The 144,179-nt window shown below is 36.3% G+C and overlaps 1 long non-coding RNA gene across 1 annotated transcript; it reads right to left on the bottom strand.

Annotated features, from left to right (window-relative positions):
* Positions 1–27,000: 27,000 nt before the first annotated feature.
* LOC142836205 (uncharacterized) lies at positions 27,001–138,005 on the bottom strand. Its single transcript, XR_012908007.1, has 3 exons — positions 137,979–138,005; positions 36,639–36,718; positions 27,001–27,044 (listed from the first exon to the last, which is right to left on the bottom strand). It is a non-coding gene; the product is annotated as an uncharacterized LOC142836205 (long non-coding RNA).
* Positions 138,006–144,179: the final 6,174 nt, after the last annotated feature.

Here is a 144,179-nt window from a genome sequence, read left to right as displayed (position 1 = left end):
GTCAGGCAGCTCAGAACTCTAGCTCCAGGGCACCCACACTCCCATATAAAATAAACACATATGATGGTTTACTTTAATTATTAGATGAGAAGTTAGTCACTGGAGTCAAAGATGCTAGTGAAAGACGCAAATATCTGGATCAGAGATAAAGAATATTTTATTAGAGAAGCAACAATAGGGAGAATGTTAAACTAAGTCGATTTTCCAACTTGAAAAACAAAATAGAGAAGCCCAGACACAAAGTCAGTGGATAGAATAACTAGGAAAATAAAACAATGAACCTAGTGAATTGAATTTTTAAAAATATACGTTTTCTTTGCTATAGCTAGAGACATTCTCTTTATTGTACTTGATCTGAAGAACCATCCAACCCTTGATTCTAAAGAATACTTCATAACCATCAGGCTAATTATTATCTAAATAGTCTTTCAAAGATGATTTCAGAGCAAAAATATAAATGCATTACTCATAAGAAATTCAAAGACATAAGATCCTTGGAGAATTGCCATCCTATAATAATCTTTGCCTGCTGTTTTAGTTAATTCTCAAACGCATAAACATATAAATACATAAACATATATATGTATATATATATATATATATTCCACACACAGCTAAAAATAAAACAAATAATTTTAAAAATAAATAAATAGCAAAAGGTTATCACTGTAGTGATGTGTGATCAATGTGATTGTGAGAGAAGACAGATTGTGCTGTAAGAGCAAATTCAAGCTGCCTACCTAAGGATATAACCATTGTCTGAACCTTCATAGTGGACAGTCTGAGCTAAGAGACAAGTGACTAAAGTTGGAGAAGCTGTTCCAGTCCCTGGAAAGAATTTTAGATGAAGAAAATTTAAAGGAAACTTACTAAACATCATTCACAGAGGTTAAAAATCTGACCTGGTTCAGTTTCTTAGAAACTATCAAATATTTTCTCTTCTACTAATGAAAATTCTTCTTTCGTTAACATTGATAGAACTGTCAGTTGGTTTACTCAATCATGGATATTCTCTTGTCTACTGTCTCTAAATCACTAATGTGATTGCAGAGTTGTTGTCTGAGTTTCTGTCCTTCCCAGTCCTTGTTCTGCCCAGCTCCCAAAGTCGTTAAGTCCCAAAGAAATCACACAGAAGTCTACATTAGTTATAAACTGATAGGCCCATTAGCTCAGGCTTCTTATTAACTCTTATAACTTACATTAGCCCATTATTTTTATCTGTGTTAGCCACATGTACCTTTTTCAGCAGCATAGTCACTTCTTCTGTGTCTGGATGGAAATGAAGAGGAAGCTTCTCTCTTCCCAGAATTTTCCTGTTTTCATTGACCCGCCTCTATTTTCTATTTTCTGTCTGGTTGTCTCGTCTATACTTCCTGCCTGGCTACTGGCCAACAAGCATTTATTTAAAACATAATTAACAGAACATAGACAATTGTCCCACACCACAGAGTCCTCTGTCATTTAACATGTTTATGTAGTCTTCAAATGTTAATTTCATCACAACAATTTCAAGGATAATTGTAGAAACCTTGTGCACAATAATCTATTGGATGTATGCAAGAGACTGATTTAGTTCTGTATATTAGTGATCCTTCATGAACACTATTTAGGTGGCAAGATTTCCCTGTTTCACAAGCATGTTTGCATGTAGTAGAGAAGAGAGAGAGGGAAAGATGGGGGAGGGAGACACAGAGCAAAGAAACAAGAGAGGGCTTTGTATTCTTATTTTTCTATGCTCTTCATTTATTTTTTTAAAAAAGCCTACAATATATAGTGACTCAAAAGACAGAATGTGAGTTGATTTAATGAAAAGTTGAAAGAAATTAAGGTCTTGTTCATGTGGTGCCTTATTAAAGATTCCACGCTTCTATTTAACAAGTTCAATTATATTTCAAAAGTCAATGAAGCTACATATGGAAAACTTAAGAAGCCATGAGCCTAACTGATATTAGAATGATGCTCTAGTGAAAACACACACATAAAAAAATAGACAGATGTACTTCAATAATCTCAAATATCAGTTTATGCATGCATCAGCTAGTCAACAGATGTGAACAATTCTCATTCCTCTCCCCTTTGTCTTCACTTCCCATGACAGCTCTACCTATTCGAAGAAATAAACTATCAACAATTCCAACACATATGATGGCTTACTTTGATTATTATTGCCATCCTTTAATAATCTTTGCCTGCTGTTTCACTTAATTCTCAAATGCATAAACACAATACTCTCTCTCTAAAAAGGCATATCCCTAAAATCAATGGAAGTGGCAGGGATCAAAACCTGTGTCCTTTTAGAAGTATATGTATGAGAGGTATTGGTGATTAGTCTAGGAATATTCATACATTGTAATTTTGTATATTTCACAGAGAAGGCAAAGTCAACCATTAGAAAGCAGCAGTATTAGATTGTTTCTATTCAAAATTTGGTAACAAAATTGTAATAGTTTTCAAAATATCTCTTAAAATGGTTTGTCTATCAATAACATTGCATATGCATGTAGTTAAAAAATCACAGGCATCCATCATCGTAACCTTTCAAGGATAGAATGGACTAAGACAGGTAGTATGTTTAGAACCACATCTGTCTAGACACATTAGCTGGCTGTCTCCAAGGATACATCATTCCCATGACCCTGACTTCATCTATTGCCCTCCTATACTACCAGTAAATTTTTCTATATTGTTTTTCAGAAATTAGAGATTTTATGTATATATGTATATATATATATGTGTGTATATATATATATATATATATATATATATATATATATATATATATGCACACACACACATTGATATATATATATCAGAACTCAGAAGCCCAGAGAGTAGGGAGTTTGGTTCCTGGAAAGCAAATATAAAATATATTTGTAGAAGTAAATATAGTATTTGTGATATGTGCCATTCTTTAAAAGAACAACCATCTGCCACGAAAAGAGAAACGAGGTGTTTCAATTTAAACATAAGTGCTGTTTTCTCAGTAATTTGAAAATCTTATTTCTTAATTTACCTCAAACTGTTTAAGGTAACTTTAATCATACAGAAAATTATAGTCAATAAAAAAAAACTTTCACCCCACTTGAACAAATATCCAGAGAGTCAATGCTGCTTCATCTATATGCCAAGCTACTTGCCTGCACTATTAATTACATTAAAAATAGAACTGCCATCTGACCCAGCTAAACTACTTCTGGATAAGTAACTAAGGAATCCATGTCAACACACCACAGAAATTCTTGCTTATCCATACTTACCGAAGCCTCATTCAAAATAGCCAAAGAAACTGTCTACTTAATGTGTTGTGATTTTTTGATACTCATGGGATACCTGCCCTTTCCTAAACAGAAATGGATGAGGAGTGGCTTGGAGTGTGGGAACAAAGTGGGGGATGTGGAGAAACTGTGAGGAGAAACTGTGTCCAGACTGTAAAATACATATATACGTACATGCATACGTGCATACATACATACATACATACATTCCGTAGGAATTCCTATAGCCAGTAGCCTTGAAGCTACCCACCCACTTTGGCAGCCTCTTATACTATAAATGCATCCAACCTCTCTTCTGGGAGCGTGATTTGGTTCCTGTTCCCCATTCATGCAGAGAATTGCGATCTGTGAGTCTACCCCTAAATAAATAACCTATTATATTCAGTTTTGAGCTAGTGTGGGATTTCTTTTTAGTGTCCTTCTTCATTTGGCATACATATGGACTAGGACGCCACACCTACTGGGTGAACTGCATTAAAGACCTAACTGGTCCACAGCCCAGAAAGTCTCACACCCCTGCCTGCTTGGCTTGCTTTTACCTATGCTGTTTTTGGTAAAAACCTTGCCACAGCAGAGCTATCTGTGTGTGGCGACTTGGAAATTTCCCAAGCTCACGGCACATCCCGGCCCCCCACTGCCCCATTCCCTGCCAAGTGACAACTTGCACAGATTCCAGTTTGTGATTTCTGCCTCCGAGTTCTGGGCTTCATGCTCCCTGTACGGAATTGATTTAATTGCTTTTAATTTGTCAAGTGAACCATATTTCTCAGTATTTAACCAGCAACAAGGCGGGGAAACCAAAGTGGATCAGGACTGTTTATAGCACCAGTTTGTGCTGCTAGTTGTGACTCTGCAATCACGACACCTGTTGGACAATAAAGATTATTATGCCTAAAACAATTTACCAGACCTCGTACCAGGTAAATATTTTATTAGTTAATAAATCAATAAACTTGAAAGTTGTATAATGGCAGACAATATTACAATAGAGAGTTTTAGTAACTTTTTTGCTAATACTATGGATTGTATTCTGCAAGGCTTATATAAAGAAGTACAGAGAGTCATAAAATAAAGTTAATGCTTCTAAAAATGGGTAATGTCTTTAAAGGACAGAGTAATAGTAATATAATAATAAATAGTAATATAATAATAAATTAAAAATAAACCATGTAAAGATAGAGTCTGGATTATGTATATTATAGTGGTTTTTTTGAATTTTTTGAATTTGAAGGAGATAAGTACAAACAGACATTTTATTATATTGAATTCTAAGCGAAACCAGCATATATATTATAAAGATATCATGACTTCCAAAGTTGAGTCTAAGGATATGTTACTTTGGAAAAAAGGTTCTTCTTTTGTTTCCACAGAAGATAAGAACCTGTGGATTACTTCCAGACCAATATGGTTTGATGGAACAAGAACCACTGAAAGGTTGCTGTGAACACTCCCATAAAGAAACTGTCTTGGCCTGATAGGATAGAACTTAGGTAGGTGGGGAGGACTGGAATGAATGCAGAGAGAAAGAAGGGTGGAGTCAGGAGAGATGCCATTGAGCCACTGGAGACAGACACCGGAAATTTTAGCTGGTAAGCCACTGCCACATGGCGATATATAGTTTAATAGAAATGGGATAAATTAAGATGTAAGAGTTAGTCAATAAGAAGTTAGAGCTAATGGGCCAAGCAATGATTTAATCAATACAGATTCTCTGTAATTATTTTTGGGCTGAGCAGCCAGGAACTAGCAAATGGCCCCCTCCTCCAACATATATATATATATATATATGAATATATAGAGCTGGCTTTGGGGTTGGACAATGGCTCTGTCCTTCTGCAAATCCAAGCATGTTGTTAAAATGAAAATTCGCAGTTTCTGTCCCATGTCAGGACCCATGGTAGGGGACAGAAAGAATAAAGAATTTAGAAACTCAATTTACTTCTTTTTATACCTATTTTTGTCTTTATTGTACCTTTTATTGAATATATTACTGTATAAAGTTTAAGTTTTACACAATGAACAATGAATCTTCATGAAGTAATATTTGAAGTTTCCAGGAAGAAGATGGGGCCCCACAACAACTTTACCAGGTTGATATGATGTTATGAGGTTGATAATGCTACTATAAGACCTGTTTTGGGTACCAGCTGCTCAATATGGTTGCAACATTGTTAGCTGAAATGGTGAACTTCTTTACAATGTTCTGGCCAGAACTCCAAATAAGATACTCAGAAAAACCCTACAAAATACTCAAAAAACTATTTGCTATTATATCAGGTTCTTTAGATACATAGAAATTGTATTCTGCATATACATTTGTAATATTCAACCACTTCAAAGAGCTGTAGAATATGGCATTTAAATTACTTAGGGTTCCGTTTGACATGAGACACGATTGCTCCTGTTGGCACTAATCTATTCCCAAGAGAAATGTTGAGCACAAAAGACACTACACTTAAAGCTTGTTTTCTTCTTCATAAAACTGGACTTTGGGCAAGGAACAGTCCATGCATAGACCACTGACAAAATGCAATATGTCTGGACAGGACAAGTAGGATACAAGAAAAAAGCCTATCAAACCTTGCCAAGACATGGTAAAACAGTTTTTAAAAATTTCCTGCCTCTGAAAATGGTCTGTAGTTACACTAGGCCTTAGCCAAATTTGGTTGCTCCAATGCTGCAAATGAGACTTTGGATGATTACCCAAATAGCCACTTTTTCCCTGTCATTTGTTGCACATTTTAGGAGTTGTTTGATTGCACTTCCTGCTTACTCAAGTAATATTATTCTTTTCTCGGGATTTCGATGGGTTTGAGAACTAGAAAGTTGTAGTTACATTCCTCTCATGACTTGGCCAAGTTATTTATAATACAAGACTTAAACTCCTTAGGATAAGATAATTATTGAAACATTTATCACATGTTTCTTGCTTGATATTGTTTATGTAGGTTGTAATTCTAATTTTTATACTTGATATTTGTTCTTATTGTATATAATTTTGTATTAGGCTTAGAACTTTCCTATTTAAACAAAGGGGGGGAGTGCTATAGGAATTCCTACAACCAGTAGCCTTTAAGTTACCCACCCACTTGTGTGTGGTTTCTTATACCATAAATGCTGATGTAAAGTGTGTGTCCAGCCTCTCTTCTGGTGGTGTGATTTGGTTCCTGTTCCCATTCCTGCAGAGGATTGTAATCCTTGAGTTTACTAAATAAATAACCCTTTATTATACTCAATTCTGGGCTAGTGTGTGACTTCTTTTTAGTGTCTTTCTTCTCCTACATACAAAAAATAAATTTATCCAAAAAAAAAAGAATGAAAAGAAATTTTCAGCTTAATGGTATCTAGAATAACCAGAAAAACAGGTGACAGCTGGCATGCTTATGGGAAATTATGTTGACTAGATTAGTTGAGATGAGAAAACCCATTCTAAAAGTAGGAAGCCTCATTCCAATGGGTCTTCTAACGGACTGAATAAAACAGAAATTGTAAGTGAAACACAAGAGTCCCCCATTGTCTCCTTTGTGGCTATCGATGAAATGTACCCCTGTTATTGGGACTTGCTTACTAGCCTGATGGACTTTAACCTCAAGTTTTATGCCAAAATAAATCTTTTCTCCCCCAGGCTGTTTTTTGAGGGTGTGTAATCACAGCAATGATAAAACTAACTGGAACAGTGTTAATCAACAAACAAAAAATATTGTTGTATATAGAATGGACTTTTATTCATCCATAAGATTGCAAAGAATTTACACAAATAAATATAAAGTTTCACTGTTATTTTCTTTGTTTGTAATTTCTCTATTATATTTTGCTTTCTAGTAGCATTTATTTTTCATTCTGTCAAATATATTTCAGAAAAAGAGCAAAGCACAAGGATAAGATGTGATTATTGCATGATATTCTTATAGGGTACATACAGTCCATTGAGTTGAATTACCCATTCATGGTATGTGAGTTAAAAATATGTTTTCCCCTTTGATTATACATTCTCACAAAACTAAGTCCAAACAGAATCTGCATAACAACTTATAAAATACAATGTTATAATGAGTGCTAAGAGTATAAGAAGTAATGGTCAGTTCACAGAAGAGAATAATAAGGCATTTTGCCTTTGTTTGAGAATAGCTTGAACAAGAAGCTACTTAGGAAATGAAAGAAGTACAAAAAACATTATGTACACTGGGTTCTGGGAACTATAGTCTTTCATGTTCTGTTCTATGAACACAAAAGGGATAGAGCCTGCCTAGGCTACAACTGCTCACTGCAGGAAACACAAGTTTAAGTAAATGTATGGGAAGTGCTAGCAGCTAGCTACTAAGCAAACATTAATTCTTAGGAAAGATAATATTCAAGAATAAACAGAAAGAGTTGAGAGAAAGAGATGCAACTTAAAATATTGATATGTTTCTGGAGAAATGGCTCAGTGTCTAAGTAAATGCCAAGCATATGCAAAATGTTGGGTTCAATTTTAGCACTGGGAAAGTATTACATGTATATAATGCATGTATATGGAAAGATAGATGATAGATAGATAGATAGATAGATAGATAGATAGATAGATGATAGATAGATTGATAGACAGATGATAGATAGATAGATAGATAGATAGATAGATAGATAGATAGATAGATGATAGATAGATAGATAGATAGATAGATAGATAGATAGATAGATAGATGATAGACAGATAGATAGAGATAGATGATACATACATACATAAATTCATACATACATGACAAAGATATACATACATGACAATATAGATAAGATAGAGAAAAGACAGACAGAGATAGATTATAAATGATAGATCTCTAAATATAACTGCTGAATTGAACATAAAATTTATACTGAACTGTAGAAATATTTTACGTATGGTCTTACTGCTGAAACTGAGGAACTTCATTAGATCTACAAGATTCGGGTGCTGATAAAGATAGCACAATGATGCAAGATGTCCTCTGACCTCCATGTGCATGCCACCATATGTGTGCACCCATGGACACACAGAGAGAAAAAAATAAATTTAAATTATAACTTTGTGAGTGTGTATGTTGGTTAGTCTATATGTGTGCATGCCTGCGTGCATGTGTGTGTGAGTAAAATATATAAGTATTCTGGAGGTAGTGGCATTTGTTTCTACAGAGAATGGCATTTTTAAGGACATCTTTGTAAAAATTTGGTAAGAATGTTATATAAAATGAATAGATTCTTTAAATTTCTAAACATGTGACCAGAGAGCTGGCTCAGTAATTAGGCATTCTGGATGCTCTTCCAGGGGACCCAGGTTCAATTCCCTGCACCCATGTGGCACAGCATAATTGTTTGTACCCCTAGATCTAAAGAATCTGACATCCTCACACAAACATATATGCAGGCAAAACATCAATCAAAATAAAATCAAAATAACTAAATCATTAAAAACAGAAGTAAAAACTTTAAAAAAATGTCTTAACAAGAGAAAGCAGCATCGTAAGTAAAGAAAGAAGAACTAAAACCACAATGAAACTCTCTTCATAGGATATCAGACAATGCAGGGTGATAGCAGAGCACACACAAGCAAGAGCACAGCAGAAAACAATGCAAGTAATCACAGAGTACAAAAAGAGCATTTGATAAAGTAGAAAAGAGTTTTAATTTTATATGATAAACTTTTAATCTGATTAAGCCAATGAATCAAATGACCAAACAGAAGTTTTCCTTATAAAATTTTTAAATTAAAAATTATCAAGATAGGCAAAATAAATAGAAAATAAAAATCACTAGGTAGGCTCCAAAATAAAATTTGTCTCAAAATAAAATATGCTCTATAATTGTTATTTACATTGTTAATTTTTATAAAGAAAGTATTGGTCCTAGAAATTGTTTGACAGTACATTTTTGTAGTGCTTTTAAAATATTTTCAATACAAGTAGTTCAAGTCAATCTTTCTTTCTTTTTTTTAAATTATTTTTATTAAGCTAAATATTTTTCTCCACTCCCCTCTCCTCCTGCCCTCTCCTATGGTCCCCATGCTCCCAATTTACTCAGGAGATTTTGCCTATTTGTATTTCCATGTACATTAGATCTATGTATGTCTCTCTTAGGATTCTCTTTGTTGTCTAGGTTCTCTGTGATTGTTAATTCTATGCTGGTTTATTTTTTTTATTTTATTTTTGCTTTATGTCTAACCCACTTATGAATGAATACATAATCATATTTGTCTTTCTGGGTCTGGATTACCTCACTCTTGATGTTTTATAGATCCATCAATTTGCCTGCAAATTTCAAGATGTCAATTTTTTCTGCTGTGTCATATGCCACTGTGTAAATGTACCACATTTTTCTTATCCATTCCTCAATAGAGTTGTTTAGGTGGTTTCCAGGTTCTGGCTATGACAGACAATGCTGCTATGAACATAGTTGAGTACATGTCTTTGTGGTGTAATTGAGCATCCTTTGGGTATATACTAAAAGGTAGTATTGCTGGGTCTTGAGGAAGGTTGTTTCCTAATTTTTTGGAAAATCACCATACTGATATCCAACAAGGCTGTACCAGTTTGCTTTTCCACCAGTAATAGAGGAGTGTTCTGTAACCTCGCATCCTCTTCAGCATAAGCTGGTTTTGACCTTGGTGGTCATTCTTACATGTGTAAGATGGATTCTCAGAGTTGTTTTGATTTGCATTTCTCTAATGACTAAGGATGTTGAGCATTTCCTTAACTGTCTTTCAGCCATTTTAGAGTCCTCTGTTGAGAGTTCTCTGTTTAGGTGCATACTCCATTATTTTATTGGATGATTTGTTCTTTTGGTGACCAATTTCTTGAGTTATTAATATATTTTGCAGATCAGCCCTCTGTTTGATGTGGGTTTGGTGAAGATCGTTTCCCATTCTGTAAGTTGCTGCTTTGTCTTGTTAACCACGTCCTTTGTTAAGCCAATCTTAATAATTTGTATTATGCATCAAAGAATAAAGTAAAAGGTTACTTCCAACATTGTATGGTCACTTGGTGTCTTACATGAAGGGAATCAGTATTCACTGTGGATGTTTTATTAAATTATACAAACATCAAACATAAGTATATTAGATGTTTAGATAGAAGGAGGCAGAGAGAGAAGAAAAGGGAGAAGGAACTTGGGATAGATAGAGGGATAATGATATTGACAGAGGTAGGTGTGTGTGTGTGTGTGTGTGTGTGTGTGTGTGTGTGTGTGATTGTGTGTGATTGTGTGTGTGTATGAGTAGGTGGATGGAGATGGATGGGTGGATAAATGGGTAAATGGATAGTGAATGTGTATAACAACCAGAAAAGAAACAGGACTTTTTCATAACCTCATATAGCATTTATTAAGCAAAAGCACTGCTTTAAACACTGCAAAATGATCTCTATATTATTCTGGATGTATTATTAAGCATCCTCTAAAATAAATTTATAAATATGCTATCAGTTTGTTTCACGATATTAAACTGTACAAAGTGTATCATTCATTTAACAGTTACATGTTTCATGATAACAGAACATTTGAGTCAAATGTTATAAACTAAAAGGTCACATCAACTCAGAGTACTAACACTTCTATGGAAAATCAACAGAAATCATAAATATGTAAAGTGCAAATATTACACAAATTCTTCAGAGAATATCTCCCAAGTCTACAGCCAGAAGCAAGAACTGTTGTTGCATTAAGAACATAAAAACAAAAGGGTTACACAAACAAGGCTAGTGTAAGAGGACCAAAGGATTACAAATAAATCTTTAATGTTAAAATATAGCACATAATATAGACTTATTTTATTTACCAAATCAGTTGTTTTACAATGTGAATTTCTCCTTTATATTAAGAAAACATACACCAACTCAACAAATAATGATTTTAAAAGGTGTCAGCAACATGAGATTAATAAATTATCATCTCATAAGTTTATACTGTCCATGAAGATAATACATAGAGTTAAAATTCAAAGATTACAATAAACAGACTTCTATAAATGTCAATGTTATCCAATAATGAGAACTCAGGTGGCTGAAGTTTCCATAACATGCAGAATAAAGGTAATTTACAGAAGGGCTGAATAGAACAAATATAGATAGGGTTGTGAAAGACACAATTTTTCAATGCCACATGGCAGTGGATAAATATTCTGGGGATTGCTCTTCTCAATGTAATTTAGACTCCATTCACAAATGTAAACGAATGTTTAAAGCAATGTGCATATATTTTCCACTTTAGAATCAGTTTACAGCATAAAGATATGTGTGCTCTGAGTTTTGATTCTATAAGTGGGGAAAAATCAAAGTTAAGTAATAGAGCCAAAGTAATATGTCACTTTGTTGGGTCATATACTGGTGGGAGTGGAATTGGTCACATTGGTGGAGAGTGGTAAATATGAACAAAATGCATTGCCTAAAATTATTAAGAAATTAATAAAAATACCATTAAAAAGAAATTAGATAATGTCTTGGCAAAGATGATACTGCCTTTCAAGTAACTCTACATACTACTCCAGTGTCCTACTGTAGGGTATTCTCTTACCATCTAGCAATTTAAGAATGGAGTCCATATATTTACTTGAATAGACTTGGAGAACTACATGAGAGACCACAGGAAATCTAACTAATATTCATACTTGTTATTGTGGTGATACTTTCTTTGTGCTCTAACAAATAAAACTTGTCTGGAGATCAGAGTGCAGAGTAACTGACCATAGAAGCACACACTTTTAATCCTAGCACATGGGAGGAGGAGAAAACATAAAGTGATATGGCTGGGCAGAGAAAGGAAGTGATAAGGCAGGGAGGAGACAGGAGATTGGCCCCTTTTTGATGAGAGGTTGGGGAGGTAAGAGGTGGATTTGGCTTGCTCCTTTGTTTCTCTAATCTTTCAAAATTTATTTGGTATCTGACTATGGTAGAATAATGCTCTTGTACAAATCTGTAAAGATTTGACACAAGTATTAGTTCCATAAAAGTGATTGGCTAGTAGCCAGGCAGAAAGTATAGGAGGAGCAATCAGACTAAGATAATTCTGAAGAGAGGAAAGGTAGAGATGGAGTTGTAATCTAGAGGCAGAGGAAGCAAGATGAGAATGCCTTACTGAAAAAAGGTATCAACCTGTATGGTTAAGCATAGATAAGAATTATGGGTTAATTTAAGTTGTAAGAGGCAGTTAGTAATAAGCCTAAACAATATGCCAAACAGTTTATAATTAATGTAAGCCTCTATTTGTTTATTTGGGACTGAATGGCTATGCGACCATGTGGGATAAAAACTTCTCTCTGCAAATGATCCCCAAAAGTATGGCAAGAATTTCTACATAAAGCCTGAGAAAGTTTAATAAAAATGATTCTTAAAAGACAAGAACAGAATTAAGTTACTGTCTTTTCTCTGGTAGGCTCTGATTGCTGGGAGCAAGCACAGGTTTGACTCCTTTAAGAGAGGCCTCCTTAACTAACTCAATGTTAGTGGCAAGAGACTTACAGCTCTTTTAAAAGGCCCTGCAACCAAACACTTAAATGGTGTTTATGAACAGCCAACAGCATGCTTCATGATGGAGGCATGGACCTAGAAACTCCACAGCAATTTGGCAATAAATGCAGCTTCCACCAGTACCTCTGTCATGAAGCTAGACTCTTGGAAAACTATGGAATGGGACAGAGCCAGCCACCAAAGCCACAGCTTTATTCTAGGCATGACACTTAGCAAATTAAAGATTCGTGTGATAGAAATAGATAGATATATACAGTAAAAATAGATTCAGATGGGTAAAAAAACTCTAAATGACTTACAGTATTTTAAAAAAATACATAGGCTTGGAGGAGAAAACAAAAAGGATGGAGAGCGTCCTTTAAAGAAGAAGTAGAGTAACAGGGCTTGGTAGCACACACCTTTTACCCCACCACTTGGAAGTCAGAGGCAGGCAGATCTTTGTGTGTTTGAGGTATGTGTGGTCTACATAGTGAGTTCCAAAACCGCCAAAGATACCCAGAAAAACCCTGTCTCAAAAAAGAAAATTAAAAAAGAAAAAATAGAACAAAAAAGTTACAATAGAAAATACAGAGAATCTGGATACTGTATGTTATGGTGTTGTCTTTGAATTGTTTAACTGCTGAGAAAAGAGCAGCAACTGCAAAAATACATTTGATTATGAATGTTGCTGGATTACCCTAACCTATAGATTTTGTTTTTTTTTTCTTTGAAGAGCACAATTTTTTTAAAGTCAAAATCGCATTAAAAAAGAAATACAAAATTCAAGAGAAAATGGTAAAAGATAGGAAAAGAAGATCTGACGTTCTAGCAGCAGAGATCTCTGAGGGCAAAATCCAAATGAATGGAACAGGGCATTCAACTCTAGAAAGTTTTCTTGAAACAAGGAGTAAAGGTTTGAAATTATACATAAAAAGACCCTAACATAGTACACAGTTTGAACGTCCATTAAAAGTGGTAACAATGAGACACACTCATATAAACTTATATTTTTTAAAAGAAAAAAAATACCTTTGAGTATCTAAACAAAAATAGCAAATAATATTCAATTAAATTAACGTCAGATTTTTTTTTTTTTTTTCGCAGTGGGTTTTTGATCCTACTGCACGTACTGGCTTTGGGGGAGCCTAGGCAGTTTGGATGCTCACCTTAGGAGACCTGGATAGAGGTGAGCGGTCCTTGGGCTTCCCACAGGTCAGGGAACCCTGATTGCTCTTCGAGCAGATGAGGGAGGGTGACTTGATCGGGGGAGAGGGGGGGAAATGGGAGGCGGTTGTGGGGAGGAGGCAGAAATCCTTAATAAATAAATAAATTTAAAAAATAAATAAATTAATTAATTAAAATTAAAAAAGAAAAAAATAACCTATAGATTTTGAAAATGCCTTACTTCAAAAATTAAGCCAAAAGGTATGTTTATTTGAAAAAGAGATTTTTCTTTTATTTCCATAGGAAATGAGAGGCTCTGGATTTATTCATGGTTAAGAAAAATCAGGTGTGATAGAGAAAGAAAGCCTGAAATATTTGTAGTGAGAGGGCCTGCTTATTGGTTCCTGGCCACCCAGCTAGCTTGGACCTGAAATAATAACACAGAAACTGTATTAATTAAATAACTCCTTGGCCCATTAACTCTAGCTTTTTATTGGATAACTCTTACATATTAATTTAAGCCATTTCTATTAATCTGTGCATTACCATGAGGTTGTGGCCTACCAGCAAAGTTTCAGCATGTCTGTCTCTGGCAGCTTCATGGTTTCTCTCTGACTTTGCCTCCTTTCTCTCAGCATGATATTTAGTTTTCCCTGCCTACCTAAGTTTTGCCCTATCAACAGGCCAAGGCAGTTTCTTTTATTCATTAATGGTAATCACATCATACAGAGGGGACTCCCACATCACCTCCCATTTTCTGTTTAAATAAAAAAGACTTTATATTCAACATAGTAAAATTACATACCTAAGGAAAACTATAGCCATCAATTCTTCAACTCCATCAAAAACTCCAGACGGTTATAATATTACCTAAGTAAACAGGAAGTGCATTATAAACAACTTACAAATCTCGAGAATTGACAGAAACATCTCACTGCTTGGACAGTAACCCAAAGTTCTTTTGTATCATTGGGGTATCCATCTTCAGCCTAAAGGTCATAGTATTCAGCAGACTTTTCCATAAAGCAGGAAATTTCAAAGATAGTTCTGCCTATATCGGCAGTTTTTTAGTAACATTATCTGTGTCCTACAGAATGTATAGCAGACTCTTTCATGAAGCAGGAACCCGAAAGTATTGTGACACCTTTAGGCACATTTGTCAGTCATTTCTCTATGGGTCCTACTTGTCCCACTTGTTAAGAAGTCCAGGCAAGAGAAGTTTTTTGCCCAAATCACTAGCAAAATTCCATAAGGATCTTCTTCAATGCCCATCTTCCTCTTGAAGTAGCTAGGTGTTGCCAGGAGCAGGTGTGTCTCATTGTCATGAAAAGTCCTAAGCTATTAAAACATTTTAAATGTCATATTTTGGAGTCTTTGAAAGGTTTGGAGAATAACTACCTATCTGAAATACATCTCTGTCCACCTAAAAAAATTTTAACTAACATGACTACAAGTTTGACTATTATAGATGATTATCTATTAACCTATATTTCTTAATTATACAGTACATTTTTAAATGAACTACACAATCACAATACCTTAATCAAGAGCAGAAATATACATATAACAAAATTGGCCTTAAATTTGTATCAATAAACCAAGATCTATACCAATTCAAAGTATTAATCTCTATAGCATATTCCCCTATAAATGTAAAGAAACATTTATAAAAAATATTTGGGAATATGAGCGTAGTTTCTCAAAACTGCTTCCTGCTGTTTATTAGGCAAAGTATTTGGGCAGGAGGTTCAGAGAAACCATTCAGGGGTTCTTGGTCCATCAAACCATATTGGTCTGTAAAAAAGTCACAGGTTCTTCTCCTCTGTGGAAAGAAGAGAAGAACTTCTTTTCCTAAGTAACATATCCTTAGACCCAAATTTTGAAGTCATAATACCTTTATAATATGCATGCTGGTTTAGCCCATACAATGAAATGTCTCTCTGTACTTAGCTCCTTCACAGTCAAAAGACACAAAGATAACACAATAAGGTACATAATCCAGACTCTCTGTTAATTTTCCATTTTTATGTGGCTTATTTTTCTTTGCATATGTTAGTCCATGACTATCTATACTCTGTCTCTTTAGAGACTTTACCCTTTTTAAAGCATTAACTTTATTTTATGACTCTCTATACTCTTTCTTCTCTCTTTCAAGCCTACATACATTTATTCAACACTATGACTCATCTGACTTGTCTTTATTGCGTATGTGTAGTTATTTTCTGACCAGAAGTGTTTCTTAAAATGCTAAGCACTTAAGAATCTATGCTGCGACATTACTAGGGTATATATGGTACTTCCTGCTTGCTGAGTCCATTCCAAGATAGCAGGGCTGCTTGCTGCTTCTGAGAGCCACACACACTGCTCCACTTCCAGGCACACAGCCGGTCCATGTTGCCATCAAGCAAGATGCAGCACACAAACCCCATCCATGCTTGGTCTCCTGAAAGAGCCAGAGTTTGTGCAAACAGCATGGCCCATTCCAGGAAGCTGCCATTTTGAAACCATGCAGCTGCTGCCACCAAATCAGTACGAGCTCTCTTAAAAGAGATGTGGCACACCACCAGCAAGAAGCCCATTTGGTGAAAAATGCAGCTAAACTTTGTCTTTTAGTGTGTAGAATTCCTTTGCAAGCCCTCTCAGGTTTTGATGTGGATTTAGTTCACCACATTGGCATGCCAAATGTAGTGGGACTTGTTGGTTCCCAGCCACCTGGCTAGCTTAGACCTAAAATAATCATGCAGAAATTGTCTTAATTAAATCACTGCTTGGCCCATTAACTCTAGCTTCTTATTGGCTAACTCTTACATATTTAATTTAAGCCATTTCTATTAATCTGTGAATCACCATGAGGTTGTGGCCTACCAGAAAAATTCAGCATGTCTGTCTCCAGTAGCTCCACAGCTCCTCTCTGACTTTGTCTCCTTTCTCCCAGCATGCCATTTATTTTACCCTGCCTACCTAAGTTCTGCCCTATCAACAGGCCAAGGCAGTTTTTATTCATTAATGGTAATCACAGCATACAGAATGGACTTCCACAAATATCTCCAGTGGAAATGGCAGATGATCCAACGTTTCAAAGAACCTATGTTGCAGTTTCCTCTGACTTTTGCATGCAGAACTGCTTTAAGGCTTTTGGGCTGAAGTGATCAAATCTCATTGAATACTCCAATGAGGACTTGACCATAATCTTTAATTTTCTTTGTGTTCCCATAGGATTATCACTACTGACAATCAGAAAGAAATAACTTTAAAAATTGTATCCACATTCCCAAAAAATAAATTATGGATGTTTGTCTTTGTTTAGAGTGTCAGTTATAAGTTGTTATGGTTAATAGTCAGGAAAAAGACTAAACAAAAGAAGATTAGATTCAGGTTTTTGAAAACAGAAATAGGAAAATGTTGTGAAATGTTCTTGAGCACTGTAAAGGTTTGTCACTCATGTTAGCTTAATAAAACACTGATTTGTCAGTAGCCAGGAAGGAAGTATAGGTGGGGTGACCAGACTATGATAATTATGGGAAGAGGAAAGGCAGAGTAAGTCACCAGCAAGATGAGAGTGTCATACTGAGAAAAGGTACCAAGCCATGTGGCTAATCACAGATAACAATTACAGGTTAGTTTAAGTTGTAGAGGTAGTAAGTAATAAGCCTAAACAAAGGTCAAACAGTTTATAATTAATACAAGCCTCTGTGTGTTTTCTTGGGACTGAATGACTGTGGAACTAGGCAGGGAAGAAATTTCTTTTTTTTTTTTTTCTATCTACATCTGCCTCCAGGTTTTTTATTATTAAAACCAATTAGAATTCAGTCTATCTGTTACCATTCTCAAACTTACAATCCTGAAATGTTATGATATCCCTGAAAGCTAGTTGGACCAACACTTTCTTAGGGTAAGAGTTAGAACACCAGAATATCAAAATGTCTATTTTCTGGATACCTGGGCATGCTTTGGTGTCTTTCCATTCATTCTCACCACCAAATGACCTTCCAACAAGCATCATGGTGGTACCTATGAGTAACCATTCACCACATTCATATAATTCAACTCTCAGCAATTTGTTCTAGGATTCCCCTATGCAGTTACTGAGAAGAAATGCTGATAGTATATGGAGACATTCTCCATTAAATAGGGTCATTGTAAAGAAATTTCATAATCAAGAAAATACTAAGAAAGGAAACCCTATAACATCTCTTTCAAATCACTGATTATATGATATGCTATCTGTCCTGTAGAACAATAAAAATTTTACCCTTGGGCACACTTGGAAATACATCTACATATATCACTGCCATAATTTTACAGAGAGTAGCAACTGTACAAGCTGTGACCAGCTCAACATGCCAAGGGATTTAATGTGATATATGACCAGACTCATTGAACTGGACTGCTTTATTGCATTTTCCAGTACCAGCATGGCTTCTTGTCAGGGGCTGACACTGTGTTAAAGATACTTTAAGCATAAAAGCAGGAAGAAGAAATAGAGAAAAACCTTTATTTAGCCCAGATTGCCTATTTCTTTGTGGTCTATCTGCATACTCCAGTGTACCTTGCTATTAAATTTTTATTAATTTTATCTTTTACTGATTTAATTTGGTTACAGACCAACCCTTCTTTTAACCTGGTTGTAAAGATTTTATTACTACTTTGCAAGATGATTCTTTATCTTTTGTAACACAATGGTTTTATTTTCTCATAATTTTTACTTACATTGTTCAGAAACAACAAATATTATGAATATGTCTTGTAATAAATTACAGGTACTCCGATTCTTAGTATCCTTGAGCTGAACTTTCTACTGATAAGGACTTTATCTTTCTAAATAACATAATTATTGGGATATTTCTTGTCTTTTCATTATTTAGTATCTGTTGAATTTTCTCTGGAAGCCATGGATTTTGTCGTTTTTCTAACTACTCTTCCTCAAATATAGATCCCTTTTCCTTAACCACGAATGGAGTTAAGTGTTTGGAACATCAATATGAATACATATGGTTATTCTGTTCTTATGATGCTTGCTTTTCTTGGTATATAATTTTTTCATTATTACATAGAACGATTTTCTATACCACACACACACACACACACAAACACACACACACACACACACACACACACAAACACACACACACACACACACACACACACATATATGGCACCACACACTTTCTATATTGATTTTCAAATAACTCTCTGTCCAATGCTCTGTGCTCCATATTTTATACAACACTGATGCTTTAGATACTTCTTCCCTGCCTTCTACTGTGTAAACAAGCATGCTTCCCAAAGCCCTGTACCCCATCCTGCTCTTACCTATAAGTTACCTTCATATCTAGCATCCAAAATGTATTTCTGTCAAATTCTCTCTTCTTTCTATTATCTGTATTTATATTCATATCATATATATACATATATATGTATGTATACATATATGAAGGAGTGTATATACAAACAAAGAGATATACGATTCCTATAAAGTGGAAATCTCAGGAATACTTATGATTTAATTTTAATTAAACAACTTCAGCCTGTACAGAGCCCCCATATCTCATACAATATGGCCATATGTATGATGAGACTTGGACTGAGAATGTTTCAACAACAATACCAACAAAACTACAGCAGAGTTTAGCTTGCTATTTCTTTATTTTGCATGAATATGTTACTTATGCAAGCAATAGAAAATAATTTGCTTTAGTCTTCATAATAATTAAGGGCATAATTTAAAAAAATAAATGGAAAAATTGTCATATAATTAAACAACGATTTGCTTTTGTTTTATCTTATTTTGTTTTTACTATTATTTTTAGATGCCTATTTTCATAATAGAAAAGAGAAAGAGAGTGAATTTGAGTGTTGTGGGAAGGTGCAGAGGATCTTGGCGTAGTTCAGGGAGAAGAAATCATAATCAGAATATATTCTATGAAAATAATCTCTTTTCAACAAAAATAAAAAGAAATGTACAATGGAAAGACAAGTTTAATAAAGGTAGTTACAGCAATCCTATACTTGAAATCAAATTAAAAGGAGAATAACTCTAAGCGATCCCAATAAAATCAGGAACGTGACAAGGTTCTCCTCTCTCTCCATAGCTATTCAATAGAGTACATGAACTCTTAGCTACAGCAATACAATGGATAAAGGAAATCAAGTAGATACAAATTAGAAAGAAAGAAGTCAAAGTATCTTTATTTGCAGATGATATGATAGTGTACATAAGTGAGCCCAAAACCTTGACCAGGGTACATCTACAGCTGCTAAACACTTTGAAAATAGTAGTGTGATACTGTGGAAGAATATTAATAGGTTCATATTTATCACCCTTCACAGAACTCATCTTGAAGCAGATCAAAGGCTTCAACCCAAAACCAGATATATTGAACCTGATAGAAGAAAGAGTGGGGAATAGTCTTGGATGTATCAACATAACAAATGACTTTCTGAACAGAAAAATAGTAGCACAGGCACTAAGATGAACAATTAATAAATGTAATCACACAAAACTGAAAAGCTTCTGTACAGCAAAGGACACTTGTCATTCAATCAAAATGGCAGCCTACGGATTGGAAAGAGATTTTTACCAACTACACATGATAGAGGGATAATGTCCAGAATACAGAGTTCAAAAAAATACCCACTAAATGCAAAGAAAACAAATAATCATATTTTTAAATGGGGTACATATCTAAATGGAAAATTCTCAAAAGAGAAAACTCAGATACCTGAGAAATATTTTAAGAAATGTTCAACATTCTTAGTCATCAGAGAGATTCCTTTTTACAGCCATCAGAATGGTTAAGATCAATAAAACAAATAACAGCTATGCTGGTGAGAATGTGGAACAAGTGGGGGACACTCAGACATTGCTGATAAGTGTGCTGGCACTAGGAGTGGACTTTGAGGTTTCAAAAGCCAATGCCAGACCTAGTCTCCCTCATGTCTCTATCTGTCTAGGTTTTTCTCTGTCTCTGCCTCTCTGTTATCTGCCTGTCTCTCTCTCAGTCTTTGTCTGTCTTCCACCTTCCTGTGGATCAGAGTGCAAAGCTTTCAGTTATTTCTACAGCCCAAGCCTGCCTGCCTGCCTAATCCTGTGTTCCTCACCATGATGAAAAGTAACTTACCTCTAAAACTGTAAGCAAGCCCTCTATCAAATGCTTTCTTTAATAAGAGTGCCTCAGTCATGGAGTCTCTTCACAGAAATAAAATAGTAAATAAAGGACTAAGATAGTAGGTAAAGTATTTGACTTGCAAGCAAACAGAAGGGCATTTCTTCAGCCAATTATATATTTAATGTCACTATTAACAGTACACATATTAATATTTTATATTAAATAATTTATGTGAGAAATACATGATCAGTTTTGTCTTGGTTTTTTAACATATTTAAGCAACAGTTCCAGTAGTTGGAATGGTTGTAAAACTCTGAGCTGTACAATAGGAAGTGAATTACGTAGCTGTCCATCTCACTTTGTTCATCTGTAAATTGGGGTTGGTAACTTCCCTCTCCAGTGCTGTCAAGTATAAGAAGTTAATCTTCCATGAGCGGCAATTACCAGACATGTAGAAAGCACAGCTGTTTCCTGAACTCCTGGCAAACAGGCAGGAGTTCTGAAAGGGAGGTGTTGTTTTGTACTTATGGAATTCACAGAGTGCACACCAACCCAGCTCTCACGATTCCCAGAGAAAGATGCCAGAGATGTTCTAAAAGCATAAGAAAAATGGAATAAAAAATATCTTTGAAAGAGAATCACAGTCTCCTTATCATCTTCGAAAATTGAGGACTGTGGGGAGTATGGGATTTAAAATTTGAGAGACTCCTAGTCTTTCTATTTCAAAAATATTAGAAATTATAATAAACTTCGGGGGGTATTATTCAAATATTATCTGAAAAATCCTTTTTTTAACTATACCTGAGGAAAAAAACCAACAGAAATTACTATATATAGACAAGTGTATAAAACAAGACAATATAGACACATAAGGGAATATTATTTGACCATGAGATAAAAATCCATCAATATGTGAAAATATGGATGAACTTTAAGGAAATTAAGGTAATTAAAACAAGTCAGTAGAAGGAGATAGTACTGTATGTATCCATTTGAATAGATGATCTGAAGTAGTTAGGCTCATAGGATAACACAAATTCACATACTGAAATGAAGTTTTTCAATGCTGGAAGGACAACAAACAGGAAGTTGTTGTGAAATAGTATTTTAAGATGTGCAAGATTTGTTTATGCCGTGGAACATTTATTTCATGATTCAAAAGTGTGTTGTATTCTTTTATGTTGCATTTGTTTAACTCTGTGAAGCTCTGTTACACTGCCTGTCTAATCCTCCTGATTGGACTAATAAAGGGCTGAATGGCCAATAGTGAGGCAGGAGAAAGGATAGGCCAGGCTGGCAGGCAGAAAGAATAAATAGGAGAAAATATCTGGGAAGATAGATCTAGGAGGAAGAGGGGGAGGAGGACTCCAGGCACTGGCCACCCAGCTACAAAATAAGACATGGAGTTAGAAATTTAAAAAAAAAGTATAAAGGATAAAGATAAAAGCCCAGAGGCAAAAGTTACATAAGATAAGTTCAGCTGAGAAAATATGGCTAGAAATAAGCCAAGCTAAAATCAGGCATTAATAAGTAATAAGTCTGTGAGTGTGTGTGTGTGTGTGTGTGTGTGTGTGTGTGTGTGTGTATTTATTCAGGAGGTGGGTGGCAGACAACCAGAAAATCCCAAAGAGTCAAAAAGCAAAAACAATAACAACATTTTGGCATTCTAAGGTGAGGTTCTTGAACATCCCTAGGGCCTGAAAAGTTAAAAAAAAAAAAAAGACATGGTTCCTTTATGAGTTTCTGCCTTACAGCAAGCCCTTGAGCAGTCAATACAACAACAACAACAAAAATAACAATAATAATAACACAAACAAAAAGCCAAGTAGAAAACACCTGCCACAGTGCATGGCAGGGCATTGTCCTTTCACAACTGGGTGATTGATTGCAGTTCTTGGTTAAAGGTGCCTTCAACAGGGCTTCCAGCTTTAGGCTTAGCTCTAACAGGCTGAGAAGCAGGCAGAGCCAGTCAATAGAGCTGCAAGGAGGACCTTGTGCTACTTAGCCACTTAAAGTTTCCTCGCACAGTCAAAAAAGACTAAAAGATGGGCGATAAAAGAGGTTTAGAGGAAAAGCCTCTAAACAGGTTCCAGTGTGTTTTACAATGTGCATAAGATCAAGAAAGCAAGGAAAGGGGATATGGACAGTCATAGAAAGAAAGAAATAGTTTTAAAAACAATAAAATTTTAAAAGAATGTAAAAATAATATAAAAGAAAAAAATCACATAATGAGGGAGTCTAGATCTTGGATTGTCATGTGCTGCTAATGAATCTTTGAATGCTGATGAGGAAATGGCAGCTGCTGACAGACATGGCATTGTGAACAGGACTGCACAACTGAACCAACCTAGAAACTTTAGGGCAATCTTACCTTGAAAAAAAGAAGTTAAAAAAAAAAGTATTTGTCAAAGGGAAGTCAAAAATGCTTTGGAAAAGAGGTTTTACTTTTGTTTCCATAGGAAATAAGAGATTGTGGATTCCTTCCAGGTTAACATGGATAAGGTTTGATAAAGGGAGAAGTCCTGAAACCTGACAGGTGATATCTATCAACAAAGTTTATAGCTTGTCTTCCTAGGACTTGTTCATTATCTCAAATTTTCTGAGGGATCCTTAAATATGCCTCAGCCCACAGACATCAGGAGGCAGTCTAGAGAAAATAACACATTTCCAAGAGTTGGTATGTGGAAGGATTTTGGTTATCTGGTGGATCATGGATATTTGTTATAATTTAGGAGAACTTAGGATAAAGAACAACTATTAATTTCAGATATTTTGCATTGGCAGGGATTTTGGTATATTGACACAATACACCAAATTAAAGTTAATTTTAAATACAATATATATGTATATATATATATATATTTCTACTCTTGTTTGGGGTATTGTACATAATTCAGCTTATTTAAAAGTGTAGTATGTAAATAAGAAATTAGGTTAGTAGTTAATCTACAATAATCAAATTTGTACTTGCATTAGGGATGTTTTCAAAGCTAAATGGATACATTTTAGACAGATAGAAAATTTTAAAACACATCAAAGACCTACAGAGTATGGCATTTTAAATGCTTGATACCCTAAGGATTTTCATGACAATGAGACACATCTGCTCCTGGAAGCACCAATTTACTTCATAAAAGGATGATGGACATCAAAAAAACTCTATCTAGAGTTTGCTTTCACTATGGCCAGGCTAGTCATTTGGGGAAAAAAAAAAAACTGCTTTGCCTTGATTGCTGACAGTATGCTATATAAAGTGGACTTGAAGGACCCACAGGAAAATGACTTTTGAATTTTGTTGCCAAAGCAAGGCAGGAGAGTCCTTCAAATTTCCTAATTCAGCAGGGCAGTGGTGGCACATGCCTTTAATCCCAGCACTCGGGAGGCAGAGGTAGGTGAATCTCTGTGAGTTCGAGGCCAGCCTGGTCTATAAGAGCTAGTTCCAGGACAACCTCTAAAGCTACAGAGAAACCCTGTCTCAGAAAACCAAAAAAAAAAAAAAAAAAAAAAAAAAAAAAAAAAAATTCCTGATTCACTGAAAAGTCAGTCAGACACTCTAGGTCTGTAGGTTAAAGATGCATGTCCCAACACTGCTGAGAAACTTTGGGTGGCTGTTGAGGCACCCAGATGTCTCTGTTGGTAGGTAATATTACATCTTTTTGGCATCTTTGATGGAGTTAAAAGCTAAATAGTTAAGAATTATAGCTTTCCTTAGTTATGATAAAAAATAAGTTATTATAGAACTTTGGAATCATTAAGGTAAGATAGACAATGTAGTATTTACTCTGAATTTTCTAAATGCAAATGGAATGAATACTGTATATGGAATCCTTGCTTGATAATTGTTCTTATATAATTTTGATAACTTAAAGTTAAAAAACATATTTTTTATTTAGACAAAAAGGGAAAATATGGTGGAATATTATTTTAAGGTGTGTTACATTTGTTTATGCTGTGGAACATTTGTTTATTGATGCAAAGATATGTTGCATTCTTTTATGATTGATTTGTTTAACTCTGTAAAGTTGTGTTAGTTTGCGTTTCTAAAATATGATTGCTTTAATAAAAAGCTGAATGAGCAATAGTGAGTCAAGCAAAAGGATTGGTAGGGTTCGCAGACAAGAGGGAATAAATAGGAGAAATCTGAGAGGAGGAGATAGAGAGGGAGAAAAGAAGGGGTCATCTGCCCAGTTACACAGCCAAACATGGAATAAGAAGGAAAGAACAGGTAAGAACAGGTATACAAAAATAGAGAAAGATAAAAGCCCAGAGACAAGAGGTAGATGGGATAATCTAAGTTTAAAAAAGTTGGCTAGAAACAAGCCGAGCTAAGGCCAGGCATTTAGAAGCAAGAATAAGTCTCTATGTGTGTATTTATTTGGGAGCTGGGTACCACTCCTCCAAAAAGCAAGGAGCCAAAAGAGTAAAGAGTTACACAGAAAAGACCAACAACAGGAAGTACTCATCCAAGAGTGTGAAGTTTCAGTCAAACAAATGAATATGATCTAGTAATGTTGTACAGTAATATAACTACATGGTAGAGCTATGTTAAATACTCAGATTCGTGACAAACAGAACACACCATGCCAGGGCTCTTGCAAAAGTACAGGAAAACTAATAGCAAGATAAATACTTAATGGGTTCTGAAATATAAATACAACTTTTATTATACCTAGAAGTTTTTAGGCACGTATCACATCATTATGAGTCCATGTTTAATTTACAACTATTGTCTTTCTGAATTCGTTGGTCTTTTGTTGCTCATTTTTGAAAATGTGTATTTTGCCATGTAGGATTTTCCTGTTTCTGAAGGCTGTTGTTATGCTACCTTTAACAAAATTTTACCTTGCTGTTTCCTCAAACTGGAGTATCTCTTCTACTGTACTGCCTAGTTTTTTGGGTTTTTTTTTTTTGTATTTTTTTTTGTCAACTTGACACGAGCTAGAGTCATTTCGGTATACAGAACCACAATATAGAAAAATCTTCTACTAGAATGACCTATTAGCAAGGCTGTGGTACAGTTCTTTGATTTATGATTGATGTGGGAGGCCCCAGTTCACTGTGTGCAGAACCACCACTAGGTATGGCTTGGGAACTATAAGAAAGCAGGTTGAGCAAGTCATGAGGAACAAGCCAGAAAGCAGCACACCTACATTATCTACATTCTATGTCCATGATACTCTAATGGTCTATGTTTTCTGTCAAACCATAATTATTAAGAATTGACTAAAGTAACCACCTGACTGGTTTCTCCTTTGTAGTAATTGTACTCATGAGAACATTGTTTAATATTACGTTCTACCACTGAGCCCATCTCGGTGGATATTTAAGAAGAATGAATGATTGCTTACGGAAACCACCTAGCTTAGGGCTTAGCCCTGTTTAGTCTCAAAACAGCATACTCATATTTATACCAATCAGTATGGTGAGTTGGAAATAACTTAGTAGAACAAAATCCTCCCCGCTCTTTGTTTTATTTTTTCTATTCTATATAATCTCCTGAAAAATGTGCCCATTGTCATCCAGGTTTGTTTATATTCCCCCTTCACTTTCTGTCATAATTTACAGAAAGAGAAAGAAAACTTCTTGTTATTAGAGAAGTCAAGATGTTCTTCTAGCTGAGAGTATTTTGATCTGTTCTTGAAGATTCTTAAGGTAAAGAAGAGTAAGTAGAAATAAAATTACATTTTTTAAGAAATGGGAATGAGGGGAACTCTGTACCCTGTAAAACTTCTTCAAAGTTCCAAGGATCTCTTATATAACAAAAGCCACCTGCTCAGTGACCCCCTTTCCTGAAGGCCGATCTGACTGCACTGTGTAAGATTGCTCCTTACTGGTTCTGAAAAGAGAAGTCATTGGCTCCCACACTTATGCTATTGTCACATTCTCCATTCTTGTGAACAAGCAGATGGACCTCTGGGATTTATTTTAGACATCATTTTAAAAGGTGGACTTAACAAAACTATAAAGCCAATACTTAATCATTAGAGCACTTACCAAAATGAGAGCAGGATTTTCATCTGACAAAATGAATATGAATTCCAGAGCTGTCACTGTAAAACAAAGTTGATTTTATGATTTTCAACACACTCAAAGAAAATCTTGCCATTAAAGTCTAATTTCCTTACCTGAAATTAGCATATTATTAAAAATACAAGACAGGATCAATCTTCTGTTGATTTATATAATTAAGTTACCTTATCTCATTTAATATGAGAGTTTTATGTTCATTTCTAGGGAATATCTTTGAGACGGAAAAAGAATTTTGAATTTACCATAAACCACAATCTCCATCTGCCTGACTGTTCTTTACTGTTTACATTTTTTTCTTTAATCTCTCTTTTTCTCTCTCTGTCTGTTTGGGTGTGTCTGTTTGTCATTTTTTCATAAGCTTTAAGCTGTGAAATCTTAGCAAAAACAGCCAAATTCTTTTTGTTTCTCTCTCTCTTCTCTTGTTCTCCTGTGTGCTCTAGAATACCTGTCAATCAAAAGCTTCTGTCTTAATATACTCTGAAAACATACTTGGTGCTTCCTGAGAGAGTATTTCCTTGTCTGCTACCAAGGAAAATGAATAAACATTAGTAAAAGCCAAACCTCATGAGGTTTATAAAGTTTATTTAGACAAAAGCAGAAAGAATGTTATAGATTGTGTTTAAATCTCTTGGGCCGCAAATTGGTCTGAAACCTACCATTTCAATGCTTTATTAGGGTCTGCAAGTAACGGACAGTTTGCTATGGGAGTTTGGCTTGTGGATCTAACCTAAAGTGAGATATATCAGAAATATGAACTAAATTAGATTGAAAGGTTAAACACACTAATTTTAATAATCATAGAATAGATTGTTCCATTTTATTTTCTTGCTTATCATCCAGCATTTGTGGAGAATAGACAATAAAAAGGTAATGAGGCTGACACTGTCACTGCCTAGAGAGCAAACAAATTAAATAGATTAGAGACTTAAAGCAGACTTCTTGGGCTCCCAGATGTGTGCATCTTTGGGGCAGTAGGAAGAGACATACATTTGCAGGGAATGGCTGTTTCCTCTGTTACTAGGGAAACTGTTTTATTTTTACGTCACAGTTGGATTCACCACTTTTAACTCATCCACAGGAAAGACAAAGACAAAGCAAAACTATTAAGAATGTTGAAAATCCAACATCCAAGCTTTTGAAATACATATTTCTGGCACAATAGAGAGGCGAGACTGTGCTGTTCTAGCACAGGGCAAATAATAAGCACCGAAGTAAGTTTCTTAAAAATGAAAAAAGGGAGGAGACATCCTGAATTTTGAAATGGTTTGTCTAAAACTCACAGAGATCATATAAAATATTTTTAAATACAATCTTAAGGTGTTTTAATGCATAATGTGATGAAAGATTCTTAAAAAATAAGGCATTATTTCAAGGCAATAAGCATATCTCTTAATGATTTGAAATGAGAAATGCTCAAAGTTATTCAATTAATGCAAAAGAACCATAAACCTTGCCAGCTACAGTAATGCCTAGCCTGGCAAAACGTGCCACTGGCCCCTGCTGACTTCCATACTAGATTTCAGTGCGGATTGTGCATTGAACAAAAGAATTAACACAAGAACCAACAGCTGACAGACATTTATAGAGTATTGAGAAAGAAAGACAGGGTAGAGAGCAGATGACAAACACATTCCTTCTCTGAACAGATAATGTCCACACATTCTGAGTATACCGCTAAAATGTTTCATCATTATTTAAAACTGGTCATTTTTGTCTTCTCACATTTTCACGACTTGGGTACTTTCTGCAAGATAAAAGGAGGATGGGGAGAGCTTCTGATGAAAAGTCAGGCACGCGTACCTTAAAGGTGCTTTTGGAAGGAGGCTCATTTGAACAGGCAGAAAGCAAGTGAGTGACACTCTGCATGAGGGATTTGAAAGTCAAGGCTTCCCTGTGCCATTCATTAGAAGCCCTATTATAATAACTGACAGTCGTACCCAGCAGATGCACCAGAGAGATGTTGTGCCAATTCCTTTCCTAAAGAAACATTAAATATTGTGAATTTTAATATGAAATATTCGTCAGCCGAAACTTGTGCTGCTGTCTCTTGTTGACGAGGTAAGAACTTGGCATCAACGCACGTTTCCAAACTCGTAAAGGTTACAAGTGATGAAAAACATATCAAAGAGTCACAAACCAGATCATTCGAAAACTGAACAGAATGAAGCATTTAAAAGCACATGATTCCTTTCAATGTATAAGAACTTCGATGTGAGGAACACACCTTGAAATTAGAATTTATCTTTTACATAAGATTCTTGAAAATGAAAACGTTTTTTCTTTAACAAAGTGTTGGACTTCTAAAGAACACACGAATATTTCAAATCCACTGTTTCATAAAAAGCATTTACTTCGTTTCAAACACGGGAAGAGTAAAGCAAGAAAAAAGTATTTAATCCCTCCCTTACTCACTGGAGTAAAAAGATAAATAAATAAATAAATAAATAAATAAATAAATAAATAAACAAACAAACAAACTATGCTGAGATGGAGGGAGGAAACCGCAGAGTGAATTTGAAGCAAACAATTTATACATCCTCTATGATCCATACATTATCATTTCACTCATTTCTACGGTCCACTCACTCAATACTGACAGTCTCTGTGGCTTTGAAGGAGAGTATTTTCAAGAAAAGCCTTTCTAATGTACTGAGCACTAACCTTCTTGAGAAAGGCAGACATGTGAACACTGGTACAGCAACAGAAGACAGGGAGAGGAGCTTCACTGTTAAGACACACGGCAGCTCTCTTCCATATCCGACTGCTCTGAGGAGGGCACCCCAAACAGCACCAGGCACTGGAGAGGTTCAGTTAACAAAATTAATGAATGCAGCATAGAATGCCATGCTTTAGGCAGAAGTGGGGTGACTGGCTACTATGGCACTTCATTTTTAAGGAAACAGTGTCTTGGGGAAGCAGGGTGGGTGCTAAAACACAGATTTTGCCTTCTACATCTTCTCCACCTAAATGGGTTCCTCGTCCCACCGCAGGGCTCGTGTGTGTGGAATATAAAGTTCTGACTTAATATCATTTCCCATTTGCAGGTACCGATGCATGGATGAGCATCTGCAAGGTCAGTTCATTTTCATTTCATAAGTCCACACAAATGCAGAAAGACAAAAAGAATTCAGAGGCCCTTGTGAGAGCAGTAATTTAAATTGATCCCAGTGATATTGGGAGGAAGGAGTTAGCTAAGGATGACAGCTAGCCTCTCATCTAATTGCAAAAGCCTTTCTGAATGTCTCATTGTGGTTTCCACCTAATGGCTTATTGAAGCCATTATACTCAGGATAAGAATCCTGAGATACTGGCCTCTGGAACACAAGCCTAGAAGGCATGGCTCCTATTGATTCACTGATGAATTAATTAATCCAAAGAGCCTGTGTTCTTTACTAAAGATGTATGTGTCTAGGTTTAGGGGCTGAGTATTTGAAAACAGATTAGTAATAAAATTCATCCGTTTTACTCCCCTGCAAACCTCACTTATAGAGACAAAAAACATAAGCTCTTTGCCACAAGATGAAGTAGAGGTGATTTTGAGAACTTCCTTAGGAGCTTAACTGCTCCCCCATCTGCAAGCCCCTTTTTTGGTTAGGGAATTACCTTACAATAGCCCTAATTAATGCTAATTTATGCCCATTTAGTGACCATAAAGATGTGTCACCAAACATAATTTCATGGGGAGGGTAGGTAAAGAATTAGTGTGTCATTTACTAAAGAGACCTTTAGGAACAATAAAGACCATCTGCCCTGCCAATCTACATCTCAGGAGACAGCACCACACCTTAGAACTCTAATGATAAATAAAGTTCCCCACCATAGCACTGAGGGTAAATGTTGTCCTTCTTCATTATTCGTGTCAAAATGGGGTAGGAGGGACTTTTCAGAAGACAGCTTGCACAAGTGCTGACTGCTCATTTTAAAATTAAGTTTTCCTGGCAGCAGAGCACTTTTATAGAACAAAGGTGACATCTATTATCCACTTAGGTCTCAAGAGTATATTTTTCATAGGTTGTTAATTAAATAGTTCAGAAGGCAGATTCTGAAAAATAGCAGGTGAGTTCTTTATTTATGTATGCCCCAGATTCCCAATATTCATGTACTTAAATGAGAATTCCACGTCAGTAGATTTTGCCGACTGTGGCAATGCTATTTCTGGATATCACCTAAACTTTCCTTTATATTTAACATTCTTGTCTTCACTAGCAACTGACTTCAATATATAACAAGGCTTCAAGAAATTCAGAGGCAATAAAGAGCGCCTTTGGTTGCTTGGAGTCTGGTAAGGAGCCTGACAAATGGTGAGGGCTCAATAAATATTTCCCTAGGGAATAAATAAATGGGTCTTATCATCTGCCAGTATGGTTGCAGTAATGACCACCTTTAGTTCCTGACAATGTAAAAATTCCTCTCCCAGTTTCCATTAATGTAGGGAAAAGTAACCAATAAAATTTTTAATTAATAACAACTATATCCAAAAATCTGGTGCAACTTCCAATTAATTCACACTTCAGTTTTATGAAATTGCTAATTTTTTTTTAGAATACTCACTCTGAGAAGTTTTGATTCTTGGAGTAATTTTTAGTAATTTGTGAATCCCTTTGAGCAACAGCTGAGAGATCCAGCAAGTTTCAGATACATAGCCCAGAGCCCACTTTGCCCAGTCCAAGTTTCTTAAATACCTTCTCTTGCTCCTATCTCACCAAAATCACTAACTGCAAAAACAGAACTAAGAATGTCCAGCTGAAGATCTTTTCCCAGCCTCCATTATACATCTCTTCTCCGATCTGGGAACCACAGTCTGTACTGGAAAATGTTGAGTCATGGGAAGTAGGCTTGAAAGCCAGGGTTGTACTTTCAAAGCACAGAACACAACCGTGCTGTTTCATGCTGGTGTTAGTGACGTCTAGTCACAATCTCATCACAGACTGCTCAGGAAGTAACTTGCATGGATGTGGAATCAACCATGGAGTCCAAGAAAGGAAAGATAGTGCCTGAACAGCAAGGGCACTACACCTTTGTGGGGAAGATTTCCAAAGAATAATGAAGACTGAATAACAAAGTTTATTAAAGTATCGTGGATCCAGAGAGATGGCTCAGTGAGTAACGTACTTGCTAAACAAGCAAGAGGATTGAGTTTGTATCCCCACCTTCCCCATGCAAGCTAGACAAGGCAACAAATCTTTGTAACCCCAGAACTGGAGGAGGGGAGCACAGATAGGTAGATCTTTAGATCTCATTTATCAGGGACTCTAGCAAACTGCTGTGTTCCAGGTACAATGAGAGGCCACCCTAAAAAAATATGGAGGAGAATATAAAGGAGAATATTGGAAGTTAACCTCTGGTCTCCTGGCCAGAGTACACTGATTATATGCACATGCACACACATGCATGCACACTTGCAAACATATAAACCAAAGAGATAGTGTACAAATAATATGTATGCTCATCCTTGAATAATCTTTCTACCTAAATTCTCCCTACTTGTAGACAAATGCGTATGAGAGAGAATGTTTTAATTGATGTAATAAGAAGAAACGACCTTGTACTTCACTGCACACTTGCCCGGCATCACTCCCCTCAGAAACACTAAGTTGTATAGAATCAAGCATGCTTGTGTTTGTTTATATTATATGTTAAGTTCTACTAATTCAGAAAACATTTTTGAAAGCCCTCAAGTTGTGTCATTATTAATCTATTTCTTGGAATGTCAGTCCCACTAATACCAATGCTAAAGCAGGAGCGCTTGTCAAAGGCTAGGGTAAAACCCGTTATTTTCTCCAAATGTCTCTGAACCAATGTCTCTTATTTGAGCTCTTTGACACCTGGGCATTTATCAAATGTGCTCTTTTCTAACCATTAAATGTTTGAAACAGACCAGCACCACCAAGTCTGTATAGAAATAAGATTAGAACTATTTTCTCCTTCTCCAGACTTGAATTAATAAAATGGCACAATTGACCGCAGGGATTTTCAGGCCACTTAGTCCATTGTACTGAATCCCTGCAGTTCCACGGAAGCATCAAAGAGATGGCAGAGGCAGAAAATGAATAGGGTGAAACAAAACATGACCAAAGGGATCTCAAAAATAGAAGAGGAAAAGAAAACAAAAGAAAGATTTTCTTTCTGCTTTTAACCAAATTCCCTTGGGCCGAGTCTTCAATGCTTTCCAAGGTCTTAGGAAGGAAGCAAGGTTACGTTATTGGCATGAGGAATGCTATCCTGTGGATTTCATTACAGCGGAAGGAAGAAAGAAGCCCCGATTCTCCATTTCCATCCAGTTCAGGGTCACCTCTGCCTGCGATGTTCGCTATGCTTCAACTGGATAATATAAACATATGGCATCTCAAACTATTTTTGTTAGTTAAGACCACAGATAAAGCTTGGAACATTAAATAGTGAACCTCATACCTAACTGAGTTAGTGAACTACTTAGAGCACATTTCACTCACTTACCTCTTACTCGTAAAATAAAATATTTTCTCTAGATCCATAAAATATTGTTTACCAGTACTCCGATGGCTGATTTTCATTCTATCGTATCTGACCTAAGGTCAGACAATATACTATTTCTCATAAAAATGAAACAATTCTTCCTTATATATGAAGGGTATAATTAAAATGCATCAAGATATGTGGCAGTGAACTTTAAAACACTCAAGCACTGCCTGCCAAGTACCAAATCTAATCTACTCATGAGGAGAGTGACAACTGGGATTTCACAGTTGCGAGCACACAGAGATGGTGCCAAGATGCATGTGAGAATGTGTGTAAGAAAGGAATGACGGGGACTGAGCCTCTGAGCTGAGGCATTCAGATAGCTTTCGATTTCTGAAACAGAAATCATATTCATGCCAATATGTTTTTATGGCTTGAAGGGCATTACTTATGCACTCAGTGTCTAATGATGGCATTGGATACAAGTACTTGGAAAATTACTTTTGGGCTTCTGAAATTAAAATCGCAGTGAAAAGAAACACCACTAATTGTGTGATGTTGGAGAAGTTTCAACTGCAGAGAAGAAAGGTTATAAAACAGACTGGAATGGCTGTTTAAATGAAAAACAGTCTAAAATTTGAACATGGGCTGGTTCACCATCACACATTTGGAGCAAAAGTGGATGAAGCAATAGGAAGATACAGCTCAGATTATCTCACCTGACCAGAATGCTAACAACAGAAAGAAACAATGGGAAGAATCCGTCAAAGACAGGCTATATTGAGCCAAACTATCAAAAATAACAGGTAGGTAGCACAGCCAGATACTAGGAAATACGCCAGGACAGGAAAGAAAAAAGTGTGTGTACTAGTTTCTTCTGTATTTCCTTACAGGGCAGTTTACTGATAAAGTCTAATTAACTTATCCAGCTCCCATTCCCTTAGTGCCCATCTCTCTCACAAATGCATACACAATAAAAACAACAACCAAGTAAGAATTAATTATTGTCTTATGTTTCAGATGGTAGAAGTGGAGCATGTTTTACCCCTAGCAAGTAAAATAAAAAGAAAGCAATAAAGCTATACAAAATATTTCAATATGCAGAGCATAAATAGTTCATTTTAAATTAGCATAATAATTCCAAACTTTGATTATGCACAAAGTAAAATTTGAGTTTGTTCAAAAATGCTGTTTCATTATTATTTTAGCATATGTTTCATGTCTGAAATAAAAGACTCGATGATAAACTTTGGTATCAGGTAAGGCTTGAAAGGAGCAAGGCACATTTTTCCGTCTCTTGTCAAAACCTTTTAGCAACTAAATGTATATAAGAAAACAAAATATCACCTCTCTGATAATACTGTCAAACAACAGTTAAAAAAAAAAGGCCTTTTATTTCTTTTTGTAACTCTACCTTTTCCTGGGAAGAGCATAATACAGTAACATTTCAAAGATTTGTCCTGCTAGGAGTCAGGCTGGTAAAATAGAAATGTGACACATAAATGTTGGTTTAGGAAGAATAGCTGATCCTGCCGTGAATAAAGCATTATGGTTTTTCATTTTTACTGACCGGGGACTACCACCAACAGATGTATAACAATAAAGATATTATTGGGGTTGTCAAGAACTTCAAACCAGGTAAAGGATTAAGATCATAAATCATTATGTAAGGGAGGAAGCAAGATAAAAGCTAAAATGTAGCCTTCAATTGTAGATATAAAACATATATACAAAGATATAAACTGATCTTAACAAGTAGAGATTAACACAGGGAAGGAGAAGCCCAGCAGAAATATAGGCTGCAGAATGCGTGACAAATTATTAAAAGTCCATGCCAAGAAAAGCCATTGTAATGCATGAGGAAATGGCAGATGAAAACTCTTACAGCAGACCCAATCATACCGAAGGATCCCATGACAAAAATAACCTCTGCTTTTTTCATATTTCCCTGGCTCCTTACATGTTCGGTTCTCGATTATTTTCTGATTTCCACAAAGTTATTTCCCAGGTTTAATACTCAGGACTTTCTCTATAAAGACATAATTTGCTTCATCATTCATGCAAATAAGCTAAAAACCTAATGACCTTTAAATATATTTCAAGTGCCAGGAACCCTGTCCCAAATACCAGAAATCCAAAAGCTTCTCAAATATCCTTGTAAGTATTCTCAAACCAACATCTTGTCACTTGTTTCCTTTCTAGATCTAATACATGATGCTATCAATTTCCTCGTTATCTTTGTTGACTATAAATAAACTATTAAGTAGAAATAATATTTTGGAAAAGGAACATTTATTAAGAAAATGTATCAGACAAAGAAAACAAACCCAAAAGTCATGGTCCTACAGAAGCCAGACAATAATGAAGACCCTAAGAGAGACATACATAGATCTAATCTACATGGGAAGTAGAAAAAGACAAGATCTCCTGAGTAAACTGGGAGCATGGGGACCTTGGAAGAGAGCTGAAGGGGAGGGGAGAGGCAAGGAGGGGAGCAAAGAAAAATGTAGAGCTCAATAAATATCAATAAAAAAGAGAAGAAAAGAAAATGTATCCATCAGATTATTAGTCGGCAAAGCTAAGAAAGGAGCATTCATTAATTAGTGACTGATGGGTTCTATCCTAGTCCATAGGAAGGTATGCCATCTCTGGGAAAGTGGTCCTGAGTTCGATCAGAAAGCAGAGTGTGTATATTCATATGCATGTATAGGTATGTGACAACCATTAATATATTTGAAAGAGAGAAAAGAGGGGTATATATATATATATACATATATATATGAGGGTTTGGAGAGAGGTAAGGGTAGGGGGAAAATATTAAATAAGAAACAAAATATTGTCAAATATAGAGGAAAGAAATGAAAGATAAAGCAGTCTGAGCAAGTCACAGAAAGCTGGCCAGTAAGCAGTAATTCCCTATAGCCTCCACTTCACTCCTGCATCCAGGTTCCTACCTAGAGTTCCTGCTCTGATTTCCCTCAGTGATGGAGTATTACCTGAGAGTTATAAGTTAAGCCCTTTCTTCCAAAAGTTGCTTTGGGTGATGGTGTTTCATCACAGCAATAGAGACATGAAGTTTTTATTAAACACACTCTTTGCACAATGACAGAGATCAATGTATTATTTATCCCCAATTATTAATCATGAAAAATCATCTGTATATTGATGTCTCTCACCTCTGAGAGGTGGTGAAACTGATGATTGTCTGATCTAAGATGAGGTGGTCTTCAATCTTCACAGTTACCTATGAGGAGGGCTGAAAAGGCACAGAGAAAGTAAGAATAATATTGACCCAGACAAATAGATGTCCTCACAGGAAGCAGAACTTGTCGAGTGAAGAGTGCCAAGTAATGTCATAAGCAGTGCCAAGAGTCAAGCTGTGGTAGAATACCTGAGATTTGTTAAAGCAACTCACTGAAGTCAGATAAAGTAGTTGTTACAATCTACTACATGCCCGTGAGTGCAGGACAAAGCCAGCTATTCAATAGGAATTGGAAGGGAGTGTGACATCTTCATTTTGAAAGAAATTATATGGCCACTTGTAACAAATTCTAATTGCTCTTCATAATAAAAACCAGCTGGCAGTCTGGACAGTCACCCAAGATTCCTCTGCAATGTTCAGCATCCATCTTCAGCCTAAAGGCCTAGAATATTTGACAGACTTTTTTATAAAGCAGGATTTTTGAAGGACCATCCTGCCTTGTCTTGATGAGATTTGACTGTCACTCTCTTTTATGTCCTACCTGTATAATTAGGACAGTAAACTGTCAGCAGTCAGTGCAAGGGCACTTTCTTACCCAGTGGCTTACTTTTGCCACAAAGAAAGTAAACTCCACGTTTACATCTGATGTAAAATATTTAACCTAGAAGTTAATTTTTAAAAGTGAATTCAATAATCTATCTTTTTTTAATCTTATCATGCATATCCTTCCTTTTTCCTTTTCAGAGTAGAGCATGAGATTCTTAACCTCATGGTTGTGTGTTTGAGCCCCACATTAGGCACCAGATATAGAATGAATTATAATTAGTCTTATTAAGAAAAAAACAAGAGTTAGATATAGGGGTTAATACTGAAAGATCAGAGAAGCAGATCAATCAACCAATAGAAACTTCTTACCTCTACCAATGGTCAGACCGAAGAAATGATACTGTCTCTGTGTATTCTGAGACTGAATGCTCAGACTGAATCCTCAGTCTGTATCTGTCTCCTCCTGCCTTATATTCCTGTAAATGGAGGTTGCATGTTGGTTTTCTAGAAGCCCAGACCCGAATAATCCCACAGAAATTGTATTAATTAAATGCCTGCTTGGCCCATTAGCTCTAGCTTCATATTGGCTAACTCTTACAACTTAATTTAACCTTATCTCCATTAATCTGTGCATCAAAACAAGGTCTTGTTCTACCAGCAAAGTTTCAGCACATCTATCTCCAGCAGCAGTTTTATGGCATCTCTCTAAATCCATCTTCCTTCTCTCATGCTATAGGCCAAGCCAGTTTTCCTTATTCATTAACCAATAAAATCAACATATAGACAGAAGGACCTCTCACACCACTCTTATATATTCAATTAACCCATTTATATTAGTCTATGTATTACCATGGAAGGTTGTGGCCTACCAGTAAGATTCCAGAGTCTTTCTCTTTCAGCAGCTACTTAGACTCTCCTCAACTCTGCGTACTCTCTATATATATCTTTGTTTGGATTTACTGCTTGGCTTTATTCTGCCCTGCCATAGGCCAAAGAAGCTTCTTTATTAGTCAATGGTAATAAAACAAATTCACAGAATACAGAGGGGAATCACACATTCCTCTCTCCACCCAGTCATATTACTTTTGTCTCCACCTTTCTAGTGCTGGGATTAAAGGCATGTGATCCCAAATGGTAGGATCATCTTAGTGTTAGCTCTGTTTCTTTTTTAGACAGAATCAATCTCATGTGCCCAAGGGGGCCCTTGAACTCACAGAGACCCATTTGCCTCTGTCTTCCGAGTATCAGGATTAAAGGTGTATGCCACTGCTGACTGGCCTCCAAGGGTTGCAGTCTCTCTGTCTTCCGAGTATCGGGATTAAAGGTGTATGCCACTGCTGACTGGCCTCCAAGGGTTGCAGTCTCTCTGTCTTCCGAGTATCGGGGTTAAAGGTGTATGCTACTGCTGACTGGCCTCCAAGGGTTGCAGTCTCTCTGTCTTCCGAGTATCGGGATTAAAGGTGTATGCCACTGCTGACTGGCCTCCAAGTGTTGCAGTCTCTGAGCTCTGCACTCTCATCCTCAAGCAAGTTTTATTTGTTAGATTACAAACAAAATATTACTATATCCACTAGAATGCTTGGATTTAATAAGCATACGTTTGAGAAAGGAAGACTAGGAAGAATGGATACGAAATGAGAGAAAAGAATTCTTGAGGATCTGATCTAACATAAGAATCAATACTGGACTAGTTAATATGGTGGAAGTCTTTCAAAACCATTGGAAATCTTGTTAGACATCCAACTTGTGCCAATTTCATTTTATTCCCTATTCAATTATTTAAATTCCCATGTTTTCGATTTGGTATAGAGACATAAATTTGATCCTTTATTTGTGAAATGAAATAAAATGCTTTTTTCAGTTTCATGGTTGTTACTATTATTAAAATGTAGAAGAGAGAAGGTAGAAGAAGGAAAATGAGGAGGAATAGAAGGGGTGAGGAGCAGGGTAAAGAAGGAAGCAGAAAAATGGAGGAAGGATACAAAAGGACAAGAGAAAAGGATAAAGATATCAATATTGTAGAGGAGATGATGATATTCTTAACAAGGGAAACTAAAGATTTAAATTTGGTAATTAAATTAATTCATAAAATGTTAACAAATTTTATGTATGTCAGTGTAGCCAATGAGTGCAATGAAAGACAATACACACACTGCATTTCTGACCTAAGAGCCTGGATAGGTGATGGATAGTTGCCACAAGTTGAACTATTGAAGAGCAGTAAAAGATGGTAATCTTGACATGATAAAAAGAGTTCAGAGAGAAATACCACATGCTTTCTGAGTTCACGGTACCTCCCAGAAAATTAAACTAACAGATGCAGCACAATATTTGAACTTGTTTGAGCTTTGGAACAGTACCCTAAATATTGCTTCCTCTTGATGCACGTGCCCCTTTGCAGTCTCCTTCCATATTTGATCAGTTCTGGATTGCAAGAAATGATTATGTGTCACTTCACCCAGAAGATCAAAAAGTTAAAGTGAGTCTCCCACTTTGCTATACACTCCAGAAAAAAACTATAGCTAAATTTTAAGGGTCCCCACGAAGCCCCAATAAGAAGTCATATCAAAAGTTTTTATTTTAGAAGTAACCTAACAGTGGTTCTAACTCTTGTTCCGGAAGCAGTGAACACTTACTTAAAGATCACATACACAGCTAAAGACTTATTTTATCAATGGAAAAGATGTCTGGAATATTGGCTTCAGTGAAGAAATCAACAAAATATATCAGGATGACAAAGACCGTGAATATTATGCACAAAGTTTTGAATTGTAGTAAATTGTTTCAGTAGGTACTGACTAGTAAATATTTCAGTAAAATTTCAAAAATGGAATACAAAAAAATACAAAAGGTTAAAACTAGAGTGGGCCAAAACTGAAAGAGAACTTTAGAAGTCATATTGTGTTGAAACGTGAAAGATAACATATAAAACATTTTTTCTTCCTAATAAAATAGATGAAATATGTAGGGAACAGAATTGAATCAGAGAAATGAAGTGAGAAGTGCACTAGTCATGGAAGAAAATAATATATGACAACAAGGAAGCTGCAGGTCGCCAAGAACATGTCTGTAAATGATACTGGGGCGAGTATACCTTACATGGGGGAAGATTAAAGGGCAATAATACTTCATATTATAAAAAAAAATCCACCAAACAAAATCATACTGAGCAATTACTGCATGCTAGGTACTACTTGGATCAAGAATTTAGTGAAGCAAGACTTTACTCATATACACCCTATATTTCTTCTTCCCTTGCCTTATTTTTCTATCTCTACATTAAACCGATACTTAGTGATTATTATCTGCTAGGCGATGTTTGTCAAATGGCTGCAATCTCCATAGCATACAGAACAGTGCTCCTATAATGCAAATCAGATTACATGTTCCACTTATAAGTACTCTTTGGAATTAAATAACACTGCATAATATAAAAGATTAAGTACCTTCTATAACCAAGGGTTTTGGTATTGTTATATTAAATACACAATACCTTGCGTGTTTTACTATTTTAAGTAAACTGCAGGCATTGTTTTCACTTTCTTTCCCCTTCAATGAATTTGTTTTATAACTTATTCCGCCACGGGATATAACACTACAGTCAACTGGGTTCTTACAAACAGATATTTCTCACACATATTAGATATATTGTTACTATTGCCTGTTTCACAGAGTACAGAGATAACTCCACCTGACTTTTTATACTGTCTTGTACTTTAAAAGTTAGTTCTTGCCAACGGTATCTTAATGGGTGTACTAGTGCCCTTAAGACTATGTCCAATTGCCCAATAGTAGATGGCCAATAATATTTTTTATAGACTTTTATCCCCTGTTACTTTACCTGAGCCTTTTAAATATTTGAATATTTATTTATGTATTTATGGTTTCTTTGGGGGTTTTGTTTGTTTGTTTGTTTTTGTTTTGAGATAAGGTTTCTCTGTGTAGAATTGGCTGTTCTGGAACTACTTCTGTAGACTAGGCTGGCCTCAAACTCTCAGAAACCCATCAGTCTTCATCTCCCTAGCACTATGATTAAAGGATGTGCCACTACTTCCCATTACTTAAGTCATTTTTGTGTATGTGTTATTGGCCTTTTATTTGTATATTATGGTTTCTGATTTTGTATTTTTATGAATTGGCTGTCTTTCTTGTGTGTGTTTGTGTGTGTGTGTATATGTGTGTGTGTGTGTGTATTGTTTGTTTCCTAAAGATTGAAAGAAATAAATGTCCTGGAGCTGGGGGAGTATGACGGTGGGGAGGATCTTGGAGAAGTTAGCGAAGCGAAAAGTACAATTTAGATATATTGTATCAAAACTTTTAATTAAAAAAGAAAGAAAGAAAGGTCAGTGTTGGCTGTAGTGACACATACTTGTAACTGAAGCCCTTGACAAGCAGAGGCTGGAAGACCATGAGTTTGATACCAACCTGAGTTATAGAGAGTAAGTTGGAAGCCAGGCAGAATTGCATAATTTTTTCTCAAGATAAACAAACAACACAACCACAGATAGCCCACATTTACTTTCCTGCCTTTACTCTAAAACGCAAGCCTTGGGACCAGACCATATTACTCAGCTCCAGTGTCATCACAATATAAACATTCCAGATATAATAAAAATATTCCTAAAAAACTGGCATATTAACTGATTAATTAAAATTATCCAAAAATCATAGCTGGTTTAGATTTGTTAGTGTTGCATTAAAGAACATTACAGGCAAATGACTATCCAAAGTTCCAGAATAAAGGTATAAAAGAAATTCTAATGGCAGCCTTTGACACTGACTTATGCCATGACACTCTGGCAAACTTAGCAGATACTCCGCAAGCAAAGAGCTGAGTACCAGAGGATGACAGGTTCTGTTTCCGTGACTATTTGAAGAGCATGAGCTGGTCAGCCCACGGCTGTTTCTTATTTGATTTGTTTTGTCCTGACAAATTGCAAATTCATGCATACTGATTCCTTACTGATAAAGGGGTTCTGATTGGAAGACTCCATTAACTATGACTTGTCTCTACAGAGAATTTGCCTTGTTGATGAATTTATCAATCTCTTCTTATGTGCCTTGCAAACTGCCCCACCCCACCCCAAACTGGGTTTCTAGGAAAAGCAGCAGGCTAGATTCCATTACTGTCCTACAGTAAGTCTCACTTACTTAAATGTAACTGCTTACCTCTGACAACCCCACATATATCTCAAATGGGAGCCATGACAATCAAGAACCAAGCTCAGAGCTACGCTCTGCCTCTGGAACCAGCACAGTTCTATAGCTAAATAGAACTCTCCACTGATCCCATCTGAATCAGTCTGTATTAAATTTGAAAAGTTCTGTGTGATTCAAAGGTGCAACATAAAGTAAAAGACAGCCCCGAGTGGAGAAAAAAAATAAGGTAACAGAATTAAAGGAGTCTACTCCACTTACTCAAAACTCTCAAATGCCATGAAAAAGTAAATCAAAGAGCCTCGGCAGCACTTCAGTAGACATCAGTGCTTCGGTGTCTTGGCAGCTCAGTTTATCAAAAACAGAGCGATAATGAAGCCTGCTGCCTAGTCCTGAGTGGACCATTTACTTTGGCCGTGCTCCAAGGCCATGGGCTTCACCCCTAACCCAAATCAGTAGCTGTGAAGCATGTGCTGTCAGTTACAGAGGAAACTGCAAGAGAGTTTGACGGAGCAGCGCAAATCCATCACTACTCACTGAAAAGTCAGGTCAAGGTCCAGGTGCTACTGACGGCACAGCAGAGGTTGAGAGATTCATTTTAGGATAGAAACAGTGCTACACGGCTTAAGATTTATCAATTGCTGTGTTTCCCTTACTGTTCTGTGCTGCTCTCGCTCTCTTTATTAATTCAACAGCTAACGTGGCCAGAAGGTCAATGGTAGTCACGAGGGACTTGGCTGACTCAGCCCAGGTCAAAGGAGGCTTGGGGGTCTGACTGACCCACAGAAAGTAAACCATCCTAATATGTAACCAACCATTGCACATTGTTGCAAATTATTTTTATAATGCCATTATTCTGCCATAAATGGAATTATAATATAAGCTAAATATATAGGTACACTATATGGAAATTATTTTTTACATTCTTCTTACAAAAAGTGCTTTGATTAAGATTATGATTATGATGTTTTGTGGAGGGTTTTCTGTGAAAATGACCATTTTTCTCAGGTCATTTATATTCCATAAGCCAGACTTCAAATTCTCATTGATTTATTCTTAATTTTTAACGATTGACAAACAATAATTGTGCAGATTTATGTGATCAAATTTATTTTATAATGTAGAAATTATTAACCCATGGTATAGAACAAATCTATAACCTGACATTCATTTATGTAGTAAAAGCTTTACTTTCAATAAAAAGATAATCTTAAATATATTCATTTATAATTTGAAATATGCAAAGCATTATTGTTTGTTATAATCATCACATTTTATTTAAAAATGCAAAATCATGAAACATTTCTAATGTCTAACTGAAACTTTGCTTTTACCCTCATTTCTTTTTCCAAGTCTCCCGCATTCCACCACCTGGTAGCCATGGTCCTATTCTTCATTTTTATTAGTTCATCATTTCTAAATTTGATTTAGAGAGATTGTTTACTATTGGATTTTCTGTACCTAGCATATTTACTCAATATAGTGTCCCCAAATTCACCAACATCTTTAAAATGACAATAAACACCTCAGTCCTTCTTAAGAACTGAATGCATTTTGTTTTGCCTATGTCACATTTCCTTTATTGGATTCCATGAACTAAATTGTTACTAATTTTTTTGTGAATTGTAAATGATGATTCGGTCAACATGAAATTGTAGATAAATGTTTGCCATACTGATGTAAGTTATTTTAGATGCATACCCAGAAATGAACATCAACCACAGTGTATTCTACAGCTACGTTGATTTCCATTCCTTCGGTAGCAACACAATTCCCTTTACTGAACACATCATCAAAGCTGGCTGACTTTCTCTTATAGAAATGGGATGATGCCCCGTCATGATTTCATTTGCCTGATTAATAATAATGGACAATTTACATCTATTTGTTGTCATTTTTGAGTCTCCTTTTGAAGTATCAATTTCTTTAAAGTAGTGGATTTCATCTGCCAGTGACCTAAATATAGAATGAAACCTCTATCTACTGATACCTACGACAATTCCAAGCACTGACCACCAAATGCCACAAGAAAAACATGCATCAAGGACAGGAAGGCAAGCAATGAAAATTACCATTTTTGGGTCTCGTAATCATGATCAGTTTGACAGTAACAAATATTGAGCTATGAGTATAAATTAGAAAACGATTATAAATTATGAGATGCCTTAGTTGCAACAAAAGCAATAATGGAAGGATGGAGAAAATTATCATCAACAACTAATTTCTCAACAATTAATTCATTAAAATTTTTTAATAAAACACTAATGGACATGTTTAGATATTTAAAAAATTATACCAGGGGAATTTACAAAATAAAAACGTTTAAGTTTTACATGCAGGATTTGCTCCATGGATAATTAATCATGCCAACTTGCTTGATTACTGCAGTAGCAAACGCTTGACAAAGAAGCACGTAACTTAGAAAACAGTGTCATCATTAAGTAAATTATAATATCCAGGCATTTGTTTGAATATAACAAATGATCTCATGAAATAATGTGTAGGCTCAACAAAAATCCTGATTTTTAAGTCAGCAAATATAGATGAAAGTTTATTCACTGTAAACATAAAAAAATCAAGTTAATTGGACAGTAAAACTACCCAGGTAATTAATCTTGATTGATAATTAATGTTAACATATATTAGAAAAATATGGAAACAAAATTAGGAACATTTAGAATACTCGATATTGGGAAAGAAAAAGGCATTCTCAGCAAAAGAACAACAGAAGCGGAAGTGATAGAGTAAGGTATTTATAATAACAAATTTTTAAAAATGGGGAATTCCCAGAAAGACTGTTTGACATTAGGCTCATGACAATAAAAACGAGGCTGAATAACTCTGAGAAGGGAACGTGTATAAGGGTAAAATTTTACTTTATCTATTCATAGCTTTAATAAAGCTTTTAATCATTTTCAGAATATGTGCTCATAAGAATGTAAGATCCATTCATTATGCTTTCTGTGAACAAGGGCTGAGAAATATCTCAGTCGGTGAAAGTCTTGCCTTGAGGGCATGAGGCTGAGTTCGGAACTCCAGTTCCTAAATCAAAAGATCACATGGATGAGCGTAGGGGTTCGAGAGGTAGGGAGTGAAGACAGATGAAGTCAGGGGCTTCCTGATCAACCAATCAGTGAGCTCTGAATTCAGTGAGAGACCTCATTTTGAAAATAAAAATTACAGAGTGATAACGGAAAATTCCTTCTTGCCAGCCTCCCCCTCACATGTGCACATGCCCCTGCTCACACACCCATGCACGACATAGACATTACATGAATATTTTTTAATAAAAAATAAGAATAAAAATGATTTCTGTGAACAGTCTGAAAAGGTGAAACTCTTAATGTGGGTTAGCATCACATCCACAGAGAACTAAGCTTTCAAAACAATAAAAGCAATAGGTCTTAGGATTGTTCTATTTTACTAAGCAGGTAAGACAATGACTTGGGCAGATTTTGTTCACCCTTTTTATTTCTTCACATGAAGATACAGTTTGCTCATATTCTTTATGGGGATTCTGTATAGACAAAATTGGGGGCAACATTTTTTTTCTGGTTTATCTCAGGGTCTCTAAGATCACAGTCATCCCTTCTCATCCCTTCCTGACAGCCTGAGACCAATGACTAAGAGCCCCATCCTGCCTTCTTAACACAGAAAATGTTACCCTATATGAACTGGTTTTTACAAGGGAGACGCAGGCTATCAGAGAGTTTATGAGACACCATGGCTGCAGTTTGTATGATCCCTTTAGAAGCTGAGCTAAAAGTATTCTGGAAGAACAAGAGTTTTGAATCAGGGCCAGATCCTCTGAGCACCAAGCATCCCTTTATTGAGTCTGGAGGGAAGGATTAAAGCCAGATGGGTGCCGCTAAGAGCAGGTGTGCAGGAGGAGGTGCCTGTTCAGCACTTTAGAATGAAAAGTTATTGGCCTAGGGGCTCCACAGCAACATTTTTAGAACAGCAGAGCCACCGTAAAGTACCACCGATCTGCACTAAGTTCATCCTGTGTGATTTCTCTGCAAACCACGCGAAAGCGACCTACCCCTTTGTTTGATCCCACACTTTGTAATTCTGCCGTTTCCACCTTCCTTTCCAAGTATATTAAAACTCAGTTCACTCTCCTTCGATTTGTGTAAAGATGAGACCGGGATAGAAGTGCCACATAGCTGACAGGTCATACTTTAAATTAAGTTTCCCAAATAAGAATTTAATCTAGTTTCAATAAAAGAGTTATTAACTCCTTTTAATTAGGAAAAGCAAGGCTGAATGAGGGGCACTTTCCTCAGCCTCCCAACGCAAAGAGCTAATCACTAGTCTGTGATTGCAGGGCTTGTCTTCCAAGGCTGTTACACAGAAGACAGAAAATAAATCCCAATGAGAGAAAGGGCCTGTAGTGTATTTGTCTGGGCATATTCCATAGGTTTCCTTTTGACTTGACTTACAAAGGCTTTACCATGTTATCAACAAATAGGAAAGCTCTTACTAAATTGATCAAAACCTTTGACATTTACAAAATTAAATCAAGCAAGACCATCCAGTACGAACTACATGCCTGGGTATTAGCAAACTAGAAACGCTGTGACCTATTAATTTTAGTTTTGCTTGATATGCAATGACTTGTGCTTCTGAGATAATGGTGTGCCGGAAGCCATCCCTGGCAGTGGGAAGCTCCCAGTAGAGGACATAAGGAGTTGGCAAAGGAAGGAAGTGAGCCAGACCGTGATGGTCAGGAGAATCTTCCAGCCTGACTGACTAACAGCCAGAGTGCTTCTTTATATACAGAGCTTAGTAAATAGGGATACATCTCTGTTGTTCCAAAACATCGTTCATATCAATTTTGTTTTTGTACATGTGTTTCACTTACACTTTCTCACCTTCTATTCATCATTAATAAACTATGACAGAACAGAGTTATCATTTCTCATCATTTTCCCTCAAGTTTTAACATCATGGATAAACAGAGTCATCATTGTTACTCATTAACCCAATTTTTTAAGAATCTAGAGGCATATGACAGCCTTTTTCTCAGACTGGTAGCTTTTGTGCTTACAAGGACACTAGATGAAAACAAAATCTCCAAGCTAGTCTGGGCAGTTTGCCATGCCCAAAGCCGTGTGTTATTAACTCTTAAGGGTCAGAGTGCCCAAGAAATTTCCTCATGACCAAAACTGCTGCCTTTATTACTCAAATTCAGGCATAATACAATGTTCACATGTATGTCTTTATAGAATTTGTCTATATATCTAATCCTGGTATTCTTTTGTTCTTTAGCGAAATGAAACCATAGTGGCTCTAAGTTAGCACGTGCTGCTAGCTTTTCTAAGAAAGGGAGGTCCTGACATCTCATTCTTTTATCCCCTTTCTACAATCATCCTTTGTTCATCAATATAAGTCTCTGTGTCAGGCAGAGGTATATGCCACATAATTGCCTGAGTGTATCATGGGAAGGGGCTTACAATCTGATCTGTGGCCAACCCCTCTAGCCCATTAAATTTTATTGACCTTTTTAATTTGACTTTGTTTTGACTTGTTCCTGAGTATGTAGAGGGACGGATCTTTCAAGAATATCTCATAGTCTCATAAAGAGACCTTTGGCTTTTTTATGTGTGTCACAGCCATGAAGGAATAAGAAGGACTTTGATCTTAAGGCAGGCTGTCTGGGGACCAGCAGCTTTTCTTTCTCTCACTGTAAACTTGTCCCAACACCCAAAAGGTTAACCAATGAGATCCAGACATGAGTGAGACCATGTATCAGTAATGGACACTTGGGTACTTATCTAACCTCCACATTTCATACAACTTCAGAATGTGCTGTCAGATTAAATAGAGAGAGAATTTAAGACAAATAAAACAGCTAATTTACTTCATGAAAGAGCTTGTAGACCAACAAGAAACTCAATAAAGTGACCATGGTGGCTACTTAAATTGAAGGAAAGAGTGAAGCCCAGGCATTCGTGTTTTAATATTTTCTGTCAGGGAGATGTCACAAACTAAAGAAAGAGATCAAGTGGCATGGTCTGTTTGTTCAAAAAATTATATTATACTTTTTGTTGAAAATTTCATATACTGATACAATGATATGTGGTCATATCAATCCCCATTCACCTCCTCCATCTCCCCCATGTATCTCCCAAACATTCCCTCCCTCTCCATTTTGTCTTACTTTTTTTCTTCCTCTTTCTTCAACAGAAGATAAATTTCAAAATAAATCAAAATTTCAAATATGATGTGTTTATCTTCTATGTTTCTACACACATAAAAAGATGGTTATAATATCTAAAAGGTAAAGGGAACTGAAAACTGACAGTTTTCTTTGCTCAAGGACTTCATAACAATGACTGTTCTCTTTTAGGATTAAAAGTGATAGTGAAAGTAGGCAAACTGAATTAAAACAAAAAGATAAGTTCCTGCACCCCATAAAGAGCAACAAGAGAAAAGAAGGACCATGGGACCGAAAGCAAGTGTTACAATCCACATATATGTTAGAGGGAATAGGGAATGCTATCAAGGAAAAAAAAAACTATAATTCTATATAGGGTGACAATGAAGAGCCCAATCAAACTGGTACAAAATTCACAAGGAGACCCTGATTACTTTCTAGACATGCCTAGGAGCTTCAGATTTACCTCTTCATCTTCTGACTCTGTAATTTCCTCCACAGGTACTTGGAGAAGGAGACTGCTCATTTGTTTCCCGGCCGCACAGACCCATATAATCACACAAAACTATATTAATTACAACACTGTTTGGCCTGTTAGCTCAAGCTTCTTATTAACTAACTCTTACATTCTAAATTAACCCATTTTTATTAATCTGTGTGTCACCATGAGGCTCTGGCTTACTGGGTAAGGTTCTGCTCTATCTTTCTTCTTTGGCAGCTACATGGTGTAGTTTTGACTCTGTCTACTCTCTCTCTATATTCTTCCAGTCTGGCTATATTCTACCCTGCCATAGGTCAAGGAAGCTTCTTTATGAACCAACCATAATAAAGCGTATTCATAACATACAGAAAGGAATCCCACATCAGATACTAGGTGTAATCTACTAAGCCCTGAAACACACTAAAGAAAATGATGAGATTTTTGAAAAAATTTCAAAGCTTGTCCCTCCCCACAAGGAAAACTGTTATGTTAGTTGAAAAAAAAAAAAAAAGCTAAACAACAACAAAAAAAAACACACTTTTTTGGAGTTGTTCATTTTACTTTTATTTGATTTCCTTGGTAGTTCATAGTTTCTGCCTAAACGATAGGCAATCCATTTTTTTGCCCCATTCCCTGACCTAATCATTCATAACAATAACTGTTGCTCCCTGTCATTCATGTCAGCCTTAAAGTAACCATCTTTGTTGGCTTTTTGTTTACAATTGAAAAGAAAGTTAGAATCCTCAGAAGATTCATGTCTGTGTCCCTTGGGTCTTCTTTGAGGTAGAGTCACACACTTAGGTACCAGAGAAGCTGGAGAGAGTAACAGAACATTGTTCCCCAGAACCTATTGGCAGGACAGAATCAGTTCGGGCCATGTCATTATTTTGTAGCTCATTAATACAAAACCATAATTTAGCAATTTGCAATTTAAGAAAATAATTTAAAGGAAGGCTAAAAAGCATATTCATATAACAATTCAATAACAACCTTGACAGATAATTAATTAAAAAGAATTATAAGATCATGAAGATGAACAACAAACTAATACTTTAAATAGTACTTGTATTGCTAAAATATAATTTTGGTTTAAAAATATTGAAAACTATATAGAAACTCTAAATTAAGTATATAATTGCAACAATAATTACATAGTAACACTCTAGGAATAAATATCAATTAGAAAAAAATTTAAAAAATGATACATGTGCAAAATTTGAAATCAATAGCCATAAAAGAATAGCTATCCCTCCCCCCAAATACTTGGAGACAACCACTCATAAAAAATAAATGAATATTCATGCTTCAAACCAATAGATGAAATGAAAGAAGATAAAAGGAAATGACAGAAAGCATAAAGGCACAAATCAAACACAGACAAAGCATATCCATTTTCCTAATAGCCCCAAATTAATTTTAAAAGCCACACTAAAAGTACAGATTCTCAGAGTGTGGTCAAAAATAAATAAATAAATCCTAACCCTGTGCTCTACAAAATGCATACCTAGAATAAGCTGACAAATAAGCTTCATTTGCAAAATAAATGAGGTGCTTGAGTGCTTAGCATAGTGAAATTGGTAATGATAAGTTCTTCTACTCAATTTGAGTAAATCTATAGGACCATGTGAAATAAAGTCATTTCTACATGGAGAGATATTGTTTTTAGTCTAGAATTGAGATTTCAGGTTGCTACAAATACTTCAAAAGGAGATTAAAGCATGACACAGATTTTCTCACCTTTCATAAGTATTTGTATTCCCATAGTTTTATTTGGGTTGAGGAGCTAAGGATAATTTAAGACTACTTTCAATATTCTACTTATCTATAAATATATTTACAAAATGACTTATTTTAGCAAATAAAGCTAAAGTGGAGGCACAAACAGAAATCTGTCATTTCATAAAGTAAGAAAGTGCCCAGATAAAATCTCCATATTGAATGATTTTCTTTCTCTTCTGATGACCACTGCTTCAAAGAGAACACACATTAAGGTTTTATTTAGAGGTTTATAGGTTCTGTTTTCATTTCCTTTCTTTTACATTAATGTTATACTTAGCCACTAAAAGTGAATGAAATTGAATAAAGGCAAATTTGAAATATGCAACAGCACACACAAAACAGTTTAAGAGGAACCTTAGAAATTGCTTTGCATAAAAATAAGATGGAACACCTAATTGTCTCTTGCCTCTTAATGTGCAGTTTGTACTATTAAAGTCAATTGTTCCTTATATTCTTGATAAAAACAGAAACGTTGCTTTCTGTTCTCCAAACACAAATCTAATAAAAATTTTCTAACCTTAGAATTCTTTATACCTTTACATTTCATCTTCATAAACCATGTTAGCACTTGCTGCATAAAAGAAATAACAACAAAACAGAATACTAAATCTTTACCAGGCTCGGGTCTGAAAAGTTCCTGTCCTTGTGTTATTCAAAACACACAGGTGGTGAAGAGAAAAGACAATTCAAAGAAGATAAACACAGTGATCAAATTAAAAATCTCTCTTCTGCCTAAGACAATGCTGGGAATTAACAAGATCATTTTCTAAATACTCAGATTTACATGAAACATGTATTATACAGTAAATTTCTAGGAGACTTGAAATTCATATGCCCACCTTGTATCATGAAATTTATATCCATCACCAATATTTGCATGAATTAGGATTTCCATTTTCTATTTCCAGCTTTGCATCCCGTGTACAAAAGGATAATTGTTCTCATTGGCCGCACCTCTAGGCACATGCGCACTTTGCCCATCTAGGCCTTTGTCTGTTTTCCTGTTTTCTCAAGCCACTTTATTTTCTCCCTTCTAATTTATGATTACTCTGTGGTTAGAGAATATATTTCTAAGTGTAAAGTATTCTGCTTAATTGGATTGAGTCTGTCTCTCCAGAGAGGTATAAATTGGGAAGGAAAGACCCACCCTGATTGTGATAGGATCGATCCTATATGTAGGGGAGCCAGGCTGAATAACAGACAAAGGAGACAGCCAGATGAGCACCACCCTTTCTCTCTTCCAGGTCATGATCAAAGACCATGCACTTCTACTCCACGCCGTCTTTATCAGTACAGACTGTTGTCTCCTTATAAGTAAAGTATTTTGCTACATGTTCTTTCTTCATGTGTTATTTGTCAGTAATGAGAAAAGTAACCAAGAATTTACTGTTTTTCATACTCACTGAAATTTGCCTGGTGGAAAAACGTTATTTCGTATCTTGTCAAGTGTTTCACGTGATTTGATACTACTATGCATTACAGAACCATTGGTGTACTGAGTACAGTGGTTGGATGTCATTCTTTCTAAATGTCTGCTAAGATGTTTCTAAATTGGTCTGTCAAATACTGAGCGCGATATAGTGAAGTCTCAAAAGATGATTTTCCATTTGTCTCTTTCTATGAGCTCTGTCAGTTTTTGCCTCATCTATTTGAAGCACTCTTAGAAATGAGGAAATGTAAAAGATTTCAGTTTTGATATTAGTATATTCACTATAGCTATTCTATCCTTAATTTGCATGTATGTACTCCAAATCCACTCATTATTGTCCAATCATAATTTTTATGAAATTTATGAAAATACCTTTTTTAAATGTCAGTGCTAAAAGCTTATATATTTATTGATATGATTATTTTTACGCCTACCAATTTTCTGCTTTTAATCCCATATATATATATTTTTCTATGTGTTCTTGAGTCTACACCTTCACTAGTAATATAGAAAATTTATTAAAGGCATAAATAGAAGATACTTGAAATCTTTATGAAACAAATTTCTGAGAGTTTCTATTGGAACATTTCCTAGATACAAATTTTGGGCTTTATAATTTTAAAAAAGTATTTATTTGAATGTATCCATATGTTGGAGTGCACAAGACTGCTCGGAAGCCCACTGAGGACAGTGTAAAATCTCATGCAGTTGGAATTCCATGTGCTTGTAATGCACCAGATATAGTACAGGGAACTGAATTTGTATCTTTGATAAGGGCAGCAAGTTTTCTTTATTGGCTAGGCAAGTTCTTAGTTATTTCTTCCTCCTCTGCCTTATAACTTTGATTGATTGGCAATTAACCATGTCAATAACACATTATATTAGCTAAATTCTGTTTCATCCCGAGTATATAAAAATTATTGTAGTGCTGTAGAGATGGTTCAGCCCATTAGAGTTCCTGCTCAAGACTTCAAGGCTCTAGTAGGGTGGCCTGTAACTACAGTTCCAGACACCTAATTCCTTGTTTTTCTGGCTGGCTTCTGTGTGTACCTTCACTCCCTTATAAGTAGTCCCAAACAGTCTCCTATACCGACATATGATTTAAAATAAAAACTATAGCCAATAGTTATTAAAATTAAAAATTTTCACTCTCGCTCTGTGTACAGCTGTGGAAACATCTAACCTCGCCCTTTGATTTCCATTGCCGCAGTCTTGATATAAGCTCCAGTTTGTTCCTCATCCGCCTAGAGTGTTCGGCAATCTACTGTGGAGAGGGGAAGAAATACGACCAAATATTTCCTCCTGATAATATCTAACAATAACTTCCCCATTTCCCAGTCTCTACTGTGACATTTCCAGCTATCAGGCTTCTCTTTTATTCTACTTAGTTGTATACTATAACAAATATAAGAAAAGCAAGAAACCGTACATGTTTCTGGGCAACTTGACCTTCGAATAATCAAGTATTTCCTCTTTCCTCCCTGCTTTTACTTTTATTTTAAATGTAACTCCTATTGAATATTTGCACCCAAATATTTGAAAAGTGTGTTAAGTATGACCTTCCTTGTAATGCTACTATGAAAACTTCATCAAACGGTCACGAGGCTGGAACATGGAACGTGGTGTAATCTAAGACTACATTCCCAGATGAAACTCATATTTGATTCCACAATGATCTGTCTCTTATCCCTCCTAAGATAACAGTTATTTTCTACATTGATAATGGTGAGTCTGTGTCTTTTATGAAACCTATTTTCATTAGGTTTAACCTGGAACTTGGATCACTACTTACACACTGTGCCCATGGTCTTTACCCTTCCACTGCAGATGTTTGAAATTAAACTTTCTTTTGGTGTTGTTTGCTTTGGAAGAGTTTCCAACTTTCAAATACCCATATTCCTAATCCATTTGTTAATCTGCCCCTACTGATTTCTAGTAGTGTTTACCTTGTTCTGCTAAAGCAAACCCCTCCCAGCTAGATTTCCATACACTATGTTTTCCAGAATACTACAGCTGCAGAAAACTTGATATCTTGCACCTGCAAAGTATCATACAATTTTTAGTGCTACTCTTACCTTTGTGAAATATTATGAAGACTCATAACAAAGAATTTTATTCCAAACTTCACTTTGGAAAATGACCCTGAATTGTAAAACACAACTTAGCCTGGAGTGACCTTTTACGGAAGTGTTCTTTTCCTGATTTTTTAGAATGAGGGCTGCTCATAGAAAGAATATCTGAGATGTCTTAAGTAGGTTTAATAGCATCTTTCTTTCAAATACTCACATTCCAGTAAGAATGCCCAACTTTCTTCCCCCAAAAGTAAATACCTTGCATTCAAGACATATGATGTACCGAAAAGCCAGATGCAGAATTTGATCAAAGACATCCACGGAGAGTATATATGTGATTGCTATCATCTGTATTTGTCCATAGCCTTGTATCATGAGGATGGAGTTGGATTGCCCTACCCAGATAAGGCAGTGTGAGTTTTAGGAGATATATGTGCCTTGGCAGATCACAAACATCTACACTTAGATTCCAGACCGAAGAGAATTCTTATCAGTTTCCACTACCATTTCACACTTAACTCTACATTTTCTTTGTCTGCTGGGGACTAGTTACTCCTTTACTAATAGTTGGTAGTTTAAGATAAAGATTTTATATTTAGAGCAAAAAGAGAATGGAGAAAAAGAAAAACTCAAAAGATTGAGGACACAAGAACTTCGAGAACCAGGCCATCTCAAGCCCTTCCGAGTTTGAGCTGAGGAAAGGTGATGACTGGAATAGGTGCAGCTGACATCAGAAACCAAATCTCCTGTGCCGGTTTTATCTCTGCTTCTCTCAGATATCGTATGAAATTTTGTGCATTTTCTCCATTTCCTTCTTTACTGCTAAGATACATAATCATTAAGTTGCTAACGAGAACATCTTTCACCATATCCTCTGTGGCATATATTCTTCTAGAATTATCCTTTAAATTAACCACAAAGGAGGTATAGAAATTTACTCTAATGCTCTACAGGCAAAAGCCATGTGTCCTATCAGAGAACTGAACTAGCCGTCTGCCTGCGTTCACAGGAAACCATAACATACAAGTGAACAAATATCTGCTAATTGAGTAACAATTAGTTGTCTGCTTATTCTTTTATGCTTACTTATATCATGCTCTATTATGTAAGACTTTGTAAAACAAAGGCATATTATAAAAATGTGAGAAGCCATTACCATGTACTTACTATGCAAGACTGTACAATGCCCAGAGCCCTGAAGGGAAGGGAATTCTCAATGCAGAGCTTTTTTTTTTTTTTTTTTTTTTTTTTTTGCTTCTGCGGATACATTTCTCAAATCACAATCATTTCCATGGTAACAGACTGTGATATCTAAGAGACAGTCATTGTCTTCTAAGACAAGGAGAAAAATAATTTGTCTCTGAATGCAGAAGCTGCTTAGTCAAACACAAATATTATCAATAATTAGCAATAACAGCAAGGGAAATTCAATTACAGGCAAAGCAGTTTGTTTTTTATTTAAATATTCTCTCCTTGGTGCATCCCACTCTGAAAATCCCTCTTTAAATTGGGGAAAGCGTGTGTAACCTCAAAACCTCCATGGAGGGTTGTAGCAATGTATGGAGCTGTAATATTTGGCTAAGTGTTTAGAGGCTTATCATATAACTACTACTGTAGGTACGTTGAAGTGACAGACATGAATAGTAATTTAGATAATTAAATGTGTCCTAGCTTTATTTCAATTGTCTTCAGCTGTAAAATTTGTCTATGCTAGCTTAATGGATTTGAATGTAGGCTATGTAAATTTAAATACAATCATATACGCTCTACAGGCATTATCAAAACAAGTTGGGCTATCTCCATTTCATTTTCAAATGCTTTTTAACCTTCTGGAAAAATCCAACAAATGTTTTACTAGAAAAGAGCTGAGAAAACTCATCTCATTTTGGTTCCTGTCAGTTGGGTTTAATTTTTGCAGTAGGTACCATTTTAGTGAAAACAGTAGATAGAGGAAATGCAAAGAATTTATGAGCAGGAACCATGGCATCTGGAGGAAAAACTCAAGATGTTCACCCTTCAGTAAACTCATTAAAGTGATGAGAATAAAATAATTCAATTTGGGCAACCTGGGAAAATTTGCCTTAAGGTCAAAGTTTATCAGCTGCTAAGAACTCTTCATTATATACAGCTTTGTGTCTCTTCCCAAAACAAGTTGCATCCCTGAAAATGGCTGTTCTGCCCACTGACTTGTTACTTGGCACAGAAGTATGGATGTGCAAATTAGATCACTAACAGAGCTGAGATTGCAAACTACTGGGAAAATAGATTCTATAAGCAACTTTATTCTCTGAAATGTAAACTCCAATGCTTTCCCTCCATCCACTGCAGAATAACACACTTCCAGCTGATTTAATATATGACCCTCCGTCATTGGTCTGTGGCCACATCACAGGCAGTTTTCAGATATGCACTATAAGCACTAAGGCATTTTACATATTTACATCTGTTATTATAGATTATCCCTGTTTCAACAAGTATAATGATTGTTTTCAAGGGTAGAAAAATGTTACTGAAAAATTAGTTCTGTAGTGTTCAGTCCTTTATATACAATATTAAAAATGTATGCTAACTAAAAGCTGCCTGCTGATGGCTAGCTACTCCCACCGGAGGAAGTGAAATCCAGTCCCTCTCTCCTCGGAACTGGACTTGAATTTGTGACTTGCTTAAATAATGGCAGGTAAAACATGTGTGAAGCCCTAAAGTTTATGAAGCTTGGCCATAAATAATATTGCATCCTATGTCTCTTGACCCACTGACTTCACCTGCTGTCCTTTACTACAAAGCTTTATCGGTTTAAGAGACGTGCACTGCACTCCCTTTTCCAGCCTGGACTAATTATTAACAGTCTCTGTTTAATTTCACTTCTTCTGCATTCAAAAGTCATAACCAGAAAAAGTTAGAAAACTTCTCTTACCATACAAATGAAAGGGTTTAGAATACACATAAAGATCTCCGAATACATCTTCAAAGTCATATAAAAGAGGAAGAGATCTTGGAAAAGACAACTGTTTCCATCAAGTCCCTCCCCTCAGAGCTCAAGGAACCTTGTGGAAGAGGAAGCAAATAAAGAGCCCAAGGGAATAGAGGATACTGGGAGAACAAGGCTCTCTGAATCAACTGAGCAAGGTTCATATGAACTCACAGAAACCAAAGCAGTGAGCGCAAGGCCAGCACAGGTCTACACCAGGCCCCCTAAGTATATATTACAGCTTTCAATAAAATGTTTTTATGAACTCCTGCGTATGTAAATCAGTCTCTGATTCTTGTGTCTTCACTTAGGAATCTTTCTGTCTTTTGGTTTGCTTTGATCAACTTTGATATGATGATTTTTGTTTTATATTATTATATTTTATTTTGTTATGTCATCTCATGGAATCCTGTTTTTCTAATGAGAGGCAAAAAGGGAATTGCTTCAGAAGGGAATGGAAATGGGGAGGAATTGAGAGTTGTACAGGGAGAGGCAAGTATAATTAGGATATGTTGTATGAAAAGAATCATTTTTCAATAAAAAAGAAAAAATACAAAAATGTTCTTATGTTCTTAGGCTAAATTTTGTTTGGTTAGAGAATTATAGTGACAAATTTTTAGTATATTAATGGGCCCTGTCCTTTGAGATAACACATACTTATATCAAAATATATTATAGTTTACAATAAAAATCAAAATAGACTATAGCTTGAAATCATAAAATGAAAGTCAAACAATACTAAAGTGTAAAACTGTGAATTCCAGATGACGGTAGATGTGGAAGTGCATAGTCCCTGCAGCAGTGCAGGACACACCATTTTGCACGTGCATTTGCTCACTCATGACTTAGAGGGTTAAGGTGCTCTAGACTGAAGGAGAAGTTTTCTAGCACACCATCTAAAAAAGTATTGAGATGTTTAAGAGAAGCACAATTAGAATCAAAAGAAATGAAGAATATACGATAAATAAAGAGCATAAGCAGAGAATGTAGTAATAGGGGTGGCAGGGTTGCGTCCCCAACACCCCAGCTGCCTGCTCGGCTAGCTTATGCCCCGAAATAATTACATGGACACTGTATTCTTTTAAACACTTCTTGGCCCTCTAACTCTAGCCCTTACAGGCTAATTCTGATATCCCGATCAACCCATCTCTAATAATCTGCGAGCACCGGTCTTACCGGGAAGATTCTAGCCTAAGTCCATCCTGGGTTGGAGCTTCATCGCGTGTCTGCCCAGGAGCTGGGAGCATGGCGTCTCTCTGAGGCGTCTGCTCCCGAGAGGAGAGCTGTCGAGTCTGAGCTCACTTCCTCTTCCTCCTGGCATTCTGTTCTGTTTACTCCACCTACCTATGTCCTAACCAATAAAAAAGGGCCAAGGCAGTTCCTTTATTAGCCAATGACCTTCCTCCATCAAGAGAAAGTGATGCCGCCCATGCAATAACTACAGGAAAACAGCTCTCTAAAAGAAGAGGGGTGAATTTTGGAAAACAGGGAGAACCTGTTTTCCTTGTAACAAAATAGGAGCTGACCATAGAAACAAAAATACAAATAACCATTCGAGATTGTAACACGATGAGTCATAGTTCTACACATGGATGAGCATCTTGGGCAGTCAGAGAGAAAACAATAAAAATGAATAAACAAACAACCAAAAATAAATTGATGGCAAAGTGACACAATTTCAATCTTAGTTTGTCCAATTATCATATGCAAGATGTAGGTCAAACTTTAAAACCTTCATGCAATTCAATATTAATTACTACCTCCAAAAAGTCCCTACTTATTAATTAGTATTATTAATTTTATTAGACATTAATTTTATTATTACTGATTAAACTAATTTAGAATTAATAGGTATCTGAGATGGATGGGTGCCTAATGGTACATTAATTCCATTTCCTTTTTTTTAAGGAGCAGAAACTACCTCCAAACATGACTCACTCCAGTGCCAAAGTAAACATTTTTTTTAATCCTGAAGAAATTAAATAGAAAAATATGTCTAACTTTTCAAATCAAATTCTATTAGTTTTTTTCTGTTTGTTCATGTGTTAAAAGGAAAACAAAACAATAGCTTCTATCCGGTATGGATTTACATCTTTAGATTTAATGAGAGTATGAACGATGTTTTTCTTCTTTAAGAAAAAATGCATGACTTTGGGAAGCAATAGAAAATATCCTACATAATCATATGCTCCTATCTTCGGAGGGATGGCTCTAACATTTGTTTTTCAGGAAAGAGGACTTAATTAAATAAGAGAAATGAGGAGCAAGATTTTGAGATATAATAACCAGACATAAAGTAAATATAGCTTTACAGATATCAACAGGTAGAATTAAAGCAGAATTAAAAACAAAGCATTTCTAATTAATTCTTATGATGATAAATGAATATACCATTAGAAATTGAAATATTAAGTATATAATTTATTATAATTATATTGATTATGATTAAACACTTAAAATAGGGAATTACTTTTTAAAATCAAGACTTACTTCATAATTATTCAATTTTGAGAGTCAGTCTAGAAACTGGGCACTGTTATTATGTCATTTCCTAAAGCAACAAACTGTAATGCTCAGACACTTATTGATGTATCCAAGGCTGTAGAGCTAGATAAAAAAGAATATGAAATTTTCAGGTTGGAAAGTGAAAACATCCCATACATTTTTCTCTGTTTGATGACATGGCACATTAGGTAGAAATGACAAAAACATCCAATTGCAAGGCAATCGCAGAAAATCAGCTTTCTGCTCAAACGTATGTTCCCATTTGATCTTAGCTGAGCACTTTCTCATCCCTACAGTTATGCTCCTAAGAATGACTGAAGTCAGACAGAGTTGTAGACTATTGCATAGTGGCTACAGTTACTTTTAATGTAATTCAGCAGCACTGAAGGTGACATCTGTCACTTGTCTGCTTAGAAGCAAACCACTGTCTCTAATCAGTGTGTTCGTGTTTCTCTTTGTTAAACCACACAACTACTTTCTCAACTCTATAGCAGTTAGATGGAAATCAGTTCATTAGTTATAGACTGACTTGGAGATATATTACAATAAGAATCTAAGTAATTAAAATAAAGACCCTATTTTCTGGTAGGTCCTCAGAAAGAAGCTGTGTCTTTCTCTGACTGGTCACATATTACTTCTGTTTGACAGGTATTCATCTGACATGGGAAAAGCTGGGAGCCCTGTAATTGCTCAGTCCATAAAGTTGAATGCCTCCCAGTCCCAATCTGATGCTGAAGACCTGGAACTTTCCTGGAGTGCCACTGTTCTTCAGTCAACTGGGAGGCTAAAGCAGTTGGATCTGATGTCAATAAGGAAAGCAGCAGTAGCTGTAACAGGGCAAATGAACTTGCCAGACAGGGTGAAGGCAAGCAAACAAAGAGAAAACTTACCTCCCTCCACCCCCGTTTTCTCTGGGCTACCACTACAAGGTGCCACCCACATTTAGGGAAAGTCTTCCCATTTCACACATTTTGACCAAGGAAATCACTCAGAAAAGTTCCCAATGGCTTTTCAGTTGATAACAGACACAGTCAACTTGCTAATCAAAATTAACTATCAGATGCTGCAGAAAAAAAGTCTTGGGGACCTGCACGAACTCATTGAAGTTATAGTTACTCACACAATATCCACACATATGTAAGCCTGTAAACATTTCATCAAGGAAAGTAAAGGGGTTCATGAGGCTCTATACTCCCTCAAGGACAAATAGCAACTAATATTGGTTGGGGAGGGGAGGTCGCTTTCTTCAATGGTGTAGGCACTGATAAATTGCAAATGATCAGTAATTAACTACCTCCCATGCTCATGAATGAAAACCTAATTAAATTCAGTAATTCAGTACACACACACACACACACACACACACACACACACACAAGGATTTATGTTGAAATGATAAAAAGGACTTCAAAGAATGCTTGGGGGTTTGAGAGAGGTTAAAAGGGTGGGGGGTTTAAGATGACAAAGACTTTGTATATGTATATATTAAATTGTATAATAAATTTTAAAGACTCTTGAAGTATTGCCAACAGTTGTCTGTAGAACAGAAGAACCCAGATCGAGAGGTACCCTGAGAGCCCCATATACCTGGTCATCTTTCTACCTACCACGTCAATGATCCTGATGTTCATTCATGCATGTACCACTGTGGTACCTAAGATAAAACACAAAGTAAGAACCCTTTCCTCGGATGTATTTTTTTGTCTTTTATTTTTAAGTTGTACAAAGTGAGGAAATAAAGGCTGATTAATTTTATGAAAAGCTTGTGTGTACATTTAGAGAAACAATACTTCATTTTCTGTGAATAGATAATTATTTTACTATTTTGTCCTCAAAATTATGTGTGACCATTTTAAGAGACAGATCTTTGACTAAAGCTGAAACAAATCTAAATTAAAAGATAGGCAAAATTTTGGTAATGTTACCATGTGATCAAATCAAACTAATTCTGAAGCCATCTAGTTTGAGTACTTTATATATAAACACACAGAGATTTTGTTTGTGTATTTCATTAATAAACATGCTTGAAATACGTGTCAGACCAGTTAACTGAAACCTATGCTGTCTGAAAGATTCTTCTGTGGAGGAGTGAACATTCCATGTACACACAAACTGGTAGCCAGAACCACATATAGTATTAAATTTTCACAATTGGTTTGTAGCTGAGAAACATAAGGTTTGTAGTTAAGGTTATTAACATTAACTTCGGATATTTTAAAATTAATATTTAAATAATCCCTATGCTCTCCAAAGCAGATATAGACTCCATTATTTAAAAATAAAAAATGACCATACAGTCAAACTTGGGTTGTCAGTGACCTTCAGCAATAAAGATGTCTGATAAAACTGCAACTCTCAGATAACTCTACAAATAAAGATATATTCATATCTTGAATGATGAGGTGCAAAATGTAGGTTAACAACAATTTGGCAAATATTAATATTCTAAATAGTATCATGATTGACATTTTACTGAGCACTGAATGAATCAGCTTCATTTGGACAAATCTGTAGCACAGGTTAGTTTGTTGTATATTTACTAAGAGAAACAGTAGAATGTGGATTGAAAGATTTTGGATCAAGTGTCCACCACACCCATATTGAACTGTAGTATCTACCTGTAATTTCCTTGGTGGGTTTCCCAGGCATTAGAAACAACGGATATTACTATCTTATAATTAGAGTTTGTATTCATTCCTCCTTGTAAGATATGCCACAATGGAGTACACAGAGGACCAAAGCCCTTAAGGCCATGCCTATGCTGCTACACTTGGGAAACCTTAGAGACAACTACAATATTGCCCAGCAATCTCCCACATAGCCTCAAGCTCCTATGTCTTTTCTGATAGCTCTGTCTATCTCTGCTCAGGAAACAATTCTAAAAATCCTAGTTCTTTGCTATGTCTCATCCATAATATCTTACTTAAACGGATATCTTCTGTGAAGTCAAGAACCGAATTTATCTTGTTCTCAAAATTCTAAAAGCATTGTCCCAACTAAAATATCAGCTGCTGCCAAAATCTACAAACACCGTGTTATCTGCGTTTACTCTCATACTTTCGGGACAAAATGATTAACAGTTGTCGGGCAGAAAATCCTTTAAAAACATTTAATTCACTGAAGTCTCCAAAATAGTTATGTTTGAAGGGCTCAGGTATAAATGCTTGGCTCCTGCTTTGTGCTTTCAGTAATAAGGAAACTGGATGGGTTGTAGGTAGTGAGGGCCATCCAAGCAGACATGGTATCATTGCAAACTGTGATGCTCAGGATTTTTAACATATAAATGCAAAAACAAGAAGTAAACTGGAGCAGCCCATAAGCTTTTCATAATGCAAGGCATGTGGTGTTTCCCTGCCTGTAGCATAGTTTAATACACAAAACCACACACATACACACACTACAAATACACACAATACACACACAACACACTAGTCACACACCACACACACACACTGTCCACAAACACACATACTGCACAGACATACCCACATATACCATACCATACCTTACAACTCCCCCACACTGACAACACACACAACACTTGCTCACACATGAGCACGCACGCACACACACACACACACACACACACACACACACACACAAAACAAAAACACAAAAAACAAATACCTACAGTTTTTCTATAACTTAGTGAGTGGCAGCATTTCTGAATCAAACTAAGCCCGCTCTCTCTTCGTAGAAACCATGTACCATAAACTTGGAAGAAAATGTGCCACAGACTGAGTTTCTAATCTGCCACATCTTTGGTGCCTTAGTTAAGGAGAGCTGTGATAATCCTTTACAAAATGATTCAAAGAAGGCAATACTAATACCACTGCTGAGAAAATTATTTTAATTTGCTCAGAAATATGTTGGACGATTTAGAGAGATGATGAGCAAATATTTAGGCTTGAGAAAAACCCGCCAAGGTAAAGGTCTTGGACTGAAAAGGGCATCAGAATTTCTGTCCAGAATGCAATGCTTTGCCAAATGACAGTATCAAAAGGGAAAGGTTATGTAAAACGTAGCAAAAGGTTTATGATTAGTTCTCAGAGGATGCAAGAAGGACTAAAGGAGAGGAAAATAAATGCCTGAGCATCCTAATGTAAATAAAAATTTAAAAATCTGGGCTTACTCCATAGTACCCACTTTACAAAATATAAATATATAACATCAATGAATAATTTAATAGAGAAAGACAAGAGAGGGTAGAAGCTGCCTGGAGAGGTAAATTCCAAGCTTCAGCTAAGTGTTCTTTCCAGGCTAGTCTCTTTGGAAGTATTTTCTGCCAAAAAATATGCTCCCAGGCTCACCTCGGGAGAGACATTGACATGCTGAAAGCTTTTACCTAAACCAATAAATGAAATTCCCTGATTAGTTCCAAGCCCTGCAGACTTGGTAACTTTCCCTATTAATTAACAAAGAGAGAAGGGAAAGGAAGTTGAGGGAAATGCAGAGATATGTAAATCCAAGAGTGTTGTCATGAAAATCTCAGAAAACAATACTCAAAGAAAACAATTGATTTAGAACCAATCTTTCCTATATGATTTGTTGCAAAGCACAGAATTAAGTTTTAAACAACATATTGCTAATCAATGACATATAGATGCATGTATATATATATATATACACGTATGTCTGTACGTATGTATATGTTCTTGTTTATGAATATGTGCATACTATGGTATTTTACACATAGACATTCAGGATGCTAACTTATAGGTATAAATATTTATGACACATTTGTAAATTCTATTTAGGGAAATGTTAGAGTTTTACTCCGAAAATTGTGATGCTTCAACTTCTAGGAGATTGCAAATATATTTCCTGATAGAAATCAGTCAGTACATATGTGCGGGTAAGATGAAAAGAGACCCAAACAAGTTCCCTTTCTGCTCAGAAATTAATGTGATGTCTGGATTTTAAAGATACAGCGGGATAGGCGGCATTGAAATGCTTATTAACTGAACCAGAAATCTCAGACACAGGTAATTTTCCCTCCATAAACAACTGATCTATTTGGATGGGAAAATGTCACATCGAAGCACAAAACACCTGGAGTGCGCGGAGAGGGAAGACTGGCTGCAGGGATTCTGCATGAATTTCAAAGGAACAAATCAGCCCTTGGCAAGAGCCACGCTGGAGAGTATAATATAAATATGCTGAGGTGATCCTCTAGTGTAGAGATGTTGAAACCAACACTATCTAAATCTAACTTGCTTTCAGTTTCAGCCATATTTGTTTGCTGTATATCTCTTTACAGTTAAAAGAGCAAATCCTACCTGCTCTAAACTCACACACACACACACACACACACACACACACACCCTCTGGGGAGGTTTGCAAATACTATTTCTTAAGAATTACCAAGCTGACTCTCCTAGGCATCAGAAATTAAACTACATTTTCTGATTCTAATATAAACCTATGCATATATCAATATTTACATAATAACTAGGAGTAGTATCTAGGCAAATATTCACTAAATATAACACATAGAGAGATGAAATAAATATAAAAAAAGAGTTGACTATCATTAGGATGAAGCCAAGTTCCTTTAATTACAAATATAAAGTCTAATTAAAAATGACTTAAATCCACACATATTTGATCCAGAACAATAGAGAAATGTGAGAATTTAAGATAAAAGTTTTGGTTCTCGTAGCTAAGAGAAGTGGAAAATTTGAGTGTTTAGCAGAGAGCAGCCTGACAGTGATGACAAGTGCTGGATTCTCAATATGAGTTAACGAATCTGCAACGAGCATATTTCATTAACAACCCATTCTTCTATTTGGTAAATGCTTACTGAGCAACTTGTACTTGAGAAATAATAGATGTGTCAGGGTTCGCAACTTAAAAGTAAAGTTCCTTCCTTCATGGATCATGTAATCTAGGGGAGAAGAATGACTTTAAATTAAGGATAAATAGTTTTCTGATTACATCTGTGAGAAATGCCGCGAGATGATAATACATATTCTAAGTTGTAAGGAAGGTGGATTAGGACAAGTAATGTCTGTTCACACATAGCAAATTTTCTTTTATATAAATATCCAGCTACTGCTTAATTTACGTAGTCAGCTGAAATTAGACGTTTAGAAGTTTTAAGATTCTACAAGATAGCATTTGGATATTTTGTATTAAATGATGATCCATACTAATTCTGACTATAGGAGTTGATAAAGATAGCCCAGTGGGATGAAATGTCAACAGCTGTCTGAAATGAAATAAGACGTGCTCATCAGATGGGTATGTATGTGTTCACAGCAAGGAAATTAAAGATGGTGTTAAAAACCTATATAAAGAGAACAACAATCATTTTGGATTTTTAATAGAAAATTTTCTAAGACTTTCTGGAAGAGGTAGCTATTCACAAAAAGCTTGTGTAGTGGTCTCATGCATTAGTGACAATTTTTTTTTAATAGATAATCATCATGATCATCTTCCAGCCATCTCTCAAATATCTAACTGCAAGAAGTGCCGGGCTGAATGCACTGCAAAGCAAAATTAAAACTGCTGCACCTGTTCCATATAGCACACATTAGAGTTTGCAGATATTGTTGGTGTGTTCGCAGTTTTCCATGAACTGACACGTGGGATTTATCTTTAAGACCTAATACTTTGCATCTTTGATCCACGGGACTAATAACCATGCTCCTCACTTCTAACCATTCCTATAAGGCCTTCTCCAAGTCTTTGAAGGGGCCATAATGTGAAACAAAAGCTTAAAACTATATTATGCATAACAGCTGGTCTTGGGACTTACCTATCAGAATTTTCCTTACTAAGCAAACATGTGTTTGGTTTCAGGGCTAAAGGTATTTCCATTTGTAAATGCTAAACAGCAAGCAACCATTTTGTTTAGAACACTACCTTTTGAGTTCTGGGAGTTATTCAAACAAACGTCTGTTTACTGATGGCTGACAAAGACCTATTAAGGATTTCTCCAAGGTAAGCACACCTGACAAAGCCAGATATCACCAAAAAATTTATGTGGGTTTTGGCCTTACTACCCACTTTAATCCATACCAGGCTTCAAACTTTTGTAATCTAAAAGAAATTGCTATAGAAATATTTAAGTTTGATTAACAACATGAAAAAAAAAACTAGTTGTATTAAAACAAAACTACCAAAACACTCAGCATATATTTTACAAAATAAGTGATAAGAATCCCTAATATTTATGGTTTGGGGTTGAATTTTATTGACACAGCATTGAAATGTTTAAGCCTCAGCCTCTAGTGTGTAAATAGAAAATATAATTTATAAGGCAATTGAGATTAACACTATAAAGATGAAGGTTTAAGATCTAGCAGACAAGGTTCACAGGACTACTTTTCACAAGAGAAAATTCTGATCAGAATAAAACAAAGGGTATCCATTGTCAAACCAAGGAAAGTGGAATCAGCAAAAACAAACCATGACGGCACCTTGGTCTTAGATTTCTTATTCTGTAGAACTATGGAAATGCACCATTTCTGCTGCTCTACTGACTGATTGTGTAGTGTGTAATCCACTAATAAATGAATTAATTTCCCAAATGATAAACATTACTATGTGCTATGTTTAATGTCATTAACCCGATTGACACATGAAAAGGAAAGGTTATGGTGAACTATATATTCCAAGTCACAGACCCAGTTAGTGCCAACAGTAGTAGGCATCGCAGTTTGGGTCGAATGTCGCACATATCTAGAATCCCAGCATCCGGGAAAGTGTGACAAATGGTTGATGCAAATGTCAACACAGACTGAACTACATTATGAGTTCAAAGTCAGTCTGGGATGCAAAGCAAATTCAAGCTCAAAACAATAACCCCAAAACAGAAATTGTGTGTGGCAATGTGGCAGTGAGCGTATCTGCTTTTCAAGAAATGAACCAAAGCCTGGGGATAGTGATACATGATCTTAACCCCAGCACTCAGGAGGCAGAAGCAGGCAGATTTCTGTGAGTCCAGGGCCAGCCTGGTCTACAAAGTGAGTTCCAAGACAGCCAAAGCTACACAGAGAAATCCTGTCTAGAAAACAAAGCAAATAAACAAACAAAAATAAAACAATAAAAAAATCAGAAATGAACCAATAAACACAAACAAAATATGCTAGTACTATCACAAAGCACCCTGTGATTAACTAAAGTAATTTATCTATAATTTAAAAATAATTTTATAATTCAAAAACTAAAGAATGTTAATTCTTATAAAACAAACCTAACTTTTTAGGGTGTTATTTGAAAAGAAAATGAGAAATGCAAATAAATAAGGAGAAGCGTAGAAAATTAAGGATTTCTATAGAGTGTCCTGCTCTATAAAGCTCTTTATAGAAATAGACTTGTATCGGTTTCATACAGTTATTCTTTCTTAAATTTCTTTGCTCTATAATAGACATGTAAGTTATATTTTCAAGTGATTTTTAAAATATAAAACAGAAAAGATTTAAGAGCCCCTTCATCTAGATATGGTTGTATATATACATATACATATCTTTATAAACCCAAATTTAAATAAGCAATTAGGACTATTCTTACTATTGTAAGAGAATGAAGAAATTCTTTTTTAAAAAATTGTACTGTGTGCAGACGCACGTAAGTATTTCTAAATATAACCCTTTCTATATATTTACAGAGAGAAGGGAGGGGTGTTTTGGAGGGGTTGAGGGAGAAAAGGGAAGGAAAAATATAATTAAGTTATAATCACTCATAAATTGATTATTATTAATTCATTATTTTTAAAAGTTGTATGTATGTGTTTGTCTGCTTATCTCTATATACTACACACCACATACAAGCATTGCCTGTTTGGGTCTGCATGAAGAGAGTATTTGAGCCCCTGCAACTGATGTGGTTGTTGGGAACTGAACTACGTCCTTGGAAAGTGCTCTTGCACACTGAGCCCTCTCTCTAGCTCCATGAAACTACAATGTAAACTGGTTATAGTTAGCTTTGCAGTGATTAAACAACAAGGCTATCTAAATGCTTGTTATATTTCTTTTCTGAGTTCCTTTCTTTAAGCAATCACTTTTATTTCACAATGCATGAATTCATTATTATTGTACGAATATGATGTTAGAATGTTGACAAAAAGATTAACCTTGATGTTGTCAACCTATGTGAGCACATTCAGATACCGGGAGCTAGGCATTCCAAGTGGCAGGATAAACAGACGTCAACATAAACACTTTAACATTCCACTTGACACTTCCTTTTTCTTCTGACATAGATGAACATTTATTCCTATGAGATTGAATAATGCAACAATTTTAAAACATTTAAGTCTGATTTTACCTCAAATGGTCAGCCTTGACAAAGGTAATTTGGATTGTCTATTGCTTTACATAAAATTAAGTACATTGCTTAAAGCATTTGCAATGTCTATACAATGTCTCTCTTGGTGAGTTCCAATAGTTATCAGAGGTTGTTTTACACCTTAGGTCCTACATATGCAATACAAAGACACACTGTTTTCTCTGTACCTACACACGGTAATTCAGGCTGAGTGATATGGCTATAAATAAACAGGACAAATCCTTCCCATTAACACCTAACTAAATGGGAGAAAGTTACCTCTAACAATAAATAAAGGCAGAAATCTATAGATAAATTCAAAACCTCCACCTTTCTCGAGTCTCTCAAAGGACTTGTAATGGGGACATTATATCTTTGTGAGTTGAGCCCCTCACAGCCTCTCTTTTGGTGAAGGTATGAAAACTGCTGCTTATGTGCACAGGAGACACTTAACAACAAGCTGAGCTTTCTATACTACGTGTTTAAACAGTTTCCTTAATATTCATTTAAACATAAACTATGGGTAGGTGTTTACGGTTAAGAAATATACTAGTAACTAAAATCCATTGTTTTTCTTTGACACCCACGTAGACTGTATGCCCCAGTTTCTTAGCAAATGAGTGTGGCCTATGGATTTGAATTCTAATAATTATATGGCCAGAGAATTGAGTTTTCACCAGTGGAATATAAACAGATATTATGTTGCTGCCTGAGGTTTGGGTCACATAATTCTCCCATGTCCACTAGCCAGGATATCCCCTTTTTAGTGTCCATGAAAAGAATTTTAGAAACAGGCATAGAAACCATTGTTGAACAAGCCACCATTTCCACCAGTCAGTAGTCCTCAAAGATTCTATCACTAAAATAACCGAGAAATAGACTATTTTATTTAATTTTCCTCATTACGAACTATTTGAGCCAGTATTTACTTTGGGGTTTGATTTCATTGCATTCATTTTTAGCAGCATTTTTTGGAACTTTTGCAGCTATGTACAAATGTCTATTTAATGATTATAAAGTAAATGATTTTGGATATTTCTTTTTTAATGAAATTGTCACTATTAAACATATAGCTGATAGTTCCACAAACTGAACAAAAACCTATGAAAAATAGGACACAAACACCCTCTATAAATCTAGAGCCATAATCTCTAAGTAGTTTTGTCTTTTGCCACTGATTTTATAAAAGAATGGCAGATTTACTAACAATTATATCCATACACTACTCCTGTTAACTTAGTTAGGAGCTACCATGCAATGACAGTGCTCACAATTCATATCCTCAAAATCATACTTTATAACCTTGCATTTTGAATTGCTTGTCAAGAGATAGCTCTGAAAATTAAAAAATGTAGTGTGTTTTGCTTTGTAACATCACAATTAATTTATACTAGGGATAAAGGAATCCTGAGTTCTACCACATCCTCTCTATTCCTCATTGTCATTTCAATTTTAAATTTTCTCGTGAGAAATGTTTGAAGCCACTTGCTCATTGTGTTATGTGACTTCACTAAAATACAATAATACAATCAATAAATCTACTCAAATGATTTTATGTGAATTGTAGTAGGTAGCAATAGAATGAGATAAAAGAGAATGAATAAGTGTAATGGTGTCAATCATTCTTCATTTTTTTAAAAAGAATTCACTTCCCACAGTATTACTATGCTGCTATATGACAGGTGACTATCTTACCTAAGAAGCTTTGAATATGGCAGAGGTTATCAATATATTCACGCTTAATTTGTTTCACACATTTTAGAGGCTAAAGGATTAGAATAGTTTAGTATTCTCTTACTGTGAGCATTTGGATGATCCCTCCTCGAGTCTAGAGTCCTGTGTCTTTGACTATTTGGTACCTGAACAAACTAAAAAATAAATAAATAAAACAAAAGGAGGCGTCAGCTTAATTCCTTCTCAGTTCTTTGTTGTCAACCATGCAATTTTCAGTCTCAAAAATCGTTTTCACACCTACTTCAATTCTATATTCCAAATATCCAGCCCCATTATTCTCTCCTATTTTCTAATCCAATTTCTAAAATAAGTCCAGGGCAACAGCTAAGCATAGATGTCAGACCTTTCTTATTAATATGACCTGTGTCCCCTATTCTGATGTCTGCCTGAAACCACTCCATTCCTGCCTGAGTGTATCCTTCAGAGAACATTTTTAAAAGATAAATAATCATAACACATACAGATATACAGATGTCTACTTAACTGAGTCTTTCAGGCAGGCAATCATTTGTACATTTGTTTCCTTTAACCTTGTCATATTCTAAAAATATTTAGACTAAAAAGTGAATAGGTATTCTCTGCTTTTTTGTCATGTATATGTGTGTGTGTTATGATTAATTATATATATCTGAGAACACTGGTGTTTTTGTAGTCACACTAAATGCAATGAACCAGGGAGAAGAAGAACATGGGTGTTTATGTAGCAATAATAATCACAAAGGAAAAAGGCCTTGAATTGAAGAGGGAATGTGGCAGTGGACATGTGGACCTGGAAACAGTTGAAGGGAAAGAACAAAGAAGGTGTTATAAGAAAGAAAGGAAAGGATAGATGATACAATTATTTTAATTTAAATAAAAACATGAAAAGGAAAAGAAAAAAAAACTAAATTCGTTATCCCCACAGCCACTTTCCCTCTATAAAAGAGAAGAAAGTGGTCAATTGGCAGTATTTTACAGATCAGCACTAAGGATATATGTTATTCTCTGCCCCATAGGATGTCCACCTTAACTATAAAGGATCATGAAGAATGTATTCAAGTAGGGAGTTCAAAAACAAGGGAGAAGCATTTGGAAAACAATAGCACTCAGCAGACAGCTGGAATGTCTCTTTCTCCTTTCCAGGTCTGTAATTACTTGCATTCTCTAAACAACAGCAGACAGTTTCCCTTAAAGATAAGTGAGTTTCACAGTGTTGTTGCAAACTCCACCATAATGTCCTGTTTTATTTGTCGGAAAGACGAAGTCTTTACAACGGCCTGCTGCTTCACTACATCATTGTCCTCATCTCCAACTGTCTCACTTAATCTGCTCTGGTCACAGGGGCTGCTCAAATGACCTCACATAGGACAGGCGAAACTAGCCTTATGGTATTTGCACTGGCTTATTCACTGTGTCTTAAATTCTAACCTTTACTGAAAAATTGACATGCCTAAATATATATTTCCTTCAGTGTGTTGCTCTCACGTCACCATTCCACACGCTTGGGAGGCACCCATGCATAAATCAAGTAGGGACTAAACTGAACCCTGCACACACACACACACACACACACACACACACACACACACACGCTGGTTAGCATTCATGGTGTATGCAAACAAAAACCCTACTGAGGCTAGTGGGGACCAAAGGGTGCCACTGGGCTTCCGCAGTCATGGATTTCAACTAGGGAAACATCGATCTGCCATGCAAGCTGGTTCTGCTGACATAATAATTGAACAGATTTGGGGGCGGTAATGGTGGTTAACAGACCACTTTCTGATTTGAACTGAGGACTATTTCATAGGAAGAAATAAGTACCTGGTAGTATAAACCTTGGACAAAACTTTTAGCTGGGAGTCCCAGGCCCGAGGGCAGATGTTTTTAGTGATGTTACTGAAGAAGTAAGTAGGCAAGCTGTTTTCTAATTATTTGTGTGTATGCCTTAGATAGCTCTTCTGGACACACTGGCCACAGAAGAGTCTTTCTGCAGTGGCCAGGGGTTAATCCAGAGACTTATACTCCGTAAAACTGTTCTAGGTTAATGACTGAGGAGTGCTCAGCCTTAAGTGTGACATCTGTATTACTTGCCTTAAGACCCAGTGGGTACTAGAAAGGGAAGAGAAAGATATAAGAACTGGGGGATAGAAAGGTGCTCCGGGAAACACTTTTCTGGATATACCAAGGTGATATAGTCATGAACACACAACAGATCATCTAGTGGCTATGACTCTCTGCAGAAGATGTGTGCTAACACATACACACACATGTGAGCAAACACATACACACACACACACATGCACACAGCGTGACAGTCAGAAAGGAGCTATTTGGAAAGAAGGGCGTCAATGGAAGAAGGGGAGTTAAAATAAGGTAACGGCTGAGTGTATTCACAATATATACAGTTATTTAAAAAATAAATCAAAAATTTAAAACTAACACCTATTATTTCTTCAAAAATGCTCTGCGAATGCTACATTATAATACTTGCAAATGTAGGGAGAAAAGCATAAAGTGTATTTTATATAAACCAGATATACAGTTGTCTACTTAACTGAGTCTTTTAGGGAGGCAATCATTTGTACATTTGTTTCCTTTAACCTTGTCATATTCTAAAAATATTTAGACCAAAAAGTGCATAGGTATTCTCTGCTCTTTTGTAAGTTGGTTTTACTGGTTCTAATTGGACATCTGCAAACTATATTCTTATTTCTTGTACATCCCATCAACCATGTCAGCCCTGCATTTGTGATGAAGCATGTAAACAGAACTTGTGGAGAGTTTATGCCATTTTAACAAATGCCCTTTGGAGGGTGATAGAAGAAAGTAAATACCCTAATTTATTTTATGGTCTCTTTATTGTAGCAGTTGAACTGTTAGCTAAAATACCAATAAACTCATGATGAAGGAACAAAATGGAATTCATATAAAGTACATGCACTTACATTGTTTCTCACCAAAGACCAACACAAGACATCTGCACACGATAGTTTCTTTATTACAAGTGAGTCACTTTAAGGAAGAAAGATCATTTTACTTAAAATACTTTTTTGTTACACTTTCACACAACATAGGAAGCTGGATATGGGTATGTTTTGTGAGAACACAGAAAATCTGTATTTTATATGGTTGCTCATCTTTATTTTTGATCAGTTTCCTCTAAATTAGTCTCCTTTGTATGGGACAGGTATGATTAAATTTGTCTGGTTTCAGAAATGCACAGCTTCATTTATTTCCTGAACTCTGTCTGTAATGATTTGCATTCTATTGTTCTTGCAGTTAGCTGACACTTAGCCTAATATAATCACGTCCCTCTAGTTTTGTTCTATTTCTCTTCTTACCTCCTCTTAATTACCCCTTTTGTACCTCTAGTCTATGGTCTCTGTGTCTCTAATACATAAAGGTACCAGTTTCACAACCCCCAAGGCTTGTCAAGTTAAAGATTAATGAGCAGAGCGTACCCAGAGGCTTTGCAAAGGTTAAGCATAATTACAAATGGGTATTTTATGCAATGCTGGAGATGTGCAAGCTGTTTTTTAAAAAAGGACAAGGAAAAAAGGTAATGAAACTTAGGGGATCCGTGTCAACTATTGTATCTCAGGCGAAAAGTTATGCTTTAAAGTGGAAATTAACATGCTAACAGAAAAATGATGTTAATTTCTGCTTTGTTTTATTCGCAATTAGAACATACGTATGAGCTCATGATAGGCATTAGGTACAATCAGAACCTGTATTTCCTTGACCTTTAATTTTACCTTTATTTCTTCACTATTAAAAAATACTTTGTGTACTTAAAATAAACAACAATCGGTATGGTTTGAAATGAATACAACTAAACATAATTGTGGAAAAATGGAACCGCGTTCAAGGTAGGAATGAGTGGTTTCCACTTAACATCTTATATTTCCCCATGTAAAGATTGCCTCTCCAGGAAAACATAGCATGAAGCTTCTATAGCGATTCAGTTACACAGTTACTGTAAAATCTAAGTTGAACATCTGGCCATCTAAGCACCATAGGGCTGTATTAGAATTACAGTAATTAAAAGAAATCCATCCAATGTTTTACTAATTATCAAGTGTTACCAGGGTTAAAATCTTAATGTTTAAAAGTGAAAAAGTTGTTGACCTAAATGGAGGTGCTTTCTCTCAAAATGTTTCAGAATAAGAAAATATGTTTGAATTAACTTTTCTCAAAAGTTAAATAAAACCAGTATCGATCTCTAAGTGATCTGTTGAAAAGTAAGTTGTTCTTCTTATGTAAAGAAGGAGATTAGTAATTCAGAGAGTTAATTTCTCTTCTTAAAATGTGTTGCCCATTAACAGACATAATTTCTCTCTTGTTGAGCAAGCCTTAAATCCAATTACAGAATTGTTGCCTCCTGCCAAATATGAGTGCTATTATAGCACCCTTAGAGTTATTGCGCCATGATGGTTGTTGTTGTGGTTCATAGAATTCATAGCTAATTATGACTGCTGGTTTCTTTCCTTCTATGGAAAATTGTTTTGTGCCTTCTGATACCATGAATGATAGTCCTTAGAAAGGAAGTGTTCAGATCAGAACAAGCTTGAATTCTGAGTCCTCATTCTAAATTGCATGGTGTCTTCAGCCATAGGGAGTGACCTTCAATTTTTGGTAGGCAATCAAGAGCAACAGCAATAGCCTATGTTTTGGGAACCTTTAAGAAAACCATGACCAACAACTCAAAATGGAGTTTTTCTAGCCTAGTGTTAGAGTTTTGATTGCATGGATCTTTAGGAAAGCATTATTAACCCAGATGAAAAACCTGTTTAAAGTATGTATGTATGTTTTAAAATATAATAAATAAATAATATAATAAAGTCATGGATGTTGGAAGAGAACATACAACTACCCTTTACCAAACCAGCATAATGCCTAACTACATTCTAAATATGTATTTTCAATACCCACAGGTATGTATAAGTCTCATCACTTATCAATGAAATGTGTCCATACAACACAAAACCATTATAAAAACTACAACTAATCAAACTGAAGAGACCAGATGGCTATATTGTGTCCAGCTCCAACTAATACATCTACAACAAAACTCCAGTACCTAAGATTTAGGGATCAAAATGGATGGTGGGGGGCATAATGAGCATAATAGACAAAGGAACTAGAAGCAGAAGTTTGTTGAGATTTTTGTTTCCTAAGAATGGCCAAAAAACTACATCTGTGAAGTCTCAACAATATGGTCATCAAAAGAAGACCTGAACAAGGATTAACACCAATAGGGTAAAAGTGCGATCTCAGTTTTACACAAAACACCAGCCAACTTGAATGGTGAGAATGGGGGGGGGGGGGGAAGTCTTCCAAAGGTAAGAGGCAGCAAATTGATTATCCAATATGCATTAGTTAGCTCTGCAACCATATAAATACAAGCAACATACAAAATGAGCAAGTTGTATTTATATGTTTAGGAATATATCTATTTATCTATCTATATTTCTATACAGATAGATACATGTGAGTGTGAATACATTGTGGGGCAAAATTAAAGAAATAATGTTAATTAATTTTAGAGTGAGCTAGGGTGTATGTGGGAAAAGTTGGAAGGAAGGAAGGAAGAAAAGGGAAAATGATTTAATTATATTTAAGTTCAAAAACACATTTAAAAACCATTATTCATATATATACTAAGAGAAGAACCTTTGCTTGTTTACATAATTATCCCATTGACTCCACTTAGTGGGATGGAATGATCTTACAGATTATTTTTTCTCTCATCAATGATTTCCATCACCATACATTCATGAAGTTTTTTCATCTAGTTTAAAAGAAAATTACTTATATACATTCATATGTACACATGCATGCATATGTGTGTGTGTACACCTGTATGCATGTCTTTATATCTATATGCATACTTATATAAAAATATATGTATATGTGTGTATGTGCATCTATATGTATGTTCATATTTACATCTATATGTATTGACGTAACAAAATTTTTGAGACATTTGTTTATCTTTGTGTCTCTTGATCACTTCTAAATTCACTTCAACTAGGTTTTCAAGTAACTTGTCTATTGTCAAGGTTATCAATAGTGTTATTATATCTACCATACTCATTGGATTATCATCAGCAGTTGTCATGTTACTCTTCCTTAATATATGTTCTGGAATTTTACCCAAAGTACTTCTGTAACATTGGGGCATCCGTCTTCAGACTAAGAGACTGGCAGACTTTTCATTTGAAGAACTGTTTTGCCTTGTACTGGCAAAGTTCATCAGTTGCTTTCTTCTGTGTTCTACAGATTGTCTGGCAGTTTTCTTCTGTGAAGCAGAAATTCTAAAGGACCATCTTTAGATATTCACAGCATAGAGAGGGGAATAACACATCAGCTCCTCACCTGTGGACCTAAACTTTTGGCCAGTCAAGCCCTTGTCCCTAAAGCATTCACAGTAATCCTTCCAAAAACCACCACCAGCAGACAAGAGATAAGCTTGAAAACCTGAGTCAGAGTAGCAATTTAGATCCAAAGCACAACTAATATCTGTCTACCCAGGGAAAGCTCGGGTTCTTTCCTCATAAAACACTTGAAGAATTAAAATAGATAATAACAATAATTGAGCTTTGCAATGGTGAATGTAGTCCAGAAAACAGAGAATACATTACTTCTACACCCTTCTGGAAAGTGGCTATCTAAGCTGATATCAGAGGTCTGGCTGCTTCATCTCTCCCCAAAAAGAAAAACAAAGAAAACTTTTTTTCCCATTCCAGTTTACCCTGCAAGAGTTATCAACCACTGAAATCCATGGTTATCCAATAAATAAGTTGTTAACATTTTCCTAGTGCTTAATTAACAAATTTAATAGAAGGCTCTAATCCAATATATAAAGATACCCATGTTTTTAAGTCATGTATATTTAATAACCAGTTAACTAGTGATGTAGGAGGAAATTCTAACCTTGAAACTTGAAAGTTGTTTCACAAGACTACTAACTATCCTAAATATACAGTAGCTTTGCTTATCAGTAACAGACCTTTATTCAACTTAACCTTATTCTGATGAGCCTAGCAGATACAAATAAAGGTTTGTGATGATATCTCATCATTTCAAAACTGATTATTAAACTAGAATACGTTTGTTTCCATTTGTAATGACCAAAAATTATTCAGAACAAATACTTTGAAATAGACCTTTTATCTGGAAGAAATAGGTTAATAAATTATATTATTTTCTCTTCATAACATTAAAATACATGGCAGTCAGAATCTCTTTATTACTCATTGTATTGGTTTTCTTAATATTTTTGGTATTGTTATTATTTAAGCAAAAAAAACATTTTAAATATTGTGAACGTAAAAGGATGTGGATACTTTTGTCTAACTTATTTTCAGGAAGGATCACATTTATTAAAAATTTCTTTGATGAATGACATTTTTTGTTGTTAGTGAACAGGCTTACAGCACACAAAACACACAAATACACAATCAGCCTTGAGAGAAAAATCAGTTATGAAACTAATTTGGAATTCTTATTTTTATGGACCTGGAAATCAAACCCAAGGCTTTGTATATGCTAAGTAAGTACTCTGAGTTTTATCCCTAAACCAAGAAAACAGTGTTTCCCAAGGTTTATACAGCTTTTGTCTTCAGACTAAATAAATAAATAAATACATAAAAATAAAGTGTTAGCATTGCCTACAGTAGGATTTTTTTTTGCTGTTTTCTTAAGAATGCTTCCATTAATAACATGACTTTTCAATTTAATAGACTTTAGAGATAAATACAGTAGAAATAATTTGGGATGCATTATGGTGTAAAAAATATGAACAGTTAAAAATGGATAAACAAAGATGAAGGAGACTGAAAAGCATGTGAAAGGGAGGAGTGTACTATGACCTCCATGCAGTTTGAATGTACTTAATATATTTGATGGTCACTTTCAGGCTAAGGGTAAAATAAAATGGTGCACATAAATATTTAAACTTGTTTTATACATGTTATTGCATGTGATAGTCTCAGCAATATCATCTTCCTAAAAATAGTAAGGCTCACAGAACTTTAGGAACTTTGCACAATCATTTGTATCAAACTCATGGGCAACAGCGTAATCACAGTGTTACTATTAAAACTGCAAGTGCCATTAATTAGTTTCAATATTTCAAGTTCAGTGTTTAATAATCACCTTTCAACTTCTCAGTTTTTACAGAAATGAGATACATTGATTTGAACAACCAATAGAAAGGCCAGGAATCCTATGTCCACATTTAAGCCCTCCAAGTCCCAGTCCAAGGTAGCACTGGACAAATTCATATTAACATAATTTATAATATGGTTATTTGAGAACCAACATTAGAACTGCCAGTACTTAACTTTGCACTCTAGGCCGTTGTTCCTTTCAAGTGACAGAAAACTTCTCCGAGGTCCAGTTCTCATTGCAGGATTCTACTCTGCATGAAACCACCTACACTGATTTGTTTCATTACTATTTAGCTATAATTTAAATTTTGAAAAGTTGAGAGTTCGTTTTTTTGCAGTGCTAAAGATGAGTAGATAAGATGTCTTGTTTACTCCAGGGAAGCCAGCATGCCATCCATATGATGATTTGTACCAAAGAGGCTCACAGCTGCTGAAGCTTTGAGGTTTTATGGGTTTACCTATTCCCTCTTCACACATATTGAATTCATTAGCACATAGATTTAGAGGCTTGGTTAATCATTAAGCATAATGTGTGGATGCAATTTGGTCAACTAAATTCTACTGCCAGAGGTTTCTCTTCACAGAGAAATTATTTATTAAATTGTAATAATACCTTGTCACTTTCAAATGAGAGTATCAATATGTACTTTTCAAAACGTTTAAATTCCAAAAAATATTAGAAAATCTAATGATCCCAATGTTATCCACACAAAATATATAAAGTCTACTAGTTTAAATTAAAAGCAAAAATAAAAATAAATTCATCAACACATTCTTATTTTGTTTCTATTGCTTTACTTTATTTAATAATGTTTTAGATTTGCACCTGTCTATTTTAGCATTTCTTTGTTTTATTCTTTGATATTCCATACATATGCATATTGAATTTTAGGCATTTTACACAGTCACTGTTTCCATCTCTTATCTTCCTCTCTTCTGCTGAAACAATTCTCCCTATCAAGAGCCACTCCTACTTTGATCTTCTTTTATATTGTTTTTTAACCCATTGAGTTTAATTGTACTTTTATTCATGAACATAAGTAGAAATTTATTTACTAGAACATGTCAAATAGCTTTTGTAATACTATGTCCATACAAATTCACGAATGTTGCAGCTCTCAGTCTCTATCAGAGAAGTTTCTTTTGGCAGTGAGCTGTGGTTAAAATGCTGAGACATACAACTAATTTTAGAAAATAAGTTACTGTGGATTTCTTCATCCACAAATAGAACATCTATGCCACACATCTTCTAAGGCTCAGCACACATCATGGAAGAGATGGTATGGAGATTTGAAATGGCCCCTTTATGGTCATAAAGAGTGCTGCTATTAGGGGTGTGGACTTGTTAGAGTAGGTATAGCTTTGTTGGAAGAAGTATGTCAGTGGGAGAGGACTTTGAGGTTTTGAAGTTCCAGCCAGGCCCAGTGGCTCACTGTCTCTTCCTGCTGCCTGTGATCCAGCTATAGAACTCTTAATTCCTTATTCAGCACCATGTCTGCCTGCATGCATCCATGCTTACCACCATAATGAAAATGGACTTAACGTCTAAAACCTGTAAATCATCCCCAATTAAATAATTTCTTTTATAAGAGCTACCATGGCCATGGTGTGTCTTTACAGCAATAGAAACACACTAAGTAAGACAGAAGTTGGTACCAGGGACTGGGTTATTACTATGGCAGGCCTGATCATGTAGCTTTTGTTTAGAGGAAGGGGACTTTGGGACTTTGGATTAAGAAAAGACTTAATGGCCCAGACTAGTAGAAACATGAAAGACAGTGTTGCTAAGAGTAATGTAGATTATGACGGCCTTGCTGAAGAGGTTTTAGCGTAGAGGAATATTAGTAAGTAGCCTATGGGTTATTCTTGTGATATTTTAGCAAAGAATTTGGCTGATTGATGCTCTTGTCCACAAAAATCTGCCTGAGGCCAAATTGATGTGTTTTGTATTAACAGCATTGCCACAGGATATTTCAAAGCAGCCTAGTTTTGACTGTGTTGTGTTGTTACTAGCCACCAGACTTATCCAGTCTTATCCAGATCTACAGTGTAAAGGAACAATCTACACAAAGAAAAATACAAAATGTACACTTTGAGGAGAAAGGGGACATCAGGAAGGATAGTGGAAACAAGTCCTGTGCTCAAGGAGTTAAACCAAATGTAAAAAGTCCCAAACTAAATGGAATAAAGGCAGTAGTGATGTACGGGCAATACCCCACCCAGCTGAGCTTCCAATTAATTCAAAAGAATTAAAGAAAGAGCTTAAAGCTGAGCATGGTAGAGAAGCCCTGTAATCCTAGCATTCTAAAGGCAGAGGCATGCAGGTATCTTAATTCAAGGCCAACCTAAGAAAGGGTGCTGTGGCCAGGTGTCTGGCAGGGGTGTTCCTGTTTGGAGGCCCAAAAGGCCTTTGCATGGAGCTGTGAGGGTGAAGCCTAGATTGATTTGGAGACCCTAAAATGTGAGAGATGCCATAAAATGTTATGGGACAACTGCCAAGGAAAGTGGCTAAAAGGGAGTGGAACCAGCCCATGAGAAAGAAATATGTTGCAGTCAAGAAGGCTGAAAAGAGTTGGAATCTGACAAAAGACAAGGAAATGCAGACTTCAGAGTTTACCCAGCTAGTTTTTGTTCTTGCTTTGATCCGGTATTTCCTCACTCTGCTCTTTCCTTTCACTTGGGATGGTAATGTTTATCCTGTGCCATTGTATGTTGAAAGTATGTGATCTGCTTTTACATTTTGATTTTATGGGTGATTATAAATTGCCATGTGTATCAGAGACTTTGAACCATGGACTATTAAACCATGTTGAGTGTTGTTTGACTTTCTTTTGGGGCAACCAGCTCACAAATAACAACATGGAGATTTCTTATTAATTATGAAAGCTTGGCTTTTAGCCTAGGCTTGTCCCCAGCTAACTCTTATAATAACTGATTTTTATTAATCTATGTTCTGCTATGCTGTATGACTTTTTTTTTAACCTCTCCTCCATTCTGTATGTCTGAGTTGGTCCACATATCACTGGTGTCTCTGCATGCCTAAATTCATCTCCTCATCCTTTCGTTCTTAGAACCCCCCATTTTCTCCTGCTTAGATATTGTCCATTCATCTCTTTATTAAAGCAATCAGATGGTGCCTTGGCAAAGACACACATTCACAATGTACTAAAAGATGATCCCACAACAGTTTAGACTATGATAAACAACAGAGACTTATATAGCTGGGTTGAATAAATTCCTGCATTATGATATGGCTACAGGCTCAGGTGAGCCAGGAAGTAGAATGTGGCTGTTTGGATAGAAATGGCCCAATTTGGCTCACAGGGTATGGCACTATCAGGAGGTCTGGCCTTTGGAGGATGTGTGGGGTTTTTTTGAACGAAGTAAGTCACTAGGAGTGAACTTTGTAGTATTATAAGCTCAATCCAGGTCCAGTGGCTTACTGTCTCTTCCTACTGCCTACAGATCCAGATGGAGAGCTCTCAGATCCTTCTCTAGCACTGTGAACTGCCATGATTCCCACCATGATGATAATTCTCTAAAACTCCTAAATCTGTAATCTAGCCCCCAACTTAATGTTTCCTTTATAAAACTTGTCATGGTCATAGTGTCTCTTCACAGAAATATAAATCCTAACTAAGACAGGGGTAGAAATACTTTAAGAGCCAGGGGCTGAAGATGAGTTTGAAAAAATACTGTCTTTCAGAAAGGACATGGGCATTGTACCCATGTACTGATCGCAACTGTGGCTAGTTGCATAAAACGTCCATAAATTTTGACCCCTGTTACCATTTCATCATGTATAGGGAAGGGGGTCACGAAGCTCCATCACTCACTGAGGAACTATGGACTTCTAGGAAAAGGGAAAGGGAATCATTTTTTTACAAAGGCATATCCACTTATGTTTTGTACATATTATAGTAAATAACTCCCCATTCATACTCTTATACTTTCTATTTGATGCTAAAAGACAACTATTTTAAATTATTTTTCTTGAAAGTAAGTTGTTTTGATATTCCTTTAAATTTATTAACAAACTATTTCCTGATTAATTATTTAAGTACTATATTTATCCCCATTACATAACCATTTATTAGGTACTACTATTTGCAATTTCTACTCTAATATTTTTAGTTTCTTAAGGATGAGAAAGAATGTACCCCTGTCCTAAGAACGTTACCATTTATTCCACTAGCTCTTTTATGAGTAGTAACATACTCAAAATTTTAGTGACTCAAAAGCTCCAAATCCCTGTGAATGTTTATAATATGGATTTTGGACAGCTGATGCATCACTTTCAACATCATATAGTATAAATTGTAGCTCCCAAAATATTGGGTCAAACAAAACCAGAAAAATGCATTTTAGCCCAAGTGGCATATATGGAAATTACGTTATTTTAATGGTGACAAAAGAAATTGTTGGGCAAATAATTATTATAAAAATAAAAAAGTTAAAATACAAAATAAAAAACCCACAACTATGTTCATGGAAAATGTGTTTAGTTACTTTTCTATTGCTCTAATAAAAAGCCCTAACCATGACACCTCACAGAACGAAAGGTTTATTTGGGGATTATAGGTCCAGAATGGTAGAATCTCAGGACAAACATAGCAAGAAAGTACAGCAGCAGCCACTGTGTATGGTGGCAGGAACAGCTGAGTACTGATCTCTGGAAAGACATGCAGGAACCAGAGAGAGCCAATTCAAGGTGTTTGAAATATTTAGGATTTCAAAACTTTTCCCCATAACATACTTCCTCCAGCTAGGCTGTACCTCTTACCCTCCTCAAACAGACATCTACTGTTGTCCAAGCATTCAAATGCCAGGTACGATGGGAGTACATTGCACTCATTCAAAAAAAAAAAAACACGTAAAAAGATAAAGGTTTGCTTCCAAAATCTTATCATATGATAGACTCATATTAGAATAAATGTTGCTACCAAAATCCTGGGTATGGGGCACACATAAAATACATCACAATTTTTGGAGGGAATGGCCATTTTTGATGTTATTTTTTTAGTTTACTTTTATAAAGAAAAGAAGAAAAATAAACAAAACATTGTTTTGCTAACTCCATTGAGTAGATAACTTAGAGGTAACTGGGGAAGAGAAACCGAGTCGTAACTCAAAGAGGGAAAGAGCATGAGAGGCATATCTAAGGCTGAGTAATATTTGGGTTTGACCTTTTCTATGGCTGTATCTATAATTTAGGGTATGCTAAAGACTTGGTTCTCAGTCTATAGTGCTATGGAAAGATGGGAGAAGCTTTAGCAGTGAGAACAGAAGGGAGTTAGGTCACTGGGGATACGCCCTTGATGGGAATGTTCAGTCCCTGGATCCTCCTTCTTGTTTTTCACCATCTCATGTCACAGCCTCCTATTCCCTGCCATAATAAACTGTGCTGCCGCAGACAAAACTAAATTCAAACAACTAGGATCTGAGTTCTTGATGCTAGGAAGCCAAACAAATATTTGACTCCTTTCAAGTTACTTATTTTATTTCTTCTGTGACAGCCAGAGAAAACTGATAAACATCTGAGATAACCTACATGGTCAACCTATCACCATTTCCAGCATAGAGCTCTGAGCCAAGCAGCCTGCCTACAATGGGTCTAAATGGGCTACAGTCTAAGCCCATTTAAATGCTGTCAGCTGCTAGAGATACAAGATTATTGATAACAAAATTGTAGTCTATATTTGAAAATTAAATTATAGCAAGAATGACATGAAGCAAGTTATGAGTCTAGAGGTAAGGAACCGCAAATGTGAGGAGTGTGGAAGGATGTGAAGGCAGGAACAACTCTATTAACTCCATCACCTGCAGTGAGAGATAGGGAAGGGAACTGAGGCTCTGGCAGGACTCTAAGAAATCTACCTAGAATATATGAAGGCAAAAAGTGCCAAGCAGAAGAAAACAGTGAGGGAAGTAGATGGTGGTAGAAGCTATGAAGACTTGAGGGTGTGGGAGCAGATAGGACTCTGTATGAGGGACTGGAACAGGCTGGAAGAAAGCCATGCCTTTTAGATAAGAGGAAAACAATCATCAAAGTTAGAAATCGGCTACTGTCTGTAAAAGACGAGGAAACTGAAACCTGAAAAACAATCTTGCCCTTGGATGGAGAAGAAAGTTACCTTACCTAACAAATTGGAGACCAAGAGGGAATATTCCATAATCTCTTTGCTGTCACCCCAGGCTTAAAGGCCTTCCATTTCTACTAACATACGTGAAGGTTTACAGAGAAGCAGCAGCCTTGTTTAAGCAGTATGAAAAATCATGGGGCAATAAAAGAGCCAGTCTAAGACAGAAGGAGTAGAGGAATGTCCATGCAAGAAATGTTCTCCCAATTTCAGTCTGGCCCACCCCATAGCTTTCAATAATGCAGCAGATAGTAGCACTTTTGCCTGCTAAGTGAAATTTTTACGAAGTTATGCTTTGGGAAAGGATTTATACTGTGCTGATGAGTCATAATTATGTCAGAGGAGATAAAAATTTTCTGACCTGTTTTGTGTCTTGTTTTATATTAATCCCCACAATGTACAAGAAACTGCTGCCCAATGACCACACTAGAATCAGAACGTAGCATTATTGACATAGAAAACAAAGTTGATTTATTCATGTTCCAGGAATTTCTTCAATTTACAAAGAAGAAGGGCAGATCACTCTATGTGAATGAGAGCTCGTAAAGCAAAAGTATTCACTGTAGACAAGGGACTATCCTTACATTCAACATACTGATTTTTTAAAATAATTATGCTCAATTTAACTCTAGAAAAAGATACACTGTGTCCATAATTTTACATTAATTTTAAACTCCATTATTTGAGCTGGTTTTGTTACCAGATCATCAAATAAAGGAATAAAAACAAGTAAAAAGTATCATTGAGGAACCTTAATTAATGTGATTCCTGGTTATGCTCAAATATCAGGGTTCCAACCTTTCATCTTGTGCCTTCTGTTAAACAAATACAGCATGAGAACTTAGCTCCATCACACAGATGTTTGTATTTAAATATGTTTCACCCATGATAAACTACCTTCATTTTGATCACTGTTGTAGAAGGTAAACTATAGTTGGTCTCTTTACAGTGGAAAATGAGCAAATGAGTTTGAATTCTACTTTCTAAAGCAAGGTCCTCACAGCTGAATAACAATTCAGGATTTATAATGGTCAAACAGAGACAGTTGGTCCTTGATTGTCTGTAAACTTCGGGTATTAATTTTGTAGGATAACTGCGTTTAATTCTCAGTTTTAATATAATTGTGTTTACTCGATCAGCATTGTTGGAAATTGTATTTTCTGAGTTCTAATACATTGTTTGAAAAGGGAGAGCAAGCACTGATTGTCCTCATTAAAGTTTGAACAGCCTCTGTAAAAACAGCATTACGGAGCCGAGCTTAAGGAACAAATGGAGAGAAAATGATGGAGACAGGCAGTGGAATGGGAGGGGAGCTGCAATTGTTGCACCTGTTTTTTGTACTGTTTTGGGCAGGCTATCAGGGTCTACAAAATGGACACATAAGGTAAGGAAGCATGGCAAACTGCTGACTGCTAGAACTTACTCTAAGTAGTTCAAAGGCAGCACCAGGGAGCACAGAACTTACCCGGGAAGTGAAAGAAGCAGAAATAAGAACATAGGAAATGCACTGAACAAGTTTAGAAAACCAAAGCTCACACACTTCAAAATATACCAACAAGGGAAAATAAGCACGGTATACAGAAAAGAACCTAAGTACTGTGAAATAAATTGCTAACTTTTCTTCCTTACTTTGCTCTCAAACATAGTTTTTTTTTTTTTAATTTTATTCCATTGACCTGGTAATTGACTATTTATCACCCTTTAATAAATGCAAATTTCAATTTATCAAGTGGATTAACAACTGTTTTGTTTTACTGGGTTACCCCACCATTGGGCATATTATTAGTCAATGGCTCAGAAATGGATTATGTAACTCATAATAACTTTGAGCTTTCATGGACAGTTAATCACCTTTGGAGAGAAATACTACTCCAGCTTCAAATTCCAGCGGAACTCTGCATGCTGTAAGGGCAAGAGAACTCAGAGCAGATGAGTCCCTTTCACAAACCCTTGTCATGCTGAGCAGATCCGGCTGTGGAAGCAGTTTGCCAGTCTTATCTTCAGAAACACATAGTCAGTGCTCAGAGAGTAATGAATGTCAAAATAATACTTAGTTTCCCTTTGGGTGATTCAAAGGATTGTGGCCAGAAAAGAGGCATAATAACCTTTCTGGTAGAGTCTCATTAATTGTCCTTCAAACTGAGAGAGGTATTTTCAGTAGCTTGTTTGTTTGTCCTAGAAGATCAGGGAGCAGTGAACAGTGTGAAAACTACAGGTCAGACAAAGTCATTAGCAGTGATATACTGCATGCAGGGAAATGAAGGCCAGTCTTGGCACTGGGCTTTGTAGAAGTGTTCTGTGTACCCATAACCATGGGAGACAATGGCAAAGCATTTTTAGGCATCTGTGTACATAACCAAGATTTATATATGATATATGTTTGCTTTTTTCCTCTCAATTAAATCACAGTTTATCCCTGACTGGAAGTCAGAAGGAAAGACCTTACTGTCTATGAAGAGAACAACAGTTCAGTGGGAAAGGGGCAACTTCAGTAGGAATATTGAAAAAGTCACATGGAGAAAACTGCCAAGAAGTCCCTCCCAATTTTTCTCTCTAATCTAATCTGTCTAACAATAATAATGATAATTTAATGAAGGAACGGTTGTAATGAAATGTTCCGTAAAGGGAAATAGATGCAAGCTCCTAAAGGCACCTTTTTGTTTTCTTGAACATGGCAATAAGTAATAAATGGTAGCCAACTTCAAGGAAAATGAACACGGTGGTAGATGAGTCAGGGGAGACCTGAGCCAATAGATAATAATCTGGTCTTGGGACAGAATCTTTCCAAATTCCTTTTGTAGGGATACTCCCCCAAAGCATAGCGCTAATCCCTCTGGCTTCTCTGAATGTTTCTGAGTGTTTCCCTATAGATTCCCTATATATAGATATATAGATTCCTTATAGACTTTTCACTATTCCCTTTTCTTTTCACTATTGGGATTTTGATGATTGTAGGAAACTTAAAGTTTGTTATGATCATTTTTCAAAATTGTGAATCAGGTCAAATCCTTTTTGCTGGAGAATGGCTCTGGTGGAAGTTATTATACAATAAAAATCTTATGTGATATTGGTAGACTTTATAACTTCCAAGATGCGAAAGATAGAGATGAGAGTAAATGTACATAGTAATTATGTTTTCACAAATCCAATTGATATATCAATATTTATGCAAATATATTTATATACAGTTAAATATAAACTATGCCAGGTAGAGGATGGTTTAGTAACTCATAAGACCAAGACTGTTTTGAGTTTGGGATTTAAGGATTGAATTTTCCTCCACATGAATATTTTTGTACATGAGTTTGTATAATAAAAGCATGTAATAGATTCAAAACTAACTGGATATTTTACAATGATTTTTATCATTAATTATAATATCACAACAGAAAGTTAAAAATTGAACATAAGAATATTAAGATGAAAGCTATGTTCTTGACTCTTTCTGATATCTTTAAACAGTTTTGAGAGAAAAATGGCATGTTGATCTTTGAAATTATGTAGAGAAAAATATACTGTTCTTTGTTAAGGTAGAAATTAATAAGAATTAAACTCAATGTGTGAAATATTCATGATAAGAAATCTAGAGTTAGTCACACTATAGCACTATACTTTTTGTATAGCAAAAGCTCACTACAGACAAGCCTTCTCCTCAGCTTTCCTGAATTGCTCTCTCCATCAGTCACTTGTCTGATGGCAAACTCAGGAGTAGGCTGGTTGTCACAGGTTGTTCTCATCTGTGACAGATTTAACCATTAAACTCCTGCTATCTAACGTATTCATTATAAAAATACTTGAAAAAAAATAAGTGAATGGGAAAACATACAGCCAGATAAGTCTTTCTTTTTCTGATAAATTCTATGAGTGGAAAACTTTATGGAGAAAACAACATTGAATATATCATGAGTGAAATGTATGGTTATTGGGCTTTTAAGGGTATCTAGTTTATGAATCAATATTCTTCAAATATCTTATATGCCTAAGACAACTTGCATACCTACTAGAGAAACCTTCTGGCAGTATTCTCATGCTTCCAGGCCAAAAATAAATGAGATAGATAGATAGATAGATAGATAGATAGATAGATAGATAGATAGATGATAGATAGATAGATAGATAAGTAGGTAGATAGATAGATAGATAAGTAGGTAGATAGATAGATAGATAAGTAGGTAGGTAGATAGATAGATAGATAGATAGATAGATAGATAGATAGATAGATAGATAGATAAGTAGGTAGGTAGGTAGATAGATAGATAGATAGATAGATAGATAGATAGATAGATAGATAGATAGATAGATAGAGGCATGGATGAATGGGCAGGTGGATGGGCAGATGAAGAGACTGATGGGCAGACAAATGGATAGACAGATAGACAGAGAGACAGAGACAGACAGACAGACATATATGTAGATTTAATTTGACCTGGCTTGCCTTTAGCAGCACTCCTGTGTATCTCAAGATGTAGGAGTTAGTTAATAAAAATGCCTGAGCTAGTAGGTCAACCAGTTTATAATTAATGTAGACCTCTCTGTGTTTTCTTAGGACTGAATGGCTGTGGTAACAGGCAGGATATAAACCTCCATCAAGAAAATAATATTAGGATATTCAGAACAGAAAACAATATGCTTGAATATATTGTGTGAGGTAACATAATAAATTACATATATTAATATGTAGAATGTTGTTCATTTATGGTCTAATGATAATTGCTACAATAAAAAATGAATCTTTCATATAATTTTTCTAGCATGAGTCTTGACTAGGAACCACATGAAGATAAGTGTGTTATAGATGTATGATGGATTTTTAATAAGCTATTATATGTCACATATAATACATAATTTTCAAATCTAAATATATTTTAGAATATCAGAAGATATTTAAGGTTGAAATACTAACTTTCTATAAAACCAACATTCTTACTTCACAAAAGTACTGAAGCACCCTACAAAATTATTTCACTAAAAGAAGATAAAATGGGAAGTTAAGGGAGTCATTTCAAAGGGGAAATAATAAACTCAGGGGGTGAATAAGCACAATAAAGACACATGCTGCATTGTATTACAGGGTAGCAGAGAATGAGAATTCTCAAATACATTTCCTAGTGACCAACGCATGATCCATGGTCAGAATCACAGGGACCATAATAGAAAATCAAATCACTTTTTCAGTAGAAGCAGAGCTGTTCTCGATTGGAAAACCTAGGGGAAATTTCTTTGTTGGTTTCTTGTAAGAAGAGCTCTGGGTGATAGAGAGTTCAATGTTTTCCTGTACCTCATTGCATTGCCCATAACACACTGGCATCACTGCTTCAAATAAAGTCTTTCAATGCGGGTCCGTGACCTAATGCTAAAGCATAGTTCAGTAAAATAAGCATAAGAGGGGTCAAAATAATACAGATCCACAAGCTACATAGAACATTGATGATCAAACTTGACCCAAAGGTAATAGTCATATCATGAGAAGAATATGTTGCACAGACTATAAGAAATTCTCCATAAACACATCTCTCAAATGGGCACTTAATAACCATGATACAACAAGAACACTCAGTTGATATTACTGGACGATAATCAAGAAAAGCAACTTCAATTCTTCACCTAAGTAAAACAATCACATCTCTTACAAGCCAGTTGAGAATAAGGAAGAAGTTATCTGTCTCCTGGATAGTCTAGAGGTAACTCAGAGAGTAAGAGCTATTGTCCCACAAGCATGTGGATCTGAGTTAGAATCTCCAGCTTCTTATATTTTTCCATGTCTCAAAATAAGTAAATGAAGATATATACATATATGTTTGACATGAAACTTAAAAATCCCTTAATGCCTTGTAGATATAGGTCATAAACACATTTTAATCAAAACATGTAATTCTCGGTTTTCTTGTACTATAGGCGCTAAAATTTTCTTCTTGTTTTACTCCGCAGCTAAACATCACTTGCTGAATCTTTACCCTATTTCCAGAAAGGCTATGAGTAATCCAGGAAGACATATAATATACCAAAATTATGTCTATCCAATACAAAATGGTCTAGCTTTGGTACTCAATATATCACTACACGTGTTCCTTTGAAATAGAAGAGTCCTTGTCACCTGGAGGACCTCACACCTAAGGCAGCATCAGGTTACCTTCCTTTTATAGTCAAATCATGAACAGTATATTCATCTTTCTTCAGAGCACATTACTAGTTGTGCTATAGCATTTCTCTTTTCTGACCATCATCAGAATACAGCTAACAACACACAGTTCATAAATTGTCTGGGGTGCATTAGAGCACAAACTGATATCATACAGGTGGTAAATGTTGAGAGCCAATCTATTTTAAAAATCATGTCATTCACAGTGACAACTGGAAAACTCTAGATATAAAGTATTATACTATTTTCCCTTTCTCTAATGAACCCTGAAAATCATGTTAGGTATATTGCAAGGAAAATCTAAAGTTGGCTATCTTTATGAAGCTATGTTTACCACTAAAAGACTAAATAGTCCCAGTATACTGTCTATAAAATGACAAGAAACCAAAGAAAATTTAAAATAAAGGCATTACCAGAGATAATCTACCCAAGTGACTAATAATTCCATAAAAATTTATAAAATATAATGCATATAAACTAAGATGAAATCGTTTGTTTTAGTAATACAAGACACCGTAAGCTATTTTGAGCATAACAATATCTACTATTAAAGCAGACTGCATAAGTCATTCAAGTGCATATTTCTTCATTAAATAGTTTTGTGATTAGTGAGTTCTAGAATTTATATTCCAAAGTGCTTCATGAAGCACCAAATTGAAATATGGTAGCAATGGAATAATTTTATGCCAGAAAACTGCTACACATAGTCATGAATTAGTTGCAAGTGTGTCAATTAACTGGCAGTAACTGTCAGGGAAGAAACAAAGTCTAATAAAGCAAATATATTTAAAGACTATGAGAAAATGTTAAAATTAATATGTAATATGTTGTATATTAAAGACTATGAGAAATTGTTAAAATTAATATGTAATATGTTGTGTATTATGAATAAATTTATTTATTCTGAAGCACACAGTTGCTAATATATTTCACCATAATAAAGACCATTTATTTTGGTGAAAGGTTCAAGGTCCTGGAAATCAAAGGTAAAGCATATTTCTATATTCTTATACATTGTCATGTATGTGGTTTTGTTCTTTATATGGAACATGATTGTTCAAATAGCCCCCTCAAGAGAACTCTGTTTTCACTCTGATTCTTAAATTCTTAATGTGAAAAATCACATGGCTAGTTTCTAGATACGCAGCTACATAACTAAATGGAAGAAATATTACAATTAGTTCTTAATTTTTAATGACTTTTGAGAATTCCATATGTATATAAGAAATACCATCATATCTACCCTAATTTCTTCTCTTTAACGCCTCCCATACTTCCCCAAATATGTCTCTCACTCTATTTATGCTCTTTTGTGTTTTTTGATAATCCACTAAAATCACTTACCCAGTCTGAATGGATATGGAACCAATCGTTCAATCGAATCTAACAGTAGCCACATCAACAAAAGGGAGTGATTCTTCCTCCCCTGGCAACTCTCAACTAACTGACACTAGTAAGGGATGGGACTAGAAGGTTCTTTGTCCCATTTATGCCAGAATTTTAGCTGACTTGATCTTATATAGGTCTTATATGAGTTACTACAGTAGCTATGAGTTCATCATTGATTGAATTAGCCATATCTAGAGGACAACATGTTATCACTATTTCCTATCCCCTGCTCTTAGGTTTTCTACACCTCTTCTTCCACGATGCTCTCTGAACTACGGTGGTAGGGGGTTGAGAAAGATGTTCTATTTAGGACTGAAACACACACTCTTATTCTCAACACCTTGACCAGTTATGCATCTCTCCAGTAACTTCTGATCACTGCAAAGGAATCTTTTTTGACTTAGGATGAGAGAAGTCCAGGTCTTTGGATATGAGCATAGATGTTAGGAGATCTTATGACAATATAACTATTTAGCAGGTTAACAACCACAGGATCTACTACAGAGCCATTGACATCCTCAGCATGGGCTTTTGACTGGGATTACAGTACCAGGCATGCAATCCCCTCGTGTGTAGAACACCATAAATCCCATCAGAAAGTTAATTACCTCATTATACTCATGTCATCAGTACTAAGGAATCAGATAAAACTAATGAATTCATCAAACATAACTTTGAAATAGTAAAACAATTAGTAAACTAAATATTTACTCGTTAAAATTTCCCATAATATTTGTAATACTATGATGGTTGTAATTGATAAATTACATATAAATTTATACTATTCTTATTTTTACAGTTCAGCCCCTGATAAGTTAATATTTCATTGCATACAAATCCAAGAGGCAAACCAGTTTCTACAAATCCCTGAATATCATCAAGATCTCTGCTTATTTGTTTTGTTGTAGTATATCTTGAATTACTTATTTAAAAACTAATAGTGATTTGATGAATCGAACTGTGTTCTAAGTGTTGTTTTAAAATCATTCACTTGATTAAGGAGGAAAAATGAATTAATGACTTTTTGGTTATAGGAAATGGGATTTGTATAATTTCTAATACAGCCTAGCAACAGCATTGATAATAAAAAGATGTATAGTGGGGCTGGAGTGAAGATTTCAGTGAGTTATGTGACAGCTCACAAATGTCTGTACCTCCATTTGTTCCAGGAGATTCAATGCTGTCTTCAATTTATTCTTGTAATGTTTTGTTTCATGTTACTATAATTTCTTTTCAGTTTCACCAAAACAACAATCATCGGTACTCCTCCTTCAATCTTTACATCCTGAGTTAAAAGCTATTGTATATTTTTACAGATACCTACGAAGGAAAGAACATTGGAATATTGTATCTTAGAAATCTTAAGTAATAGATCTGGGTTTTACCTTTAACAAACCCGAATCTGCTTGTAATTATCACATACCAAGTTGTTTACTTTCATTGGTATAGCCTTCAATGCCAGAATATTATAAGAAAAAAAAACCACTACCAAACTCATGATATGTAACCCCATCACAAAATAGTTCCAGGTCTGGCAAGCTGACTGAGGGGGAAAGGTGCTTTGTTACAGAAGCGTAGCGACCTGAGTTCAGTCCCCAGAACCTACATAAGGACATAAAGAGAGAACTGGCTCCACATATTTATGCCTCAGCCTCCAAATACTGGCTATGCACATGCCGCCCCCACAATAATGACTTTTAACAGAAAGGGAAACAAATTGAATGAGCTCTTTGCACATGTATGACAATGTTCTTATCAACACTGCCGCAATCTCCTATGCTTAAAGATAAAAGAAGTAATTCACAAATTGCAAATCAAAAATACATTTTACAAGTCTTGCTCATTTTTCAATGTAGTCAGTGAACCATAAGACCCAATTCACCCCGTTCCTTTTTATCCCGTTTCCTCATGCTCCATTATGAAACTATTAAGAGTATTACCAAATTCAGAGAATAGAAGTCTGAAAAGTAAAAATATAATATCCCTCTTACTTCATGTTCTATAACTAAGCCTTGCCAGAAATTTATAGTGTTTCTGGAAAAAGTCATACTCAAACAAATTTCAAAATTATTCATAGTTACAGAGACCTCGTTCCAGGGTTAATGATGAAAGTTTTACTAAAATAGAAATAAGGACATAGCAAACTAAAAGTCTCTTAGGTTTTCTTCTTAATTTTATGACAAATAGGAATGTGATGAATTATTTCCTCTGTTCCCAAGTTCATGGTTTTTGTTTCTGATCATTGCTAAGGATCAGTGACTTTAATAAAATAGTGTTTGCACAACATGGAGCCCCATATTCATCATTCAGTAAGACAAAGCCTTTTCATCAGCTGTTTAGATTCATAGATGGGGGACATGTTATTCCTTTCTGACCAGATATGTCAGATCCACGATGCCAGTTTCTTAGTAGAACAATGAATTGTCTTATAAAACCATTCCTAATTTATTCAGATCTAAGACAATTTGCCAAACTATCTGCTGGTAATTTTAAGTTATTTCTTACAAGATGATTTTTACTCGGCTTCCTTTCAATCCTGAACTTTTTGCTTGGGTGTTTGTGCCCAAATTCCATTTTTCTTGGGCTTCATGTACGTGAAATATGTTAATAGTGCTTTATCTCTTACTGAAGTATTCTTGGCATAAACCAAAATCATTCTTTATAACTTTCCCCAAGAATCTCACATTGAGTAGCTCTATGGGTTTCTGATCCTACTGCACGCACTGGCTTTGTGGGAGCCTAGGCAGTTTGGATGCTCAACTTGCTAGACCTGGATGGAGGTGGGGGTTCCTTGGACTTCCCACAGGACAGGGAACCCTGATTGCTTTTCGGGCTGGGGGGGACTTAATTGGGGGAGGGGAGGGAAATGGGAGGTGGTGGCGGGGAAGAGACAGAAATCTTTAATAAATAAATAAAATAAAAATAAAAAAATATTTTAATATAAATTTTCAGAAATAAAAATAAATGTGATACAGATGGAAAAAGTTAAGATAGTAAATGATATAAAAAAATCCAAACTCTACTGGATAAACAACTATATTTTATAAACCATGCAGACAAAAATCCTAGCACAAAATTAGAGAAATGTTTGAATAGCAAAATTTCCAAAATTTTATTTATTTATAGCATAGTAGTATATGCTCCATTTATTAACAAGTTAAATTAATAAACAGTGACCACAGGAACAAAAGGTACATAACTCAAATTGAAATGCACAGCTGTTTATGTAGATATAAAACATATATATTGATCTTATTGATGCATAATCATCTTTTTGATCACTGAACACTCATATTTCATGAGAACAATTTATAAATATTGTATCATTTTTAGATTTTTAAATCATAGTGCTTTCTATCATGTGTTAGAGTCATTTACATTCATAGCAGCCCAGGAGGTTCACGTGCTCTTATGCCTGTGCTTCGATTTTGTTTGCTCCAGAGGAATGCAATAAATATGTCTAGAGACAAGGGACAAAGTTAATAAAAGGCTGTCCTTTCCTTTTCCTAAGACCCTGGCTTAAAATGAGCTATTTTCCCTGAACACCATATATTAATTGGATGGCTACAGCCTCAGTCACAGACAAAAGCCATTCTGATCATGATTATTTGCAATATAATTCTTCTTGATATAATGAGCAATATCTGAACAGTGAGAGTCAAGAGAAAACTTTTTTCTATGATAATAAAATGACCTTAGAATGTAGTCACATAGTAGGCCAATTAAAGGAGAGTTCATGACATCATGTCTTGTTGTGTGTGCTCTGCCCAAAGATTCATGTCTGTTTTTTAATTCTGACATTCAAAAGGATTTGATATCAAACAGGAACACATTCTTTTAAAAATGAGTTGCTTCAATAAATATGTTGTTAGTGTTTTTACAATGTATTTATTATCATCTTTCCGTTGTGATAACTATCAGGAACCTTGTATAGGAACCTTGTAAGAAGACAGAGTTTAATAAACATTAAACCTTCTCTCAAGAGCTGTTTCTCATTTTGATTAGAAAGACAAATGTTTTCTAAAAATATTTTGTTATTATTGGTCCAGTATAAAACACCAACCCAGTTTTTCATGGTATATGAAGGTGATTTTTTCAGGACTGCTGTCTGCATTGTTAACTACTAAAATCCATTTCTGATTCAAAGTCAGACATACATCTGTAGTACTGGATTTCGAAAAAGGGATTACACACCTGCACTGGCTAGTTTTATGTCAACTTGACATGAACTAGAATATTCTGCGAAGAGGGAGTTTCAGTTAAGAAAATGACTTTTGACGCAACGCGGCCTGAACACCGGGCGGCGGAACGCAACGCGGCCGGAACACCGGGCGGCGGAATGCAACGCGGCCGGAACACCGGGCGGCGGAACGCAACGCGGCCGGAACACCGGGCTGCGGAGCGCGGCCGGAGGACGCCCGGCGCAGCCGGCGGGGACCCACTGGGACCAGAGCGGCAGCAGAGGACACAGGCTGCTGGCGGCGGGAACCGTCCCAGCAGCAGAAGCAGGCTGCAGGGACCGCGCGCAACACCAAGAACAGATCGCCCCACTACAATTAAACCAAAGAGGTAGGCCTTCGGTTGGGGAGGTCCCTGGCAAAGGAGGAGCCGGGTCCTATTCCTGAAGACCTTTCTGAGGGGTGAGAGGGATCTTGGCCCCCGGCAGGAACCAGGAAACAGAGCAAGGGCATTTTGTAAGAGGAGCCCCTGGCCAGCAGGGGAACCTGAACCAGTTTTAAAAGACCCCTTAGATAGCATCGATAGGAGGAGATGGGTAGGCGCCAAGGAAAGAATTCACCCAATAATCTGAAAAACAACATGAAAACGCCAGAACCCAACGATCTTACAACAGAAGGTCTCCAACACCATAACACAGAAGAAGTGGAAAAAATTGACTTTATGAAAGCTGTAGAGTCCCTTAAACAACATGTGAAAAATGCCCTTATAGAAATGGATGAGAAGTATAACCAAAAATTTGAAGAAATGAGTAAATACGTACATAATACCCTGGGAAACCAAGAAAGAACAATCAAACAGGTAATGGAAACAGTTCAAGAATTGAAAACTGAAATGGAAGCAAGGAAGAAAACACAAACTGAGGACCAGCTGGATATGGAAAATCTAGGTCAACGAGCAGAGCCTACAGAAACAAGCATAATCAATAGAATACAAGAAATAGAAGAAAGAATCTCAGATTCTGAGGACAACATAGAGAAAATAAACGCTCTGATCAAAGAAAACTGCAAAGCCAACAAATTCTCATCACAAAACATTCAGGAAATATGGGACACAATAAAAAGAGCAAATCTAAGAATAATAGGAATAGAAGAAGGAGAAGAGTCACAGCTCAAAGGCCCAGAAAATATTTTGAACAAAATTATGGAAGAAAACTTTCCCAACATAAAGAAAGATATTCCTTTGAATATTCAAGAAGCATATAGAACACCAAACAGACTGGATCAAAGGAAAACATCCCCCTCGCCATATAATAATCAAAACACAAAATATACAGGTTAAAGAAAGAATACTAAGAGCTGCAAAGGAAAAAGGCCAAGTAACTTATAAAGGTAAACCGATCAGACTTACACCTGATTTCTCTATGGAAACAATGAAAGCCAGAAGGTCCTGGATAGAAGTACTGCAGAAGCTAAGAGACCATGGATGCAAGCCCAGACTACTATACCCAGCCAAGCTTTCGTTCACTATAAATGGAGAAATCAAGACATTCCAGGATAAAAACAAATTTAAACAATACGTAGCCACGAATCCAGCCCTACAGAAAGTAATAGAAGGAAAATCGCAACCCAAGGAATCCAACATTGCCAACACTGCTTACAATAACTCAGGCATCTAGCGACCCTTCACTAGCACAACTCAAAGAAGGGAGACACACAAATTCTACTTCCAAAAACAATAAGAATATCTGGCGTAAACAACCACTGGTCATTAATATCACTTAATATTAATGGTCTCAATTCACCTATAAAAAGGCACAGGCTAAGAGATTGGATACGAAAACAGGATCCAACATTCTGCTGTTTGCAAGAAACACATCTCAACCACAAAGACAGGCATCTACTCAGAGTAAAGGGCTGGGAAAAGATCTTTCAAGCAAATGGTCCTAAGAAAAAAGCAGGTGTGGCCATATTAATTTCTAACAAAACTGACTTCAAACTAAAATCAATCCGAAGAGATCGAGATGGACACTTTATACTCATAACAGGAACAATTGGTCAGGATGAAGTCTCAATCCTGAATATTTACGCCCCTAATATAAAAGCACCCACGTATGTAAAAGAAATATTACTAAAAGTCAAGGCAGACATCAAACCACACACACTAGTAGTAGGAGACTTCAATACACCTCTCTCAGCAATGGACAGGTCAATCAGACAGAAACCTAATAGAGAAGTAAGAGAACTACTGGAGGTAATGAAGCAAATGGACTTAACAGACATCTATAGAACATTCCACCCAAATAGGAAAGAATATACCTTCTTCTCTGCAGCCCATGGAACCTTCTCGAAAATTGACCACATACTCGGAAACAAAGGAAACCTCCACAGATACAAAAAAATATCAGTCTCCACCTGTGTCTTATCAGATCACCACGGATTAAAGTTAGAATTCAACAACAATCCTACCTCCAGAAAGCCGACAAACTCATGGAAACTGAACAGTCAACTACTGAACCACACCTGGGTCAAGGAAGAAATCAAGAAAGAAATTAAAGTCTTCCTTGAATTTAATGAAAATAAAGGGACAACATACTCAAACCTATGGGACACTATGAAATCAGTGCTAAGAGGAAAGTTCATAGCACTAAGTGCCCACTTAAAGAAAACAGAGAAAGCATACATCAGAGACTTAACAGCACACCTGAAAGCTTTAGAAAAAAAAGAAGCAGATGCGCCCAGGAGGAGTAGAAGACTGGAAATAATCAAACTGAGGGCAGAAATCAACAAAATAGAAACGCAGAAAACAGTCCAAAGAATCAATGAAACAAAAAGTTGGTTCTTGGAGAAAATCAACAAGATCGACAAACCCCTATCCAAACTAATTAAACGACAGAGAGAGAACACGCAAATAAATAAGATCAAAAATGAAAAGGGAGACATAACCACAGACACAGAGGAAATTCAGAGACTCATTAGATCTTACTACAAAAGCCTGTATGCCACAAAACTAGAAAATGCAAAAGAAATGGACATTTTTTTAGATAAGTACCACATACCAAAGCTAAACCAAGACCAGGTGAACGATCTAAATAGACCGGTTAGTCGCGAAGAGCTAGAAACCGTTATCAAAAATCTACCTTCCAAAAAAAGCCCAGGACCAGATGGTTTCAATGCAGAATTCTACCAGAACTTCCAAGAAGAGCTAATACCTATACTCCTTAATGTATTTCACAATATAGAAACAGAAGAGTCATTGCCAAATTCCTTTTATGAAGCTACAGTTACCCTGATACCAAAACCACACAAAGACCCAACCAAGAAAGAAAATTACAGGCCGATCTCACTCATGAATATCGATGCAAAAATTCTCAATAAAATACTGGCAAACCGAATCCAAGAACACATTAGAAAAATTATCCATTATGATCAAGTAGGCTTCATCCCAGAGATGCAGGGCTGGTTCAACATACGCAAATCTATCAATGTAATCCACCATATAAATAAACTGAAAGAAAAAAAACATAGGATCATTTCATTAGATGCTGAAAAAGCATTTGACAAAATTCAACACCCCTTTATGATAAAAGTCTTGGAGAGATTAGGGATACAAGGGTCATACCTAAATATAATAAAAGCTATTTACAGCAAGCCGTCAGCTAACATTAAATTAAATGGAGAAAAACTCAAAGCCATCCCACTAAAATCAGGAACACGACAAGGCTGTCCACTCTCTCCATACCTCTTCAATATAGTGCTTGAAGTTCTAGCAATAGCAATAAGACAACATAAAGGGATCAAGGGGATTCGTATCGGAAAAGAAGAAGTTAAGCTCTCGTTATTTGCAGATGATATGATAGTATACATAAGCGACCCCAAAAACTCTACCAAAGAACTCCTACAGCTGATAAACACCTTTAGTAATGTGGCAGGATACAAGATCAACTCCAAAAAATCAGTGGCCTTCCTATACACTAGGGATAAGGAAACAGAGAGGGAAATTAAAGAAGCATCACCTTTCACGATAGCCACAAATAGCATAAAATATCTTGGGGTAACTCTGTCCAAGGATGTGAAAGATCTATTTGACAAGAACTTTAAGTCTTTGAAGAAAGAAATTGAAGAGGACACCAGAAAATGGAAAGATCTTCCTTGCTCCTGGATTGGGAGGATCAACATAGTAAAAATGGCAATTCTACCAAAAGCAATCTATAGATTCAATGCAATCCCCATCAAAATCCCATCAAAATTCTTCACAGATCTGGAGAAGACAATAATCAACTTTATATGGAAAAACAAAAAACCCAGGATAGCCAAAACAATCTTATACAGCAAAGGATCGTCTGGAGGCATTACCATCCCTGACTTCAAACTCTACTACAGAGCTACAGTATTGAAAACAGCTTGGTATTGGCATAAAAACAGAGAAGTCGACCAATGGAATCGAATAGAAGACCCTGACATTAACCCACAAACCTATGAACACCTGATTTTCGATAAAGGAGCTAAAAGTGTACAATGGAAAAAAGAGAGCATCTTCAACAAATTGTGCTGGCAAAACTGGATGTCAACCTGTAGAAGAATGAAAATAGATCCATATCTATCACCATGCACAAAACTCAAGTCCAAATGGATTAAAGACCTCAATATCAGTCCGAACACACTGAACCTGATAGAAGAGAAAGTGGGAAGTACTCTACAACACATGGGCACAGGAGACCACTTCTTACGTATAACCCCAGCAGCACAGACATTAAGGACCTCATTGAATAAATGGGACCTCCTGAGACTGAGAAGCTTCTGTAAAGCAAAGGACACTGTCACTAAGACACAAAGGCAACCCACCAACTGGGAGAAGATCTTCACCAACCCTGCAACTGACAAAGGTTTGATCTCCAAAATATATAAAGAACTCAAGAAACTAGACCGTAAAAGGCTAATCAACCCAATTATAAAATGGGGCATTGAGCTGAACAGAGAATTCTCAACAGAAGAACTTCAAATGGCCAAAAGACACTTAAGGTCATGCTCAACTTCCTTAGCGATCAGGGAAATGCAAATCAAGACAACTTTAAGATACCATCTTACACCGGTCAGAATGGCTAAAATCAAAAATACCAATGATAGCCTTTGTTGGAGAGGTTGTGGAGAAAGGGGTACACTCATCCATTGCTGGTGGGAATGCAAACTAGTGCAACCACTTTGGAAGGCAGTATGGCGGTTTCTCAGGAAATTCGGGATCAACTTACCCCTGGACCCAGCAATACCACTCTTGGGAATATACCCAAGAGAGGCCTTATCATACAACAAAAGTATATGCTCTACAATGTTCATAGCAGCATTGTTTGTGATAGCCAGAACCTGGAAACAACCTAGATGTCCTTCAATGGAAGAATGGATGAAGAAAGTATGGAATTTATACATATTAGAGTACTACTCAGCAATAAAAAACAAGGACTTCATGAATTTTGCATACAAATGGATGGAAATAGAAAACACTATCCTGAGTGAGGTAAGCCAGACCCAAAAAGAGGAACATGGGATGTACTCACTCATATTTGGTTTCTAGCCATAAACCAAGGACATTGAGCTTATATTTAGTGATCCTAGAGAAGCTAAATAAGGAGAACCCAAAGAAAAACATATAGGCATCCTCCTGAATATTAACCTTCAGCAGGCGATGAAAGGAGACAGAGACAGAGACCCAAAATGGAGCACAGGACTGAAATCTCAAGGTCCAAATCAGGAGCAGAAGGAGAGAGAGCACGAGCATGGAACTCAGGACCGCGAGGGGTGCACCCACACACTGAGACAATGGGGATGTTCTATCGGGAACTCACCAAGGCCAGCTGGCCTGGGTCTGGAAAAGCCTGGGATAAAACCAGACTCTCTGAACATAGCGGACAATGAGGACTACTGAGAACTCAAGAACAATGGCAATGGGTTTCTGATCCTACTGCACGCACTGGCTTTGTGGGAGCCTAGGCAGTTTGGATGCTCAACTTACTAGACCTGGATGGAGGTGGGGGTTCATTGGACTTCCCACAGGACAGGGAACCCTGATTGCTTTTTGGGCTGGGGGGAGACTTAATTGGGGGAGGGGGAGGGAAATGGGAGGCGGTGGCGGGGAAGAGACAGAAATCTTTAATAAATAAATAAATTTAAAAAAAAAAAGAAACTGCAAAAAAAAAAACTGCAAAAAAAAAAAAGAAAATGACTTTTTAAGAACTAATTGCAGGGAAACCAATAGATCATTTTCTTAATTGTGACTGTGAGTGTAGCCATCCCTGGCTGGTGATCATAGGTTCTGTAAGAAAACAGGCTAAGTAAGCCAGGGGGAGCAAGCCAGTAAGCAGCACCCCTCCATGGCCTCTGGGTCAGCTTTGCCTCTAGGTTTCTGTCCTGTCTGAGCTCCTGTCCTGACTTCCTTGATGAAGAATAGTGATGCCTCAGTGTAACCGCCTTTCCTGAACAAGTTTTGGTCATGGTGTTTTTATCACAGCAATAGAAACTCAAATTAAAACACCCATCCTTAAAAGGATGGTTAGGGTCACCACAGGAACTTAGCCATTCTGCTTTGAAGAAGGTCATTTTATTCTCCTGAGTTCTGTTGTTAAATCATCAAAGATTTCCTCAATTAGTTAACTGTTACAATGTAATCCTTCTGTTAGCATCTTTTGCCTTTCCTTACATTGTTTTATTGCATATAAACTACTATAATATGTGTGTCTTCATGTGTGTCTTCTACCTAATGTGCCAGTGCCCATAGAGGACAGAAGACAGTACTGGATCTCAAGTATTGGAGTTATAAATGGTTGTGAATTTCCTAAAGTGGGTCCTGTAACTAGAACTCTAGTCCTCTGGAACAAGAGTCAGTACCCTTAACCAACCAAAAATGCTGTCCTGTGATCTTATCTGGAAGAGAGTTTGCTCTCCAGGGAAACTGGAGACATCTTTGATTTGGGAAAGCTAATGGAAAGAGGCAAGAATTGTTGTTAAATATCTGAAATGCTCAGAATAGCGGCTTCCCACAGCCCGAAGAAGTAGTAGTACTAAGACTGGGCTGTCCTGACACAGGCAGATAAGAAGGAGAAACAATAATCATAGAATATTTTATATTGTTAAATTCTGATCTTCATGCCTTAAATAATGATCCAATTAGCTTTCTCTTTGTCTAAATTCTAATAACCCCAATTACAAATATTCACACATACTTTCAGCTATTTATTTTTTTGATAAAAGAAAAGAAAAAAATCCCAGAGCCCATAAAGTAACTTTTAAACCCAGATCAACATATATATATATATATATATATATATATATATATATATATATATGATAGGTAAGTCAAGGCAGTTGTTTAAAAAATGTTTCTAACATTCAAATATACAGATAAATATATATACAAAACTCATAAAAGGTAATTGTCTAATCATTGTGTGAATGCTACCACCAACTTCATCTACATATAACCTCAGCCTAAACCACATGTTTAATATATATTCCCACAGAAAACCTAAATATGTATACATTTTAAAAAAATAATTAACATTACCTAGAAAACAGACTTGCACTCCCTAATGATTCTAGATGTGCATCAAAGAGAATGAAGCATAATTAAAAAGATGTTTCTATGTGATTCTCTGATTTAAAAGTTACACATTTAAAATGTTTGTTATGAATATGTATATGTTAAGTCAATCAGTGCTCTCAATAGTAATGATAGCCCACAGCTGATAAGGAACTTTTTAATAGGTTTCCATAATGGAGACATCCTTTTCTATTTTATTATAATAAATGTATATTTTCAAATAACATTGGATGTCAATTTTAATATCCTAAGATTGCCTTCTTGGAGTAAGCAATTATGAGGTAAAGGAACATTCACATGTGCTCTGGTTTCAGTTCCACTGTTCCTCAATTAAAGTTGGTAATGACCCCAGGACTGCCAGGAATTCGTCAGTGCCAGAGGCCAAGTCACCTCATAGCAGATGAAGGAAGTTGACTGCATTCTGTCCAATCATTCCATGAGGACACAGATCGGGAGGGAGATGCCCGAGGAGGGATGGGTAAGGAAGTAAAAGCATGGTGTATAGAGACTGTGTGTGTGTCAGTCTTGGAAGGAGGTGGTTTACAAAGTCCTTTCTGTCTTAAGTATGAAGTATGCTGCAAGTCAAGTCTCTGGCAAGGAAGACTTTGAGTCACTTGGGTCATGCACATTCTGGTGTGGTCAAGATCATATAAGGAATTGTTTAGAGTTAATATGCCACCGCCATAGACCGTCCTTATAAACTACAAGACCAAAACAAAAAGCAATTTTTCACTTGGTAACTTTACTTTGTGTTTGGGAAAATGAGAATTAAAATGTGCTATTCTTTTATGACATCCTCTCTGTCAGCCTGTTTCTCGGAGTTGAGCTTCACTGCTTCAAGTGAATCTCCTGCCAAAGGGACTCCTGGGGGAAAACACAAATCCTTGGTTAAGCTTGCCGCACAGCTTCCACAACAAGCACTGAGACCTCCTCATCCAGTCTCACCCTACTTGCACAGTTCCGAACTGAACCCCGATCTCCATCCCAGCAGCATTTCCCTGGTGACTTGAGCAAGCCTTGTTAACAGTTTCATCTAACAGCCTCAGCAGGTTCAACATTTGATTATCTTTCCCCCAGGTTCACGATCAAGTCTCTCTCCTTCGTTATGCATTGACAGGAACACTGTGTAGGGGGGGATATGTGTGGGGATAGTCTCACAGACCGAACGTGAAGAAAATGTAGAGTCGACAATCTGGATAAATCTTGCATTCAAGGAATTTAATTGTATTATTGAAATGCAGAGCTGTGCCCCTGAGACATTGATCCGGAATCGTTGGTTTCAAATACTGGGTGCGCTACCAGCATGGCGATGTTTTCGTGGAATTTGCAATTGAGATAATGAGGAATCAAAGCTTGTGACAGGATCGCTAACTGACAAAAAACAGGGAACCAAAGCAAATCAATATGGGCCGGTCCTCCTGGCAGCCTGCAAGGTTGGCAAGCTACTCTGCTTCCAATTTAAGAACAGGATCAGGACTTGGGAGAGGGGCACAGTTGGGTGTGCACACTGGGGTGATGCTTTTGCTTTCCAAAGCACAGAGAATGTTTGTTCATAAGCTTTTATTGCCAAAGGCAAGGCGCTCTGGCTCCAGTAGCCAAATAAAACAAAGGGGGATTGGAACAAAACAGTGAATACAAAATGTGAAGAGAAAGACTTTAACAAATGATTGCTTTTTGCTTTGCAAAGACTTAGATGTGAGCTTCTCTTCCATCTGCTGGGGGATTTCTACCCAATACTTTTTTTTTAAGGTGAAGGTCTATCTCCTTTGTTTATGGACAAAAATCACTCATGAAGTTAGAGTTTCCCGCAGAGCTATTTACCTCAGAATTTAGAAATAACAATGTTTACTTTAGAGTGATGAGATCAAGTTCAAAGCATCTCTTAGGCACAAACAAAATAAATCCTTGCCCAAACGAACTTGCATCTGAGACGATGAATAATCTTCTGATAAAACAAGAAGGTGAGGAATTGGTTTTAATATTATAGCCAATCTGAGTATTTTCTCAGGTGCAATAATTATTAAGTCATTTGACAAGTTCTTTGTCTACAAAACATAGGGTAGGCTAGAGGTCTGATTCTAACAGTCTCTTGTCTAAGCTCTCTAGCCTCCCATCATTGTGAAAGGACTCTCCTGTATTCTGGGAATACCCTGGCTTGAGTAATAAGTTATGCGACAACATGTCTACGCTGAAAATCAAAACGGCTCATCAGTTCAAATAAGAAATTTTTTCATTAACCATATTTAACACAACATGGGGTTCTCACTAAATATCATAGGTACATGATAAATTCATGTACCCTCTGATTCCCTTGAAGCTTAATAAGAAAGATTGTTTAAATAATGTTGAGAAGAAAAAAATCATTTTTGTTTAGCTACTGGTCCAGGTACCAGAGCACATCCTTAAATACCTTAGCTCCTTAGACAGTTCAAGGACATATTTAAAATGCCAAGCTAAGCCATCATTGCCGGAAAAACTGCTGGGCTGGGTGATTTGAGGAGCAACTTGTCCCTAAATCACCACAGGGGAGTGATGTTACCGCAGAGTGAAAATAAAAGCCAATAAGAGCTCACCCAAAAGTGTTCACAGACAGCCGACTGGATACATTAGTGATGAGGTACATTTTTGAAAAACCTTTCTCATAAAAAATATTTCTGAAATATGAAAAATTTCCTGCCTTGGTTATTAAAACGTACTTGAACATAAAAACATTTCCCCCAGTGGAATGGAAACACGGCCGAGAACAACACCCATTTTCCACTGCCATCTTACATTGATCTCACATCACTTTGAGAATACTTGTACATATTTTTTATACTAAAGATAGTGCAAACTTTGGAACAGACTTTATTAGAAAGCAAAGTAAGTCATTGAATAAAGCACACTGTTTAGGAAAGGATAAGGGAGGTTTTTCTCAACTATTACTTATCCCTATTTACTTTTAGACTTTTAACAGATGTTTACAAAAAGAGGTGGTTCATCTACACAGAGGAATTTTATTCAACCATAAGGAAAATAAAACTATGAAATTTGTAGAAAAATTGGTGGAATTAGAAAATGTCTTTTTAAATGAGCTAACCCAGGTTCAGAAATACAAATACTGAATATCATCTTTCATTTGTAGATCATATCCTTCCTAACTCTTTAATGTGTGGATATAGGTAGGAGGAATTATGGGTAAAGACCTAGAATCTAGAATGTGTCCTTTGTGACTGGGGGAAAAGGCCTTAAGGGAGAGGATGGGAAAGACAGTAGATCAAAGTGGAAGGAATGGGAAAGAACAGACAAAGCATTCATGAGGAAAAGGATAGGCAAGTGAGGGAAGGGGATGATCATCCAAGGGAAAGGTGCATGAACACTCCATGTAGAAACTTCCTTACTTTCTAAATTAATTTATTAAATGAATATAAAGTGATATTTAAGAAATATTTTCAGGTTCGTTTTTTACTACCTCCAGATCTACCTGTCGCCTAGAATGAGACCTGGCACATGTTCACAGTCATATCCACTAGCTTTATTGACAAGCGAATAGGTTGTAAAACCAACATCTAATAAGTAGACTTAGCAATAGCCCACTTCCCTATAATCTCACCAAAGTGGCTCATCATTCTATCTATCAAAAAGAGCTAAACTGATTTTTGCTATGAAAGTAAAACTAAGGTATTCTGCATTTTGGTAAGATTTATAAGTAGTTGTTCACATGCAAATTCCATTTTTCTTTATGTTTGGAGAATGCATATTCTAATAGAGTGTAAGAATGACTGATTGATTTGTGGTCTACTTGTCGGATCAACACTCAGGAACACCTGACAGAGACAGAGTGAACTGTGGTAGAGTGTCCCTGTTCTTATCTCCATTACATTCTTCCCATTTGGGAGGCAAAACATAGAAGAAACAAAGCAGAAATGATTATAATCTTTCTGCAATGTTGCCCACTCCATCTCCACCTTAACATTCTAAACTTAAATGTTAAAACTTTCAGAAATCTTCACCCTTGATATAAACATCTAAGCGTTTCTCCCAAATGTTAATAGCACCAAAAAATTAAGTAAAAAATAAAACCTTGATCCCCTCTCTTGTGTCTCTTTTATTTTTTTTCAGCTCCACACCCAATCCTGGTTTAATATTCACTCTGCTATAAAGAAATTATCCCATTGCAGAAATTGCCCTCACTCCAGAATGACATGATTAGACATTTTCAGCTAATCAGAAGAGGTCTGCAGCTTGATTCCCATTCGTCAGTGCTGCAGAAGGAGGTGATGTCAAGGAACGGCAAGCACCGTCCTATTAAGCACTCTCTATTAGGAAATGAACACTGAAATTGATTAATAATTGAGGAAAGGATTACATTTCTATTCTCTCTGTCATATTATAGAAAAGAGATTACTACATTTAATAGCAATTATCTGAGATATTCAGGGTAATGAAGCAACTTAAATAAACTTTGCAGCCACACTCATCAATAGAAAAGAATGCCAATTTGAGTAGAAGATAGAAATCTGTAATGAAGATCTCTAGGAAACTCATTGCATGGACTAGCTCAGTCTATTAGGTAACAATATTTTCAGTAATAATAAATGTTATGTTTAAAATAACTAATATTTTCTGCTTTATTTTCTTTAATTAGCATGGTTTACTTGTATAATCCCAAAGTTTATTTCTTGGAATTCCTAAGGAGGCATAGATACCATACAGTAATGAGGACTTGAGTGTTTTAGAATGTTGCTATTTTCCCCCTTATATCATCTCTCCTATAATATCTTTCTTCATGGCAATTAGTTCACTAATTTGTTTTCTGCATAAGATTATAATCTCTGATACTTTCCACATAATACAGGTATTACCAGTGTCATGGTTGACTCTATCCATATATATATATATATATATATATATATATATATATATATATATACTTCCTGAATTCTTAGCTTCTGAGTTTTATCAAAGGCCTACTCACTAACATCTAGCAGGAAGGGATGATGAGAAATACCAACTACAGCAAGCTCTCAGGAGCTTCCCCAGGGACCAATAAGTTCACAGAATGTTAGCAGTCTGGGATAAAAATTTAAAGAGTAAAAGTACTGTGTGTCCATAAAGTCAATATCAAAATACCATTCATTCATTCATTCATTCATTCATTCAGGGTTAGCCTCTTCTCCATGAACTATAAGTCAGAAGGTTTTCAAAAGAGATTTTGGTCCACACACAAAGTCTTAAGAAAAATGTTCAGTGTTGCATGAAAATATACCCAAGGAAATAAAAATAACTCAAAATAACTCAAGGAAAAAAATAAATATATTTTCTTGTCTTAGTGGCACAATTATGTTTCATTTGTTTTCTAAACCATAAAAATATCTATTTTTTTTGCCAAAGTCATCTTTGTGGAAATGATTTAGCAGTGCATATGCACTTTCTTCTTTTATTTATAAATATCTAGTGTTTATTCTCACTTATCTCCATGTTATGAATAAAGTTTGACCCACTGTTTAGGGACTGTATTCCCTAAACAGTCTTAATAAACAAAGTGAATATACTTTGCTAGTGGTCACTGTCCATGGTCTTGCCATCAAAATTATTTGCTTTCTTCAACTAATAAACACAGAAAAGAAAGATGAACCAGGAATTTTGCTAATTTAAACATACAAGAATTTTCTACCGACGATGGCCACAGGTATCCTCCAAAAGTACAGACTATTTCCTCACAACTCCCTAAACAGATGTGAGGAAAAGAGGGCACTCGATGAACATAATCTGGAGCAGAATCATCTCCAGTTCTGTACACACTTTAGTTTTTATGATGTTCCTTGGTACATTTTGTAATTTAGCTTTTTTTGTCCATGATCCATTCAGATCTAGCACTCCTACTGCTGATCTGGAGAGAAAAATGGCTCCTTGCATTTGTTTTGTCATGGCAGTAGACAGACTACCTCAAGAGAGGTTTAAGCGTTGGGTTAGAAATACAACTCAATTTGTAGACTACATGCCTATCATGATCCAAAAGCTGGCTCAATCCTCAACACTGCATAAACCTAGGCACAGTGACAAATACCTGCAACCCCAGCACTCGATGGGTAAAATAGGAGGATCAGATAGTCAGGATCATATGTGGCTACATATCAATTCAAGGAGAGATATCAATATATGATTCTATGTAAAAATATAAATAAACATATACATAAATAAAAATGCAGGATTTAGACATCTACTGTGATCTATCAGGCACTGATTATAATTTTGCCTTACTAAATCCTCCAAGTGAAGAATCAGAATTCCTAATGGTTTTATGCTAAAGGAATGAAAGTGAAAATATATTTGGCTATTTATGTAGCCACTGTTTAGGGACTGTATTCCCTAAATAAAGGTTAGTTGCAAGATTTGTTATATGAAGGGAATTTGATTACATGAAAGTAATTTGATTAAATAAAGTATGAAAATCATATGTGAATTAGTACAGACACTATGGAAATCAGTTTGGAGTTTCTCAGAAAACAAGAAATTAGAGTTATTATGTGATCCAACCACATCACTCTTGAGACTACACCTAAAAAAATTTACATCCTACTACACAGACACTTGGACAACCATGTTCATTGCTGCTCTAGTAACAATAGCTAGGACATGAAATCAGCCTGCATGTCCATCGATCAATGACTATATAATGGAAATGTGGTAGACACTGGAATTTTCTACAGCTATTAAAAATAATGAAATTTACAGATAATAAATGAAATTGGACAAATTATACTCAGTAAAGATGTAATCCAAGTTCAGAGAGTTGAGTTCCTTGTGTCTTCTTTCATTTGTAGGTTCTAGGTTTGATTCTGTATTTTTGCATGGACGCACCTGGAAAAAGCTAGCAGCCTCAAAAGATGTTAATGGAAGGTTATAGTAGCACATAGATAAAAATGAGGGTATAAAGAGGAAATACTAAGATAAAGTTTCAAAGCAGGCAGGAGTGGGAGATTAGGCAAGGGTATGATCGAAAGATTACATCAACATGAAGTATGAGAAAGCCACTCAGAACTTATAGTCCAATTAAAAATATAAAAGAAATTTTGAAGAAAGATACCTTGCAAGACTAAACTATAAGTAATAGCCCAATAATCACTAAACCGTACCAGGTATAGGATGCCTTCATAGGAGATCTTGGTTGAGAAGACCATAGAGGGCCCTAAAGCAGTACAGGATCTTCATGATTACTATTGGTTGCACACAAAAATAACTGATAAGACCCTATTTCTGAAGGCACCATCCCTAAGATGCAAAATATAGAGAAATCAAGCTGAAACTGAGCTGGAGTTTCCTTCCTTTGGACTGTGATTCACACTGCTGTAGAGTGTTAATGTAAGCTGGGAAGTAAGCAATGGCATCTGTGGTCTTACCCAGATATGAAACCACTGAAGTAAAGGAGGAAACTGCAAGGGATTCTGGGCCTGGTTGGTGCAATAATGGCATAACAGTTATAGGGTAAGCAGCCCTTCCTCATTTGAGAGGTTCCACAAGAGGGAAGCCAAGCCTACCCCTATTAAATTGCTCTAAATCCTTTTTCTTAAGCACTAGGGAAAATCTACTACATCTACTTAGCTAAGTCAGCTATATATATGTATGCCTTCTAAATATTTAAGAACATATTCTACTATTATCAGCCTTAACATATAAGTATCGTTTTACAGTAGATAAGTAAATCCAGTTCTTAATTCTTTTTCAACATTGCAAAAGAAGTTACAGAAAGAATATAAGAGCCAGAAGAATGGACCATGAATCAAAATAAAATGAAAAGTCATCAACACTATGAAGATATATCTGAGGAAAAGGACCATTAGCAGAGGGAGAATAAAAAATGTATGGAGGACCATGACCAAAATTCATCATATACAAGTACAAAATTGTTAAAGAAAATTATTAATAAAATAAATAACAAAAATAACAAGACTATATCTACAGACATACATAAGAGGTTAGAAGCCTTAAGCATGTATGAGAAAGAACCTCAGATTTCCCTTACCTATGAATAACACAGCGACGTAAAATATAAGTCCAGCCTTTTATAATTTTGTATTTATATCTTGGCCTTACAAATAGCAAGATGTAAGGGGATTAATCCTCTAGCCATGTCTAAGAAGCGTGAAGAAAACATTCTCATTACCCTGCTTTAGCATTCTCGCAGAAACCTAAATCGACTGACTCCCTTGGCCACCGTCGCTCCAGCTTCCTGCCAGCATCACCTGGGTGGACTGCAGTGTCATGCTTGCCGCTGCTTTCTCCGTGCTTCTCCAGAATTGTGCTGCTCTGACTCTGCAGCAGCGTAGCTTCTCCTCTGGAGCTCGGTTCAAACAGACACTGAGACTGAGATCACCAAGAACCTCCTCGCTGTCATGTCCAACTCGACCATTGTACTTTAGGAGAGAAGACCAAATGGAAGGAAATTGGAGTATTTGCAGTGTACTCTCTCAGGAGATACGGGATTAGGACAGCAGCCCCATTCATTCTCCCCCTCTTTGCTTCAAAAATAAAGTAAGCAGGTTTTCTCTACCTATGTCTCCCACCATAATGATCTGTCTGACCTTACCAGAGAGACCCAAAGGCAATCCAGCCAACTGACCAGAAACAGTAGCCTCTGAATCTATGAGAGATGATATTCACAGAAATTTTGTCACAGCAATGGAACTATGACTGACATCCTAAGAAAACATGCTCGGATCTAAGTCTTGATTCACTAAGGACAAGATTTTTATGTTCTTAATATAAATATTTAATAATTTACAGAAGACATTTTGAGTCAAGAATTCCCCTATATAGAAAAATCTTACATAAACTCTTGTAAATTAGCTGTTTATTATCTCTTCCTTCCAAAAGGCAGGATGGAATCATTTACTCAAAAGTTGAAATATATTGTTAACTTTTAGCATAAATTTAAAGTGTTTTTATTCTGATTAATTGTGCCATTTCAGGTCCTAATAGCTTAGGTAAGCCATTCAGTGTTCATTGTTGATATTTTTCCATTCTTCTAAATTAAGAGTTGAATGTAACATAATACTCAGAATTTTTCAAGGCTTGTAATTTCATAAAACTAAATAAATTACAAACATGAATATAGATTAAATGATTCTTGTTTCTTTACTACCAGCCTTTTAATTCCAATATTAAATGTCTCCAACGTAATGGCAATGAGAAAACTTCCATTACACATTGCCAATTAAATCAGCATTTGTTACTGGAGAACACCAATACTTAGTTCATAAGCCTGGCAGGGGAGCTACATATACATTCTGTTCTGACTACTGAAATTTTCAGAAATAATTGTGACATACCTGTTTCGAGTGAATATATTAGCCAATTAATATCACTGTTAAAGAATCTGCATAAAGTTCATATGGATAAGTATAAATCTACACATGCACAAACAAAGCACTTGTTGGAGATTGTATACATCTTCATGGACAAATTAAATTAGAAATTATGAGCATAGTGTTGAAAGAATAATAGAGAAAGATGCCTTTTCTCATTTCTATATTTTAAACCATTTTAAATATCTCAGTCTACTCTTAATTTTCTTTTATAACCTCTTGACTTCAACTTAACATTGTCCTGTGGAGATTTATTCATGTCCTAAAGGATCCCAGGGCTTAATTAATAGAAGAACCAGCCAAAAGGATAAAGCCAGAGATATCAGAAGTAATTACATTTTAATGAAGCAAGGATGAACAAATTACCACAAAGCCCAGTGGCCTAATAGTGACCTAAAATGAAAATTTGGCCATGAAATGGATAACCCCTCTTTTTTGTCTGCCTTTCATATAGAAACACCAGCTTACCCCCATTCAATAATCTTAAAGCTTTCAGAAATATTTTATCAAGCTATTTACCACTAATAATAATGGTCATAATAATAAATACAGCATCATACCTCCCTTCCGCAGCATAAGTTCACACATTGTATGGTCACCATAGGTAGAGTCTGCGCTATGGAATTGAAGCTGAACTCCAGTGAGGACATTGATGCTAACAGTTAACAAAATTTTAGTTTGCATGGATATTCATTTTTAGTTTATAAATGTTAAAGTGTTTTGTGGGGTTTGTTCATATGATGAGGCCCACATGGAAGTCATTAATGCCTCCTAAGCATAGTTTCTAGGGAGATATTCAGCCAGCCAAAATGCTACAGCAGTTACAGACACCCAGCTTCAGACAATATCTGGAATAGAGGAATGTTTTCAGTCCCATGCTGTTTGTTTTGACAAACACCATCTCTTTTTACACTGCAGGAAAATCTCTTTTTACACTGCAGGAGGAAAAGACAAGGGGAGCATACGCACTCATACACGGATGCACGGCAGCGCATTGCACGTCAGTGTTTTAAGTAAGTTACTCTGAGACGTTTACAACAGAAAAAGGGAAAATTACCTCCCATTCCTCTCTGGAGGAGCAACAGCTTGGCGAAATTAGCCGAGAAGGCAATCACTATCCTATTCATCCTTCTCCTGGGGCTGAAACCAAAGCTTCTCCAGCGTCCATCTTGAATCCCTCTCCCACCAAGATACCTTGCTTTATTATGTACTATGAAAAAATGTCAATTTGAGGCAGAGAAAGGGGCACAGATGGGCCAAGCATGGTTGTTAGGAGAAACACTTGCCAATGCAGCCGTGGCATTCTTCCTTATTCCTGATTCAGGTGATTCTGATTCCCTACCTTCAACAAGCACCGGGTAAATTTAAACTTGCTGTTTCTAATGTCCAGAAGACAACTGCCTCTGCCCATCTATTTTCTTTCGCAGGGAAAAAAAAAGAAGGCAATGAATTAAGAGTTAAGTGTCAGAGCAAATTTCTAAAGTAATTCTAGACAGTATCTCTAAATGGACACAATGACTGGCTCAAATTTCATTATTTTCTTTAGCAGGTAGCTGGCTTTAGAAATATATTAAAGGTTGCCTTACCTAATCATATTCTTAGAAAATCATGTTTATTAGACAAATGATGCTGTTTTGGGAAGGTTTGATAACTAACAGCAGGGAAGGGAATTAGGTTTAATTGAATCAAAAAGGTACTCAATAAATAAATGAAATACAAAGGTAAGAAAATTAAAATCAATTTGTCTAAGAAGCAATGCGTTATGACTAGAACACAGTGTGATGTTTAGATAAAAGAATACTAGAGTACTTTATTCATTTATTAATCTTCTTTAAAACAGATTAAGATTGAATATTAAATTCATCTAAAGATCTGACATATTAACACAGTGAGAGACATTCCTAGAACCTAGAGTAAGGCACCTAAGAGCAATTCTAAGTTATCTATGTAGATACGTGTTAGCATGTAGCCTTTTAAAGTATTTTATTTGAAATATAATTGCATGGTTTCTCCTCCCTTCTACACCTCCCATGTTTGAACCACAAATCTATGGTCTCCACTTCTTTAGTCATTGTTGTTACCAATACCTGCAAACAAATCAGCATTATCAATCAAATATTTTTATTCTTTTCTGTGGTGCCTGTATATGTATAATTTTCGAGTGACCACTCCACAATGGATAACTAAAAATAGTTCATTTTGTAGAAAGAGACCATTACAGAAAGCCACGGCTAGCATATATTTTTAAACAGGAATTGCAATGAATCAATTATTCTGTCAATGGGAAATCTGTGTAAAATTACATATTAAGATGTGTTTTCAAAATTTAACTAAATTATCTGTGCTACACAGGCATAAAACCAGATGTAAGCTTACAGCTTCTGTGTCAATACCTACAGAACATGGATGTCTTCTTAGCCCAAAGAGAGCTATTCCATAGACGATTAACACCGGGCTCACAGGACACATTTATAGATTTATATTTATAGATTTCATTAAAACAGTTGAAATTATTTTATGGTATCTGAAAAAGAGGAGTTCAGTGTATATTCCAAAATTGTTTTTTCTCTGATTAATCTGAGTACATGCACATGTATGGGGAAATTATAAAAAAAAATAATACCATACTTTTATTTCTTAAATTTCTTTTTTGTTATTTTTTTAAATAAAACATGGCTACGTCACTCCTCCCCTTACTTGTACTCCCTGCATCACCTCTCTTGTCCCATCCATCCAACACCTCCCATGCTTCTGCACACTCTCTCTCAAAATGATGGTCTCTTTGGGATTATTATTGTAGCCTATATGTGTGTGCAGTGTATATGTATAGATGTAGCAATTATATTTAATACAGAATATAAATATATATGGTAGTTTAAGTGAAAATGACCCCATAGGTCCATACATTTGAATGCATGGCCCTCAGTTAGTGGAACACTTTGGGAAGCGTTGGAAGTGTGGGCTTAAAAATGAAGTATATCACTAGGTAGGTTTTAAGATTTCAAAGGTCCAGGACATTCCTAGTTATTTTGTGTTCTCTCTTCTCTTCTCTTCTCTTCTCTTCTCTTCTCTTCTCTTCTCTTCTCTTCTCTTCTCTTCTCTTCTCTCCTCTCCTCTCCTCTCTTCTCCTCTCCTCTCCTCCCTTCCCCTCCTCTCCCTCCCTTCTTCTCTCCTCTCCTCTTTTCTTCCTCACTATTTCCCTCCATCACTTCCTCCTTTTTCTGTCTATTCCTGTCTCTGTCTTGTTGTCTCTTTCCATATATCTTACTGTGTCATTCTCTGTAACTGTCTCTCTTTCTTTCACTTCATGTCTGTCTCTGGCCTGTGGGTCAGAAGTAAGCTCTCACCTATTGCTCCAGCTCCATGCCTGCCTGCCTGCTGCCATGCTCTTCACCATGATGGTCATGGAACTGAAAGGCTTTATTATAATTATATTGGAGTTGGAGGTGATTGTTTTACCATAAGTTAAAGTCACCACATTCCATAGAAAAGCAAAGCACATTTCAAGAGAATTCCAGTTCCCAAAGACAATCCATTGACTCATCCACACATCTGAAAGATTTTGTACTTCACATTTAGTTTGTAAAGCAAGTGTCCATCTTTGATTCATTTAAGTCTACTGAAATAAAAGTGTTGTATTAAATGGAATACCTTAATCTGTTTTGCACTTCAATAAGGAAGTTATCATAGATAGAATAGCGTGTAGAGTTTGGAAACACATTGACTGAAATTTGTGGAGCCTGTGAATTCCAATGCCTGGGTGCTATCACATAGTGAGGTGAGGTCCTTCTTACTATACAATTCAATGAAAAAAGACGACATTTAGAAGAAAGACAAGGAGATGAAGAAAGTAGAAAAATCTAACTCATTCATCTATATCACTGAAGATTCTCTGGAAGAACAGACCAACAGAACGATTTAGGGGATTTACTGGCTTTGCATTCATTACGTGGCAGGGCTGCAGAGTCAGCAGTGGTTCTTGATGCCCTGGGCAGGCTAAGAACCTGGCCATTGTTCAGTTCACAAAGCTGAATGTCTCAGCAGTCCCAAGCTAGTATGAAAGGCATGAAGAATTTTATTTCCTAACTCTTTGGCACTGGAGACTAAGGTCCTAACACAAGCTTTAAGGAGGGCCTTACTCAAACCTTAGACAGGAAACGCTTTGCTTAAAAACACTTCAGTTTCATTGGAATGCGGTGTTTTTCAAGTACTCGCTTCAATCCTGTGTCTTCTTCCTGCTGAGCAGATTGTGTGAGGGTATCATAGGCTAAACGTAGTAAATATTGGTAAACGTTTCTCTTCAGATGTTAATCTGTTCAGGCTCTTTAAAAATAGCTAATAATTGTGTTCCTTTCTAGATGGCTGAACACAACGTTCTGACCTGAGTTTTTGTTGTTTTCTCAGACAGTCTTTAGAAGGAGCACATGCGGCTGGCACAGAAACCAAAGGGTTGGTGTGAACAGGAGCTCAGAAGTTCTCATGCTAAGGTCCTCCAATCCACCATTTAGTTTTGTTGCTAATAATGCAGTGTTTAGATCATCTGCTTGCTGAGTTGTTTTCCTATTTCTGTATTTATTCCCCAGACCAAGAGGAAACAAAATACTCTTAATTTGACCCTATACCCAGTGAAAATGTATTCAATATAGAGCAAGCAACCTATGTTTTTCTATGAATTTGTATAATTTTAGATTACATCATCTCAAAAACAAATTCAGCAATATGTTAAAAGAATAACCTCATGACTAATTAATCTACAAATATATAAAAAATTATTTAAAGAATCAACAGAAATTTATTCATAATTACTTGAAATAGATACTCCATAACATTTGGTGTAGTCAAACACAAAGCCACATTTAAGTCCAGAATTATAAAGTGATTAATAATTAAAGGATTATGTACCTAGGAAAGATAAATATAAGGCAGCAGATGACTTTTTCAGGCAATTAAACATCTAAATGATGTTTTGCACTGGAAAAGGGAGAAAGTTTATTATTACTGTATTTCTTAGCCTGAATAACACTTCCCAACACAATAAGAACATAATTCAATGAAACTAAAATAGTGGGACAATGAAGTTCCCCATGCTCACAGGCTTTGAATGGCTGCCTCGCTGCTTCCTTCAAGTTACTAGGGATGTTACTACAGCAAGAAAGAGGCTAGGAGGAAAAACGACGTGACAGCAGTTATAAAACTGGGATAATTATGAAGGCTGTATATAAAAAAAGTCAAGAGTTTCCATTCAAAAAGGTCTGTACGAGAGAGGCAGTGATATAATTAGACATTTTAAAGCCAAGAAGAATTCCAGCTTAAATGTAAATGGGAGAGTATCTGGAATGTAGAAGCCAGCACTGACTGGACTCTTCTCTGGACCTGTAATTACTAATGAATGCAAATGTGCTTCTCAATAATGAAATGCTTTCACAGACAGAGAACGAAGGAAACGTGAAAGGTACTTTCATCGCCTCTGAATAGACACAGCCAAAGATAATGTGCGCCATACAAAAGATTTGAAAAGAACTACTTCAGTAGAGTGATCATAAAGGGTCAGTTATAGATTTTTTTAAAAAGGGCCCTTTTTATTGTGACATGTAAGAAAATTGTATGGAACAAACAATAAACATATATTACTGCTTTGCATGGCAGCATGAATGCTGAACAAATGCATTCTATTTATTTTAATACTTTTATGTAAAAATATCAGTAGCTACAAAATCATACCTTGATTAATAAAGACCTCCTAATAGGTAATGAAATTGAATGATGACTTTTTTCAGTGTCAATAAATCTTTTATAAAAGTATACTTAATTGATTTATAATTTTCATTATACCACCTACGTATTCTCTGAAAGGATAATATAGGTAGTCTAAAAACTGGTGTCTGGATGTCTTTGGTTCACAGCCCTGATTCTTCATTGTCTCCTAACCCTTTGTGCATTCTCTTTTCACAGTCAGTTGAACCTGTAATCACACCCTGCTCTGAGGGCTGTAGCTCTGAGAGGCATTTGCATTGCTCGGTGCAAGCAAAGGGCCCTGTGCTCTGGAGCCTCTCTGACATGATGACAAGAAATGAGTTTGCTGCACTCACTCCAGCCCTGTGTACTCTTCACACAAAAAAAGAAGAAAGAAACACAAATAAAAATCAGAGTTCAGAAGACAGGCCATTTTCAACATTTAAACTTTATGTCACTAGCTACTTCTATTTGAAATACCATTTTTTTTTTGTAACACATTCTACCAGTTTCAGAAATAATCTCCATCCATAGCCACTGTCTTTCTGCTTTCTGTGTTACTTCAACCAAAGAACAGTGTTACCCACTCAGAAGGGAAGAAAACTCTGAAAAGATCACAAGTCCGTGGAGAGTCTTATCAGAGCAGCCCAGCAATATTGAGCTTGGTCCTTCCAATCATGTAAAACTTTCTACAGTTATTGGTTCTAACCTTTGCATGATGAGGATTTTGAAGCATGTAGTTTTTATGGTGTGCATGAATTCTTATGCGAATTTAATTAAAAGTCAGTAAATAATCCAAACATATAGTTACTGCTTTAGATTTGCCTGATAAAGAGTAGACAGCCTTATGGTTACTGTCCATAACTGCCCATTATTCCATTGTCAGGGATGCTTTAAGTATTTTATGCTAGTGATGGAATTGCAAAATAGAAACACAGAAAACAATCCAAAGAATCAATGAAACAAAAAGCTGGTTCTCGGAGAAAATCAACAAGATTGATAAACCCCTATCCAATCTAGTCAAACGGCAGAGAGAGAATACACAAATTAACAAGATCAGAAATGAAAAGGGAGACATAACCACAGACACAGAGGAAACTCAGAAAATCATTAGATATTACTACAAAAGCTTATATGCCACAAAATTGGAAAATGTTAAAGAAATGGACACTTTTTTAGATAAGTACCATATACCAAAGTTAGACCAGGACCAGGTGAACAATCTAAATAGACCTGTTAGTGGCGAAGAATTAGAAGTTGTATTTGTCTTTTTCTTTCTATATTACTTTATTCTCTCTTTACAAAATTTATTACTTTTAAACATTTAATTTTTCTTTTTTTGGGGTATTTCTTCAATTTATATTTTGTTCAAAACTTAAACTATATACCCACTGAACATAACAACATTTATCTTACCTTATTTTAAAATCTTATAAGACTTGCATTTATGTATACTAGGGGTACTCACACTATAAGATATTTCCCTAATGATAATCAGTTTGACTTATCAATTTAGCAGAACCTATACTCAACTGGGGAGGAAGTCTCAGAGAAGGGTTGTCTAGATTGTGTTGGCCTGTGAGCCTGCTTGTGAAGAACTGTCTTGACTGCCTTAGCTGATGTGGGAGACCCATCCAGAAAGTCAACATAATCCTTCCCTAGTTTGGGACCATGGATTGTGTGAAGATAAAGAAATCTTGCTGAGCTGTGATGTTATTAGCTACTTTGATTTTCTGCCTTGATCTTCCTAGCATGATGAACTATAATCTGAAGTCTATACACCAAATAAATCCTTCCTCCTCTTTAAAAAAAAAAAACTAAAATTCCAAACACTCATCAGCAAAATCCTTACCCAAATCTATCCCTATTTGGGAATTGAATATTTGTATAACTGAATATCATCATATTATAATAAGGTATGAAAATTACTACCTACTGTCTTTGAGCAGGAACTCTCCATCCTGGATGTCAATGAGAGAACATAAATGAAACAAACAAACCTCCATCTTCTCCCTGAGCATGTAAAGGGTATGGATATAAGAAGTGTGCATGTGCTAAAAGTTTTATTTTATTTCCACAATCCATTCTGTAATGCACTTTGGTACAAAAACCTAAGATTCTTGTGAAATTTTCATCACTCTTTCTATTTCCAGAGACAAGGAGCTCATGTCTTCAGCCCTCATGCTTCTCTGCGCTCCCAGCACCAGTCAGGCAGGCCTTCTTTTCAGTATGAGTCTCAAGATCACAAGTTCATTTCTACTGATTCCAAACTCTGCCCAGGAGAGAAGCAAGGTCCTGAGTCTGGGTTTAACTGAGTATAGTTTGGGTCTTACTTTATTTTCTAACTCCCAAGAGCAAATTGAGTTTCATCTAGTAGATCCGAGGAAGTAGAGGTTCTCATGAGTAACTTGGGATTATATTTTAAGAAGACAGAAAGACATGTGAGATAAGTCTTCCTCTCATACATAATTCTTCTTTCTACTTTGCTTTGTCTCCTATACTCCTTCAACCCATTCTTTCTACTAATGCTTTACCATTCTCCCTACAGTCCAAGATAAATGCCATCTCTTTTTATTTCTAAGTTGAGGAAATTTTGCTTTCTTTCTGATGTTCCCTTGGTTTTCTCTTATGTACAACATCCTCTCTATAGTGAGTGAAAGCATGTACAAATATATGCCACTATCAAGATATGTTCTCTAATCTATATCTGGAGACCATGACACATCCAGTCAACCTAGTCCTGCAAAACTGAAGGAAAGTAGCAAATTATTAAAACACGCAGTTTGTAAAATGATCCTTTCTCCTAAAAGAGTCATGTAAAAAGTAACATGAGAACAAAGCATGAGTTTCTTTCTGATGAATTACTGCTAATAAAACAAAATTAAATATCCAACTAAAGATTAATCCATAGAAATGTCACATGAGTCTTAAAAGTAATACTGACCACCTTAAAATGAACAGACCATCATAATACCATCTCAGTGTATATCTATTTGAAGTGAACACAGTTTGTAAAATGTGAATTCATATAGCACCATGGATACACATATTCTAAGAGATTTTCTTCAATTGTGTTCTAGATCTTGACTGTGTCACTCAAAGGTGATAGAATTGGCTTTAGACAGGAGCTTGGGCAACTTCTCTGTAGAGATGGAGAACAATGATGTGGGCAGTTGTACATATCCTTGATTTCTGAGATGGAAAACTAATTTCATCTAATCTGTTGTCTCAGTTCAACAGTGGTAGGCATTTTGAGAAAGATCATGTTAGCTATTTCTTAAGTATCATTCTTTTTCTTCAACACTGGCAATTTCAATACTCCACACACTATGAATACTTAACAAATAACCTGTGCTTTTCAGGACCTTTCATTATTCTTTGTCGCAGAATAAGAAACCAACAACTATAAATTAATATGACATCTCCACAGTTCTTAAGTGTATTCTAAGCCTGGTGGAGCTTCTTTAAAAAGAGGAACAGAATGTTTCTCTCTACCACTTTACTGACATCAAAGTATTCCACTGACTTTGGAAGAAAAGCTCAACTTTACAGAAGATATAAGCAAGAAATATGTATCTTACAGTGTGATGATTTGTGTCTCAGAAATCCGCAGATTAAAATAACATTTGAACATGATCTGGATTCAATATCTATTCACCTTATTCAATTTTTGATTTTTATTATTCTTATCTATTTAAAGTCATCCTTTAAAGTGTCCACAGTCTTTGAAGCATTTTGTTTAGTTTTGAAAGGTACAAAAGCTTTGAAAATAAAACCAAATAATCTGACATATTTCACAAGAAAATTTACTGTTAAAGGATACATTTTTAGAAAGTATTATATTTTTCTATTTCCTTCAGAAATGAAAATAGTTTAAGGGAGAATTTGGCTTCCCCTAAAATTAACTTATCTTTATCCCTTATTAGAATCTCATTTATTTCTACAGCCTATTGTAAACTTCAGTTACCTGAGGCACAGTTGGCAGCATGTTGTAAGCCAAGGAGACATTTAAAATAGTCTCTTTATAGTAGCAGTTTTCAACCTGTGTGTCACAAACCCATGGGAGTCAAACGACCATTTCATGGGAGCTGCTGAAGACCATTGGAAGCCACAAATACATTACTATTCCTTACAGAAGAGAAATTGTAATAGTGAAGTAAAAATAATTTTATGGTTGGGGGCTCACCACAACATGAGGAACTGTGTTAAAGGGTCTCATCATTTAGAAAGTTGAGAGCCAATGCTCTATATGGATTTACTGTACATAATGCCAAACACAAACTTGGGGGAAAAACAAGCATCTAAACTTTTTTTAGGAAAACAGTACGGCTGTGTTTTCATCAGCCTTAACAGCAAGAAGATGACAAAGCAATCTCACTGACTCAGAAACAAGCCAGGAAACAAGGCTGTGTAGATATTCCAAATGTGTCATTTGGTGAGGTTAAATTAAGACTTTCTGAGCTATTTATTATGATTTTACTATGAATGCGACTTCAGTGATCCATAGAGTCAAGGCCACAGCACTGTTCATTGAGATGAAGCATGCCACTCCGAGGTTAGTATTACTCCTTACACCAAGTGTTTCTGGAGACAGAGGCTTTGAAGCTCACTAAAGATATGCCTGCTCATCTTTAAAGTGGCAGGGCTGACACCTGCCCCTGGCAGACAGCATTTTACAAAAATGTCACAGCAATATTTCTGGACTTCCATGCCCTTTTGGAATCTTTCTTCTAATGAGACGGGAATCTTCTTAGCCTCCCCTTGAATCTGTACAGGAGTTCATGCCTTTCAACACAAAGTATGGGACAGTAATTATCACAGGACTTTAAGGTCATTTCATGAAAGGTGTTACAACTGCCTATTGGCTCTCTCCTTTAGCTATGTCAACTTTTGACTCCATGAGGCACACCATGAGAAGTGCTTGAACCTGCTCATAAAAGGTGCCTGATATGAAACCCTAATCCCAAACCACCTGACCAAGCAGCTTTTGAATTCCCAATCCCTAGAGACACGGAGAGAAAATAATAGATTATTAATAGTTATTAGGCATTAGTGATGTTTTATTATATATCAATAGACAACTAATTTACTGCTTTGTAATTTATAAAGTCTATTTCACTTTTCAGAGTCTACTGCCAATAATGAGCAGATCTCTATTAATGTGATACCATGTGTTTTGCATTTCAATTCATTTACTCATCCACTGCCTCCAATATTTCCTGATAAAAAAACCCCACACTTCTCTATAATGAAATTTTCAAGTGTCTGTTTCAGATTCTCTTTTAAGAATAATTTTTGTAAAGCAAAATAAAACATTTAGAGAGGAAAGGTGAAGGGTGCATATTTCATTTATTTTTAATAAACCGGTGGAAAGATCTCCAGATGAATAAACTGTGCCACCTTTGCATTGACTGGTAGAGTAACACAGTAACCATGGCCACACAATAAAATGAAATTAGCTGTGCTATTTGTTTATGTGTTTGTGTGTATGGATGTTTATGGTGTCTTATAGATATGCATGTATACTTGCTGATTTGTGTATGTATATAGGAAAGATGGGGTTTGCTATTCTGTGCATTTATCAGTAGTAGTCCATTTGGAGACAGGCACTATCACGGAACCTGATGCCCAAAAATTTGCTTAAGCTAGGTGGCCTATTTGGCTCCAGGGAGCCATCTGTGTTTGCCCCTCCCCCCAGCACTGTGGCTATATATGCACTGCTTTGTGGGCTGTTAGTGGAAGTAGGGAATCCCAACTCAGGTACACATGTTTGTGCAGCAAGTACATTGCCTACTAAGTTACCTCTTCAATTCAACTAATTGTCATATTCTAACAAACAAAACTTACAATATTTTATATCTAACCCAGTCTTTTTTTTTACTGCTGGGGATTGAACGTTGGGCCACATGCAGTATATGTAGGCACTCTGTCACCGAGATATAAATAACTCCAGGCCCAGTAATCATTTTTGACACAATAGATAATATACCAAATGTTGCATAAACTACAAAAGGATGCGAAGATATAAACAAAATTATAAAAGATAGTCCTATTCTGCTATTCTAATTACTCTTCCTTTGCTGTGACAAGATATCAGGCAAGAGCAGCCTAAGGAAAGAATGCTGTAATTTGGCTCACATTACAAAGGTGTAGGCTATCATGGCAGGGCAGTCCGGAAGCAGAAACTTGAGGCAGTTGGTCACACTGTGTTCATTCACGAAGCAAATTGTTTAACTTCAGCTTGCTTTATCCTTTAAAAACAGGGGTGGGAGGAGGGGGAGAAGAGTGGGAGGAGGGGGAGAAGAATGGGAGGAGGGGGAGGGAAAGGGGAGGCTGGGAGGAGGTGGAAATTTGGTTTTTTTCTTTATTCTTCTTTTATCAATAAAAAAAAAAAAAACAGTACCCAAGTCCAAGGAATGGTACTTTCTCCATTGGGGCTATCTTCCACTTCGGTCATCCTAATCAAGAAAATCCCTCTCAGGTGTGCCAGGAAGCCCAGTTCCTAAGTGATTTGAGGCTTGGTAAAGCTGACAATACATATTAACCATCATGCCTGTCTTGTACCATATGTGGCCATTTAGGGGAGATGTCAATCTCCATGTCCTGGCCATGATAAATCAAGTTGTAGACAAAGTGTGCATGAGAAATGGAAGAATTATGAGCTCTTGTTCCTGAGGGAACCAAGAATGAACATGAGGTGACAAGTCAGAATGATTCAAAGCATAAAATAATAAAAATACCAATCTCTGACCAATCATTCATCTAAGAGTGGTGTTGCTGTCTAGAAAACGTCAATGACAAGGAGAAAATACTAATGGTCCTTAAGTATAAAAGTTTCTCTCCCCTCTCATGTGGCATTTTGAGAATTAATACTTAATGAAATTCTTCTGTCTGCAGTTGAACTGCATTGAAGATTATAGCAACCTTCTTATGATTTTATTAGAAATACTTTTATTCTCTCAGTGCTAGGGACAACACAGTAATTTAGCCTGAAGTATTGTGTACTTCACCTCAACTCTCAAATGGAATAAGGACAGCATCTTTTCTCATATGCATGACTATTTCTATTTGAAAGAAAGAATGTAATAATAATAATAATATATTTTATAAAATAATTTAGATTAAAATTTTTAAAGAAAATGCAAATAAAAAGCATTGAGCAATCTTCTGTTCAAGGTGGGCACTTTAAACATGTGACTTCTGGTGGGTCAATCATGTGTACAAACATGGGCAGCCCAAAATGGCTTCATCCCTGCAAGTGGCTAACTCTTGATCAATAGTTGCCTACTATTATTTATCTAGGGCTGGACCCCATGAAAATTTCCCCCTCCTCTATTAAAACGCCTATTGCTATTGTTTTAGTCTTATGTATGTAGCCATTTCTAGGGGAGGTATTTTTACAGCAGACTTCCTGGTATTCTGAATTTTTCTGCTCCCTTGTCTGAAATGTTCTTTGGGTTTTAGACCTAGAAGTTGTCACCTATCAGTGACAAACAACTACAGTCTAAATGGACTTAAGACTCACTCAACAAGAAAAGAATCATACCTCATAAGGGAAACTTAGCCAGCTTCTTAGGACTACTAAGGTATGAGCCTTAGAAAAGAATCTGCTATCATCACCTTGCTAGGCCAACATAATTCCCTATTATATTTTAAATATTATCATTATACCTAAAGATAAGTATAACTACCTCACCTCACCTCATTAGAAAAAGCTCAACTTTAAAACAAATGGAGACCATCACATACACAAAAACCCACAACTAAACACAATTCCAAGATCATCCACTCATAAAGAGCCCAACTCCAGTGAATATAACTAACTCAATATTTTTATTGAAAATTGAAGCTAAGAATTGATGTGAATTTACCGTAGTCACAGAGTTAGTGACAGAACTGGAAATACAGTGAACAAGTAAGTAAGTAAAAAATAAGTAAGTAAATTCAAATATTGTTGACTGAGTTTGCTGTCCTGCCAGGTTCCCGCAATTGTCAAGTCCCAAAGAAATCACATAGAGGTCTAATTAACTATAAACTGATTGGCCCATTAGCTCAGGCTTCTTATTAACTCTTATAACTTATATTAGTCCATTATTCTTGTCTAGGTTAGCCATGTGGCTCAGTACCTTATTCTGCTTCTCCTGTGGCTGGGCCAGAACTGCAGAGAAATGGGCTTCCTTCTTCACAAAATTCTCCTGTTCTCCCTGACCTGCCTCTACTTCCTGTCTGGTTGTCCCACCTACACTTCCTGCTTGGCTACTGGCCATGATGGAATACAGACCATTGTCCCACAGCATTACATTTTCACTTAAAATGCCATATCTCATCATGTTGATTTGACTTTCAAGCCCTATATCTTGATTATCATCAATATCAATCCCAATACTCAGGGATACATCAACATTTTCTCACATGTTCGTCATTTCTTAACCTCCTTTCTCAGAAATTGTTCTCCTTTTTTTTTTCAATCCGTCATTGGTGCATAATACGCACAGATCTGTCTTTCCACCTTGCTTAGTTCAGTACAGTGGATCCTACGTGTTAGCTTTACACAGAATGGCCATATCTTACAAGTGGCAAAAGGTGGCTGTGATAAGCCCTCAGAGACAACCAGGAGCCCACGATGTGTTCAGGCGGACCCTTTCATACAGTAACAAGTAGTGACAAAAGACTGTTCCCCATCAGAGTCTTCAGCACATTGTGTACTGATGAACGGCAGCTCACATGTGTGCGTGAAACACAAGCTTAGCAGTAGGAATGGCAACAGCTGGGGCATTCTAACAAATTTGTCCACCTAAGACACAGAGAAAAAAAAACACAATTTTTGAGCAAGAGCATCAGTTTCCTCTTCTTGGTTGTATGTTTTGCTTTTCTTAAGCTTCTTTAATGGTGGAATCAGCTCATTGGCTGACCTCTGTCTTCTCCATCCTGACAATTTCATCTGAAAGGCTAGACAGATTTTCACAAAGATCCATAATGTAAAGCCGAGTTGAAAAGGCAAAGAGTCAAGGGTCCATGAGAAATTTTGAGTAGGACAGTCAAGTAACGGGGACACTGACGCTACAATTAAATAGCCTTGAGGAACTGTCCATAGCCGATGTGAAGAGCAGGCTAAGAGAGCTGTCCTTCAGAGAGTGGCAGCTGCCGTGCACAGGGCTTTGTTCTGGATGACTTTCTACTTCTCAGAGCTCTTTGTACATGTGTTTTGTGCGTCCTTACGAATTCATGATCTAATGTCCTTGACTCTCATTGTATCTAGAAAGTTAAAGAAAGTCCTTCTAACCAGAGATGAGGCACCCATAGTATGACAAAAATATCTGAAATAATTAATCATGATAAAGTAAATCGTTTGCTCATCAATTATCTGCCATACATGGAACAAAGTGTTTTTTTTAGAAAAAGGTGTGAATGATCAAAGAATCTTAAATTTCTCTTCTGATAAATAATCTTACTATATAATCAAGATAGAAAGTAAGTGTTATATTTTTTTTCTAGACAATAAGTTAAAAGTTGAAAGGGAAAAGTCTTAATTCTTCATCACCTATTAATTTCTTAAAATCCTTTCCAATGTACCTCCAAATAAATTCCAATTCACTCTTTCACAGTGCTCATATCTTCTGTCTCCACTGCCATTTCTGGCCTGGATTGGTACAGTCTGCCCTCGTCATTTATTGCCACCACCCCAATTTCCCACAATGTCTAGCATTATCATTAAAAGCCACAATGCTATCATATTGTCTTAACCTTTCCCCATCTGGTCTCTTTCTTAGTCTACAGTTCAATTTAGTGCCTTGCCAGAGCAAAATGACTTTTCCTCCCTGTCTTCTCTTTACACTTCAAATCACTTTTCCCCTAGTAGTTTCCAGCATTCCTAGAATCACACAATGTATGTTCTTCCATTCATGTAGTTCTACTTAAAATCATCTTCCTGGAAGACCAATCATGAGCTGCAAACTCATTCTAAGTGGCTCTCCATTACTGACTTTTTCTAGTCATTGCATCTATGTCTGACATGATCTATTTCATTTGGTTATTATCACCTCCATTTTCTAGGGTATAACTCTACAGAAGAAGGGAGTTTGGTTTGTTTACTTGGTATCACTATTATTATTAGTACCTATGACTGCTCACAGTTTGCCGTTATAGTCTATGGCTTTTAGATAAGTGAATGAATTAAAAGGACTTACAAAATGGAGATACTAAAGAGATGTAAATAAAAGGACAAATACCATAAGCTTATAGTACATTTTATTTTAGAACAAATGTATTGGCAATACTTTATAAACCATGCACATATTATACAAATATTGCATTAGTTATTTTTGATACTCTGTTCTATGTAGTCATACAGAATAAAGGTATAGTATTTTTCCAAACATTGATTTATATTTATTTATGAATTGTTAGAAAAGATGTAAAATTTGATTATATTATCAAAAGAAAGGGCTGGTTGAGCTTGGCTTCCTTTGTATAATTAAATTAATTTTATTTTATATCCTAAACACAGTTTTCCATACCTCCTCTTCTTCATACCTTCCCCCACCTCCTCTTTGCCTCCATGGGAAGCCTGCCCCTTTCTGAGTTTGACTTTTTAAAATAAGAACTGACACTGGCCATAATAACATCAGTCCTTTATGAAGACGAAGAAAACATGATGTAATCCTTACTAATTGTCGCTTAGGACTGCTGTCTTGAGGATTAAGTTTTCAGTACATAAACTTTGAGAAACATTTACAAACTACAGTAGACATCTTACTTGATTTTGTATAGCTCTTACAACATACTCTATTCTCAAGTGTGGACATTAAGTATAGAACTGCCGGATCTGGTAAGCAGCCTTATGGCATGAAATACTCTTCTTTATGAAGCTGAATAGACCTTAGTATCATTTAATGTCTTTGGGACTGCACGATTGCACTTCTGTAGACCTTAGATTCTCCCTAAGAAACCATATTGACTGATAAGAGTATTGGGATGCTCAATAAAATAGCATCTGTAGAGGTGGCACAAGGTTCAGCATTCTGTTCTCTTCATCTCCATTTCGAACTCAGTTCTGACCCTAGTCAAGGGGTCCTGTTGATTAATTCATCATGTTTGGGCTTTAGCTTTACAAGTCTAATAATAGTACAATCATCAATGTGAGCTTCAAAAGATTTGTAAGAACAAAGTCAGTTTCCTGTTTACATCAGACTGTTTACTTCAGTGTTTCTGAGAATTCTGTCTTTAGCTACTTCATCAGAAGCAAATGGTTGTTACTTTGGCGACATCCTTAAATGAACATGTGCAAGGGCTTTAGCAAATAATTAAAGACTTTTTTTTCTAAAATGTTTTGAATATGATGTAGAAATATGTGTTTGAAAAGTAAATTTGGGAAACTCTTACCATCCTGAAGGGCCAGCCCACTCCCGTAGACCCCAGTCCTTCCCCCTGGCCAGACAAATAACATTAATTTCATTTCTAGAATATTAGAGGCTAACTTTCTTTGATTCTTCTCATATTTTGTCAGGAAAGAAAAAAAGGCATAGCTAAGGAAACATGCAGTTGAAGTTGCAGTTTGGTTTTAATGGAGAACTATGTATTCACGAATTATCACTCATGCAAACAGGGAAGGTCATCCATTCCACGGACTCCTGCATATCTGCAGCAACGTATCACAGAGGAAAGAGGGATTTCTGCATTCTGAGAAATTTGCTGTCAGAAACACTACAGGAAACTCTTTTCCATTTTTATTCTCCTGCATCCTTCTGAAAGGAAAAAATGACATACAGGAGATGCTTTTTCCTTTTGTTGTATCCTGAGAATAGAAAAGAACAAACAATAAACTGCAAAACTGCTACTTCAATCAAAATCTGGAAATGATACCAGCAATTGCTTGTATTCTTGACTATTAATAATCACAGAAAATGGCATGCAGGTTTATGAGTATGTACATGTGTGCAAATATAAACTATAAATAAAATTTTATTTGTGCTAAAAATATTACATTTTGCTTTTGATTAAAAGAGTACCAGGACATTGGGACAGGAACTCTGAGGCTCAACCATAGCCTCACAATATTTTTATTTTGTTCTGTAATCTATTTTATAGTAGAAATAGTCAGATCAATTGAAAGAAGACTCTATAATGCAAGGTATTTGAATACTTTATGGAATACTTTATTTGAATACTATATGGAAGTAGTGATTTGAATAAAGGGGTCATCATAGGCTCACATAGTTGAAGGCTCAGTCATCAGGGAGTTCCACTACTTGAGAAGGATTAAAAGGTGTGGCCTTGTTGGAGGAAGTGTACCATGGGGCTGTGTTTTGAGATTTCAAAAGCCTAAGCCAGGCCCAGGGTTTCTCTCTCTTCCTGCTGCCTGTGAATCTAGATATAGAACGCTCAGATAATTCGTAAACACCATGCTTGCCTTCATGTTGCCATGTTTGTTGCCATGCTACCAACCAAGATGTTAATAGACTAAACCTCTGAACCTATAACCAAGCCCAATTTAAATGCTTTCTTTCACAAGAGTTGCTGTGGTCACATTGTCTCTCCACAGCAATAGAACATTGACTAAAACATACACCCATATCACAAATAAAATCTAATAATCAAGATTTTGATTTATTTTGGGAATCTCTAAAGATATATTTAGTATTCTACAGAAACATTTAATTTCTACTTTCTATATTTAAATGATGAATTTTTCAAATATACCTTAATTTAAAATTTCATATAAAATGAGCCCTGATGATAATCTATAAGACACTTTGTAAATGTTTCAAAATCTCTCCACACTTCTACCTTATTTCATATGTGAATACTTCTTATTGTTAATCATATTTTAAGATATTACTTTTTATGTGCATGTGTACTTGTATGCATACATGTGAGCATGCCACATGCATGCCTTAAGCCTTCCAAGGCCAGGAGTTGGTGACAGATCTCTCAAAACTGGAGATGCCTAGGACTGTGGGCTTCCTCGTAGTTGTGTGGGAAATGAACTGAGTCCTTTACATTAAACTTTACGCAACCCTTTATAGAAACCATCTCTCCAGCCTCACAACCATTTTTATGGTCTTTCAAAAATAAAATCCGTGGTAAATATTGAGATAAGAATCTAAATGAATTTCCCAGCAACATATTAATTGTTTCCATCATCTCACATTTTAAACCCAAAGATCAAGACAAAGAAAACTATTGTTTCAACAGTGTTCCCTCCTGAAGTAGAAACAATGCTTGCAATTGTAGCAACCAAAACAAGAACAGTGTCTACAGGAAGGGCCCCACCAGCTTTTATCCTTACATAACGTATGGAAGGCATGGCATAGCCATCAAGTTGACCAGCCTTTAAGGGGGAGATGGTTGTATGTTTGCTTCCGAGAGTCAGAGAATTCTGGGTTCACATTCAAATGTTCTTTGGTGAGCTTAAGTAATTCAGTGTAGCTACCTAGGCATCAGTCTCTGCACTTACGAAACTGTAACAATACCAATATTCTTGTTGGGTATGTTTGGTAAGTATTTAAGTTACTTGTTAATTAATTCATGCTAATAATCAGGGAGATATAAATCAAAAACACCATGAGGTGATATATATATTGTACCTATTAGAATGGTTATTAGAAAAAAAGATCAGTATCATCTAGATGGGGAAGAAAAGAGAAGTTTTGTTCACCAGTCAGTGGGGATTTAAATTAATACAGCCCATTGGGACAGGGTACAGAGGTTTCTTTTAAAAAATTAGAAGCTACAATATGATACAGCAATCCCACCTCTGAGTATATATTCAAAGGAGACACAATCAATTTCTAAACAGATGTTTGCTTTCTCATGTTCATTACAATAGACAATATATAAAAATCATCCTAAATAAATACTGACAGATTTATAAGTGTGGAGTGATACATATAAATTATATAGTACTATGTGTCCTTAAATAGTGAAACCCTCTTATTTGCAAATATGGAAAAATGTGAAGCATTTCGTGTTTATGAGTATGTCAGGCAAAGAAGAGCAAATACAGTGTGATCTTCCTTGCTTGCAGAATCTAAAAAAAGTTGTACTCATAGTAGCTGAGAGTATAATGTTGGTTGCCAGAGAACGATTGGAGAGTGAGACATCAGAAAACATGGCCAAAGGGAAAAAAAAAAAAACAAAAAAAAAACAAAAAAAAAAAACTTTACAGAGAATAAAAATGCTCTTTGGATTTATTATAAATCACTGTGCAAGTAATTAATAGTATTAAAGTACATTCTTGAAAATATCTAAATAAATAAACCTTAAACATGCTTGGTTTGAAGATAAATCTAGGAGCCAATTAAAATGTTAGTTTAGGTATTTATAATGATCACATACTTAACAAAAATAACCTGATATAAAATAATATATAATATCAGCATGTTTGCCTTAATAAAGCAACAAAATATAAAAAATAGCATATGTGCACTTTTTTGACCTGATGTTCTCATAATACCTCTATGTGTGGTAGGGTTTATTAATTATAGCTTCATCATCATTGACTCCTCTGTTGATACTGTGATTTTAACCACTATCTATTCAACAAATATTTGGTATTGATTATGCCATAAGCATTGTCTCAAGAGAAAGGCACACATCAGCACAGCTCTGCACAATGGGATTTTATAATTATTCTATATTTACTAGTGCATTAAACATGATTTTTGTTGTATCACATTTTGTATTTATATTGCTTAGTATCATTTTCCAATGATCACAGATATACGTAAAAGTTTGACCGATAAGTAATTGCCAAAATAATGGATCAGTATCATAAGAATCTCATTTCTTTTCTATACTGAAGAACAAACCTGATACAACTATTATTCATAAACTCTCTAGTTTGCCAAGAATTGAAAGGTACTCAAGCAAGTTAGTGTTTGTATACAATTTGTTTTCCCTGTCCATTTTCCATTACTTTATCTAGAGTTTATTCTCCCCATTCCCTGTCACCTACTCAACTTGCAATGATGTAAGACAATTATTACCAAAAATAAGGTTGGGATACAAACAAGAAAACAATATAGCAGAACCTTGTTAATCCAAGGCAACTTCATTCAAAATAACATTCAAATTGAATCAACAGTTATTCCCCAGTCAAATAGATATGGTTTCTCATTAAAATTGTTCATTTAATACAAAGCATGCATTATGAATTATTTAAGGGAGAAATTAGGTCCCAAGAGTACCTTGCATTATTAAAAAGGTACGAATAATTCCAGGAGATGGCACAAAATAGCTGTACATCAGCCACAAGAGAGACTGCATCTGTGAGCCACAGGGGGCTGCAGGGTTGAAACATGAGATAATCATTTATTCACCTCTTCTCTTTAATACAAACATACAGGACCATCTTTACAAGTCTGTAACATTATCCAGAGAAAGAACTTCACTGATAATTGGAGCCTTCAGAATCTGGTACAGAATTATTTGATTTTAATAATTAACAAAAATCAATTTAAGAAGTTCGATCTTAACTATGATCTAATAAATCAGCGGTAGACTTTGTGGGTCTTGAATTTTTAAAAGCTGAAAGTTTCCCATTGTGATGGCTACGGTTTCAGCCTACAACATTCAGAGTCTTGCTGTCACGACAAGGTTTTGAGATTATTCGAGTGAGAGAAGTTGAAGTAGCGGTGTTGCATTTTCTGGAGACAGGAGCCCTCGCTGTGGCCTCTGAAAGAGAGCTACAGCAACTGGATGCTCATAGGATTCAGATACTTGCTTCCAAACGATACACTGAGAGTGCCTAAGAATCTGAGCATTGTATCTTAGAGTTATAAAGGGACAAATCAGGATTATTCAGAAATATTCTCTGTCTCATTTCTGTCGAACAGTAAATCAGTAGGGCTCTTGAGAAATACAAGGAGTATCTCACTTTTAAAAATATCCAGCAAGTGAAGAACTGACAGTAGAGTAAGTAGGGCGAGAGTCACTGCTTGCTACCGGGCATAGTACTACCGTGACATCCCCCTCTGCTACGGCCTGTGGAACAGTGGAGAACACTTATTCCCCCACTCTAGCCTGAGCAGTGTCAATATGACAATTCATTTGGGAGATTTGTAAATCATTAGAAAAGGTTTGCAGTATCTTATCCCCTAAGGACCATGATGTGCTATGTCACCATGGTGATTTGTAGCCTCCTTCTAAATTTTCTTGGAATAGATAAACCATGGGCAGCTTAACATCTTATACTCTTTAAATTAACCAGCATAACTATCTCTACATGATCCATTTACAACACAGAGAGGGGTAGATTTGAAGGTTAAATCAAAACCGCATGCTAGCAGAATCCGTTGCATGGTAATAATTCATATTGTGAAAACTACAATTTTGAGGAGAGCCAATTCAGTTCATGCAGGAGGCATGATAACACCAACTTTGGAAATGTAATTTGTTAGCAGCCATACTTAAGACAAATATTATTTAAACTATATCGTGTGTAATTTCTTAACTTCAGCAGGAAACAAAGATATTCAAGAAGGTCCCCTATTCTAAAAGTGAATACAGAAGTCTATGACTTTCCTATTCTTCCATCTTGAGTCCATCTTACCAAAGTCAAAAACAAGCAAAACATACCAGTATCCCCAAAGGCTTTCTGCCTCCGTTATAGACATCACTTGGAGCAGAATTAATGCAATAGCTCTTAAACCTAAGTGTATTTCAGACAGCAAGCTGTCTGTGGTCCTCAATTCTGCGGGTATATTTCAGAAGTCGAAGGAAGCAGAGTTGGTATTTAGCCCTTGGTAATACATTGGTGCTTTTCCCTGTAGAAAAGTAATTGAGAAACAAGTGTTCATCTCTCCTATGGGAGGAAAGTCACTTATCCCTCCCTCCCATCCTCTTTCCTAATCTCCTACTCGCCTTCCATGTGCTTGGATTTCTTCAGAATCCCATCTTCAGGTGTTCTTGCACTCCAGACTGCATTTGTCCCCTGTAGTTGTTGACAATCCTGCATCCCATGACAGATAGATGTCTATCTCCGGAACAAAACTTCAGATTGTGTAAGCTCTGTTACCTGCTATGAATGAACCGCACGCTTCTACAGTATAGGGCAGGCCTGTTATTCATGAGGTACTTATTGAGTAAATGATGGGTGCTAAGCCTGCGTTTCAGTTATGCATGATGGTGTGATAGGCTTGCCCTTATGGTTCTAGGTTCGAAGCAAAACTCTGGGTGCAGAAACTCTGAGATTACCTAGCATAACGTAAGGCAATAGGGTCACTGGTTAGAAATTGTCGATGATTGTAAAATGTTGGAAATTGTTTGTAGTTGGGTGTCCACAAAATGAAATTAATACAAATTTGCTGGTGATGGCTAACAGGACATACATTCAAATTAGTCTATATCAGGCTTTTTTTCCACTTGTCCTAGCATCCTTTGGAATTCTTAGAAGATTGGACAGATGCTGCACCTTCTCTCAGTATGATAGGTAAGGGCACAGTGGGACCATACACTTGACAATATCAGCCTCCATTGACTTTTCATGTTTACACGTGACTAATTTCTCTTATACAGATCGGATCCAACTGCAGAGAGGATGGATACTTATCCCTCACAGTTCTCACACTGCCGGTTCCAAATCCTTTGTCTGCATCTGTTTCTCTGTGTTGTTAGACTTGTGTCTCCCACTTATCTTTGGAAGTTTTGGCTCTTCACACCATCTGCAACTTCGCATCCACTGCTTCCACCTCACCACTATTCCTAACTGAGCACAAACCTTTACCACTCCAATCCTCTGCCTCAAACCACTTCAGCCTTGTCTGATCAGACCCAGCATACGACAGTCAAAAGTTTTCTAGGACCTTAATTAATCTGTGAAATACCTTCAGCTCAGTTCGCTTTATATTAAAAAAAGAAAGAGAGAACAGACTCAGTTTGAGATGAGATTCAATTTATATGCTATGGAAACAGTAGCAGAAGAAATATATTCTGCTGGTTCCCACGATCACAGTCGTGACCATCATTGTGTTCGCTTTCTTAGTTCTGGGTCAAGAAACCATAGTAGGGGAGGGAAAGGAAGTTGGTTTGCTTTGATTTTTTTGTTTGCTTGCTTCTTTTGTTTTTAAGTTAAAAGAAATTCAGCTCTATGTGTTTGCATAAGAAGAGCCCTCCCAAAGCTCAGAACTTTGCCATGTGAACTCAGAATGCAGAGCCACCCATGTCCAGGATGAAAATCATTGCCTAACAATACCCCAGATTATGGGTCCGACAGGTGGGACAAGGCGATGACAGCCGTGTTAGTGGCCCCTTATCGCTGTGTGCTTGCAGGGTTATGCACAAACATAATTAAGGGGCTGTGATCCTGGTCTCAAGGTTAATTAAGCCCAGGAAAACGACGCCTTCAGGTGTCTTCTATCATAACAGCACTTGCCAGGAGAATCATGGTCTTAAATTGACAGCAACGACACAGCCAGACAGGACGATCACAGTGAGAAGAGGTGAAAACAAAGACAGACACAGGTTGCTGCACTGCCAGCCAGATGGACAAAGGCCACATCCGTCCTCCCTCTATTAGACACAGCACTGTAGCAGAAAACTCACCCCTGATGTCTCACTGGTGGATGTGAGGTCATCTCCTGGCCACACCCTCAGCCTTGCTTCTTCCATTCGAACACAGACAGCAAACATAAAGGCTGATGGGCCCATGCCCCAGACTGCACTCAGCAGGCAAGCAAATGCTCGAGATTGCCCACTTCGTTTAGTGAGCTCACAAGCCTGCTTTGGTGACACTAAAGCCTCAAGTATTCACTGCTAATTGTCTTTCAGGCATCTCCTTCCTTCTTGGAGGCTCAATTCCTCTCCTTTAAAATCCCATTTTGGTTCTGTATCATTTCTTGATTCCTGTTCTCAGGCTACGTCCCCAGTGAGTTTCTTTGTATCTTGAAAACTCGTAAGACCTAGAAGAGATTGATTCAGACAGAGAGTCTTCTGCCCTCAACATCAAAGCTTGGTGTTCTCACCAGGGAGATTTATGTACCTTATAGACCTGGGCCTGTGCAAACTGCTAAGATACACTGCGGTGATAATAAAAGAAATTCCTTTTCTAGGGTGACTGGAACCCCATCAGACAGTGCAGACACTACTTGGGCTGTGCAGAACACTGAATGCAGTGTGCAAGACTCCCTTACCAAATCCCCTCTGCTATCAATTTGTAAACAACACAGTTCTGCCTGCATTTGTGAGCAGGCAATGCCAGCGCCACACTGTGCCCTTCTCTGTCTCCAGCCAAGTGCACCTGCTGCCCAGGGCTCTGGCTGCTCCTGCAACTACTGCTGTTATTATGCCCTGCTGTAGCCTGCCCTGCCGCCTGTAGGACTGGAGACACATCCACGGTGAGGGGAGGCATGTTTATTAGTTTTAATTGGTGAACATTGGCTAGACCGTGACATTTGGGGGGCTGCTGTGTACCATTCACCCTGCATCGGGTTGCTGGCTGTGGCGGCAGATGTAGGTGGATCAGTTTAGAATAGATCATACTGATTATTGTCTTCTCAGGAAAATGCATTGCTGCATACCTCCCTGTTCGGGTCGATAGGAACCCCCTTTCCATTCTTCTCATCCTTCATAAGCCCTATTCTCTCCCAAGAGGAGAGTTATATTTATTTTGGAATACAAAGGCCTCGTTAACAATACACTCCCAGATTTCCTCCACAACACAGTAACACATATTCTACAAATGTGAGTGTCTGTTTGATACAAGCACTTTTCTGACTTTACCGTTCCAGTTCCCCAAGTTGCAGGAGGTCCTAGCTCCCAAACCACGTCGTGGAGATGCAGTTAGCAAATCCCTTTAACAATTTTTGTTTTCCAACCAGATTCTTCTCCCGTTTTAACTCAGAATAATTATCCTCTCACTGTTCCAAATCCTCAAAAACCGCACGAATTTTCAATCCAGCCAATTTAGTTTTGTGTGCCGTTTCTCCCTCCCTTTGCTTCTGTTGCCACAATAACCCCTCTGCAGCAGGCAGGGGAACATCCCAGGAGCAAAGCTGGGTGGAGCGCCCAGGCTCTTTCCAAGAAGCAGTGTACGCGTGGGCTGCCAATTGTCTCTCTTTTATGCACTAGTCCTGTCCCCTGGTTCAAAATCACACACAAATGTAACCTGGGGCAGGGGGAACGTCAAATGAAACAGTCTTCATTTCAGGATTCTTTGCTCTCAACCCATTAACAAAGCAGTGGCTTCACCGGACCTTTTAAAGTTAAGAGCTTGGCTCAAAGTTGTTGCATTGTGCTTTATTAATGGCGTTGTATGTCACATATAGCATCTGCTCCTTCATACATTTATATCCGATTCAGCGACTGGAGGAAGACACTGAGACAGTACTCAAGCAACCAATGTGCACAAACAGGAACTGCAAAGCTCGTCTGCCACCTAGCGGTCAAACAAGAGAGGCCATCGCTGGGGAATGTACATATGTCTACAGGGCCTGGAATAGCAACTTGTTAAACTTTGGCTACAGTCTAAAAACAAACAATTAAAACATATACCCCATGTCCCCAAGTGTAGTAATTAAAAGAGACCTAGAAGTAATGATTTAAAGATTCCCGATCTTTAAACACTAAGCAGCTGAACACAATGCCCCGTGCTGATCACTAATTACAGCACTCCCAAATGTTGATTTATCAAGCAGTGACCCAAGCAAATAAAATCATTGTGTGGAATTTCTTCCCAAGATTCTCAGGGCTTTTTAAGACTACCTGTTGCTTACTGGGCTGCCATTTCAAAGTCGAAGAAAGGCTTATGGTGTCCTTACGGGATGGAGATTATCTTTCAAACAAATACAGCTTGTGTAGTAACAGATAATGCATGGCCACAGAAAACAGAAAAACAACAGAAAAATATTAAAAAAAAACAAGATCCAAGGAACTCACACATGATCACAGCACAAACACTGTATACCATATACAGAATGTGTTAAATGGTGTCATTAACTATAGCAAGATAAATTAACAAATTATCAAATAACATCCCAAACTCCAGTCTTATTGTTTTGACACAGAGTCTAATGGATTCCTCTATTGAAATCGGCAGTTGTTGTGCCTTCTAAAGACAAAATTTACGAGAGAAGGAATGAGCACTCTGAGAAGATCTTAGGAAGTACTCTGCAGAGCAGATGGCATGTTTCCTCATGAATGCTCACCATTCAACACGGAGGTCTAACTAAGGCTAAAGGGGTAGAAATGGTCGAAACAAAATTTTCTTTCTTTCTCCTAAAACTGTACAATAAGGAAACAAAACCTATGCATAATTTATGGGCGCCCCGGGACAGTTTTAAATTATGCAGTCCACATATCCATGAAAAGTTGCTTAATATATCCCTTAGCTACTTCATGGTGATGATTGTCCCCCTAAAACACACACACAGACACATACACACAGATACACGCACACATGCACGCACATCTATTTCTGAGACGACTACTGGGTTAGAGAAGTGTGCTTGCCTCTCTCACGTGAAAAACATTCGTTTCTAAAGCAAACACACCAGTGAGCCGGGAAGCACAAAGGCATTTGCTAACTAAATGCTTCTTTTATCAATTCAGTGGTCTGACTTGCTCAGAAAGCTTCTTAAACCTGCATAATGGAATTAAAAGCACTCTCAATAAAGTTCATTACCTTAGTGGCCCTTCCCATCTTCCTGTGAAATTAACTGTGTCTCCTCTATGTACATCTACTTAAGGTGGTAATTTAATAGCAATAGCATCTATGCCAAGAGAGTTATTTTCCCCTTGGATCTACTTCACACTTCAAAATCTTTTCATGCTACTTAGAATAAAAACCAGAAACATGGTTTATATCCTTCTGCTGCAGGATATAATAAAGAAAGTGACAAAGGAAGAGAAAAGATGAAGTTGAAAATCAGTGATCCTGGAAAAGCAGGGTGCCAGAGATATATACTTAAAATGTTTAATGACAGAAGGAAAGAAATGGATTCCACAAAGTTTTCTCATTCAATAGTATAGAAAAAATGTACTTTAAATTTTCCTTTTATGGAATTTTCTCAAGTGTGCCTCTCCTTTTGTCTCTCTGAATCCCACCCTATGGGTACCACATCTAATCTTGCCCTATTCTATTCAGTAAATCGTTCTTGGCTCCTTCTGTTCCTACACTTCCCAGGGGTGTATTCTTACCCCCGTGTCAGAGACAGGAATATGGGACACATGTAATTGTCCTCTCCTTTTATGGAGAACTCACTGCTGTTTTTAAAATACATTCCACCTGCTCACATGACTCAGGAAAGATTGATCCGTCCCAGATCTTGCAGAAATCCAAATTTGACAAATAACATCATCTTATTATCTTCATTAATTGAAAGTGGCCATGAGACCATAGTCACACCAGCAGAACAGGAGAGATGCTGAGAAATGCATGGCAGGGACTGGGGAGAAGCAAGTGACAAAGGCTTTGGAGCTCTTCGACTACATGCTGGGGAGATACAAACTTCATTTCTGTCATTTAGATGTGACTGTTGAAGTTTTTCTATGTGATTTCTCCTGCTTCCAGGGGGTCTTTGTCCAGTCTGAGAGGGGGAGGGGTGTCTGTGGCTATGATAGAGATAGCCCTATGGGAGATGACTTTGATGAATCAGTTCAGCTTTATTCTAGAGTATAGGAAATATATAGGATTTGGGAGCCTGGAGACAACCCCTAATTTGCATTTAGTGGCACACTCCTGTCGTAAGTTTGCATTTGTGGTAGTAGATTCCTATCGCAAAGCTCCCAGTACAAGTCTTAGTTACCATGGGTACAGCAAGGGGAAAGCTTCTAGCAAGAAATTATTCCACCAGTCACACTTTAGATAAATCAGGTATCCAAGGTTAGGGACAGCTTTCAAATAAAGTCACTTCTCTAGGTCAAGAGGCATTCTCCAGACAAGAGCAGGTAGAAAGCAGGAAGTCTCACTGGAGAGGGATTCCCTCACGTTGCCAAGTTTTGGAGAGAGCTGTCAGGCTATGATAGAAAGCAATCTCTGACCATCAAGGTCTCTCAACACTTCTAGGCTTAGTCTGCCTCTTAATAAAGTTGTATTTAGGATCATGATAGACTGCTGGAATTTTGGTATGGGATGACATTGGACTTGAAGGCCAATTACCTCTAAACCTCTGACCTTCGTACAAAATTAACTCAGAATCTTATTGTCTTTTCATAAAATATATTCTAATTTATCCATCTCAACTGACACACAGTTGAAATGTATCAGCTGGCCCAAGAATCTCTTCTCTTCAATAGATAAGGTTAATAAACTCAAAATTATTCTATATCCATTCCCCAGCCAAAGGAATTGTTTGGAATCTATAGATTTTGCCTTATAAGTATTTCCAGAATCAGCCATTCATACCCACTGTGTCACACTCACTATTTTAAATCAGGTTCTCACTGCTTTCTCTCATCACAGATTCATTTATTATATTACAAATAAAGTCTATATTTTGCTTTTATGTGGTTTTGCAAGGTTCATATACTATATGTCCAGTTTATGTTTAAAATACTTATAAAAATGTCTTTCTCCATTCATGTTTAAAGCAAACTGTATGTGTGTGTGTGTGTGATTGGTATTATCTACATGACTCATGCTTCAAAACTAAACTTTTTGGAACATTTGTTTTCTCTTTCTCTGTTAAAATGATCACCCACCTTAGATAATACAGCTTGGCTCTGAGCCTTTGCAGATCATTCCTTTGGTCTATAATGACTATAATCTGCTTAACCAGCATTTACTTAGTTGGATATTCTGTAAACAGATACCTGTAATCAGGTTCCGAATCCTCTTATTGTAACTTCTGCTCTGGTTGTGTGCCCTCCTCCCACATCATACAATAGACACCTCTTTTTTTTTTTTTTTTTTTTTTTTTTTTAGTTTTTCGAGACAGGGTTTCTCTGTGGTTTTGGAGCCTGTCCTGGAACTAGCTCTTGTAGACCAGGCTGGTCTCGAACTCACAGAGATCCACCTGCCTCTGCCTCCCGAGTGCTGGGATTAAAGGCATGCGCCACCACTGCCCGGCCCCATAGACACCTCTTAAACAGACCTGTCTTCTTTTTATTTATGAATTTGCTCCACTAGAAGAGGACCTCGTTGAAAGTATGAAATGTCAACTTACAAGTAGCTCATACCACATCGGGTATAGATAGGCCTCTCATTAAATGATTTTTGATAAATGACCGTTTCTAATTGCCGTTTGACTTAAAAACAATCCTAAAAGTCACAGATCTCATTAGTGGCGCTAATGCAAAGAGCATTGAAATCTTGGCCCCCAGTCCTGTTATCTCTCTATTGCAAACACGGTGTTTTTACACTGGATCCTAGCTGTTGAAACTCAAAACTGTCATTGAAGACAAATAGCTTCTTCCACAGACGTTAACAGAGCCCTACAGCTAGAATTGCCCAAAGCAAACCTCTGAACCTTCCTATATCCTCCTTCCTGGTTACAAAATAACCGGTTACCATTTCTCATCTCTTTTTGCTTAGAAATGATTAATGTAAGATCCAGTGAAACCAATATCCATGGAAATGATTAAAGACAAGGCTGGTAGTCAAACACACTGTCCTTATGCCATTTTTAGGTTTGTTAATATCTTTCTGTGTTTACCGAATGAACGAAGTGCAACCACAGTGTAACAGCTTGCAGTAGAATGCATTTCCCCATCTTTAAAAACTGAGAAAATCACACAAAATGAAAGAGTCTTGAAGCATCATCTCTACCTGCTTTTCTGTGCTTTAAAAATTGTTTGCAAAGCAGGCTA

Source organism: Microtus pennsylvanicus, chromosome 15 (genome assembly GCF_037038515.1).
Source record: "Microtus pennsylvanicus isolate mMicPen1 chromosome 15, mMicPen1.hap1, whole genome shotgun sequence".
Taxonomy (NCBI): Eukaryota; Metazoa; Chordata; class Mammalia; order Rodentia; family Cricetidae; genus Microtus; species Microtus pennsylvanicus.
Note: the sequence above shows the minus strand (reverse complement) of the source record. Positions and strands in the feature narration are given on the sequence as shown.